Below are 143,833 nucleotides of genomic sequence, written 5' to 3'. Positions count from 1 at the left end.
TTTCTCTTGTGGTGGGAAAGTCCCTTGGACTGAGTGCCTTGTGCACCTACACAGTTTATCTCCGTTGGTCAGAGGGGCCCTTCCTTCTCCCCTTATGTCTGTCAATGGGCTCCGAATTTTCACACTCCCATGTTACCTGCTTGTAAATTTCCAACCTGCTGTGCCCCTTTCTTAAATCCCAAGTCACTTTACATTTAATGCTAAATACTGTGTTTTGAAAATGGACCACTGGATATTCTCTCTCTCACAATATAAAAGCCATAAGATGCAAAGTGGATCAGGGATTGGACCCTGGCACAGAAGTGCGTTGTTGGGAACCAGCCTTCACACTGTGCACTGAGTTACAGCCTGTGCAGCTTCCCAGGCATGAGGAACTGCTCCAGGCCTCTCAGTCTCCCTCAGCCTTCGGGTCTGCCTGCAGGAGGGACTGCAGGAGCTGCTGGAGAACTGCCTTGTCTGCACCTGGGGGTGCTGGGGCCAGGGCTTCTGCACGTCTGATTTTTCCAGGCCCACACGTCTCTGAGCATAGCAGTGCGTATGTCTGAACGTGAGGAAGGCAGAAAGACTCTAAACGTCGCGTGTCCCGTCCACTTTGTCCTGAGTTAGCGAGCACCCGGGGCAGGACAGTCTCCACCCTCAGAAGATCTCACAGAGCATATGAGAACCCTCTCTGCTGTGAGGCTGAGGCAGGAGGCTGGAGGTCCAGGAGCAAGCCCCCATCTGATCCAATCCTGGGCGGCCAGGCTGGTGTCTACCGGGCATCTCCTGGTCACTGCACTTCTCTATTTCTCACCAACAACAGGTCAAGGAAATTAATTATTATAATAGAATGCTTCTGAATATGACATGTAGATTTTCTCAGACAGGAAATCTTAATTAAGCCTTGTGTCTTAAGGTACTGGATGTATTTTTAGGTAATAATTCTCACATTCATGTCCTACCGTTCAGGCCCAGTTTCCCAGAAGTCAATACTTGTCAACAATTCTGGATTAAAATAAATCACCTTTCAAAATCTCAGAAAACTTTGTAACTTCCAACGATCTTATCAGCCTTCGCCGACTGTTCACCCCGTGCACCCCACAGGGCGGCCGCCTCACTCTCTTCTCACCAGCCCCGCACCCCTACCCCTCCAGTCAGTCAGCCTGGCTCACAGCCAGTGGTTCATGTGAAATGAGGAGCATTCCTTATGAAACACCCATCCGAGTCTTAATTCATCAAAAGTGAACGAGTCTCCCATCCTTAATCTGACCTCAGCCTTGGGTATGAAAGTGCAGTATTTTGAATGCCGTTCCACCTTCCCATTCTCTAGCCATGGTGTATGCAAAACCCTGTCTGTGGGGTCACAGGATGGACCACCAGCCGCGGCCCTGGACATTCTTGCCCTCTGTCTCAGAAGAAGCTTATTTTGGCCAGATGAAGCAGTTGAGGGGAAGCTTTGAATGACTACAACTCTCCATGACTGATCCTAGAGCCGATTGAAAAAATACTAATGGAAATCTGCTACCTAAGCAACAATTTAAAATACTTTGGAGCTGTCTAGTTAAAAAAAAACAAAAAACAAAAAAACACGATTCAAGGATTGGACAGCCAGGCATGAGGAGAGCCTAAAGGAAGGCAGGAGTTAAAAGGGGAGAGGACTGAAGGGAGGGAGGGAGGAGGGAGAAAGGAGGAGGAGGGGGAGGGAGAGGAGGAGGGAACCGCAGGGGGAACAAGCAGGAGGAGGAGGGGAGAAGGGGCAAGAGGAGGGGGAGGGACAAGGGAGTAGGGGAGGGAAGAGAAGGAGGCAGGCAGCAGGCACCAAGGAGGACACTGGGCAGGGGAGATGAGCGGAGGCTCTTCCTCCCCCTTCCTTCACCTCTTCTTCCTTGGCAACTGTCACATGACTCCACAACAGTCCAGCCGGGCTGCTGGCCAAGCCAGCTCCTCTCTGAAGGCAGCAGAGTGGGAGGGGGGCCTCCCCCTGTGCCTGGGAGAAAGCCCATCAGGATCACAGGAGCAAGGTAGGCAGTGGCCCAGCCACAAGGGCAGGCTGTGGCAGACCCAGAGGCGAGGCTGAGGAGACTCAGGGTGGGGGGCTGGAGCGCCACTGCCCCCCAGTGCTTGTCATCTGTGGCCAAGCATGACTGTTACCTCCATGAAATACAGTTTTCACGTGCCACCCGTTAGGAGCCTCCAAACTCCAGCTGCGCATTGTTTCTAAAGTGCCTAATCTTCCCCTGAGGACAGAAGCATCTCAGGACAGAAACACCCATGGGTTCCCTCCTCATTGAACCCCATGTGCAGAGGGGACTAAAAGCCTACTTGTGCCTTGCGAGAGGTAGTGGTACCTCTTGCCCTTCACTGGGTGCAGATATGGAGGCTGTTTGGGAATGCTGCCCTGAGGGGCAGTTGCCAGGCCACATGTCCCCAGGGAGAGTCACTTCCTAGCTCCATGTTCTACTAATCCATCCCACCATACAACTGACAGGCATGTTCCTGATCGGAACCCCTGCTTCTCCCACTCCATGAGTGCTGGCCCCATTCTGCTTGCTGCCATGTTCTCAGCCTATAGGGACCACGGAGTAAAGAGCTGTCACCAGGGGACGTGAGAAGGTGGATGTGGCAATAATGTGCCAGTCAGCATGGCTTCTCTGAATATCTTCAAGGCTATACCTGTGGTTGGGCTGGGATGTAGCTCAGTGGTGGAGGTCTTGTCCAGCACAAGTAAGGACCTGGATCTGAACCCCAGTCCAGAAAGGAAGAAAGGAAAGGAGGGAGGGAGGGAGAAAGAAAGAAAGATGTTCCTGTGGGTGCTTCGTGGTTCTTTTGGGTCCCTGGGAATTGCTTGAGATAGCTGTCAGTGACACCCCTGCTTGCGTTGAGAGTCTAGAGTTGCACCTGAGGTTTTGCAGAACAGAGAAGGTTGGAAATGACCATGATGGAACAGTGGGCTCAGTGAGGCTGGTGGTAGGGAGGAGCCCTGGTGGCTGGAGCTCTGGCTCACAGCACTGGCTCCCATGTCTGATTCCTGGAGACTGTGATTGCTGGGGCCAAACCCGGCTTCTGGAATAGTGCGGTGGCTTCTGGCTAGTGACCGAGCACACGGCTAGGGAATCAAAGGCTCAAATGCAGGAGTGAAGAGCACACTATGCACCTTGCTGGAGAGAAAGAGTGAGGACAGAGTGGGTCAAGACAAGAATGAGAAGTCACAGGGTGAGGAACTAGTCTTGGCACCAGGAAGCTGGAGAGGGGACAGTTGTGGGTGAGGACCACAGTGGATGCAGGACCAAAGAGGGCCAGAGAATGGAGGTGGGAGCTGGCAGGACTGTCCCCCCAGGCATAGGAAAAGTGGTGGGGGCAGCACATGATCATGTACTGCCACTTTTGTCCCGGCAACATAAACACTCAAACCTTTTGCCCACCCAGGGACAACATTTGCCAGGTTGCTTGTAACTAAAACACTCAGGGGTCACTCGAGGGGAACTGGACTAATTAGTCTGCATGAAATAACCACACAAGAGACAGAAATACCTTTTTATTTGGGGGTGCTGTGATGGCTCCTCTGACCTTAAGGGCCACAGAAAGAGAGAGAAAGAGAGAGAGAGAGAGAGAGAGAGAGAGAGAGAGAGAGAGAGCGAGCGAGCGAGAGCGCACATGCTGACCACTTTTATCAAGGAGAAGCCATTCAAATGAGGCAAGGGGTCAGGTTTCAAGGGGCTGATCTAGCTTCATGATGTCTGCTGTCAGCAGGTTCACTGACATCTAGGTAGGCCACACCCAAGGGCACTTCCATGGAACATTCTATCCCAAACAGGGCAAGGGGTAATATTACAAAGGAACAGGTGAGCGGAGCTCCACCCATGGGGCTGTAGGAAGGCACACCATGCACAAGACACAGTCACTTGAACCCTAGAAGACCAGGGCTATCAAGCAGCATGACCGCCGGATGCCACATTGCTCAGCAGGGGAGTCAGACTCAGTCACATGCTAGTCAGCCTCCCACAGTGGACCAGGTGCCAAAGGTGCCACTCAGTGAGGGGAAACATGGGTAGGTGGGGAAAGGTGAGGAACATGGGCCTAGAAGCAGAACAAGAGAGCTCTCTGCCACCCAGATAACCAGTGGGGGTGAAAACACATTCCCCTTCTGATCTGTGAAGAGCAGGGATGGCAGCTATGTAGCTTGATATCTTGCTGCCAGCTGAGAGTCCCTGGACACACAAGGGATTTGATGCAACAAAGAGGACACAGTGCCCAGCTCCTAGTAAGATCCCCAGAGCCATCCCTACGGCCATGCCTCTGTCCCTATCTTGCATCCCAGCAAGCCTATGTCCTAGAGTCTGGGCTGCTCTTCCTATTTTCTCAACCTGGCAATCAGGTGGACTTGCACCTGATTTGTCCAATCAGGTGGACAAATCACCTTTGTCCTGCTCGCTGACTGTCAGAAATGCCTCCTCCCCCTGAACTGTTCTCCCTGGCCTTCCCCCTCTGAGGGCTTACTAACACACTGCACACTGCTCAGGGAAGAACTCTACACCTGAGGATGTATCAGTAGAAGCCTGTCTCAGTTCCTTCCTGCTGCTATAACAGGACACCTCAGCCTGGGTAACTGATCCATATCAGAAATCGGTTGCTCACTGTTCTGGAGACTGGAAATTCAAACTCCAGGTGCCTGCAGAGTCCACATCTGGTCAGGGTTGCTTCCAAGATGGTACCCTACTCCTCGTGCAGTGGAGGAGCTGGAGGGCAGGCAGCTCTGAGGCCTCATGCCTAAGGTCCTGAACCCCTTTTGTGACTCAGCCACTTCCCCAAAGGCCTCCATCTTGACACTATAGGAGGATTAAATTCAGCATGAACTATGGAGAGACACATACCTGAACCACAATGACCTTCAAAACTAAAATAAAGAGGACAAATACAGAAGAAAAAAAAACAGAGCAGAATATCCAAGGACTGGCACAAGTACAAAAGGTGCAGTGTGTTTGTGAGGACAACTCGAGAAGGAAAAGGAGACAGAAAGGAGCAGGAGAAATACTGGAGCAAAAGTGAGTAAGAGTCTTCCCCACGCCAATGTCAAACACTGAAGCACAGACCCAGGGAGCTCAGGGAAGGGACAAGGGCAAACTGTCCAAATGACACTTAAGTAAGGACTTTCAATCCACAGAGAATGAAGGATACAGAAAAAGATTCCAAAAGGATCCAGAGGGCTGTTAAAACAAACAAACAAAACAACAAAACAAAACAGAAAAACAAACCTTACCTATAGAGGAACAAAGGAAAGAGTTAATCTAAAAAACATTCAATCAAGAAGAGAATGGAGTGAATTCAAAGTGTTAAAAGGGGGGAAAACCTGAGAATTCTGTACCCTGTAAAATTATTCTTCAAAAATAAAAATGAAATAAGACTTTCTCAGACAAAATTTGAAGGCGCTTGATATTAACAGAACTGCCTTGCAAAAAAGGTTAAAAGCATTTCTTCAGAGAGAAAGATTGTGCTTGTCAGAAGCTTGGTCTATATAAAAAGGAAGAGCATCAGGGAAGAAATCAATGAAGATGAGATAAAATCTTCCATTTATCTTATTCTTAATATAACAGATGAAACTGTTCAAAATAATAGCAGAAATAATGAATTGGATTATTTATGAACATCAATGGTCTAAATGCTCCAGTTAAAAGACAGATTGTCATGAGTGTGTTGTCCCAAAGAAACCCATCTTAACTATAAAAATACATAGATTAGAAGTAAATAGAGAAAATATATAATGTTAACACTAATCAAAAGAAAGAAAGAGTGGGTATTAATTTTTGGCAGATTAGACTTCAAAGAAAGGAAAGTTATCAAGGATAAAGAAGGACAGTACACAAAGATAAAGGATTAATTCTCTGATCTTTGACATGTATACATTAAAAATGGAGTGACACACCAGGTGAGGCAAAGACTGGTAAAAATTACAAGAAGAAATAGAGGAATCCACTGTCGTTGTAGGCTTCAACACCCTGTCAGAAGGACAATTGCAGGAGGTAGAAAATCAGTAAGAACATATTTGAAATCAGTAATATCATCAGTCAACTGGATTGACCTCTATAGACTACTCCATTTAACAATGGTGTAACACTATCCTTCTCAAGTGAGTGTGAAACATTCACCAAGATGGACTACATTCTAGGCCACAAAACACATCACAACACATTATCAGAACAAAAATTAAACAAAGTCTGCTCCTAGTCCACAGGGGTAGAAAACAAGTACAGAAAGATAACTGGAAAGTCCCAAACACTGAACACGAAAAATTATACTTCTAAACAACACATGGATTAAGAAAGAAATATCCAGAAAAATTTTAAAATATTTTGAGCAAAATGAAAACAAAAACACAACTTCTTAAAACCCGTGGGATGCCACAAAAACAGTGCTTAGAAGGAAGTTTAGAACACTGAAGGCATACATTAGAAAAGAAGAAAGACCTAAAATAAATAATCTGAGTTTTCATCTTAGGAAACTAGAAAAAGAAGAACACATTAAATCCAAAGTTAGAAGAAGTGAAGGAATAATAAAAGTAAATTAACAAATCTGAAAACAGGAAATCAACTTTTTTAAAAAAGTGAGAGAACTTGGCTCTTTGAAAACTAGTTCTCTGAAAATATCTCTAGGCAGGTTAAGAAAAAAGCCAGAGGACACAAATTACTAATATCAGAAATGTAACAGGAGACATCACTACAGATCTCATGGACATGAAAGGATAGTAAAGGAATACTGTATGCATATGAACTCTATGCATGCGAGTTTGATAACCTAGATGAAATGAACCAATTCCTTTAAGAGTAACTATCAAAAATCACATGCCTGTAATCCCAGTGGCTCAGAAGGCTGAGGCAGGAGGATTGTGAGTTCAAAGCCAGCCTCAGAAAAAAGCAAGTCACTAAGCAACTCAGTGAGACCTAGTCTCTGAATAAAATACAAATAGGGGGCTGGGGTTGTGGCTCAGTGGTAGGGTGCTTGCCTAGCATATGTGAAGCCTTAAGTTTGATTGTCAGCACCACATATAAATAAATAAAATAAAGATCTATTGACAACTAAAAAAATATTTTTAAAAAATACAAAATAGGGCTGGGGATATGGTTCAGAGGTCGAGTGCTCTGAGTTCAAATTCCTAGTACAAAAAAAAAAGCTCAAAAATTTAGACAATCTGAATGGACCTATATCTATTAAAGAAATCGAGTCAATAATTAATAACATTCCAAAACAGAAAGCTCTGGGCCCTGAAGTTTTGCTGATAAATTCCATCAGATATTTAAGGAAGAAATTATCCAATTATTGACAATCTGTTTCAGAGGATAGAAGCAAAGGGAATACTTTTTAATTAATTCTATGAGACCAGAATTACTTTATAACCCAAATCAGACAAAGACATTACAAGAAAACTACTCTCATGAATATAGATGCATACTAACATCTCTAATTAGTATAGGTGCAAAAATTTTCCAAAAATGTTAGCAAATTGAGTATTGTATCATATAAAAACAATTATACAGTATCACCAAGTGGAACTTATCCCAGGTAAGCAAGGCTGGGTCATCATTCAAAAATCAATTAATGTAATATATCAATAGGCTAGAAAAACAGAAAGGTCACATGAGCACATCAACAGATACAGTGAGGACTGTGGCTATGGCTCAGTGGCAGAGTGCTCACTTAGCACATGAGAGGCCCTGGGTTCGATCCTCAGCACCACGTTAAATAAATAAAAATAAAAGTACTGTGTCCCACTATAACTAAAATAAATAAATACTTTTAAAAATGAGATATAGTGATTATTTAACACAATCTAATACCCATTTATGATAAAAACTCTCAATAAACAGAGGAGAACCTCCTCAACTTGATAATGAATGTTTACACAAAAACTTACAGCCTACACCATACTTGCTAGCGAGAAATAGGAGCAAGGCAAGGCACTGGAAATTCTGACTAACACAATAAGTCAAGAAAAGGAAATAAAAGGTATATTAATTGAAAGGAGGAAATAAAACTGACTTTGTTTGAGATAACTTGATTGTCTATTTTGAAAATCCCAAAGAATCAACAAAAATTTCTAGAACCAATAAGCAATTATAGCAATGATGAAGTTTACGTGTCAATGGAGAAAAGTCAATTGTTTTCCTGTATTCCATCAATGAACAAGTGTAATTTGAAATTTAAAATAAAATAACCATTTATATTAGCACTCAAAAAAATAAAATAAAATACTTAGGTGTAAGTCCAACAATAGATGCACAAGATCCATGAAGAAAACTATAAAACTGATTAATCAGACAACTACATGAATACAAAAATGTTCTATGTAGCTGGAGGAGGTGGGTTCTGTTTCTTATAATCTCTAAACCATGTTGCAGTTATTGGCCAATGCAATTGAACAAATAAATTTTTATAGGCATGAAAATGGAAAAAATGGGTACTGGACTTTTTTTCTATTTATAAACAAAATTATTAAATATCTAGAAAAATCCAAAAGAGTCACTGGAAAAACTATTACAAATAATAAGGTAATTTAGTAAAGTGTTGGGCTATAAAGAGCCTTCTTATACACAATGTATGCATATATATACATGCACACAAATACCAGTTTAAAAAATAAAATGAAAGGAAGACCCTGTTTATAACAGTAGCAAAGGGACTAAAGACTCAGGAAGAATCTTTTTTTTTTTTTTTTAAAGAGAGAGTGAGAGAGGGAGAGATTTTTAATATTTATTTTTTACTTATCGGCAGACACAACATCTTTTTTGTATGTGGTGCTGAGGATCGAACCCGGGCCGCCCGCATGCCAGGCAAGCGCGCTACCGCTTGAGCCACATCCCCAGCCCCAGGAAGAATCTTAATAAGAAATGCCCAGGGGCTGGGGCTGGGGCCCAGTGGTAGAGCACTTGCCTAGCGAGCGCAAGGCACTGGGTTGGGTTCTCAGCCCTGTTGCGTTCCAGCAACTTAAACACTCAGGGTCAAGAAATAACCACACAGGAGACAGAGGCACCTTTTTCTTTGGGGGTGCTGTGGCGGCTCCTCTGACCTTAAGGGTCCGCAGAAAGAGAGAGCCTGCATGCAAGTGCTGACCCCTTTTATTGAAGAGAAGCCATTCAAATGAGGTAAGGGGTCAGGTTTCAAGGGGCTGAATCCAGCTTCTTGATGTCTGCTGTCAGCAGGTTGACTGACATCTAGGTAGGCCACAGCCAAGGGCAGAGTAAGAGAAGGGGACACACAAAGGGCGTTTCCATGGAACTTTCTATCCTAAACAGGGCAAGGGGTAATATCACAAAGGAACAGGTGAGTGTAGCTTGACCCTTGGGGATGTAAGGAGGCACGCCCATGCACGAGGACACATTTGGGTTTTCTCAACCCTAAAGATCGATCGGGGCTACTATCTTTGGTTACCTAAACATCCAGATATCAGGGTGACCTACAGTGCCACACTGATCAAAAGGGGAGACAAAGCTGGTCACATGCTATGTTGGCCTCCCACACAGCACCACATACAAATAGATAAAATAAAGGTCCATGGACAACTAATAAAATAGAAAGAAAGAAAGGAGAGAGAAAAAGCCCAAACAGCCATACCCACCAGTAGGGCAGAGTAGAATATCCAGAAAGGCTCACCACACCTGGAAACTAGAACACGGCGCAAGGGGTGTCTGCCTTAGAGGGGCATGGAGCATGGGCAGAGATCATTTCTGCAGTTCTGGAGGCAGCGAGGCCAAGATCAAGGCCAGTGTGTGCAGTCTGCTCAGGACCCTAGGCTGGGGGTCCTCACATGGCAGACAGATGGCAGTAGGGCAATGGGACAAAGCCTGTTCTGGCATGAAGTGCCGGGGAGGGGCCCCTGCAATTACCTCTGCAACAGCGTAAGTCCATCCTGAGGGTTGGCACACCACCACAGCTGCTCTGGGTGGCGTTTTGGGGTTGACATTCCCAGGGTGACCTACTGGGGCACGGCAGTGTCTAGTTGGGCTGCTTTAACAAAACACCTCAAACTGCTTCACTTATAATTTTTCTCAGCTCTGTTGTCTCTGTGGCCAAAAGACCTTACAAGAACAACTAGGAGGAAGTTTATTTAGGAGGTCTCAGTCCATAAATGACTGACTCTTTCTCTGGGCCCAAGTGAAGCCGAACATGATGGCAGAAGGGCTTGATGGAGGAAAGTGCTCAGGACATGGCACCAGGAAGTAGAGGAAGAGACTATTCCCCTCACCTTGGACCAAAGTCACAGCCCAGAGACCCACTTCCTTCAGTCACACCCCACCTGCCACCCAGTCAATCCATTCAACTGTATTAATACACTGAAGAGGTTAAGGCTCTCATAACCCAATCGTTTCACCTCTACATTTTTTTTACATTGCCTAACACCTAAACTTTGGTTTAGATATGATGCCTCATATCTAAAGGAAGCATGGTGTTGGTCACTGGGATGTTTATATTGCAAAAGATGGGACTGGATCTATCCTCACTGTCTCTGTCACTCGAGACGCCCCAGCAGACACCACAGCTTGGCAGCCTTGAGAGTAAGGTCTGTTTCTCACAGATCTGGGGGCTGGGATCCGAGGTCGAGCTTCTGGTAGGGCTCAGCTCTAGGGCAGAGGTAATTCCTGGGCAGAGCCTCTTCCCCACTTGTGGACAGTGCCTCTTGGTGCATCTCTTTCCCTTCCTCATCCTACAAGGCCACCCCTACAGACCAGAGTCCCCTCTGGAAGACTCTTCGGGCACTGGCACCTTGGAGTTGGGGCGGTAATATGACCTGAGGATGAGTATTCAGTCTACCACAAACACTCTAGATGAATTCCCAGTGGATTGGAAATTTAAATATAAAAGCAACTCTACAATTACCAAAGAAAGATGGGGAAATAATTCCATAACTTGGGAGTAGGAAAGTTTTACTAACCATAATTTAAAATCAAGAAGTTATTGAGGGGAATTTTTTGATAAATTTGACTAAATTAAAAAGACATTTCATGACACAAAAAAAGCAAAGTAAAGAAAAAGCAAATATAAACTGAGGAAATAATTACAATTTACACCACAGACAATGGTTACTATACTGACATACAAAGAATTTCTAAAAATCATGCCCTATAAAAATGGGCAAGTGGTTTGAACAAAACTCACAGCAGAATTGTGAACTGCTCTGAAACCTATAAAGACCATCAACTACACTTACAACAGAACTGCAAATTAAACTTGCACTCCATTGCGGGGTCTCAACTCTGAGACTGGCAAAAAGCCCCAGATGTCCACAGCACTCTGAGGGAGGGGCTAATCACTATGCTGGCCTGCACTGAAGGGCAGGGTCCTGGAGGGACTGAACAATATCTAACAAAGCCACATGTTCACTTACCCTTTAGCCCACAACCTCAATTCCAAAGACACCTGGCAAAGATACAAAAAACAAATTGCTGAAGATGTTAGCTGCAGCACTGTTGTAATAGCAAAATTGGAACTGTTCCAAGGCCCATCAGTAGAGAGCCAGCAGGAGTAAATGAGTAGGTGTTTCCCACACAGCAGAGTTGCGCAGATATGAAGAGCAGTGTGAACATCCCAGGCACCCCCAAGAAGGTACCTCCAGAATGTTCTCATGCAGTTTTGTCTGATTTCAGTGTCTCGTAAGGCTTCCTGTGCTAAAATGTCATCCCCATCATGAGGTGTTGACTTAATCCAACTGTGGTGTGCAGAGGGGCCTTTGGGAGGTTGTTGGGGTTGTATGAGGTCATGAAGTAGAAGCCCTATGACTGACTCCTGGTGACTTTATAAGAAGAGACAGACCAGAAACTACACACACACACACACACACACACACACACACATACACACGTGCCCTCTCACCTCATGAAGCACTGCACTGCACTGCCTTGGGGTTCCACCAGTGACATGGCCATCATCAGATGTGGCTCCCCAACTTTGGACCAGAACTGTGCACCAAAACAAACCTCTTTTCTCTATAAAGTAGCCTGATTCAGGTATTTAATTAAAGAAAAAACTGACTAATATAACTTGCTTAATGAAAAAAGGAAGTAGAGAAACATGTGTAAAATATGCCTAAAACAGAGAACATGGAAATGTGTGTACACATATCTGTAGATATAGATACAGATACAGATGCAGATACACACACCTATATATATAAAGATCTATATGCATATTCTATATACTTACAGTTTTAAAATGAAAGAAGTAACTAAGATTAGGAGAACTGTCAATAGGAAACAGGGTTAAGATGATGAAACCAGATCACTTGGAAGCAGAAGCATTTGGCATATCTGGCTTTGGAATCATGAAAATATTTCACACATTGTAAGAGAAATTACATGTTAAACCATCCCTAACTACCGAGAATGAAATGCACTCAGTTGTCGATGCCACTGGTGTCATGAGCACATTGAGAGGACCAGTCCAATGCCTCTGCAACTCAGAACTCATGCATTTACAGTGAGATCCCTGAAGACACGTGATGGAGAAGGACGGGCTTCCAGCACTTGTGCTAGTGTTGATGGTGCTGGTGTGGTCCCTATGCACCTACTGTGGTCAGGGTGGGAGGATGCAGAGAGCAATCCTGTTGGCATCCGGTAGAATCAGGAACATCAGCTTCAGAGAACAGAAATGCAGCCTCAGGGTCATGAGGGTCAGATAAGGGGTGTGGCCCTGAGTTGGGAGAAGAGGTGGATTAGTTATTGGTTTTACTCCCCCTTCTTTAGAGCCACCACCTGCTCTCCCCCAGCTCTCCTGTGCTCACTTTTTAAATATCTCAAACTTTTTCCCATCCTAAGAATCTGTAAGAATCTGTAATCACACTATATGATAGAATTACATAGTTTATGTAATTCCTAGTCCACACACATTGTTGTGATTATTAATGGAGTGTTCGATGCAGGAGACACCTGCTGTTTAATGCCTGATCTAAGTCCCAGTTGTTTATAGTTGGTGCTGATGTTAAATGCTGACCCCACTATTCCAATACAGGTGGAAGTTAGTGCTGTAGATATCAAAGTAGACTCCAGACACTAAGGCTGTACATCTGTTACTAACATTAATGCTATTCCTGGCTCCCCACTTCCTCTAAGAAGGGCTAGAAACTGATTGAGACACTTCCAGTTCACAGAGTAGAGATCTGTTGCTGAACAATACCAACTGGCAGTAAATCTCACCCACACATGATTTAGCCCCAACTGAGTCTCATCAGTGCTTCAACACATAGAACTTGGGAGACAAGAATCCCAAACCAACAACCAGGCCCCAAGGAGGAGCAACCAGAGGAGGATCAGGTCCCACTCCTGGACGTCTACTCACACATCAAAAACAGAAAAGTCCCAGAATGAAAAAGACAATTACACACAAAATGACATGTGTATTAAAGAGGAAAGGGAATCCATTTCAACAGATGCACAAGTCCAAGACCTCTGAAAACATGAGGAAACAAATCTCCCCTCAAAATTCACAACCCCCAAGCCTCGCTAACGTCCTGCATAGGTGGTGGAATTTGGATTTCCTCTGCGTGGAGTGAGCTGGCTGTGACATAAAGCTAAGAAAAGAAGGTGACAAAAAAAAACCACTCTACACAATTTCACGAAGCAGGGGTGGGACGACTTTTTGACCTTAGAGACTCTGCTTCCACACTGGGAAGAGAGAGAGTGAGAGCCTGCATTTGGTTTATTTGTATGGGAGAAACATCAAAATTTTTCTACAGGGCTGGGGATGTGGCTTAAGCGGTAGTGTGCTCACCTGGCATGCATGCGGCCCGGGTTCGATCCTCAGCACCACATACAAACAAAGATGTTGTGTCTGCCGAAAACTAAAAAATAAATATTAAAATTATCTCTCTCTCTTAAAAAAAATTTCTACAGAATGTTCTTTTGCCAAATAAAGTAGGAGGTGGGTTGCCTAGGTCCAATGGGTCATGCCCAATTCCCGAGCTGAGAGCTGTCCCACTAGTAGAGCAAGGGCAGAGATCTCATGCCTTGGGCAGTCTTTGCACCAGAATGCTGGGATCATTCCCAAGGGGAGATCTAAGGCCCCTGTGCTTCAGTACCGAGTAAAAGACCACTCAAGTAGCTTCATGGGTGGCTCCCTACACCCAATAAAGAAATCCATAGATATGGAAGTGAAATTCCAGAGAAAGGCTATAAATAACTGAATATTAAAATGTTCAATGAACTAAAAGAAGATCTAAGGAATAAATTAAGCTAGCGATTACAGGAGATGTGCTGCAGTCTGGCTGGGCACAATTCAGGAGCCACTTGTCAAAAGAAACAAACTTTATTTTTAGAACACACACACCACACCACACAGCTCCTCAGGAAAAACCCTCAGAGCCCAACTGCCCCCACCGCTTCCCACAAGCCTCTCCACCTCCCCCACTCCTCCTGCTCTTGAGGCTGATTGGCTGGGTCACGTGGGCGGAGCCAAAAAAGTCCCCCAATGAGCAGCTCTGTGGTCTGAAAGGGTGGGGAAACAGCCCAATGAGCATCACCGCAGAGGAGCCAATCAGTTGGCAGCTGGAAGTTTGCTGGGGCCGCTGTGAGCCAATCATCAGCTGGCAGCTGGAAGTTTGCTGGCAGCTGGAAGTTTGCTGGGGCCCCTTCGGCTGTGGCTCTCAACATCTCCCCCTCTCTGTTTAAACAACAAGCATGTGGCTTAGGGACCGTGCCTGCCTTAGGTTGTCCAATAGTACATATGGTCCTTACCCGTTATCCGATGAGCTGACCTCAAGGCGTCAGCCTCCTGTCTTAGGTTGGTACCATTGCAATTGGATCTTACCCGTCATTGACTACTGGTCCACCATACAGCCACACCTGGTGGATAGGTCTTTGTACCAGTGGGGGGGTGGTGAGGTTCTTTGCCTCACCTCTGTTGGCCCCCAAATTTTAGCTGAATGACCATGACAAGCAGAAGGGAGGAAGATACACCAAGCCAATTGACGGCTCCTTTTGGAAAAATTGTACCACAGATGACATCATCAGCAAAAATACCCCAACACTACCACAAGTCGCTGCACCAACAGATAGTTCACAATGCATACAAGTGAGTTCACAATGCATACAAGTGATACATAGTCCAGGCAAGTTCTGCAAGCAGTTCAGTGATGGCTATTGCAGAAGCTGTAGATTGGTTTTATCTTTGTCTTCACCAGCACTGGGATGAAGATAGGGATTCTGGCTATAATGGCTAAAGAAAAAAATTATGTAACATTCCAGAAGGCATTAAGAAAACAATTTTCTGAACAATTTACATTATCCTGAACAGAATTATTAAATATAATGAAAAGGAAAGGTGAAAGTAAACAAACAGATCTGTTAACCTCTTTTTTGTTCACATATTAAAACAATCCTCAACAGCTGTTTACCCAATTTAAATTAAACCACTTAAATCACGTGAATAAAAAAAAATATTTGGATCCATTTTTTCATGAGCGCTCATCATATATGATATATGGACATATGGACATACAAACATACAACATAAAACACAAGTGTGCACACATAATATAATACATACAACACATAACATAATAGTAAAGGCCTTATAACTTTTTACAGGTGAAATCTCCATTGCAATGTTTAAAAACTCTATAGTCAAAAAATAGAACTGATCAGCAAAACATTAACCTAGGTCTGTATGAGCTCAAAAAACAAAATAGAACTTCATGATGTCGGAAAGGGCAATAATAAAATAGATATTGAAAAAAGCATTCTGGTTCTGTCGCAGATGTAAGGATAGTCAAACTGGAGTTTTGGATATCAGCTGTTATGGATTTGAGCCAAATCATCTTCTTTTTGGTCTGTAGAAATCGCTTTAGTTAATCTCTCTGGAATCCAAATTGGCTGCTGTTCTCCCTGTGGAAACACACAAACAGAACCCCAACTCCAGACAATTACTGGGTCAGGACCTTTCCATTGTACTGTTAGAGTATCCTTCCAAAGTACCTTGGGCTTATGTACATTTTTTGGACACATATGCCTTTCCGCAGCACTAAGTCCTGATGAATCCAAATTTAAAAAGTTTAGAGTAAAAAGGGTTATTTTAAGTTTATCTTTGGGGAATATATACCCCTTCCCAATTCCATCTTTTTGCTTTAATAAGTACATTTTAATAGTTTGATGAGTTCTTTCAACTATGCCTTGTCCGTGTGGATTGTATGGGATTCCTGTTATATGAGTAATGCCAAATGATGAGCAAAATTGTTTAAAAGAGGTAGAAGTATAACCAGGGGCATTATCTGTTTTTAACTGTTTTGGAACGCCCACAGTGGCAAAATTTTGTAAGCAATGAGCTATAATATCTTTAGTTTTTTCTCTGGCATGAAGGGAGCCCATCAAAAATATGGAAGAAGTATCAACTGTAACATTTTAATTTTCCAAATTCTGGCAAGTGTGTGACGTCCATCTGCCAAATATGGTTAGGTATCAGTCCTCCAAGATTAACGTTTGTGAAAAACTAGTAAGGGGTGTCCAGCACCTGGAGGGATGGTATCTTCCCCACCAGTGGCCACCACAGGGCGACATGAAAATAGCAAGTTTATCTACATTGGACTCTTTCTCAGAGACTCTTTTGCTGACAGTCCTAAAATCAGCCATGGTGAAGAGGGCTTTTCTGTGGAGAAAGGGGGTGCCACTGTTATGCCAGATTCATGGGACTCCAATAGACCTCCAGGAGCCGAATCCAATGCAAGCACACAAGAGTCTTTTTTTTTAAATTATTTTTTATTTTATTTTTAAAGAGAGAGTGTGAGAGAGAGAATTTTATATATATATATATATATATATATATATATATATATATATATATATATATATATTTATTTAGTTTTCGGCAGACACAACATCTTTGTATGTGGTGCTGAGGATCGAACCCGGACCGCACGCATGCCAGGCGAGCATGCTACCGCTTGAGCCACATCCCCAGCCCACACAAGAGTCTTTATTGCAAGCTCAAGCCTGGACCCACAACTGTTCCCGATGCAGCGGTCCCAGGGAGTGAGTCCCGGTCCTTTGTTCAGTGAGATTTTATAGGTTTTTGGGGGGATACTCTATGCATCACAACATCACACAGCAAATCATTCCATACCGCAGGAAAATCAAACAAAACTCTTAACATTGATTAGCTCATTCACTGGCGGGAACAAGTTGGGTAGGGGTGATTGGTTAGTACAAGAGGGGGATTCCTTTGAACTGATTGGTTTAAGCCACGAGGGGTGTACTTGCTAAACTACATGGTTTCCCAACACGTTATCAACCACCATAAACTACTGGGGGGTCATCTGGCATCCCAGGTATTTCCCTGTCTCATGCTGATTGGTGGTTGCTAGGGGGTTGCTATGGATCCTCACCTAGCCTAACTGAGTCAGGGACACCTGGCGCAGCAGACCTCTCCTGTTATTTACAGACAAACAACTCAGCACGGTATGTGCTTAGAAGTGCCTGTGGGTTTTTTCAAGGACAAGGGTCACGCCCCCTTCCTTGGACAAGCTTTGCTCTGAGGTAGAGGCTGGTTTCTCAAAAATGGAGTCATATTAGTTTCTCACCACTTCACTACAACTAAAAAACTAAAAAAATTTTTTTAAAAAGAACATCATTCTCCTACTGGAACTGTGGCTCAGTGGTACACATGCCTGGCATGTGTGAGGCCCTGGGTTCCATCCTCAGCAACACATATTAATAAACAAATAAAGTAAAAAATCCATTGGCAACTAAAAAAATTAAAAAGAACATCATTCTCTTGCCCTGCTACTTGCAGAGAGCCAGCAGTTCATAAAGACTGTCACATCGCCCCCACGTGGTCAAGAAGCAGAACACAGTCTTCCCATTAGGGAGTGACCTCTGCCCTTTGTCCCTCTGAACTTTCTTTTGGACCACTTTCATCAAGGTTGTGTTGCCCCACCCTTTGCCTGCTACTGGGCCAGCCAAAGCCTGAGAGTGTGCACAAGGTCCCTTTCAGGACCCTTGTCTGGAACAGGAGAGCTCTGTAAAAGCAGTTTCCCTTCTTTGGGCTGTGCAGTACTCTTGGATTTCTGTGGTTGCCAAATAGGAAGAGTCCTAAATGTGAAGGAATTTTCTGGAAGTGCACAGATTCAGCCAGCTGTAGCAGGATCCAGCACTAGAGCTCTGCAACTGCTAGGTGTGGTCCTCAGCTGGAGGCTGGCCTAGCTTAGCCCAAAAAACAAAGCATGAGGCTAAAGTGGGTGACTCTGAGAGGCAGGCTGATACCCAGTGAAAACAAGACAACACAGAGCTGCTGGTGCTGAAGCCAGCAGGCACGCACGTCCCATGACATGGCCCCTCCTGCCCAGGTGTGGTCATGCTTAATGTTCTCCAGCAGAGAGTTTGTCTCTCTACTCAACATTAACTATGATGTCCTAAAACACAGTAACACTTGATAAACACTTCTTTAAGGACCAAACTATGTTCAGGTAATCCACAGGTAGATAGGGGGAACACTGCTATTTCTTTTTAACATAGCTCTTTGTCTCCCTCCTGCTCACAAGAAGACTGTTACACGACCCCCTGTGGTCAAGAAGTGGACAATAGTCTTCCCTTCAGAAGTAGTCCTGCCACCCAGCTTGCCTCAGAGGGGAACACAAGCAGCACGGGCGAACTCTTCCAAGGCCTGTTGGTGCCCAGATCGAATGTCAGAGACATCTCTAGGACAACATTTTGATGTCCCACATGTCTGCCTGAGCACTTCCATAAAATTGAAATGCCAAGACCAGCCACCTTCACCAAGAAAAGACCTCAGAGAAACAAATATCCAGGAACCCACAAAGAAATAGTGCCCACCAAGGGGGTTCTACAGAATAGCAGGAGCTTGAATCCCCAGGAGAAACTTCAGCTAGACTGAAAGACCCTCTGTCCATATGTCCCTGGCACATGTTAAGCAGCCCCATTATGATTCTCCTGCCTAGTGCTCCTCTTCTTGCCCTTCCCCATGTCCTCATCAAATCAAGTCATAGCAAAGGAATCAATCATCCTCAACTAATAAACACTATCACTCTGTGGTTTGGAGTTGTGTCTCCCAGGCTACGTGTTGAAGGCTTGGTCCCAGGTGGCCCTACTCTTCATGGACTGTAGTGATAGAGGCTGAAGGACAGTAGCCAAGAATGCTGAGACAAGATGCTAAGAAGCACATGGTAAGATGGCTGTGAAACCCAGGAAAGGTGAAATTTCTCTGTCACAGGGCACAGAGGGTGCAGCCAGTCAGAAGAGGCTCACACAGTGGCACCAACCACAAGCTGCGCCTCTTCCTCTGGTGTTCTTCTCTGTCTGCATGGTAATTCCTACCATGAGCACACAATCATACACTTCTTACATGGCCAAGGACAGAATTCAGCTGGCCCCAGAGCTGCTCTGGACCCTAGGCACCATCACTGATGGGCACTATCTACTCCCTTCCATCTGCAGTGCTGGGGCCCTCACCATGTGGGCTCCTTCTCCACTACTCGGAGAGCTAGTTCCCAAGGAACACTATGCTCTGTGCCTGGAGATCTGCACACAGCCTCAGGGAGACCTGCCCTGCACACACCAGCCCTGAGGCAGATGTCACCGAGGCTTACAGGAGAGGGACAGCAGCACCCATTAGCACACCCTCAAGGCCCATTGTTGTCTCTCTCCTCTTCTAGCTTCTCTCAGAGAGTTCCACCTGGTCTTTTCTCTCTTTTCCATACAGCTCAGAGTCCCCCTTTATTTCAGGTGGTCCAGGTACCACCCCCAATTTGTACTTCACATTCAGCAAAAACCAAAGTCTTCTACCCTGTTGAACCCACACCCTTTCAGCAGTTGAACCACTGGTTTCTCTAATCAGGACCCGTGGGGGCCTGCCATCCCACCCCAAGTAGCTTGCCCAACAGAATACAAATTCGGAGAGGCCAGTGACTGGGGGGATCCGCTGCTCGTAAACTGACTTCCTCCCACACCATCAGGGCCTCAGTTGCTTAGCACGTGCAGAATTTGCCAGGCCTTACTTAACTGAGAGGCAACTTCATGTATGATATTTGTATGGGTATAGGGTATTGTGCGCTTGTTTCTGTGTGCCAGGGGGGTGTTTTGTGTGTGTGTGTGTGTGTGTTGTCTCTATGTGCTTTGTGTCTATCCAGTTTAAATTATTTCTCGCTTTTTTAAATGGTGTGTTGCTGTCCTTTTACAAAGCTATCCCTAGCACTACATTTTAACTAGCAGTGACATATCTTGGTATAAACAGGCTGTGAGTAACCCCTGATGCTGGCCAGCAGCTTAAACTCATGTATCCAGAAGTGGCCATTTCCTCACACACTCACACAGCACCAGGAACTTCACTGTGTGTCTTAGGGCCCCTTGAGCTCTGTGGTCAGCCAGCCTGGGCTTCCACAGCAGTGCTCCACTCCTGCGGCCCTCTTCGCAGCAGCCCCACCCCTGACGTGCTCAACCTTTCTCCTCAGAGCTCTGGACCTGAGTCTTTGCTGCAGGGTAGGGCTTTCTGCAGGGCTCCTCTATCACCTGCTTCTGGCATGTACTAGCCTGAGAGACTAAAGGAATGTGAGAACATGTATCCCCTAGAACACTCTGTGTTGCAGAGTACTTTGCTGAATTTGACATCAGAATTGAAACCAAGGACCATTTCCCTGGTTGATATGCAGTTTGCATATGATTTACAAAACTGAGCATTATTCAGTTAGTTCGATAAGTTTAGACAGATAATCAGGTGATCAGCCAGAGAATGCTTTTCTGAACTGGTTTTTATCCTTACGCAAACCTGGAGGGTGATCAGTGACCTGTGTCCACAAACTGTCTCTGCAAGGCCACTGTGGGTGTGTGTACCACTGTTATGTCCAACAGTGTGGCAGGATGCCCTTGCTGCTAGGAAGAAAGGCCATCCAGCAGATGTTTTGTGTTCAGGTACCATGGGCTGCTCAGCTGCTCTGCAGTCCTGCTGCAGTTTCAGGAGGGAAGCTGGGCTTTGAGGGCCTGAGTTACCTGCACAGGCAGAGAATCATCACCCCATTGGGAGACTGTCCCTGGGAACCAAGGGGAGTGAAGAAGCTGCCGGCTCACAAAGCCCAGGCTGAGTTCTCAAATGGCAGCTATGCTGTCCTCTGGCTTACCCCAGTAGGACCAATGTGACATGATACTAATTTCCTTAAGCCTCAAATCCAGCACCCTGGAGGATGATTCTCCAGCAACAGACTGGGGCCTGGACTCTCACTGTTGCAGAACTAGGATGTGTTCTAACTGACCAGCTGAATAAATCGATAATAGAATAGTATTCCATAAAGGAAATGAAACAAAAGCAACAAGCCACCTCCTCTTGCTGTGAGGTCCAGCAAGTCACTGCTGCCAGCTTCCCATGAGCACAGGACACAACAGGAAGAGGCTACTGCCATGGATTCTGGGCCACCAGGGCCTTGGAGTATCTCTCCAGAGCCTGTGTTGGCCTCAACCCCTAGGCAAGTTGTGGAAGCACCAGGTGATGAAGGAGCAACTGTGATCCGGGATTCTGTGAGCCATGGCTCTGTGGCTGCCCTGTTGCCTTGTTCAGGTAAGTTGCCCTTGCTAGGTCTCATTTTCCACCTCAGAAGTGTTACAAAGCTGAAATCGGACAAGCCAACAGAAAGCCTCATTTTAAATTAGCAAACAAGTATTTACCAAGCATTTCAAGTGGATAGATTTGTTTTTTCTTAAAAGCTTTGGCTTGCTCATTAACACCCAGAGCCTCTGTGAAAGGCTTGTTCTCCAAGCTTGTGCAGCCAGCACTGATGGGTTGCTGCCCAAACTCACCACAGCCCCTGTCTACAGGAGTGTTGGTGTGGTTAGGGGCAGCAGGGCACTGCATACAGGACCTGGAGAAGTGATGTTGGAGCAGAGGCTGGCTCCAAACTTCAGAGCCGTCCTGTGGAACGGCTCCAATGAGACATCCACAGTCAGTGATCTCTGAAGAGCTGCCTTTATCGTGTTCTTCCGGCTTTGGCTGGCAGCACCTGCTTTTGGACTGTCCTGCTGCGGCTGGTCAATATCTTGCTCCTGCCATACAGGAGGGCTGCTGTCTTCTCTTCACTCCAGAGTAATTCTTGAGAATGACTTGGGACGGTGTCTATTCTGGTCACACTGAAAAGCCATGCTTATTTTCCTGAATGCACTTCATGGGCTACTTTAAGAAAGGTGAAACTTTTAAATACAGCAGGTTTTTATATATCCCATTTCACAAAATCTAGTACTGTATAAACTCTCCATGGGCAGCTGTTCCTAGCATGTGGCTACTAGACTCACTGGGGGAACTGTGGGCCAGGGGCAGAAATCTTGACTGTGATGTGTCACCTGACATCTTCACCACTGGACTGGATGATGCTGTCATTGTCTTGTCTGTCCCTCCTTTCTTCTCTATTTTTTCTCCAGTAGGGGTGGAACCCAGGTCTGTTTTCTATTTTTTTAAATATATATGTATATTTTAGTTGTTGGTAGAACTTTTATTTACATGTGGTGCTGAGAATTGAATCCAGTGCCTCACACGTGAGGCAAGTGCTCTACCACTGAGCTACAACCCCAACCCCCTGCTTTCCTCTTATATGTGATTCTTCATCATTCCTTTGTGAAGGCAGAGGAAACCCCTTCTGCAGAAAAGCAGGCAATTTGAAGGGCGAGGGAGTGACCCCACCTGCAGACAGCTCTGTGTGCTCACTCTGTGGGCCCTGGAAGGCCCCTGACTACCCTGGGGTTGTCTATATCCAGGTGTGGCTCACCTGGGAAAGCTGATAGGCTTGCTGTCTGTCCCCTCCTGGGCTAGCCCAGAACATGGGGGCAGTTGGAACCCACACAATGGCCACAAGGCAGAGTGTGCAGCAGGGTCTGCACAGGCCACATGAGCCTGATCTGTCAAAAAGGGCTGCAGCAAGGTTGAGGTCACCTAGCCTGTGAGGGCAAAGACAGTGTGCATGTGGCCTGGGCTGGGATGCCCATGTTGCCCACCCTGTGCTCCCATGGGGAACACCAGAAGCTGCTCTCCCCAGTGACGTCCTGAAAGTCCGCATGGTGCTCATGGTAGAGGAGGGAAGTGTGGCCACTGGCTCAGGCTACTATAACAAGACCACAAGAGGAGCTGCGAGATCAGGGCATCAACAGGGCTGGATTCGCCTGAGGCCTTGTCCCTTGGCTTGTGGATGGCAGTCATCTCACCCTTTATCCTCATGTAATAGGTAACTAACCCAAGCCTGGAGAAGACTGTCCTGAGAGTTGTGCCTAGGAAAGGGAGAGCTCCCCTCCCCTTTCTAACCAGCTCCTCTTCAAGAAACCTAATTAGCACCATTCACTCCTACCTTTTGGATTGTAGATGATTTTCCCTAGAATCTAACTATTTTTCTTTGAAATGTAAATGCCCCTGTGAAGCTCCAGTCCAAAGCTGAGATGGCCTGTAACAGGAGCCAGTTCTTGCCCTTATCACATCCTGCTTCCATAAACATGCTTTCCGCTTGAAACCTGTGCACAACCATGTATTGTTTTAGACTAGAAATTTTATGACACTAGATAGCCTGTAAGTGTTGTAAAAAACTGGTGATGGGCACTCAGAATTTGGAGTCTGATTTCCTCTGGGTCCACCCTCATAAAATCAAGTTTGAGTTCTCCTACTCTTCAAGTGCTATTTGATGCTTCTTGCCAGATTCCCACAACCCACACATGGCTTTGTCTTCTGTGTGTCACGGTGTCTCTTTGTCTCAAAGGACACCAGACACACCTAACTGGACCCTCACTGCTCTGATCTTGCTTAGCCTGGATTACCTGCTAACAGTCCCTCTCCCAATACAGTCAATCGGGGTTATGGCTTCAATACGTGAACTCTGGGGGGACTCAGTTCAGTCAACAGTAGGTGCTTCAAGAGACCTATTGTTTCTCACGTGTATACTGAAGGGTGCACCCAGTGCTGGGGGCTGCTGTGCTCTTAGCACACCAGGACCCAGGACTGACCAATCCAGATGCAGGTGTAGTCTATATAGTAGCCTTGAATTCCTCTTGCTGTTGTGGTCACTGCTCATGGAGCATATGCTTGGGAGATCTTAGGAGTGCGCATGGCCTGTGGTGGGCAAGAAGTCCTGCTGTGAGCACACCACCAATCCCAAGCTGCTCCCCACCCTCCCTCCTCAGTAGCACCATCTGCTCCTATAATGCCAGATTTGTGGGACCCCAACAGACCTCCAAGAACCGAATCCGATGCAATCACACAAGAGTCTTTATTGCAAGCTCAAAAGCCTGGACTCACAACCGTTCCCGATGCAGCGGTCCCAGGGAGTGAGTCCCAGTCCTTTGTTCAGTGAGATTTTATAGGTTTTTGGGGGGATACTCTATGCATCACAACATCACACAGCAAATCATTCCATACCGCAGGAAAATCAAACAAAACTCTTAACATTGATTAGCACATTCACTGGGGGGAACAAGTTGGGTAGGGGTGATTGGTTAGTACAATAGGGGGATTCCTTTGAACTGACTGGTTTAGGCCATGAGGTGGGAGTATGTGCTAAACTACATGGTTTCCCAACATGTTATCAACCACCATAAACTACTGGGGGGGGGGGTCATCTGGCATCCCAGGTATTTTCCCTGTCTCATGCTGACTGGAGGTTACTAGGGGGTGGCTATGGATCCTCACCTAGCCTAACTGAGTCAGGGACACCTGGCGCCACAGAACTCTCCTGTTATTTACAGACAAACGATCAGCAGGGTGGGTATGTGCTTAGGAGTGCTCTGTGGGTTTTTCCCAGGACAAGGTTCACGCCCCCTTCTTTGGACAGGCCTTGAGGTAGAAGCTGATTTCTCAAAAATGGAGTCACATCAGTTTCTCACTCCCAGCCAAGTCTCATTTCTCTGCTCCTCTCGCATGCATCATCCTTTTGTTCATTCCCAACACTCCTCCAAAACTGGTGCTGTGAAGCCAATGAGAGCCCTCCTAGGCCTAATCCAAGGGAAGATTTTCCTCCACATCCCCGTGACCAGCATTGACAGGTAGGCACCTGTTCTTGCCCCCAGGACTGTCCTCCCCTGCACTCTTCTCCTCTGGCCATTGCTCCTCACTCCACCCTCATGTCCTTGGACCCCTTAACCAATCTGAGAGAACTAAACAGCAAACACACATGGACAACTTCCAGATTTATCTCTGGTTCAGACTTCTGCCCTGAACTTGTGAAGCAAGAGATGACTGTAGGGATGTCAGAACACTGTCTCAAGCTTTAGCATGTGCCCTTCCAAACTCCCCTCTGGCTATAACAGTGCCACTGTGGCAAGCCAGCCAGCTTGCTTGCTTTCTTTCTCCCTCACTCATGCACCTGACCTTCCACTGGCCCGTCAGGTCTGTTTCTAGGGTCTACAGTGGCTACCTGCCTCCTGTCCTGCGCTACCTCTGGCTTAGGCTGTCAGTCTTCCCAGGCCTTCCTGCTCATCCTTGCCCCTGCAGTCCACTCCTAACAGTTTGCTTCTTCTAAACTCTGCATTACATTATTCCTGTTTATCTCACTCCACTGGGATTTATTTGCTCTACTCAGAAAAAAATGCAAATTGCATCAGCATAAGCATTATAAGTTAATTTCCCAACCTTGCTATGGCCAGTGCTGGCCGCTGCAGCCACATGGCCAGATTTCTTTTATCTGGAGGATCCAACACCCTCCAGGAACTCCGTAACTGGCAAGGTAGCGAACACAGACAGTGGCATTGGTTTGTGGCTGGACCACCAGGGACACAGTCACTTCTGTGTATGTCCCAGAGGCCAGAACTCATCGTGACCCAGCCAAGGCCAGGGGGCTGGAGATGTCATGTAAATATGTGCAGAAGTAGGAGAGATGCTAAAGCCAGCAGTCCCTTCTGCAGGCTCCCAAGTGGACCGAGTGTGTCCCCGAGACTTGTGCTGAGACCTGACTTAGGTAGGGCCTGTGGGAGGGGAGCAGGGAGTCAGGGTGGGGAAGGAACAGTTCATACAAGGGACATGCAGGAGGAATGTCCTACTGCATACTGAATGTCCCTACTCTACATACTTACTAAGCCACTAAAGATTTGCTTTTAAGCATTTCCAGCAACAACATCTGAAACAAGACATATTAACTAGAATACTCTGGGACCCATTGGTAGAAGTTTGGGCTTATACTCCAAACTAAAAGTATTATCTGATTTTTTTTGACTGTGTCCAGGAACATTGCACTGTCAGTGAAATGACCCGAAAGGACACAAAGTTCAGAGCAAATCAGGCCCCTGGTACAGAGTCTCCCTAGGAAGCCATGGGGTTTAATGAGGTCATATATAAAGAGGCCCTGTGAAAGTGGTACCCTCTTATGGACACTGGTTATCATTTGAAGGTTCTTGGGATTTTGAAATGTAACACTCCAAAGTTCAGGTGTTTTTTTTTCAGTCAAACCTTACAATGGGCCCAGAGGAAAGGACTATTGGTCACCATCAACAGCAGGAAGGACAAAGTAAGTAATATATGTGCTTTCAAGGGTATGCATTCACTTTTTGCCACAGTTTTTAATATGTGCAGACATGTGGAGGGCCTGGCTGTACAGAATGATAAAGTGTTTGAACTTCAGATGCACCTGGGAAATGCCCACATGATGTGGTTGCTAAGGGCTTATACTCCAAACTAAAAGTATTATCTGATTTTTTTAAAAGTGAGTTTGATGGATAGAAAATATTTGACTATATTTGTAATTTTACTATCACTATTTGTAGTACTATGTATTATTATAATTGGTTTAATATTTATTGTTAATTATTGCTATTATTAGTAGTAACTGACCTAAATAAGGACATCTGAGCTAATAATGTGTGGTAAAGATAATGGGGCTCGGGCTTGGTGGTAAAGCATCTGCCTAGCATGTGAGGCCCTAGGTTCAATCCCCTACACTGCAAAAACAAAACAAAACAAAAAAAACAGCAAAGTGCTAAACATGAATTGGGGGTGACCAGCCTTCCCATGAGAGAGAAGCTTCCAGGTGCCTGAGTGCTGGGAACTGTGAGACTGCCCCCCCCCCCCCGTTTTGGCCATCAAGAAATAGGTAGACAAGACAGAGACCAAAAGGAAACAGCTGGGTGGCCTCATGCTACGACTTTGTTTCTCTCAGACGTGTGGGCAAAGACTACTATTTTCTATGATAACAAACACCATGATTATAGCATGTAACCCTTACAATACATATGTTTACTGTAAGCTTTAACTATCTCATGGACAATGTCAGTCCTATGAAGTATCAGCTCTCATGGTCCCCATGTGACATACTACAGAAGAGAACGCACAGAGAGGTGTTGATCTTGAACACAGCAGCTCAGCTCCAGAGCCCACATCTTTCCAGGCCCGGCATGTTGCTGGCCTCAGATGTGGCCTCACACAATGACCTTCTAGGGCTTCCTGGCCTTTGTGCTTTTACACCTCTGCCTCTGGCTGCATCGTGAAGGTCTGCCCTCCCTACTCTGGGGCAGCCCTTCAGTGAGGAATGGGCAAGTCCCATGGTTACAGAGTTAGAAGGAGATGGTTCTGGAACAGGGGCGATGCACTGAGTTGTTTTCCAGGAAGAAGGATGGGTTTTCTTGGACCCATCTGCATTCTTACCCTTGTGTAATAAAGGTATGCCTAGGAAGGCTGACTCTGGTAAGGTGGGGTCCCCCAGATATCCATACCCAAACCCTGACCTAGGAACATGTTACCTCAGATGGCAAAACAGACTTTCCAGGGGTGATCAGTTCTAGGATTTTAACTAGGGCAAGTATCCTTGGTTATTTGGGTGAGTGCAGCGTGACCATGGGATCCCGCAAGTGAAAGAGGGAAGTGAAGAGACTGGAAGGTGCTGCTCTGAGGATGGAGGAAGGGACAAGGAGCCAAGGGATGCAGGTACCACCTCACATGTCCTCCAATGTTTGCTTTGAGGAGCATGAAGACTGCAGGGTGCTGAGGACCAGGAGGCAGACCAACAAGTGGTGTTTGTGTGAGGACAGGACAGGGCACTGCTGAAAGGAAAGGAGGACTTGGAAGCCCAACTTGAAGGAGATGGACCATGTGTTAGTCTGGGTCCTCCAGAGAGAGAACAGAGAAAGATAACAGACTTGTTATGAGGACTTGGCTCACATGATTTTTGGAGGCTGGGAATCCAGGATCTGCTCTGGCAGATAGAGACCCAGGAGAGATAAGGTCTAAGTCTCAATCCAAGTGGAAGTCTGAGTCTGAAGCCAGGAGAAAATGATATCCCACTTCAGTCAGGCAGAGAGTCTTTTTGTTCTATTTGGGCCTCAGTGGTTTGCATGAGGCACTCACACTATGGAGTATCTGTTTTACTCAGTCACTGACTCAAGTGTTCATCTGATAAAACACCAACCCAGACACACCCAGAGTAAGGTGTGAGCACCCTGAGGCCCAAGCCTTTACTATGGTGGCCACTCCTTATGGCATATGGGGCTGATTTGCCCTGCATCAAAACCCAACCTGGCTGGGCATGGTGGCACACACCTGTAATCCCAGTGGCTTGGGAGGCTGAGGCAGAAGGGTGGAGAATTCAAAGCCAGCCTTAGCAATGGCGAGGTACTAAGCAACTCAATGAGACCCTGCCTTTAGAAAAAGAAAAAAATAGGGCTGGGGATGTGGCTCAGTGGTTGAGTGTCCCTGAGTTCAATCCCTGGTACTAAAAAAAAAAAAAACACAAAAAAACACCTGATCTAGCAGAAATGACATGACAGAAACCCTGTTCAGTCATCAAAGACAGCAAAACAGGCACTGATGGGTAAGATCTTGAGGTATGCCAGTGCGCATGAAACAGAATCCCTCTGAAATTAAGGGCAACTTCCACATACTGAGATCCTGCCCACATCCCGTGCATGCCATGGAAACAGGGCCCCTCTGCATGGAGTAGGCTGGTGGCGAAAAGACCACAGGTCACGGAAGTAATTTTTTATAAAGTGGGGGCAGGATGGCTCTTTGTACTTACAGGCCAAGCTTCCACACTGGAAAAAGAGAATGTGAGAACCTGTGTTTCCTTTATTTATACAAGGGGGCTTAAAAAAAAATTTCGATGGAATGTTCTTCACCAAATAAGGCAAGGGGTAATATCCAGATCCAGAGCTCTGAGAAAGCAGACTCCTTAGCCCAGCGGAGGTAAAGGCCACATGTATCTGCGGCAATCCATCAAGTGGGAGGGGCCACAAAACAGCGTGCAAAGCCAGACCCAAATCTCTTTGGCTCAAGGCTGAAAGATGACACTAAATAGCTCAGGGGTGGCCCCACACACTAAGAATTAAAGCTCCAAATTGTCTTCACTTCTCATGCAGGGAACTGGTCACCCCCTGCCCCAGCTAGCAGCCTGGCATAACACAACCTAGCTACATCTGCTTATGTACTTTTGTCCCAACAGCTTTCCTCACCCTTGAGTCTTCTGAAGACTGTGAAAAAAATATTTTCTCTATCCCTCTCTAGAGCTGGCTTGCATACAACCCACTCTTCTGCCAATTTGACTCTGTGTATTTGTGGAGCACCACCATCGAGAAAGTGTACCCCTTGTCCCCATGAGGTAATAAGCACCATCCCACTTTTTGTAGAAAGGAGACATATTCGTGATTATGCACTCAGGCAAAGAACAGAAAGCAAGCAGAAAATGCACCACAATTGGTTGGAAGCCCCTGGTTTGGGGAAGAGGAAGAAGGGGAAATTTCAGTCTTACTCCTACATGGTGGGACCTTCAGCAGATAGAGTGTATCCTGTGCAGATTATGCACTAGGATAGACAGCCTAAGAATGTGAGCCACAATTCTTCCATAGGAGGGCAGCTAAGTGAGAAGCAGCAGTTGAAAATACTGCTTACATTGGCCAGGCGCGGTGGCACATGCCTGTAATCCCAGCAACTTGGGAGGCTGAAACAGGAGGATGGAAAGTTCAAACCCAGCCTCAACAATTCAGCAAGGCCTAAGCAACCTAGCAAGATCCTGTCTCTAAATAAAATATATAAAAGGGCTGGGGATGTGGCTCCGTGGTTAAGCACCTCTGGGTTCAGTCCCAAGTACAAAAAAAAGAAAGAAAGAAAAAAATTACAGTTTACAGCATGCTTTACCCACATTAATAGGTACAGAGTGATCACTACCTGATACATAGGAGTTGGGGAGGAGACAGAAATACAGGGTACATAAAACTATACCTCAAAACACTACTTGGCCATACACGCATGAGCGTGTGTGGGAAGTGTTGCAAAAGAGACCCACCCGCAGAACCTGAGGGAGGCAGCTGCAGAGGTCTGTACCCTAGCTTCTCATGTTCGTGCTTGAGAGGATGCCATAAAAGAATAGCAAATTTTAGCAGAGAGCTAGGAAAGGGGGCAAGGGGACACTCTCAAGGGATAGAGTGGGTTCTCTCAGAAAGGACAATATAGCCCTCCTGCCCTCTAGTTTCATTGGAGGTCCCCAGAGAAGATTCTATAGTCCCACCCAGCGCCACCTTTTGACTTTTGACTGACAACAGGATTGCATCAGGCTTCTAAGTCCCTAATGCTCTTGGTAACACGTCCAAGGCAACTCCATTTCACTTTGGCCTTTGCTGACCAGTTTTAATTCAGCATTTATGGGTCGGGGAAATTATCCTCAGCTCCCTAAGTTCTGGAATCTGGCTGTGAATGCATAGCAAAAGTCCACCACCCTTCTGGGGAACGTGTTCTTGTCAGCATTTCGGGCCTGCATTTCTCTTGCAGATAAAAGGGTGTTTGCTGAGAAATGCAACATAGCCTATTGACTGAAGCCAGGCAGTGTTGCAGGCAAATTGCTTTTTAAAAGAAAGCACATGTGGGTTGGGAGCAGGGTCAGCATAGTGGAACCAGTTTGCAGAACTATTCCCTTAACTTCATATTTCCACTGCTCATGTCTGTGTTACCTATCAGGAAGGATATGGCTGAGCTCACACACAAGTGAGAGCAGCCTTTTCTGCTGAAATGGAAGGAAATGTGATTCCTTATGGGAAATTGTGTGTTCTTCCTACTTTTCATTTTTTTTTTTTTTTTTTTTTGGTACCAGGGATTGAACTCACAGGCACTCAAGCACTGAGCCACATCCCCAGCCCTATTTTGTATTTTATTTAGAAACAGGGTTTCCGCTGAGTTGCTTAGCACCTTGCCCTTGAACTTTCGATCCTCCTATCTGGGCCTCCCAAGCCACTGGGATTACAAGCCAGTGCCACTGCACTGGGATCATTTTTTTTTTTTCTTTTTTAGATTCAAAAGAAACATTTATCTTGAGGCAGGATCTTGCAAGGTTGCCAGTGCTGCCTCCTAACTAGCCATTTTCCTGCTTCTGCCTCCCAATGGTTGGGACTTCAGGAAGGCCATTCCTAACCATTTACGTTCTAAAGCTAATTCACAGCAGGGACTGAGATTCAAACAATCACGAAATTCCAGGGCTGGGCCACTAATCCGGACCTCCAGCCCAGAAAGGCTCAAGCGGGCTGTCCCAGAGGGTGCAGCGTACCCCATCCCTGCCTCCCTCCCAGAGAGAGCCTCCCGCCTTCCTCCCAGAGGGTGCAGCGCACCCCATCCCTGCCTCCCTCCCCAGAGGGCCTCCAGCCTTCCTCCCAGAGGGTGCAGCGTACCCCATCCCTGCCGCCCTCCCAGAGAGAGCCTCCAGCCTTCCTCCCAGAGGGTGCAGCGCACCCCATCCCTGCCTCCCTCCCAGAGAGAGCCTCCCGCCTTCCTCCCAGAGGGTGCAGCGCACCCCATCCCTGCCTCCCTCCCAGAGAGAGCCTCCCGCCTTCCTCCCAGAGGGTGCAGCGTACCCCATCCCTGCCTCCCTCCCAGAGAGAGCCTCCCGCCTTCCTCCCAGAGGGTGCAGCGTACCCCATCCCTGCCTCCCTCCCAGAGGGCCTCCAGCCTTCCTCCCAGAGGGTGCAGCGCACCCCATCCCTGCCTCCCTCCCAGAGGGCCTCCGCCCCAGGCCCCCTTCCCGTCCTCCCTCCCAGAGGTCCTCGTGCCCCCGCTCTCCGCGTGCCTCCCGCCTCTCCCCCAGAGGGCCTCCCGCCCCACTCACCGCCTCCCCCTCAGAAGGCCTCTCGCCTTCCCCCCGTGAGGGCCTCCCGCGGGGAGACAACCCAACCTTCCTGGGCGCGCCCCGGAACCAGCGGCGCGACGTTCCTTTCCAGCTCCTGGAGGGGCACTTTTACTGGGGACTTCCGGGGCGGGAGCTGTCGGAGCGGAAGTGTCGTGTGGCGCGAGGGTTCCGGCGGCGGGAGCGGTTCGGGAGCTGTCGGAGGTGCTGGCTTTGGAGGGCGGCGACGGTGGCGCGCACTCGGCCGGCCGTGCGGCCATGAACCTTGAGCGGCTGCGGAAGCGTGTCCGGCAGTACCTGGACCAGGTGCGGGGCGGCCGGGGCACGCGGGGCCGCGGGAGGGCGCTGGCGGTGGCCTGGGACCCGCGGTGCCTGAGGGAGCCGAGGCGCGCTCGGAGGAAGCGGCCTGGGGTTCGGCTGGCCGGAGGCGTGCTTCCGAGAGGGTTAGCTGTGACTCTTTGTGGCGCTTCACGCGAATAAAGACGAGACCCAGCTTGTTGGAAGGCCGGGTACGAAGCTCGCGCTGCGTGGGGTTCCCCGCACCGCCCCGGCACGGCGAGTCCCCGGGAGGCGGGCGGGGTCGCGTCCCTGTGCCGAAGGGCCCGCTGGCCCTGTAACAGGGAAGCGCGGCAGGCGCGTTGGATGCGGTGTTCGGGACTGAATGCGAAGCGATGTAGCCGGGTTTCTGCAGCAGGCCGGAAGGCAGCGTTTTTGTCTTCCAGAAGTTAGTTTAGTCAGCGTTTCGCGATCCCTTCCGTGTGGCACGTTGAGAGGAATAACGGGGGCTGCTGTCAGAGTCCGTGGGGCGTCTCTGAGCAGACTGCCCGGGCCCAGCCTTTCCTTCTGCCCGCCCGTCTGCAGCTCTGTTTGGGTTTCCTTCTGCCCATGTCTGCAGCTCTGTTTGGGTTTCCTTCTGCCCACCTGTCTGCAGCTCTGTTTGGGTTTGCATCTGGGGAATTGAGCCCCGACCCCCGCCAGGGGTGAGAACCAGGGACTAGAGCTAGCTTTGACAAATTTGTGAGTGGCTTTCTTTTTGTCAGCGTTTTTGTTATAGTTGACTAGAGGAGGTGACCCTCCCTGTGGTCATTGATAGTTGATGTGTGTTTTTGAGTGCTGTGAATATTACAACTAAGGTATTTGCGTAGTGTTTTATGTACTACATTCCTCTTTGGGACCCATTAACAACTTATTGCAATTGTCTACACAGGAAATGCTAATGACTAGATATTGGAAAATACTGTAGAATAATCATTTCAGTTGTCTGCTGTTTGTGCTTGTAGGTACTTTTTTTTTTTTGCTTGTGTATGAACTTTTAAAAACCAAATTACTTTCTTGAATTGTATATACAAAGATCTGAGTATGTTTTACTTGTACCATTGAACTAAAACTCACCCTTGTCGACCTATAAGAAAAAACGTGGTTGGTAGACCCTTGCTATGTGTAAAAACTTGTGTTGCTGTGCTGACTTCATATATGGCATTCTAATAATAGTACACATCTGTTCAGAGCTGTGCGAATGACAGGGTAGTCACCCCTTGTTTGTTTCTGTTTGCAGCAACAGTATCAAAGTGCTCTGTTTTGGGCAGACAAAGTTGCTTCACTTTCTCATGGTAAGTGACCAATGCTATTTTTTTTTTCTAACTGATCTTTAAAAATTTCACTTTTTACCTCTGACCATTTATTTAATGTCCTCTCCAGAGGATCCCCAGGATGTTTATTGGTTGGCTCAGTGTCTTTATCTGACAGCACAATATCATAGAGCAGCCCATGCACTTCGGTCACGAAAACTGGACAAAGTAAGTATGTTAATAATGTAAACTTAAAAGTTTTCGAAGCTGTAAAACAGTCATTAGATAGGTATTTTAGGTGTATGTTTTGTTTATTCTCACATATTTAAAGAAATTCACCTTTTTTTGAATGAAAACTTCTTCCTAATTTATCACTTTATTCCTTCCTTCCTCATCCCATCTAGTCACTAAGTTCTGAAAATTGTGTTTTTGTTGTTGTTTGTTTGTTTTGAGATGAAGTCTCTTTATGTTGCCCAAGCTGGTTACAAACTCCTGGGATCACAGGCACATACCATCATGCATGGGCTTGGAAATCCTATTTGTATGTAGCTCTGAAACTGTGAGCATTTCTTTAGATTTTCTTACCACTTACATAAGTGAGGCCTTCAATTTATTAGTTGGAGTCCACCTTCTTGTTTTTTCTTCAGTAACATTTTCTTCCTTTCCACCTTTCCTATATCCAGTCCTTTTTACAAACTATCACAAGGGAGAATTTCCTAAAATACAGTTCTGATTGTGTTACCCAAAAAATCATTCAGTGATTTCCCTCTGCCCACTGGATAAACTCAGACGTCTTAATAGACGTGGAGGTTCCATCACTGCCGTTTCAATGCATATAGCGCATACTCCAGTCAGTTGGGCACCTTTTAGTTCCTTGGACATGGTAGCAGGTGTTTATGCTACATTCTGCTGCCCAACCAGCTTCTGACTTGGCTTCTCCTGCAAATGTTTTTTTTTTTCAGCTGGCTAGTGCTATTATAGTGTTTTGTGTTGTGTTCATTCCCCCCCCCACCACCACCACCACCACCACTGTAACATTTTCACTACTTTTTAAATTCGTGGTACCTGGTAAACAGTAGGTTTGTGTTGAATATGGGATAAGAGACTGGAATTTTTGCTGCAGGAGTGAAAGGAGAAATTATAAAACTAGCTGTCTTGTGCTTACAGTTTTGCTTTAAAATGAAAATATGTGACAATTTTAAAAATAATTTCTTTCCTAGTTGTATGAAGCGTGTCGTTACCTTGCAGCTAGATGCCATGTAAGTATGCTATTTTTCCTTTTTATTTAATAAAAGTTTGATTATGTGAACATTGTTTCCCTTATGTATGTATATGTGAGAATTTGGGTATGGAATTTGGCAGGTTATTGTAGTATTTTGTGAGGAAATGTGTTTTTCTTTAGTATTGTTTGCTATGAAATACTTATTTACTAAAAGCTGACATATATGAAGAAAATTGTAGTTCAGACAATTTAAGTGGATATATTGTCCGTTTAAAATCTAGAAGTCATGTTTGATGAATTGTATGTCTGTTTCCTGCATAGTATGCTGCAAAAGAGCACCAGCAAGCTCTTGATATTCTTGATATGGAGGAACCAATCAACAAAAGACTATTTGAAAAATACCTGAAGGATGAAAGTGGCTTGAAAGACCCCTCCAGTGACTGGGAAATGTCACAGTCCTCGGTGGGTAGTTTTGTTAGCATGCCTCAGAAACAGCAGTAGGAAATGCCCATATTAAGTGGCAAACTTTCTTTTACTTGTATATTATTAAAGTAATTATGATTTCCAGCTTATTTCCCCACCAAAACCAAAGAGTCTGAGAAATTTCTGAATAAACCATATGTTGGAAACTAATGATATCCTCTGAGGCTGTGTCTGAGAGGCTAACCTTAGACTTGCTTCTCAGATGAGGTGCCATGAATTGCACCCTCAGGAGGAATAATCTTGCTTACTTTGTTCTAACAGTGTTTTGGACCTGCCCACCCAAAGAACTTTACCTAGCTGAACTTGTTTGCAGGGAATGTTGTGTTTGGTATGCTTCAGTTTATGTGCTTCTTACCACCATGAAATTGCAAGAGATTTGTCTTAGTGAATGACCCTCAGTCAGGCCAATAACCTGGATCATTATTCCTTTATTTTTAATAGTTTAAGATAAAATTCACGTACCAGATAGTTTATCCATTTAAAGTGTACAGTTTCTATGGCTTTTAATATATTCATATCTGTGCAAACCTCAGTTGTAGAACATTTTTGTTACTTAGAAAGAGACCTTCCCCCATTAGTGATCACCCAAAGATCCACCTGTCTCCATAATTGTAAGATTTATGAAGGAACTTGGTTACTCTGCTTTTCATCTTAAAATGATAGGTATATTATACATTCTGGGTGCTCACATGCTTTTTTAAAAACCACTCATCTATGTGTTTAAGCACATTAATTTTATTGCTAGATGCATAGATGAGGGAGATTGGTATTATCACTATTGTTTTTTGGATCTCTTGTTCATTAATTTATCTCTTATGAAATGTATGATTTATTTGTAAAGTATTATTTCTTCTTTGAAATTGCTTTTTTTGCTGGGTGCATTGGCACACATCTGTAATCTCAGCAACTTGGGAGCCTGAGACAGGAGGGTTCAAGGTCACTCTCTACAACTTAATAAGACCCTAAACAGTTTAGTGAGACTCAAAATAAAAAAGGCTGGAGATGTAGCTCAGTGGTTAAGTGCCTCTGGGCTAAATTCTTAATACCCCCCCCCCCCCACACACACACACAAAAAAAAAAGCAAATTTTTTTTTTTTTTTTTTTAACACATCATAGGACACTGCTTAATTTGGGGACTAAATTAAGCATGTCTGTTAATTTTTAAATTTTGGTCTATGAATTTTCTCCATCTTCTTGATCATTTTTGCTGCTCATCTCTGGAGCATCTTTGAGCTTGGTTATGTGTTTCTTGAGGCTCAGGTCTGGAATGCGAGTCAGATTCTACATCCTGTTGATGGTCACAAGGTAGCCAGCACCATACATGGCATTTTCTCCTTTTTACAAGTGAGACCAAGCCCAGTTAATTATTATCCAGGATCACACACAAGTTTCAGGGCTGGAAAGTGAACTGAGGTCTGTGGGCTCCAGCAGTCCATGCCTTTGACCACTGGGACTATGGGCTGCCTTGCTGCCAATTACTAAGACTCACCAAGATCCTCTCATTAGGATCTATCTCAAATTATTGTTTTTCTTACAGTTGGATTTTACACACATACAGCCTGCTATCTCTAAGTCATTGCAATATTTGGGGTAAAACAAGTAATATACCTAATAGCTTTGCTATTTACATTAGTTATAAAGATTTATTGAATAAAGTGATCAGAGCGCAGGGAAGACAGATGAAAGAAACTCTTAGTCTTCATGTGTCTGTTAGTTCACACTATGCTTTGAGAGTTGGGATGAGTTGAATCCTTATTTAAAAGTTCTGACTTAGTATGTACATATCATATTTTTCTACCAGATAAAGAGTTCTATTTGTCTTCTACGAGGGAAAATCTACGATGCTCTAGATAACCGAACTCTAGCTACCTACAGTTACAAAGAAGCTTTGAAGCTTGATGTGTACTGTTTTGAAGCCTTTGATCTTTTAACATCACACCACATGCTGACAGCACAAGAAGGTTTGGAAACATGGGTGTTTTTATGTTTAGCACAATTAATACTGTTTGGATTGTCTTCTCTTAAATCTATATAATCAAGAGCAGGCTGTCTACAGGTTTTAATAGACCTACTGACTTTCTTAAGGTCTTCAAACATGAAGCATGTTGCAAAATGCAATATCGTGCAGTGCCTGTTGCTGTCAGAATCTTGAGAGATTGGACATCACAAGGTCATATTTTTGAGAAGCAATTTGAGATAATATAAACCAGGATTTCGATGTCTGATTCAGTGATTCTCAGCCTGGCTGCACTGTAAATTCCCAAGAAGCTTTAATAACATCAGTGCCTGGGTCCCGGCTTCAGACCACTTTGGTCAGAACCTCTGGAGGTAGGGCTCTCACATCAGATGGTTTAAAGCTTGTAGTTGACCCTAATGTACCACAGGGACCAAGAGCCTCTGACCAGGTGTATTGGTAGTGATGCAAGGTGGACAGTCAAGGAAACAGGAAATGGGGTTGTTGAAGTGGTTCTCAATTGCTAGGGTTGTGTCTGGAGACTTTGGTTGTCATAACTTGGGGCATGTAGTATGGAGGAAGGATTCTGTTGGCATCTGTGGGTAACGGCCAGAGATGCTGCCAAACTGCAGTGCATAGGATGCCTCCCAACAGAATGGTCCACAAGCATCAGTAGTGTTGAACCCAAGGCACTCCACGTGGCCGCTGACTGCACCCCTCTGGATGCCTCCGGGCCCTAGCCCTCAGTTGATCTATGTCTCCTAGGCCTGGGAACCACTGTCTCAGCTTTCTCTGGTACATTTTGATCTTTCTATTTTCTTTTGAGTTGATTTATTTAGACCAAGAATTATAAAAGAGTATTTGTAGTTATTAACCTTTTTTTCTCATATTATGAGGACATCTTTTTTTGTTTCTCATCATTTTTAAGAAAAAGAACTTCTTGAGTCACTACCTCTTAGCAAGCTCTGTACAGAAGAACAGGAATTGCTGCGTTTTCTGTTTGAGAACAAATTAAAAAAGGTAAGGAAAAATGCAGCATTTGTTTATGTAAATTTCATTTCATTAAATTTGACCTTTATTCCTTATTATTTAAATTGTTAAAATTTTTTATCAAGTTAGCACATTTACAAGAAGAATTAGATTATTTTAACTATTTGGTAGGATTCCTAAATAAGCTTTCAAAATGTCTTTCTCCCAAGGACTCCTTATTCTAAAAGTTTGAATTAGTGCATGAAAAAGATTTTTTTCTTATTCTTTCTGAATCTCTGTGATATGCTGCCTATTGTGGAACTCTTTTGATTAAATTGAGAAGAGAATTAAACTGATTGTGAGGAGTGCTGATGAAACTTGAAGTTTTTAGGGGCTCACATATGTCCTGTGTAATTGTTTTAACCACTTGGGCCAAACACAGAGTAAGTCTTCCTTTTGATTTGTTATTATTCATTGAGTTTATCTTTATATTTCTCTGTTCCAGTATAATAAGCCCAGTGAAACTGTCATCCCTGAGTCGGTTAATGGATTACAAGAGAATCTAGATGTGGTAGTGTCTTTAGCTGAGAGACATTATTATAACTGTGATTTTAAGATGTGCTACAAACTTACTTCTGCGTAAGTATGCTCACCGTTTTTGTGTTTGAACCTGAAGTTTAGTTCACATCTACGTAATTCAAAGAGGTTTTCCCTGAGTAATCTCAAACTAGATGATGGTTTAAGTTACCTTTGAATAATTCTGAATAGGCTGCTGCTTTTAAAAGAGCAATTTATAGCCAAGTTTTTTCACATTTGTAGGCATATTATAATAACTTTGGAGAAACATACATTTCTATCTTCCCAATCTTGGTAGTTTTTATAGTTTGGAAGTACAATTTTGACGTGACACGTAATTTCATAAAATACTGTTAGAGACTAGAGTTGGGGCTATAGCTTAGTGGTAGAGTGTTGGCTTAGCATGTACCAGGTCTTGATTTGGTGTACAGCACTGAAAAAAAAAAAAAAAAAAGAAAAAGTCTAATACTGTCCTGGGTGTTCTATGATGTCTGGCATACTCATTAGCTAAGTCATCTCCCCCACACACCAGTTTTCCAGTATGCCAAATCAGACTTGTCTTTTAGCTAGATTGTATTCTATTATTTTGAGGGTCTTTGGGTTGTTTAAAATTCTTGGAATCAGAAATTTAATTAGCAAATACCTTCGATCTATTTAATGGTTTAAACTTGTAAGCCTTTAAATAGTTGGAGAATTTATGTATTGAGATGCTATTCACTTAAAATAAATGAATGTGATAATATTTGTTTTTATTCCTACCAAATTCACCAGAATTTTCTCTTTGCTTTATAACCTGATCATTGCTGCGTTGTAGCCTACAGTATCATGTATGATGTTTAATAATTAAACATAGCCAGTTATGATGAGTTCTGTCATGTACCACTTCTGTACCATCATTTAAATGGATTTTGTTCTTAGAAGAAGGGAAGGTACAAGATCCTTGCTATGAGAAGAGATTTTAATTGATTTGGAAGGGTAGTGACTAGGGTAAAGGTCAGATCTTAAACTGTATTTTTATGAATAATTAAACTTTTTTTTCCATTTCCCTAATATAGAACTTTTCTACCTTTCTCATGTACACTTCTGATGCGTTGCTTTAACTTTCAGAGTAATGGAAAAAGATCCTTTCCATGCAAACTGTTTACCTGTACATATAGGAACTCTTGTGGAGCTGAATAAAGCAAACGGTATGAATTTTCTTTTTAATGAAGATAATTCTTGCTGGGTGTGTTTGCCAATGCCTGTAATCCCAGTGATTTGAGAGGGTAAAGCAGGAGGATCACAAGTTCTAGGCCAACCTCAGCAACCTTTTGAGACCCTGTCCCAAAATTTTGAAAAGGTCTGGGGGATGTAGTTCAGGCAGAATGCTCCTGGGTTCAATCCTTAGTACCACCAAAAAAAAAAAAAAAGAAAGAAAAAAATTCCATGTAATTCTTAAATTTAAGAAAAAGGTTAGGGCAAGAATTGTTAACTATTTAGAATTTGGAAGGGAGCATAGTTTTTACTTGGGTTTTCCACATTTTAATTTCAGGAACATTTAGTTGTGTTTGAGCAATAATTGCCCTTGGATCTTTAAAACTCAGTATTAAGTCTCTCAGGGAGCAAGAAAACCTAAAAACATCCTAGTTCTAAACCCCTGCTTCTCTCTGGTCCATGGACCAGCAGCATCACATCCCTTAGAAGCTTGTAAACTACCAAATCCAAAGTCTGCATGTAGGACATGCCTGCATGAGATGTAAGGACTGGCATGTTTGTCAAGAGAAAGTACTCTATTGCTGATGGTTTGGCAGTAGCCTGGGACTTAAGAGGTGCAGGGTTCTAGGGTAGGCATGGTGCTTTGAAGGAACCTTGGCCACTCCTGGAGTGCTTTTACTCAGGGCTTCTGTTCCCACATCGCCCACCCCATGCCCTCCACCTAGTTTTCCAAGCACTCAGCAGGTGTTCAGTGTCCTCTGTGGGACTGGGGAGGATGTGTCTGCCAGGTGGGATCTCTTTACCATCATTTAAATGGATTTTGTACTCAGAGGAAGGGAAGGTATGAGATCCTTACTATGAGAAGGGTAGTGACTAGGATAAAGGTCAGATCTTAAATTGTATTTTTTGTGAATAATTGAATTTTTTTTTTCATTTCCCATTTCCCAAATATAGAACTTTTCTACCTTTCTCACAAACTGGTGGATTTATATCCTAGTAATCCTGTAAGTAATATCTTTTTTTCTTACCTGAATTTTAAGAAAATACTTAACTAGTATTTAGACAGTAGTTTAAGTACAAGCAAATAATATTTAAATCATTGGGGTCAATCTCCTAGTACATAAGATTTAGCAGCATTGATTTCTTCACTCCATGAAGAGATTTTCTAATTATACCAGAGCAATAACCTTAAAACAAAAACCTTTTTTTTTCTAATTATAGAAATTATACATTTGTTATTTTAAAATAGTATGTAGAAAAATATAAAATATGGCTCATGCCAATCACATATCTGCCTTTCCTAAGGGATGTAATTGATTGGTAGCTTTCTCAAATTGTCTGTGTGAGACGGTGTACTGAGATGTGCACTGATTGAATCAGTGTGTCTTCCAAACTGCAGTGGATCAGAATGGAATACTAGGAATGGAAAGTGGAATTTGGAACTATGTCATTAAAAACAGAAGCCAGGAATCATGGTCTGTCTCAGACAAGACAAGAATCTGTCCCTACCTCAGTAAACTGGAACTCTTAGTGCAGGAGAATCAGCTAATGAAGAGTCCGAACTCTGCAGTGAGAGCCAGGGACAAGCCAGGATTCAACAGGCTGGTGTCCTTAGGCACCTTGTCTTCTGGGGCAGCCATCTGAGAAACACCATGGAGTTAATAATCCCTTCTCTAGGACCTCAGTAGATAGACTGTATTAGATAAACTTGTAATTTGAATTGGAACATCTGATCTACCTCCTGTCTAGCTTAGCTTGTTAGGGTTATAGTTCAAGTTAAGCATCTTTGGTCATGGTAAATATTGAACTTTTTAGGTTTCTTGGTTTGCAGTGGGATGTTATTATCTCATGGTGGGTCATAAAAATGAACATGCCAGAAGATACCTCAGGTATGCATTTTTTTCTTCCTTCTGTAGTCAACCCTAGGAAGAGATTTCTTGCTCATATCATATGCTTTAATGCTGTAAATAATAAGTACTTAAAAGCAATGTGAAAGGAAAAAATATTTTATTTATAAGCAAGAAATAATAGGAAACATTACAGAATAACAGTTTGAAAGGTTTTATTTTTCATTAACAGGGATATCATTAACCTTTCACCAATGGCGGTGAAATTACACAAAACTTTATGTGAGGTTAGGGTCACCAAGTGAGACTATAAAACAGAATTCTTGGCAGAGTGAACAGCTTCCTGTTAAGGATCAACTGTGCATTTGGCTTAAGGAAAAGCATGCCACCCAATCATACATAAACACCCAATAATACATAATCTTAACCAGATTGTGTAAATGTAGAGAAATGCCTAGGGTGATAAGAATAGTTTTTTACAAAGACTTCAAGTGCAATAATTCCTGTGATTCCCTCTGCACACAAAATAGAAAAGGACATCCAAGGAAAAGAGCTTGTTTATAATCTAGAATTCTAATCCAAGGTCTATGATTTACCAGCCATAATTCCTGGGAAAAGTCACTTTCTCTGAATCTTCTCTAAAAGTGGGAATAATGTAGTACTTACATGCCAGATTGAAAGCACCTTGCACTCAGAATGAAACAGGAAGCGTTCTCTGGTTGTGTTCAGTACTTGAGAAAAGCCCAAGTGTATTGAGGCGGTCAGTTGCGAAAGGTCTTTTGGACTGTGCTTCTTTAATTTAGTGTGTGATTGCATGAATGACTGTACTGGAAATGGAAATTTGGGTGAAAGAAGGCATAGAAAATAAAATGCTAGAGAGAGAAAAGATCACTTTCCATGTTTTGTGATATGTTCTTTCTGTTAACCATTACCATGTTCACTAATTGAAGACTAATCACATATAGTCCAGTCCACTCTAGAGCCTGTGGTGAATCTCTTCCCACCACAGGAGATCACTTAATCTCTCATGCCTCAATACAGATGTCTTTAAAATGTAATTAGTTTGTCTTGCAAGTTGTTAGGATGAGACAATGCATCTGAGACATCAGGGAGGTGTCTGGCACAGAACAGGTCCTTGTTTGATGGCTGCTGCTGCCCGCACAAAATGGGCTCCTGGGTAAGATAATGCTTTTAGTCATATGCAGAATACTAATGGGTTCAGCCACAGCGCCTTTTTAAAAAGAGGTAGATGTCTCCTAAAATTTCTTAAAATTTTCGTTGTACTGTTAAATGTTGTTTTGGTCAGATGCATTAACACAAACGTTACATTAATATTTAATATGTTGATGATTCATTTATTCAATTAATGTTATTAGTCAATATCTTTGAGGCTGTTTATTCATATGAAACTTAAAGTTTAAAAGTAAATATTATTACTGCAATGAATGCTTTTGTTTTAGTAAAGCCACAACGCTGGAGAAGACGTATGGGCCTGCATGGATAGCCTATGGGCATTCGTTTGCAGTGGAAAGTGAGCATGACCAAGCAATGGCTGCTTACTTTACAGCAGCACAGCTGATGAAAGGGTGAGGCAGAGCAAGCTGATTAAACTCCATTAGTTATTTGCTAACCATGAAGTGAAATTTGTTAGTACGATTACTGCCGATTCTTGATAAACAAAAAACATATATGCTTCTTGTCTAATAGTTTGGTTGTAAAATAACTGAAAATGGAGGGGGAAAGAAGGTAGTGTAGTGAGTTTGCCCAGTAGCTTATGTAGTGCATGAGGAAGTAGGAAATTAGGCTAAGGGCTAAAGCCCTTTTCATGGTTCATGTAAGAGTGAAAATGTTCATGTGAAAATTACTATTGTGTCTTATCTGTTACCAAAAGTTATTTGATGAGGCTCTGTTGGTCATGCAGGACTTTATTTGCCAGTATTCTAGGTTTATGTCAAGATTATACATACAGGTATTGATATCAACTGCTGTAAAAGTACCCTAAGAATATGTACTTTGAGAAGTAGAGTATGTCTGTTTTTCTCATTAATCCTTTGGCCTTGCCATTGGTTACTCCTTGTAAAGTGCTTTTGTATGGATGGTTTCCATTGACCAGTGACTCCATCCCTGTGCGGACAGCTGTGCAGAGGGCTGGTCTGCGGTCAGACTGCCTGGACTCTTTCCCAGTTCTTCAGTTTGGTGACATGTGGTAGTGGGCAAATTACTTAACCTGGTGAAAAATAGGAATAATAGCAAAACTTCCTGGTTTATTGTGAGAAGTGATTGAGATAATACCAACTAAAGACTTTGAACAGTGTCTTACACATAAAAGGGACTCAATGAAATTAGCTACCTTTTTTGCTTATAGAGTCCACAGATAGGATCATATATTTATTTATACTGAATTTCATTTTGATAAGTTTGATCTACCTTTTGACATTTAGTTCTACTTCCAGCTTATTTATTGTCCTTAGTTTTTATAGTCACACTAAATTTGATAAGGATGCTTGTTATATCCCTCCATGGGGACATAAACTATTACTGCCTTTTCTTGCTAAACATAAAACATATATGCTTTTTGCCTAATTGTTTATGAGTTTAGTTTCCACATGTTGTGAATTTCCCAAATTTCCTTTTGTTACTGATTTCTCACTCAATTCCACTGTGTCTGAAGAATGTTTTTGTGGGGTCTCAGTCCTTTCCCTATGAGCTAACATATGGTTCATTCTAGAGATGGTGCCAGGTGGGCTTGAGAATTCTGCTTTTGTCTGGTGGAGTGTTTTGTGGGCACCTGTTCTAATCTTTTTAGTGTTTTTGGAACCCTTGTTTTCTTGTTGCTCCTGTACCTAGTTAATTCTGTCCTTTATTGTAACGGGATATTAAATCTTCAGCTCTTGTTGCTAAATTGTGTTTATTCCTTTGATTCTGGCAGTTTTGACTCTATGAGTTCTGAGTCCCTCTTAGTAGCTGGTGTACAACTGTATTTTCTGGCTGCATTGAGCCTTTCATCATTGTAGAATGTCCTTCCCTGTGTCTGACAGTTTCATCTTTGTCTCTCTTGTCTGATGTTGGTGTAGTCACACCAGCTCTCCTTTGTGTTATCATGTTTTTTTTTTTCCATTTTTAATTTCAACTTGTTTATGTCTTTGAATCTAAAATATATTTCATATAGTTAGATCGTATTTTTTTTATCCAATCTCTTGCCTTTTGATTGGAGTAGTCCATTTGTGTTTCATACGTTACTGATAAGGCAGGACTTACGTGTATCTTTTTTGATCCTGTTTCTCATTACTGCCACCTTTTGTGCTAAATACTTCATAGATAACCATTTTGTTTTTTCCTTCTATATTTCTATGTTATTTTCTTAGTGATTATCTCAGAGATGATAATTAACGTCTTAAAACAATTTCATTTGGATTATTACCAACTTAATTTTAGTAGGATACCAAAACTTTACTCTTCCTGTCTCCTACGTGCTATTATTGTCATACATTATAAACCTGGCACAGATACATAATTACTGTTTTACTCAGTTGTCCTTTAATCAGAAAAAAAGAGTTACAAATAAAAATACCTTTACATTTGTCTGTATTTACCAATGTAGTTACTTTTGCTGGACTGTTACCTGTTTTGTGTGGGTTTGAATTGCTATCTAGTGTTCTTTCCTGCTAGTCTGAAGGAACTGCCTTTAGCATTTCTTGTAGGATAAGTTCTCTAGTAATGGAATCTCTCAGTTATACATTTGTTACCATGATTATTTATTGGTTCTTTCTTTTCTCTCTTTAGATCCGCTTTTAAACCCTTTAAGTGAATTTTTAATTTCATCTATTGTACTTTTCTATATCAGACTTATTACTTGGTTCTTCTTTATAATTTATTTTTATTCTCTGGTAAGACATTGTTCTTATACTTTAATTTTGTAGAAATAAACTTCTCAAGTTCTTTGAATGTTTAAAATAGCTTATTTAAAGGGGATGTAGCTCAGTGGTAAAGTGCCAGCCTAACATGCATGAGGCCATGGGATAACCAGCACTGGGAAAAAAAAAAATGCAAACTTTGAACAGGTTATTTTAAGGTACTTGTCTTTTGGGGCCACTTCTGGGCTTCTTCCAGGACTTTTTCTGTTGACTGCTTTTTCCCCCCTGTATATAGATCATTTTTTCCTGTTTCTTTATATATCTCCTTATTTTTGTTGACAATTATATAATGTGGCAGTTGTGAAAACCAGATTCTCCACCTCACCCCAGGACTTCTCAGTGACTCCAGAACTCTGTTCAGTAACTTGAGGACTTTGCCCTTGTTCCAGCGTCTGTACTTGCTGGGACACACCATCAACACTCTGGCAATTGACGGCTCTGCCTTAGCCTTTGTTTCCTTTGTTCACAAAGCCTTGAGGTCAGGCAGAGATGTGAGACTGGAGCCTTCTCAGACCTCTCCTTTATGTGTGGAGAGCTCATGTGTGTGGCCAGAATCCCCCAGACTCTGTCCTCATAGACATCTACACCCAGATTTCCTTTCAACTTTTTGGCCTTCCACTTGTTTGCCAAACTGGGGTAGCTGCTTCAGGCAGCTGTGGTGGTGTCTAATTGCTGCTGATTTTTGGCAAGCACCCCAGGGATAATGCTTTTTCAGTGAGCTCTGAGGTCATATAAAATGGGGTATGAATGGGCCTTTTCTAGGGACTGCCAGGCAGGTCCAACAACAGCAGTCCTCTGAATTGTTGCAGTGTCTCCACACTCCTGCCCTCTCCAGTAGCCATTGCTGCTGCTGTTCCAGTGGTGGGAAGCTGGGGGAGGAGGTAGGAACAGGACAGATCAAGACACTGTATGTTTGTTGTTCTTACCAAAAGCCAGCTATGTTCTTAAATGTATGCTCCTCAGGTTGTTGTAAGCCCTGGCTCAACTTACACAGTTCTGAAAAACATTGATTTTGACAATATATTTGACAGAGTTCTTGTTGCTGTTATGGGAGAGTAGACTTTGGAGGTCCCTTATGGGCCATTCTGAAAGTGTTTTCTTCCAGGTGATTACTTGAAAGGGCACTTCATGACCCTTCTGCAGATGAAGGTTTGCACTTAGCACTAGATGGTACCAATGCACATGGCAGACAGCCAGTCATGATGTAGTGATGCAGATCATCTTCGAAGAAAGATCATCGTATTGCAGTCACTGCAGACCAGATAGTGTGGACAGATGCCAATCTGTTGAGACAATTTAGTACTGACTGCCTAGAACTGTCTTAGTATGAGACAGTTGAATTCACCCAGAAGATGTGGTTCAGAAGTCTCCTACTAGAACCACTGAGAACTGATTATGCTGGCAGTGCACCGAAGGGAGAACTGCCTAGTCTGGGAGAGCCAGGTGGCTTCAGAAAGTGTGGAACTTGACTGCCTCAGAAGGAACATGGTACTGAGTAGAACATGGAGAAGTAGAAGCACTGTCAGAGTGTGAGTGGGCTTCACACAGGCCAGGGGCCCCAGTTCTTCTTTTCTGAAGTTTTTTTTTGTTTTTATCTTTTTACTGTGGAGTAATGAAAAATAAAGATGAATAGGTTGGTGATAGATTCTAGAAGTGGCAGCTAAATAGTCTAAAAGGCCATTAGGTATTCATTAGTAGTTAAGAGTTAGACAAAAGTAACTTTTTTTTTTTTTTTACCTATTGTGCAGATGGTATATGAAGTTGACTGATTTCTGCTGAATCACAGTTTGGAGTGTTGATTGAACATGTGGCTTCTCTGACATTTTTAGGTGTCACTTGCCAATGCTGTATATTGGACTTGAATATGGACTGACCAACAACTCCAAACTGGCTGAAAGATTCTTTGGCCAAGCTCTCAGCATTGCACCAGAAGATCCTTTTGTCATCCACGAGGTTGGGGTAGTTGCATTTCAGAATGGAGAGTAAGTACTGGGAGACCTGGCCCTGTGCTGTCTCTGAGTCCAGCTGACAGGGTACCTCTTCATTAGGTCTTGGTCTTTACTTGTAGTGTTTTAGGAGATGGAGGTACCTAGCTAAGGAAGAAAACAAACTCTTTCTTAATCTTGGTTTTCCTTAGAACATAGACCTATGGGTTAAACCTCCTTTGATTGGGCTGTCATGAATTCTGATGCCATGTTGTAGCCCAGAGGCTTGGCAGGGTCCTAGTGATCTCTGTCAGTTAGGAGTTGGATTCATTTGTTTGGGGAAGTTTTTTTGCAATTTTTGAACAAAAATTCATTTTTAGTTACTAATAATAAAATAAATTGGAATGACCCAGTTTCTGGTTTCTTGGTCAATTGACCGTTTTCTATAGCTTTGGATATTTGTAGAATAAGTGATTTGGTGATTTCTTTGCATGAGATTATAAATTTACAGAGAATAAATCTAGAACATCAGTTCTGTTTATGGCATATATATGTTCTAAAATCTAAAAATTGGGGTAAACTTAGAAGAAAGTTTGAGGCTTTTAAAATACATAATAATAATATAATGCAGTCTGTTTTCAGTATTTGCGAATTCACTTCCTACAAATTGGTCTACTAAGATTCACCCATTACCCCAAAACCAATTTGAAGTGCTTTCAGTCTTTTTGTACACACAGGGTGGGAGAGACTGGAGTCCTCAGAGTGCAGTTGCTGGCTAACCTTGCACAGGGCCACACTTGGCTCACACTATAAACCAGGGGCCTTGGATCTGTTAAGTGTCACATTTCTCACATTTTGTGCCCCCCCCCCCCCCCTTGGTGCTTTTACTGTTCAAAATGATCCCCAAGCTTAGCACTGTGTTTGAAGCTCAGGTAGCTGTGATGTGGCTCAGGGGAGACATGCTGCTAAGTGAACTTCATTCAAGCCTGTGTGGCCGTTCTGTTGACTATGAGTTCAGTGTCAGTGGATTGACAATACGTGTTAAACAGAAACACGTGTGGAGCAGGTGATGAAAAATTGTGACCAGAGGTTTACAGGAACCTAAATACCCTGAAGCAAGATAAATCAGTTCTGTTTACCAAATAACAGGCTCTGTGATATGGATGCTGTTAAGATTAGCCATTTAGCTGACTTAAACTCCGAAATAAACTAGTTGATTCCAGTAATTTACTCTGCTTCATATCAGCACTATTAGAAAGAAATACTCAAATTTTTCTTAAAATGGTCAGACCTGTTAGTTTTGAATAACCTATAATCTTTTTTTCTCCTCTCTGTTTTAGATGGAAAACAGCAGAAAAATGGTTTCTGGATGCTTTGGAAAAAATTAAAGCAATTGGGAATGAGGTATTCTATAAAATACCTGTAAATACACATGTCCACACCCTTGAGCGTGGCTACTGTTGAATGAGGAAGATAATAGGGACACTGGAAGAAAGTAACCTGATACCCTTTGTGACAAATAGCTCAATAATGTGCAAGTTGTCAGGCAACTGTTTTATCATGTTGTACAAAATGAGTGTATTTCTGATTCATGGTCAGATGTGGCCCTGGCTGTAACATGTAGGAACAATCGGAACATATGAGAAGAATATATGAAATTGGACATTTTAGGTGGTTAGTGACCACCATAAAGCATCTAACACAATCCTCCTCTAGAGCTTGAAAGAGCCTATCATTGAGTGGGTTATCAGCAGATCTTCTACAGGGCCAGTTGTCATTCAAATGTAGACCACTTGTCACTGTCCCACACTATGTGCTGACTGTATATGTAGTTCATTCCATGGTTCTAGTGTGTGAAAGATGCCCCTTAAGAATTAGTGCCAGGGCTGGGGTTGTGGCTCAGTGGTAGAGTGTTTGCCTCACGTGGGCGAGGCCCTGGGTTCAATCCTCAGCATCACATAAAAAATTTTAAGTAAAATAAAGGTATTGTGTCCAACTACAACTAAGAAATTTTAAAAAATAAAATAGAAAGAATTAGTGCTGTGGACTGCAGCTGTGGCTCAGCGGTAGCACACTTGCCTGGCATGTGTGAGGCACTGGGTTCGATTCTCAGCACCACATATAAATAAATAAAGGTCTATCAACAACTAAAAAAAAGGAATTAGTGCTAATGAACAAACACTCCAAATAGCAAGGCTGTTTGTGCACTGGCAGTATTTAAAATACTAACACTTCTAGACATAAACTTGTGCATGTTGCTGCTCTTCCCAGTCCCTTTCATTTATATCTTGTGTTATTCTGTTCTGATTTTCACGTCCCAATTCACTCTGTGCTTATGCACATGTGCCCATAGACTTTACATTTGCTTTTATCTTCTGTGATTGACAGCTCTGCAGACCTCCTGTGGTGGCAATCTCTACCCCTAGACCCAGATTCTCTTGTTTTATCTATTACCATCTAAACTCATCAACAGTACATTTCCTTGTGTTTGTGCATGGGTGTATATAAGGCAGACTCTTCCTCAGCTGAGTTTTGGGTGGCTCTGGATTATCCTAAGTGTTTTTGTTAATACAGGGTGCCATTTACCACATAGCAGTTTTCAGACAGTGCCTTACTATTCATACTGACCCAGCAGCACCAGCATCATCTGGAAGCTCACTAGAAGTGCTGAAATAAAATGCTCAGTTGGACGAAGCTCACTCTGAACTGAAGTGGACAGGAAGGCCTTTGGGTGTGTCACACACCTGTCTTGAAGGTGACCAGATCTCAGCCAGGCAGAAATGAGGGGAAGGTATTTCAGGGAGAGAACAACATGTACAAAGATGGGAGCTGATTCAAGTGTGGCTTGGGTTTTGAGTTCATAGAGAATGTCAAGAAGCGGGGCAGAAAGCTTAAATCTGAGTCATTAAAATCAGCCTTGAAAACAGTGTTAGAGTCCACCTTATCCTAGGAGAGTTAGAACACCAGGGGTCAGGCTTGTAGGATGGGGGCCCAGGCCAGATTTTTGCTAATGGGAAGTTGAGGGTTACAGGGTTGAAGCTATACCCCAAAAGGAGAATGAACAAGCCCTGGAGTCTTGGAAGGTTGGAATGATCTCGTACCCAGGAACTGACTGATGGGGTACTTGGCTAGGGTCAGGGAGCTGGAATGGCTGGAGAGATGAATTAGTGTGGCACACTTAATTTAGAGCTTGTTTAACATTTCTAAGTGGAAACACCTAGCAGATAGATGACCATAAAGATCCGTGTTTCAGAGAGAGCCCTGGTCTGCAAGTGTACAGTTTGAGCTCCATCAGCATGGATGGGCTCTGGCAGAATTATAAGTACTAAGGAGTCCTTAGGAAGTCTCCTCTAGTGGAGGAGACAGGCCCAGAAACCAGCACATCCTCTTGCCTGGTGTGGCAGTAGAAGCACACCAGAAAGCCCAGAGATGGGAAATGTTTCAGTGCAAACAAATCAGGCTAAACTTGTGTAACTCGTGGGTTTGATGTTGCTATGTTTTAGGTGACAGTTGACAAATGGGAACCTTTGTTGAACAACTTGGGGCATGTCTGCAGGAAACTTAAGTAAGTGAAGCAGAACATTTTCAGAATGTACTTTGTACTAAAAGTTTGCTTGATTTTGAACAGCATTTTCCACATTTTATTTCATGAGCTCCTCCAGCTTTCTTAAGCTTGACTACTCAGATACAACAAGCTTCAAAGTTACTGTTGCTATTTGTCTCTATTTATATAATTTTATTTTAGAAGCATTGAGAATTACAAATAATAGTTACTTTTTAGATTAAAATTTGCATTTAAAATTAATTCAAAAGAGTTGGGATAATAGGATCTAATTAAAACCATATCCATATTTTCACTTTGTTCTCCTAATGATAGAATAAACAAATGACAGTTAAAAAATGAATTCCTCTGTGGAAGAAGAGCTGACTCATGTTGTGATTCTGTTTCCCATTGTGATACTCGGGTTAAGTGTGTTCTCTGGTGATTAATAATAATGCTCTCTCTCCACTCCACCTACCAGATGCCCTGAATAGTTAGCTAGAATCAAAAGCTACTGATAGTAAATCAGTATTTAAAAGGAGAAAAAAAATAATAATAAAAAAATAAAGATCTTCATAATGCTCATATCATACCTGGAATTAGGAGGCATGTGGAAGAGTTAGATAAAATTTGCCAAATTATTTGTCTGCTTACATTTCAATTTTTGATCATCTGGTAAAATATCAAGCTAATTTCAGAACTACTCACTGAATATTGGTCTTTGGAAGTTGCAACAAGGGGCCAAAGACAAGGTACAGGTTTGTGTGTAGAAAACAGAAGGGGGAGAGTTTTAGACTTAAAGCTAAAGCAGGAGTTTAGAGGAAGAAGGTGGATCTAAGAAGATGTGAATTTTGTTCACTACATTAACTACATAATTCAGATTTATTGTTCTGAGGGTTTAAGTTATTTTTAAAGAACACATTTTAATTATTATTATTATTATTATTATTATTATTATTATTATTATTATTATTATTATTTGTGTGTGTGGTGCTGGGGATTGAACCCAGGGCCTTGTCCACACCAGGCAAACACTCTACCAACTGAGCTACATCCCTAGCCCATGAAAGAACACATTTTAAATGCGGCTTTTATAGCAGTGAAATAATGGCACTCAGTGATAATTTAAACTCTGATATGGATCTCTCTCCCTTTCTAGACTAAGTTCCATGAGAATTAGAATTGTTTTTGGAATTCTGAATCCCCATGACCTTGTAGAGTCATTGATACCATGACAACTTAACGAAATACATTAATTGGTTCATTGATTAATAATAAAGTCAATATCTCCCTTTTGAATTCTGAACAATTATTCTGGCTTTTTACAATTGGTAGATTAAAAGATTTATTAAGGAGTTGGGATTGTGATTTAGTGGTATTGTGCCTGCCTAGCATGCATGAGGCAGCTCACCTAGCATGCATGAGGCACTGGGTTTGATCCTCAGCACCACATAAATGTAAAATAAAGATATTATGTTCACCTAAAACTAAAACATAAATTTAAAAAAAATAAAAACTTATTTATTGAGTCATAAAAAAAATTAATTCCTTCTTTAAAATAAGTCTTGGAAATTCTAGCCTCAAAATTTAACAAAGTTTATTTCAGGATTCCCTCAAGACTTTACTTTGCATTACAAAGTAATAATTTCAATAGAGACTATTACAAACTATAGCATTTTCCAAACCTTAATTCAGCATAAAATCTTCCCCCATCCCAAAAGACTTTACAGGGCAAGTGTCCCAGAGAATACTTTGAGGAGTGAGTTTTAGACCTTAAAGCAAAACTCCTTGGCTATGTCTAATCTCCTGGTATGGTATGTGCTGTCACATGAGAGGCTCTTTGTGATAATTCACAGGCCAGGATCCAAAATGAGGTTCTGATTCAGTCAGTTGTCCCTCAAACGGTGAAACGAATGTATACAGCAGGTCACGAAGGGGTGCTTGAGGTTGGCTAAGAGGGGATGCCAGGAGAATGTTTCAAGGTGTTTAATCCATAAAAGGACGAGTGGAGGCAGTTACCAGTCTGTATTGCTATTTGGTAGATGAGAGTCACTGTCTGTCTCCACAGATTGAGGTACATCTTGGACTTAAAAAGGAGGTACTTTTACTGTGCCAGTAATTGTTTTCTTTTGTTTCCCCTCTCTCCCTCCCCATCTTCTCTCAACAGAAAATATGCAGAGGCATTGGATTACCATCGGCAGGCATTGGTGCTAATTCCCCAGAATGCATCTACCTACTCTGCCATAGGCTATATCCATAGTCTGATGGGCAACTTTGAAAATGCTGTGGACTATTTCCACACAGTATGTCTTGTTTATACCCAACTTTAGATCTACCACTTCTTTTCTAGGCAACGTTTTATTCCTTTACTATTTTAAACTTTTTTAGTCAGTCTTAGGTTTTATTCTTTTCGTGGCAGAGGGCAGTGTATGTGGTGTTCAAATTAGAGAGAGATGTGAGACTGCTTCTAAATGTACAGTGGGGCATGCTGTTGCCAGGGGTCATCATTATAAGGGTCAATCTGGGTGTCTCACAGGTCAGTGCAGAATGTCTGCTCAAGTGAGGGCCTGCTCAAGACAGGGATGCCCCGTCTCTGCTTGGACCCTTAATTCTGTAGAGCACATCAGTGGATGAACAGAAACAACCTGTGCAACCATCACACGGAATCCACACACCTTACTCCATCAGAGCTAAGACACCACGAACAAGCAGGATCACACAGAGACAAGTGTTGCCAATTAAACTTTTATGTTTTTATAATTAAAATATTCTTTTTGAATGTATTTAGACATTAATTTTTTTAAAATCAGGGATCATCTTAATACATATATGAAAAAAAAATAAGTGGTTAATTTCCAACTGGGTGGTCATTATTCCCATTTTCCCAGAGTAGTTTCCTGATGCCAGTACACTCCTTTCATTGACTCTGGGTTATTTCTCAGCCACATGATTTGCAAATCTCAACCCTTTCAGCCTTCCACTGGGTCAGCAGAAGATTTTCAGAGGACTACCATAGTTCTTTTTCTTGAGCCTCTCAGCTGTGGCGGATGACAGTGTCAGTAGAAACCAGCAGTTGTAAGATATCCCAGGTTCAGAAACATTAAAAGTTAAGAAAATGTGAGCCTTAGAATCAATGTACTAATGGTATTTGGAGAAAGAGGTCAAATTAGGCAATGCAATCATGCAGTATCTCAAAAGATAAATTCAGTGATAAGTTCAGAGCTGTGTTGTTTTGTTTGACTGGTGATTGAATCCAAGGGCTCTACCAATAAGCTACATCCCACATCCTTTTTATTTTTTATTTTGAGACAAGGTCTTGATGAGTTGATTAGGGGCTGGCCTTGAACTTGCCATCCTCCTGCCTCAGACTCCTGAGTTGCTGGGATTACAGATGTGCACCACCATGCCTAGCATTACTGCTTAAAGGTTATTAAGAGAGATTCTCAGGCTATGTGAAGTCATGAAAGTGCCTCTGTTGTAACCAGAATACTGAGCTAGTAAGAAGTTTGGACTAAGTAAGTTTTCTGGTCTTATTTGAAATATTTTTCAAGTATGTGTATTTGAGTATAATTTATTTCTCTGTTATCTAATTAATGCTGTATCCTCAGAGGGCTTTCTGTGGAGACTTCTTGGGTGGTTTCGAGCAAAAGAACCCAACAGTGATGAACCTCCATGGCCCTCATGTGCCCTCAGCAGTCATCAACTTCTGCTCAGTCTTGGATCTGTGTCTGCACCAATACCCCCAACATCCCAACCATGGAGTCCCTGGAATATGTTGAAGTGAATCAACGAGGGAATATTTTTTAAACAAAAGAAGGGATTACATCTTAACCATGCTGAATCTTTTTTGACAGGCCCTTGGTCTTAGGCGAGATGACACGTTTTCTGTTACAATGCTTGGTCATTGCATCGAAATGTACATTGGTGATTCTGAAGCTTACATCGGTAAGATTGTAATTGCTCTTGTTGGCACTGTGTTCCATGTTTTAGATTGTTATGTATCTCTGCTTTGGTGTTTTGAATTCTCATCCAAGGTTTTAAGTATCTTTCTGCCCTTCTATCTACATTAACATCAGGAAGCTCCATTTAATTCCATATAGCTATGCTGTGGGAATTAGTTTTGAGTTGAGTACTTGCTGCATTGAGAATGCTGTATACATGTGTGAAGCACTGTGTTACAGGAGAATTGATTGAACCACACAGTGGAGGAAAAAAAATCTTTGAATGTTCTAATGAAGAAATGAAGGGCTTTGGCCTTTTCAGGATATAATAAAATGTTAGTGTTTACATTTCAGTAACCTTAGGATGTTTGCATTCACTACATGTAGTACTTTTTTTTTTGTGGCATGTAGTACTTTTTTTTGGTAATCAGTAATGGGATGTCTGATGGAACTACTACACTGGGCACTCCTTTAGGTATAGATACTACAAGATAAGGTACACTGAGGTTAGTGAGAACTTGGTAGGCAGAGTATTAATAGGATGTAAGCCCTAAGGGGAAGAATACAATAAATTGAATGATAACATTAAGAACTTCTATTAATTACAAGTACTGTTAAGAGAGTAGAAGACATGCCACAGAAGTGAATTACAATACGTAACATGTCAAAGAATTTACTTCTAGAGTTCAAGAAATCTGCAAGCTGAGGAGCAAAGGTTAAACAAAAGTGGACAAGCTCTTAAAGAGGACCTTCACAAAAGCTGGTGCCAGGAAGTTATGGAGCATGTGCTGGTATCTACCAGCAGTATTCTCAGGGGAGGTGGAGTCGACACCCCAAGGAGCCATTGCACACTCCAGATGGCTGAAGTTACATAGCATTGCTCCCTGGGGAGCTGGAGTAGACACCCTGAGAGACGGCTGCGTACCCTGCAGATGACTGAAGTTAACACATGCTTATATGGAGCAGCTGAAACTCTGTATATTATCAGTTACTGGTTGAGTTAGAAATGGGTAAATTTCCTTGAAAACTTCATGGCTATTAAAATTATCAGTTATCTCTCGCTACATTAACAAGGCACTCTAAAACTTAGTGGTTGGATAGTTTTTGGTTTTTTTTTGGTGGAAGACCTCTTATTGGGCCTTCATCCTAGGCTTTTTGATAGTGTGGTGGGCTCTGGGATGTAAAGGACAAGAACTGAAGCTTCAAGACCTCTTGAAAATTTGTGAGTTGTGCAACATCACTTCTATCACCTGCTCATTAAAACAAGTCACATAATTAAGTTCAGAGGCACGATGGAAAGGGGTGTCCAAAGGTGAGGATGTAGGGTTATGATTCGTTGAAAGGCATTAGGATAACAAGTAACCAGATGCAGTTGTGCTGCCGGGTGAGCCCAACTGAAACAGTGCCAGAATTGATCGGAGACCATGTGCAAGATTGTTCATCCCGTACTTGCTCATGATTGTACCTAACTGTTCAGCCGTGGGAGAATGGAGAAACAAATCGTGTTGTGCTCAGACAGCAAAACACTATACGGTTAAAAAGACAACTGAGTCTTGTAGCAACGTGAAGAATTTCACAGTCTGAAAAAGCATATGCACTGAATACTTGTAAGTAAGTCTAAGTGGTGGTGATGGAAAAATCAGCGTGGTGAACTGCAGTCTTGGGAAGCTGGGAGTGAAAGCACAGGTGGCTGAATGAGTAGGCAGTGTTCTGCACTTCTGCCTGGTGGTTATGTCAGATGCATTTGTAAGAATTCTTGCAGTTGTGCACCTGAGAGGAAGTACATCTCACTGTTCATCTTATAGCTCAGTTCTTCACAATGCTGGGTCAGAACCGAAGTTCTGCTGCTCAGCAGCCTCTGTGACTCTGAGCTAAGCAAGGACTGAAGGTGCCATGAGTGAGGGATGACTCCCTGCTCTCCAGGAAGTGGTCTCAGTGAGATTTCCAAGTTATCACTCACTACTAGTTTTATTTTTAGGTTTGCATGTAATTAACTGCCAAAATACCCAATTCTAAAAGCTATTAATTTGAACTATTTAAAATTGTCAGTTATGTCAGAAGTTATTGAAACTCATGAATCTGCTCAGATCTGTCCAAACATGTATTATTGAGTGTTTTTTTTTTAAGTTTATTTATTTATTTTATGTGGTGTTAAGAATTGAACTTAGTGCCCCATGTGTGTTTGGCAAGCCCTCTACCACTGAGCCACAACCCCAGCCCTGTTGTTGCGGTTTTGATATGTGGAAATGCATTTCCTTTGAGGTTTCTGAGAGAGTGAGATTGATGACTACCCAAGAGGCACACAGCCAGTTCCTCTATAGCAGGGAAGCAGAGTGGTGCTTGTGGGCTTCTTTGGTATTTAAGGGGCTTTGTGAACACTGGCAGGGATCCATAATTACATGTGCTTTCAGAGATCCTCTCAGTATTTCCCTTGAAAATGGTGGAAAATGAAAGAGAAGGAGAAGAGACTTTTTCCTTCTATTCTGATCTTGGAAGTCAGCTTGACTTATATGGTAGAGGCGGTGTGTATACTGATGGAAATGGCAAATCAGTGATGAAATTTCTTCATTCTAATTGTGGTGTTTCTTTTTAGGAGCAGACATTAAAGACAAATTAAAATGTTATGACTTTGATGTGCATACAATGAAGACACTAAAAAACATTATTTCACCTCCGTGGGATTTCAGGGAATTTGAAGTAGAAAAACAGACTGCAGAGGAATCGGGGCTTGCACCACTGGAAAACTCCAGGAAAACTCCAGATTCCAGACCCTCCTTGGAAGAAACCTTTGAAATTGAAATGAATGAGAGTGACATGATGTTAGAGACATCCATGTCCGACCACAGCACATGACTGCAAACAGTGGTCCCTGGTGTAGGTCAGTATTCCCTTGTGTCCTTGGCCATGTCTTAAGAACTTCCCACTTGCTAACATGAACCCAAACTACATCTCTATATTTAGGATCAGAGACCTGCCTTAAGAGACTGGATAGCATACCTTTGCAACAGATCTTTTTTGATTCTCTGAACCTATAAAATAGTTACATGTAGTGGAATAAAGAAGATAAACATCCATTATGTCTCCTATTGGATAAACTTCTGTTTTGGTCTAACGTTTGCTTTATGGAAAAGTTGGCATCATGGTAGAGAGCTTCTGTTGGTCCCTTCCCCTTGTCCCATGTCAACATCCTAATAACATTAAGACATTTGTCGTGGCTCAGATATCAGTGGTGTGGCCCTGTTAACAGCTGCCCAGATACGTGCTGCTTTCACTTATTGTGTCCCCTTTGCACTCTGGTCTGGGGTTGACTCACAGTTTGGAGGAGCGCTCCTCAGTTGGTTTTTGGGACCTCCCTTGATTTGAGATTGTTGGCTGTGCTTCTTGTGATTGGATGAGGATTATGAATTGGGTAAAACTCAATAGAGATGAAGTCAATCCCTCTTCACATTTGACACAAACCTTGGTCACAGTGGTGTCTGCCATGTTCTGACCTGTTAATGTCCTCTTTTTCCTTTACGTGCTTTGTGGGGCAGAAGGGCTGAGCTTCATTTCTTGTAGGGGCAATATCCATCCATACACATTTCTTCTTGAAGATCTGCCTCTTCTTTCCTATTTATTTACTAATTCAACCATTTATATTGACTCATGGGTACTTATTTCATATTTAGAATTATAAACCTACACAGTATCACTTATTTTGTGGCTTAAATTGTTTTAGCTTTAGCCATTGGGTGCTCTTTCAGCTTGATTTCTGTGACATGCTCCCATCCATTTGTTTTCCGGTTTTTTTTTTTTTTTTTTTGTAGTATTAGATATAACATAAACTATGTACTGTACTTAATAATAGTGTGTCAATATTGGTTTATAATTGTAACATTACACCAGTACAAGATGTTAACAATAGTGAACGCTGTATAGGCAGAGGGAGAGAGAAGCAGTATATGGTCAGTGCTTTTTGTTTAGTTTTTCTGTATACCTGAAACTGCTCTAATAAATAAAGTGTCTTATTGGAAACATACTGATCAATCTATATATGTGTATTTTTAAAATTTCAAGAGTACAGCTTGGTGGCATTAATTAGTTTGCACTGTTATGATGCAGTCATCACCACTATTTCCAAAATGTTCTCATTATCCCAGGGAGAAACTCGACTCATTAGGCAATAACTCCCTACTCCTCCCTCAGCCCCTGGTAACATCTGATCTACTTGTCTCTATAAATTGGTCTATTCTAGATATTTAATGTAAGGGAAATTACAATAACATTCTCAAGATTTATTAAACACAAAGGTGTTGCATCTTTAAATTTCATGACACCATGTGGTGCTAGGGAAACCACATTAGCCTAAAGGTGCAGAAGCAAAAGTATCTGTGCCCTCAGGGAGCCACCAGAGTGACCAGGGTTCTTGAGTTCTGCTTCCTAGTGTGTAGATGATAAAGAACGTGAGTTTCCCCACCTTTTTTCACACACTCATTAGATGACAGCTTTTTTTTTAATAACTTTTTATTCTATTTATGTTGGCAGCAGGTCCACCTTGGCCCCTGGAGCCCTACCTCCACTAGTTTGTTCTGCATGCCAGTGTGGCCAGCTCACAAGGCCATGGCGAACTTGCGGTTTTTCTGTTCCTGCTTATCCGTCTGAGACATATGTATCCCACGGGAATGCCTTGACCTTTTCTGGTCTGATGGACTTATTGTTAAGGGAGGTTTCGGTACCTGACAATAATAGATGTTAAAACTAAATTTCTCCCCCCTCCCTCCTGCTTTTGGGTAGTTTTCCACTTCTGCTGCTTGGGATATAAAAAAAAGGCGTGTTAGCAATAAAGATTATTATTGACTCCTGGATGAAGAACCTTGGTGTCCTGTGTGTCTTTTAACCTCGCCGTCCCTCGCCGGACTCGGCTCCCTTGGCCCGACGCGGCAATTTATTTTTATGTGGTGCTGAGGATCGAATCCAGTGCCTCATGTGTGCTAGGCAAGTGCTCTACCACTGAACCACCAACTCAGCCCAGATGATATAGCTTTTTTTAACTTTAACACTTTAGTAAATGTTAAAGGCTGTTTTGGCCTGTTTTTATCTTTTACAATGTTTTGCACTTTTCTCACATAATATTAAGACTGAAGATGGAATCCATGTGAAATAAGCAAGTGATAACTGGTCATAAGTCATTTTTAATACATCACAGCTAAATTACTGTTCTATAGGTGCACCTGAAATCAGCCATAGCAGAATTGATTGAAATGCCCCATTAAATTAGGTGTTTTAGTCAGCTTTTTTGCTCCTGTGACCAAAAGACCTAACTAAAACAATTTTAGAGGAAAAGTTTATTTGGGGCTCACAGTTTCAGAGGTCTCAGTGCATATACATGGCTGACCTCCATTTCTTGGGGCTGAAGGTGAGGCTGAATATCATGGTGGAAGAGTGTGATGGAGGGAGGTGGCTCAGGACATCACACCAGGCAACAGCACTCTTCCCAGCATGGCAAAATACAAACCCCAAAGGCACACACCCAGTGACCCACCTCCTCCAGCCACACCCTACCTGCCTATAGTACCACCCAGCTAATTCCTGTAGGGGCTAATGCACTGATTAGGTCCCAGCTGTCATAACCCAACCATTTCACCTCTGCCTTCTTGCAGTGTCCCACACATGAAGTTTTGGGGGACATTGGGCATCTAAACCATGACACTGGGGTCAAGAGAAAAGTTCTTGTACAGTTTTATACATGTGGCGAGTGATTTATTTTTTGAAAAGATGTTAGAATTTTTAAAATACATATTAAAAGTGAATACAAGACAATTTTAAAATTTTTTTTCATAACTGGAATTAGCAAAGGAGTCTTGCTGTGACTCCCAGGTGGGAGTTTCATTAACCACATAGTCTGCCCATTTACTCAGTCTTTTCTCTCAAACTCTTCCAGTCCTCTCTTCAGTGGACACATTGCCTACTTTTTCATAGAAAAACGTGGTTATAACATTTATTCACAGTATCATTAATAAACAAGGTGTTATAAGAGATGAACTTTACTAGCAAGTGAAGTGCTCCCTTAAATACCCAAACTTTTTATCTTCAGCTATTTAAAATGCATATTCTTTTCTACCTGCGTAAGCAGAACAATAGTATCTCTTGTGGCGTGAGGGTGAGGGTGAGGCTTGTCCATCACCCTCGTAGCGTCTCAAAGCTCCGTTATTTCATTCTTCAGTTTCTCCTTTTATTTATGCTTGAAATACTTGGGAGAAAGATGTGATAGCCAAAGGGAATCATGAACCAACAGGAAGGTGTGGCACGAGAACCGGTAATAAGTGCAAACCGGCCTTTCAGGTGTCAGTAACCGCGGCTGCAAGTGAAGCCCGCCGCGGGGACGCGGTACGCAGGGGCGCAGTTCTGAGCCGCTCATTTTCTCAGGATGAAATTCGAGGTTCCTGGATCGCAACACCAGCCCCAGGACCTGCCCGCAGGACCGGAGCTCAAGCTAGCGCGCCCGGGAACCCGACCTCTGGAAGCGGAGGGCTCTGGCAGGATGCGCCGGGGGCGGGGCAGTGGCGGCCGACGTCTCGCGAGGTTTCATCCTCGCGCAGGCGGCAACGGCTGGCGGCGAGTACGCGATGCGCTCGGAGAAGGAGCGGGCCGGAGGCCCGGGCGCGACCGTTGGTACCCGGGGCCCTGGCGGGAGGGAGAAGCTGTCTGCCGCGGAAGTCCAGTTCCGCCGTGAGTCACCACGACGAGAACCCGAGACACCAGCCTCTTCCTCGGGCTGCGGGGGCGGGGCCCGTAAGCCTCGCGAGGAGAAGAGGACGGCCCTGAGCAAGGTGAGCTGGGCCTGGGGCGGGCGGGCCGCCAAGCCTCGCGAGAAGAGGACGGCCCTGGGCCAGCGTGGGCGGGACCCGGGGTGGGCCGGACCTGCGAGCTCTGCGAGGCGGGGACTGGCCTGAGTAAGGGGGCGGGGCCAGGACGGGCGGCAGGACTTCTGTAGGGGAAAGGGACAGCCGTGCGCGAGGCGGGGCCAGGGACTGGAGGGCCGGGAGAACTTCACTAGGAGAAGGGGACGGCCCTCAGCAATTGCGGGCGGGACCAGGGGCCGGCGGGGTGCAGAACTTCCCTAGGAGAAAAGGAGGGCCCTAAGCAAGTGTAGGCGGTCCCGGGGCGGGGCTGACGGAGTGGGGCAGCGCGAGGGAAGAGGGCGGCCCGGAGCTGGTGTGGACAGGACGTGGAAAGGCGAGGTGTGCCTTGTAAGGGGAGGATGGCTCTGTGCAGGTGAAGGCTTGGTCCGCGGGGGACTGCGGTATGAGGGGTGGGAGTGCCCACTGTTGGTGAGCAGGGTTGGCCGGAGTGTGTCTGGGAGGGGAGCAGGTCTCTCCTAGGCCCGCGGGACCCTGGTTGCAGGATGAGATGTGCTGGGCGGGGTGTGCGCGAGGCCGGCGAGACCTTTGGCTAGAGGGTGGGATGCACACTGAGGCTGGCCGGTCTTCCGGCCGGCGGTCAGTTGGGGGACGCCCCAGGAGTGACAAGCCGGCGTTGTCCCTCAGGTGGTCCTCAGACGGCTGCCACCAGGCCTCACAAAGGAGCAGCTGGAGGAACAGCTGCACCCACTGCCTGCGCACGACTACTTTGAGGTGGTGGCCGCTGACCTCAGGTAGGTTTTGGCGCCCAGGTTCGTGGTGTGGGCGAGAAGCTGAGGGTAACAGCAACCCACTCCTTTTCCATCTCCCCACAGGACCCAGAAGTTCTCACAGACTGCCTTCTGCAGGACATTCCTGAGTTGGCAGGGCATTAATGGAACTTAGCAAGAGCCCTCTGTGATGTCCTCACAGTCCAAAAGTTATTTGGTGACACCAAACCTTACTCCATGTAGCTTTAAAGCATGTGAAGAGAGAACAATTGGTCAGTCCTGCATGTATACCCTGGTGTTGCTAGTGAAGACCAGTCCCCAGGTGGCCTCGGGCTTCTCCTAGCTGCCACACCTGCTAGCTGGGTCCTTCTCAGTGCCTGGACATACCTGCCTCTGTCTAAGTCCCTATTTAACAGAGATAGCCATGAGATAGGGGAGGAAGGCTGAGTTTGCAGTAGACCCCATACTGTGTGCCGTTGTAAGTACTAAAGTGCCTGGAAGTGCCTCTCCTTCAGTATAGATGGTACAGTCAGCATTCTCTTCTCAGAGGGCACAGTGGCCTGCCTGTCCTGATGCCACAGGTGACCTTTGTTTCCTGGCTCTGCACAGTGGCAAAACTAGCCCAAAGCATTCTCCCCAGTAAAAAGCCCTCAGGTTGTGACTTATTTGTGTTTTCAGTTTCTTGCAGAAAAATATCCAGATTGTTATAATTAACTGAGAGATGAACCTTTGACATAAAGGCTTTATCTGAAGTAGTTTGCCATTTCCAGAAAAGAAGAAAAAGGGCAAAGTTCCAGGAGTATTTCATCTTTACTAACTGCTTCTGCTGTCCTGTATTTCAGTCTGCACCCTCATCTGTACTCCAGAGCATACATTAATTTTAGGGACCCTGATGACATCCTTCTGTTCAGAGATCGTTTTGATGGATATGTCTTCATTGGCAATAAAGGTTGGGTTCCTGGCTTTTAAACTCTTCTAATGAAGCTTTGATGGGATGTTTGTGAGTTTTGATTAAGAAATTCTCAGTCATATAAAGTAATACCATAAAATTTGATTGCTACTGTATCATGTGCTGATGCATTAAAAACATTAAAATGAGGGCTAGAGTTTTGGCTCAGTGGTAGAATGCTTGCCTGGCATGGGTGAGGCCCTGGGTTTGATCCTCAAAACCACATGTAAATAAATAAATTATGTAAAAGATCCATTGACAACTAAAAAATATTTTTTAAAAAACCATTAAAATGATAAACCAAGGAATTCTAGAAATTGTGTGATGATGACAAGATTATCATTAGAAAATGGAGTTTTTTGAGTCAATTCTCTGGATAAATGAACTTTATGTCAGAACTAAGTTATTTTTCCTGTAATTGAAAGAAAATCTCTAAATGTATCTATATCTTGTCTTCTTAAATGAAGTATTCTGCAGTGTATTCTTGATTAACAGTTCTTGATAATGTTGTGGGGAAGGGGTTGAAACTGTGACTGATTGTGCTGGGTGGTATTGCCTGGGGGCTGCCTACCCTTTCTGGGCCTGCTTTTGGTGTTTTTCTTTCTCCTCTCCTGTCACATGGTCCTGTGCTGTTGAGTCTATAGACCATTGATGGCAAACTGTTTTCAGCCCCCCACTGCCTGCCTCTTGCCATTCACCTCCCCTCCTCCACCGAGGGTGTCAGACTAGAGGAGGTCATTAGAGTGGCAGAGCTAGGGGCCAAGACACAGTCAAGTAAAGGGAAGTTTTAGTACTTGAACCATCGGGACATTTGTGTTAATTGCGCTGTTCTTTGTCTTTTTTTTTTAAACTTTTAAAAAATATTGGTAAAATATAGATAACAAAATTATTGATTTTTCCTTTTTCAAATGTACAGTTCAGTAGTGTTAGGAATATTCACCTTATTCAACTAATTGCCAGGACTCCCTGCAGCTCACAAAACTGAAACTATACCAGTTAAATACTAACTCCACATCCCTCATCCCCAGCTCCTGGCAACCCCAGGTCTATTTCTGTTTCTGGGGTATGAATTTGACTACTCTGCATACCTCTTATTAGTGAATCACAGCATTTGTGTTTCTGTGACTGGCTTATTTTTGTGACTTAGAATAATGTCTTCAAGGCCCATCCATGTTGTAGCGTGCTGCAGAATTCCCTTCCTTTGTAGGACTGAATAATATTCCAGGTTTTAGCTGTGTGAACCTGGGTGTACAGATAGGTCTTTGAAATTCTTCTCTGAGTTCATTTGGACAAATACCCAGAGGTGGGATTGGTGGGTATACGGTCACTCTAGTTTTAGTATTTTGAGGAGCTGCCAAGCTGTTCCCCAGTGGCTACGCTCTTCTGCACTACCACCAGCAGTGCACAAGGGCTTCTGTTGTTCTTGTTCCTCACCAGCATGTATTTTCTGTTTTGCTCTCATATCACATTGTGATTTAGATTTGCATCTCTAATGTCTGTTGAGGCAGTCTCATACTATGCATGCTAGCCACTTGTAGATAATCTTTGGGAGAATACTTAATTCAAGTCCTTTGTACATTTCTCTCTTCTCTCTCTCTCTCTCTCTTTTTTTTTTTTTTTTTTGTGGTGCTGGGAGTGAACTTGGCTTCATGCATGCCATGTATGCACTCTACCACTGAGATACATGCCAAGCCTGCTTTGTCTGTTTCTCAGTCAGTACCTCTCTGTGGCTGAATACAAGTCTGTGTGCATGCTGGATGTTAGCCTCTTCAGATACAAGATTCCCAAACATTTTCTCCCATTCCACACATTGTTTTTATTCTGTTGATTGTATTCTTTAATGCATGGAAGTTTAAAACTTGGTGCCAGTTGATCTATTTTTCTATGGCTGCTCTTGCCTCTAGGGTTGTATCTGAGAACTCATTGCCAAATCCAGCAGTTTAGGGTTTTTCTGCTACGTTTTTTTTCCAAAGAGTTTTAAGCCTTTCATTTAGGTTTGTTCCATCTTTTTTTGTGAATAATGTTGGGTAAGAGTCCAATTTAATTCCTTTGCACCCGGATTCAGTTTTCCCAGCACCATTGTTGGAGAGTCCATCCTTCCCCCATTTAGTCATGACAGCCTTTTCAAAAGTCACTTAAACAGATATCCAGGGGACTTTCTGGGCCCTGTGTTGTAGTTCCCTGGTGGGTATGTCTGTCTTTAGGCCAGTACCACGCTGTTTTGATTACTGTACTTTGGTAGTAAGTGTGGAAATCAGGGAGCATTCTGCTGTCTTTAGCATGTAACTGCCATGTCCTGGGAGTTGGTGCAGGAGGGAGTTGACATCGCCCCTGCTGGAGTGCCATTTTCATTCTCATTCTTGACTTTATTCTGTGTAGTTGAGGTTGGCACAAAAAAAAATGTCTTCCAGATAAATGGGAATCAAAAATCAGTCACCTGACCATTACTGACATTACTGAAAATAATTATTCATTAGATTTGGTTCCAAGGTGCTAGTGCTTCATGTGTTGATCAGACATGTTTCAGATATTTTTCAGTGAGCATCTGTTTTCTTTCTCCTGCTCCAAATAGTAACAAATAAGTTTCTACTGCTTCCATTCTCTACATTTTTATTGGAAACAAATTTTATTTGGAACATGATACATACCCTTGAAACACCCTTTCCCTTTAGTTCTGTGTCTGTTATAAGCGAAGTAATTTCCTTGAATTGTATAACAGATTGGTAACTGAATTAACCTTTGAAAATAAAAAAAAATTATGTAGCTCAGTTGGCTAAATATATTTCAGTGACAAGAGTGTTTGGAAGGGGATGGGGAGGTCAGTATGGTGAAATCCACCCTTTCAAGTTAGCAGTTTGAAGATCTGAATGTGTTCAGCCATGAAGCCCCACAATGGGGCATGTCATAGTGAAGATTGTCCTCCTACCACCAGCTTGTCCTTTGTTTAAGTCTGGAGTTTGCTTGATCTTAGGTGAGTGAGCAAGGCAGAGTTCAGAGTTTGGACTGTGTCTTGGTCACAGGCCTGGAGTACCCTGCAGTGGTGGAGTTTGCCCCATTCCAGAAGATAGCCAAAAAGAAGCTGAAGAAAAAAGACACTAAGACCGGGAGCATCGCAGATGGTAAGACTGTGGAAATGCTGGATCGGGGGCTGTGAGGTTAGACACCTGGCCCACTGTCATCCTCTCCTGTGTTTGAGGAGGAATATGTTTATTTTTTTTCTTTTTTCCACCTACAGATCCAGAATACAAGCAGTTTTTAGAAACATACAGTGTGGAGGAAGAGAAAACCAGTGCCAATCCTGAAATCCTTCTGGGAGAGGTAGAGGCAAAGACAAGAGAACTTGTTGGTCTGTTTTTCTCATTTCTCTTTTCTTTATGGAGATACTTATATATAGAATATTTATTCATTCTTTTCATGATTACGGTAAAGATTTAGTTTGTTGTAGACTTGGCAGAATTGCAGTGTTTTTCAGTTTTTTTTTCTTAAATTTATTTTTTGGTTTATTTGACACAATACCTTTATTTTATTTATTTTTATGTGGTGCTGAGGATCGAACCCAGGGCCTTGCACGTGCTAGGCGAGTGCTCTACCACTGAGCCATAGTCACAGCCCCAGTGTGTTTTTCTGTTTTGACAGAAGGGTGGTTGACAGAGGGCATGGATGTTTCTGAGCTTTGCTGATGGAGAGCACCTGAGTTTCTAGACAGTCACTCTAAGCTACAGCCTCTGAAGGATCAGTGCTGAAGACATGGGAGTGCTCTGGCCATCTGGGGTGGGGCTGGGCAGCAAGCAGTCTCTGAGCCAGTAGAGATGAGGTGCTGCAGTCAGAAGAGTACCAAGCACTGGGGGAAGCCAGCCAAGCCAGTGGACACCCAGCCAGAGCACAGGGTCTGGTTAGGATCCAACTTAACCCTGTACCCCAGAAGCACACCTGTCACATCCCTAGACACTCCCCTGTGGATGCAAAGCCTCTTCTCTGTCACCAGGCAGATGCTGTAGTTGAGTGCCACATGCACCTGGCAGTGTCCTCCTTTCCTGCTGGTCTGCTTAGTGCTGGGCCTCTCTACCGGGCCCTATTGCACCTCCACGAGACTGTTCCTGCTCACCCAAGACTTGTGTGATGTGACAGTCACTGTTAAATGTGTTTTTTTATCTGTTGGTCTCATTCCATGTAAACTCCCTCTCCTTTCATTTTTCCGCTTCCCCAAGGGAACCGTATTTTCAACTTTGCTTTCCCAGAGCATAGTAGTTTAGGAGTTGAGTACAGTTGAATGAAGAAACAGGCTGGAGGCTGGGACTTTGCGGGAGCAGAATGCATTATCTGCTGTGTGTCGAGGCGTAGGAAGCCTGGTGTCTTCTGGGGGTACTAGTGAGGGGCCTAGAGTGATTTTAGGGAGCCACAGGAGCTGATTTGTTTGGTCCTGTCATTGCTGCATCCAGGGTGGATTGTGAATATCAAGGGACAGGCTTGGGCACTGGCTGAGAGGCTTACGTACCCAGGAGGCTACTGGTACTGGACTGGGAGATGCAGCATATATTTTGGAGGTAAAATAGATAGGGAGGATAGGTGGATTGGTTGTAGAATATAAGTGACAAGGGCTGGGGATATAGCTCAGTTGATAGAATGCTTGCCTTGCATCCACAAGGCCCTGGGTTCAATCCCCAGTACCACCCCCCCCCCCCAAAAAAAAAGAGCTGATAAGTGACAAAAAGAATTATAGGCTCCAAATTAAAATCATGAAGTGACCCCTATTATGAAGGGCAGACTCTGTCTGGGTGAACTCCTTGTTATGAAGGGCAGATTAGCATTTGTGGTATGCATTCTACAGTTTCTTCAGATACATGTAATGATGGCGCTGTTTTTGAACAGCAGTACTTATGGTATCATTTTCTGAGCTGCAGTCTATATTCTGATTTTACAGAGAATGAATGTACAGGTTGAGTATCCTGTATCTGAGATGTTTGGGACCAGAATTATTTTGGATTTAGGATTATTCTGGGGGCTTGGAATATATGCATGCATTTAATAAGCCACCTTGGGGCTGGCCCAGGTCCAAGCATTCAGCTCCCATGTTTCAGCACACCTTGCACTTCACCTGTGGGGGGTTCTGCACTATTTTTCAGCACTTGCATTTTGAATGACTCATCACATGAGATCCGATGTGGGGTTTTCCATTCAAGGTGTCAAATCAGTGTTCAAAAGTTTCAAACTTTGGAACATTTCAGATTTTGGATTTTGGGATTAGGGATGCTCAACCTGGATTATAAAAAATTGCAAGAACCTACAGGTTTATAACTATTGTATAGGAAATGGAGAAGTATTAAAGTGAACATATGAATTTATAATTTAATGATTTCTTTAAACATACAAAGACATATTTTTAACATTTGGCAAGTTAAACATATTGTTCTCATTTTACTTTTATACTGTCTTTGTGAATAGTATTTTATTTTATTTTTGGTGGTGCTGGGGATTGAACTCAAGGCCTTGTGCATGCTAGGCAAGCACTCTACCAAGTGAGCTATCTCCCCAGCCCCCATGAGTAGTATTTTATGACTCCCTTAAGAATCAAGAGCTGCATGTCTACTGGGCATTTCCAGATTGCTTGGTTTATAGTAATGGAATAAGAACTCCCCTGGATACAGTACACGCTCATGTAAATTTTTAAAATAACATATGTCCCCAAATTAAAGGTTAAATTGAAAATAAGTATTTAAATAAGAAAATTTTATTTACAAGTTACATGTGTGCATTACAGTTTTTTGTGTTTTAGCTAGAAGAACCACGCCTCTTTTGGAATATATTAAAAATAGAAAATTAGAAAAGCAGGTAGGTCTGGCATTTACCCGGTGAATATCTTTTCTGCATCTGCTGTTTCCATTCAGAAAACTTACACAGTACTTGTCCATACCTTCAGAGAATTCGAGAAGAGAAGCGAGAAGAACGGAGGCGGAGAGAGCTAGAAAAGAAACGTTTGCGGGAAGAAGAAAAAAGAAAGAGAAAAGAAGAAGAAACATGCAAAAGAAAGGAGGCAGATAAACAAAAGAAGACTGCTGAGAAAGAAGTGAAGATCCAGGTAGTTGTGAGGAACCATTCCATTTTTTTTTCCAAAAACAGTTTCGCTATGTGAATTATGCTTTTGAGGTCTTTTAGGTCCTTAGAATTTTAAGCAGATTTTCAGTTAACCTAGTCTTTATTGTTAGAGCTCCCTTTCCATTCTATAGCTGTGGTTTTTAAGGCTGTGCCCAGCCCCAGGGGCTCCTGGACTGTCTATGGGGACCACAGGACCTGGAGGGCAGAGGAGCCCACATATGGGGTATCTGCTCACATCTTTCTTTAAAGAAAAGTTTTCCTGGCTGAAAAGTACCCACCTAGAACCACTGTCTTTCCATGTGCTCAAACTTGGGCTCATCATTCTCTTGTGGTGACAGCCCCACAGTCTGGCTCTTTCTCACCTAGTTTCTCTTATGAGGGATGTATTTGTTCAGATGCTTCAAGGGGATTTTTCTTTGTAATATGTGTTGGCCAGAATTGGGATCAGCTTTGTCTGCTTGGGACCTTATTAAACCCAGATTTCAGTCCAACGTGATTGTATCTAACTTCACAGAGGTACCTTAAATCATAACTGTGAAGTTAGGTACCTTATAGAGGCTCGATAGAATTATACAACAAAGAAAAAGAAAAAACATCAGGACTTAGGGAGAGTGGGAAAGAGACAGCTATAGCACAGATTACTTTCTGATACTCTCTCTAGTCAGAAATAGAAAATTTGGTCAGAATCATGCTTCTCAGAAAACACCAGCTCTTCCAGGAAGTGGAGTTTTCTCTGGGTCTTTGCTCTAAGAGAATCTCTCCTGGGGATTCGCTAGCCACAGAGAGGACAGTTTCTCAGCAGCATCCCACAGAAGCACGCACATATGTGTATCTGTCAGGACTGCTATTCCCAGAGTCTCACAGCTTGGCCTGGCCAGGGCATCCTGGCAGTGCTGTGCATCTCTGGGCACTGCTGCTGGTGCTATACCTGAGCTGATGGAGTGTCCCCCTTGGTATTTGCTTTTACCATCTTGAGGATGAGAAGGGAAAATGGACGTGGGAGACTGGACATGGATTCTTAAAGCTGCACATGGAAGTCATGCATGTGATGTTCCCCATGTAAGTGGCCAGGACAACTCACATGGCCCCTTAGTTCAGAGGGAAAGCTTGAGACTACTGAAGACTGACATAGCTGCTGAGGACTGTCTCCCCAACTGTCTCTAAAAGCTTAAGGACGGGGCTCGGGATGTGGCTCAAGCGGTAGCGCGCTCGTCTGGCATGCGTGCGGCCCGGGTTCGATCCTCAGCACCACATACAAACAAAGATGTTGTGTCCGCCGAAAAACTAAAAATAAATAAATAAATTCCCTCTCTCTCTCTCTCTCTCTCCCCCCCCCTCTCCTCTCTCTTTAAAAAAAATAAATAAATAAATAAAAAATAAAAGCTTAAGGACATTTGTGCAAAGTAGACTTCATGGAAGGAATGGGACAAGAGCCAGGCCACTCAAGCCCACTTGCTTCAAAAGTGGAAGCAGGTTCTCCAGGTAGGCAATGTATTCCAAACAGCCACCCATAGAGTTCAAGTTGACTCGGGTAAGAAGTGGGTGCAGATCTGTGTTGGTTTAAAATACATAGTCTGATAGTGCTATTGAAATCAGAGAGCCTAGCTGTGACTACATAGACAGACACCTGATGGGTGGAGCAGGGGTTTTCCTCAGGAAGCTGCTTGGAGCGCGGAGAGTTCTCTGTGTGTGTATGGGTCGGGGCTCATGCTCCATGGTACGGTGAAGTCGCCGTGAAGGGAGGTGCCCATCTGCTGTGACCAGTGCCGCCAAACTAGCAGGTTTCAGCGAGGGGCATGGGATATTTGAAGGAAATAAAGAGTCAACACACGCAAATTGCTGCTCTCTGGTGGCAAAACAGGTCTAAAAAATTACACCAGCAATCTTTATTATATATGTCTCTAAATCAGGTTAAATACTATGCAAGCATTATTCTTTGTATTCATGAAAGTTACAGAGTTAGCAAGAATATGCAGCTATTTCCTCAGTTACATTCTACAGTTGCAATGGGCAATGTTAGGAGCCTTGTGCATCTCTCAAGAATGTCCATTGTTTAAAGTTACTAACTCACTTGCAGATTAAGGAGCAGCTGGTGAAAATGTTGTTATCTTAGCAGGGAAGCTCCTTGGTTCCCAGGAGCTCCTTGCCTGTCAATAAGGTTGAAGCTGATAAGACTCCAGCATGGAAGATACCTCCATAGCAACTAGGCATCTATGCCTTTGCACAGAAACTTTCCCAGTACCCAAGTATGCCACAGTCATGAAGTCATCAGGGACCTTAATCTCAGATACTGGTCTCCCAGTCACTGTCACCGCTGTCTACATCTGTCATTCCAGAACTCAGTTCTGTCTTATTGTCGTGTCCAGGAACACGGAGGGGACACCCTGTGAACCTTAGCAGCTAACCCAGTGCCTGATGCTTTATAGTCCGTAGATTACCACTAGTTTTTCAAAAAGAACCATGGAAACTTGTAGTCTATAATTTCAACTATAATTTTTAAGTAGGACTTTTGAAGTATTTGGAAGTAAGTGTTTTATTTCCGTATTTTTGATTATGCAGTTAAAATTTAAAATAAGCTAAAGAAATAAATCAAATTTAAGTCAACAAAAGTAAGTCCAGCATCCTTCATAGGAGGAAGAAATTAGAACATGACAACAGCTAGACTAGAGGAAGAGCTAGGCAGGTCAAACCTGAGAACAGCTATGGCTCCCAGCCTGAGGGTGGAGGGAGACTCATGAGTGAGGTCATCCACCTGTTTAGCTCTTAACAGGCAGGTGTGTGTGATTTGGGATCTCTGACTTATGAATCATCTGGAGAGTTCCAATTTTTTAAGAACCTCAAAAATAAAACCTGCAGCAATGCCAAAAGAAGTCATACAAACAGCCTAAGGGTGTTGTTCATAGAGAAAGGAGCACAGGGGCCAAAGCCCACAGGGAGCTTGATGGGGAGGTTGGGTCCCAGAGATGCAGATACAATCCCTGAATCAGTGGTGGCTCTAGACCAGTTATCTGGAGAAACTGTCATTGTTATCAAGAAGTTCTGACTGGTGTGTGTGAGTGATTGGGGTGTGCATATGTAGTGCAAGCACAGACCAGGACCTGATTACATGTATGAGCATCAGCACACTTGTACCAGACAGGAACATGCCTGACCTCAGCAGCCCTTGGTCTCTGGAAGCCTCGCTGTGTTGCGCTTCCTGAGCCCATAGTGCTGTCCCCACTGTCTTGCTCCTGGCTCACCCCAGCCCTGCTTGCTTTGTCCTTCCTAAACATGTGGACTGCTCTCCCCAGCCCTGCCCTGGCTGCTCCTCTCCTGGCCTCAGTCTCTGTCTCACCTCTGCAGTCTCCCTTCTTCTGCCCCTCTCCCTGGGTCTCTGTGCTTCTCAACTCTGGTTTAGTATGTATGTGGAGCTTTCAACCTCTACCTGAGCTGAGCTTGTTCCTCTCCACCCCTAGGAGGAGTACTGTCTTGGCTAGAATGCCAGCCATGGTGTGGGGGGACATCTGTCTCACAGCCACATTCCCAGTGATCAACACAGGGTCCTAGTGCCCAGTCTCAACACACAAATGAGACGCTTGGTCTCTGCAGAGGGATGTGTCTTGTATGCTAGCAAGAGAGCCTCAGCCTGGGGACTGGTTGCCAGAAAGACCAGGGTGGGACTGGAGAGTGGGGCTTTGAGCCCACCTGCAGTCTCCCAGGAGGGCTGGTGATTATTAGTCACTAGCAGCTGGGGACTTAATCCTGCCTTTGTGATGAACCTCAGAATAACACCTAAGATTCCTCCAGGTTGGTGAACACGGAAATTCTGCGTGGGTTTGAGTTGGAGTCAGGGCACATGGCCCCCTGCAGCCACACCTCCCTGGCTGGCTGCTCCCAGTTGCACCTGTACAGTACACAGTGGTGGGAAGTGGAGTACCCCTGAGTTCTGTAAGTCCTTACTGCTTATCCAGCCTCTGCCAGGATGGGTAAGAGGGTCAGAGGCACCAGTGACAACCTGAGTTCTGCACCTGGAGTGGGAACCTGCCTGGGGACACACACCAGGTAGATGTTCTCCTAAGTGTAACTGCGGTTTTAGGCACATGAAATTATTTTTTGAGTGAAGGGGCATGGAGACCATTGTACTTCTATAACGCTCATATTTATCTCAGACACACTGCTGATGTAATTTAAAGGAAGGTGGACAGTTCCCTAAAAAGGAATGTCGAAGGTCATGACTCCACACAGCTGCAGGAAGAGGGCATTGCGGGTTGACATCCACAGGGTGAGAGACAGCTGGTGCTTGTCTCGGGGATCCCTTCAGTGGAGCATGCCATGTCAGGGCTCTCCTGCACTGCAGGTGTACACACGCTCCCTTCATGGGTGAGGACAGAGGTCTCCAGAGTGCACCTCCTAGTGGTGCATGGAGTCTCTGTGGTGCTGGGCTCTGGGGAGGCCCATGTGCAGGTGTCCAACCCCTGCTTCAAGGAATAGAAAAGGCAGTGTTTGAAAACTATAGACTGGGGCTGAGGATGCAGCTCAGTTGGTAGAGGGCTTGCCTCACATGCACAAGGCCCTGGGTTCAATCACCTGCACCACCAAAAAAAAAAGAACTGACAACCATAGATGTTCTAAAGAACAGACCTGTGGGTGACAAGAAGGGGAATGCTCAGAGTTCCACCACCAAGAATGGTGATCAGTGAGTGTCAGAGCCTGCGGGCATTGGCGCTTCATACCACCTGAAGGCCAGAAGTGGTCTGAAGACTGAGGGCAGTATGTGCTCATGGGCCAGGCTGCAGTGGTCTGACCCTTCTCGGTGTCCCCCATTGTTGAGCGAGTGTGTCTGTGTGTGTGTGAATATAAAACTAGATCATGGTGCCTGTTCTTTGTGTAATGTTCTTTTATTGCTAACATGAGCATCTTTTCATTACAAAACATCATTTTTCATAACTATAGAATATTTCATTGACAGATCCACTGTGTGTTGAACCAAAAACCTGCTTTTTGTACCTCTGGTTTAATTCTTTAGCTATTGAAGCATTTGGGCTTAATATTGATATGCATTTTTAATTATTTAAGTTTCTTTTGTAATATGCTCTGGAATGCTGATTTGTTAACGTTACAATTTCTCAGCTTCTTAAGAAACCAGAAAAGGGAGAGGAATCAACCACTGAGAAACCAAAAGAAAGAGGAGAAGAAGCTGGTGTTGGAGATGGCAGGCGGGAAGCCCACGCCCCCTGCACAGTGAGGAAAACCAGGCTCCTGGAGAGCCTGCCAGAGGCGCTCAGGGAGAAGTGAGTGTGAACTTTCCTACCACCCGTGGCATGGACTCACAGTGTCAGCATGTGTGTCATGTGTTCTGGGAGTCTGGAGAGTGCTGCTCTCGTGCCTTTGCTCAGTCTTGCCAGGAGCATGGTGGACATGGGGCCTTTGGTCAGATTGCACCAGTCAGCCTTCACTCAGGCCTGCAGGCACTGCCTCCATGGGCTGTCCTCCTGTCAGGTTTGCCTGTTTGTTCTTCCAGCACCCCGTCTAGCCCAGTGTTTCCTGCTGGCCAGGTCTTGGTGGTAGAGAAGTAGATCTTCGGTGCTTGGTCCTCCTGTTCCTGCTTCCCCTTGCCCTTGCCTCCTTCCTTACCCCTCTGCATGGTTCTGTGGAGGAGGCTGAGGTGCAGAGGCAGCGTCTGTGTTGTTGGCCCACAGGTCACAGGATGACAGTGATGGAGAGCAAAGGGACCTGGAGAGAAGACCTCGGGGGAGGGAAGCTGAAATGCTGAGGTGCCACCTGGACAGCAGCAGAAAACATGGTGCTCACTCAGAGTTTGCCAGGTTTGCCAGGAGGAACGAAGATGAGCTGAGATGGGTCCGAGGGTCCACCCAAGATAGAGGGAAGAAGGGGCGCCAGGACGGGGGCATCCCCATGGAGACGGCAGAGAGGCTGGCCAGGGAGAAGGAGGACAATGGCCTGGCCCCCAGGAAGGAGCGTCTGAGAAGCAAGGTGCTCTGAGCCCCTGGGCTGGTCCTCCCGCAAAGCTCTGCTCTAGGGCATCCCTGTACTTTTGCAGTCTCATGACTGCGTTTTCCAAATTATCTTATTAAATCAAACAAGGAGAATCTGCCTAGCGTGTAGCGTTCCTGCCTAGTGTGTAGCCTTCCAGGATGGGTCTCCCACCGCATGAGGCCCCCACCCGTGGATTCACTTGTCATGGTCTTCTGGAGATCTTGCTCTCTTGGGGCACATCAAACCTGCAGTGAGCACAGGGCAGAGCCCACCGTCTCCTCAGAACCAAGTTGCTTTTCACCAAGAAAACTGTCTTGTTTAGTCCAAGCTAGACATTTAACCCACTGACTTCAGAGTGAGACCCTAGCATTTACCTTTCAGACAACAGGAGAGCACCAGTGGCATGCACACGGCCTCCGAGCACCCAGTGGACATGGTGTTGGGTCCCGCTCAGCCCAGTGACAGCTTCTTTTTCTTTCACTTTTTTTTTTTTTGGTGCTGGGGATTGAACCCAGGGTGCCTTACCACTTAGCTACATTCTTAGCCCTTTTTGTTTTTCATTTTGCAATAGGGTGCAAGTTGCTGAGGCTGGGTCTCCAGCTCATGATTCTCCTACTTAAGCCTTCTGAGTTGCTGGGATTACAGACCGCTGAGCCCAGCTGAATTTCACTTTTTTTTTTTTTTTTTTTTAATATTTATTTATTTTTTTTAGTTCTCGTCGGACACAACATCTTTGTTTGTATGTGGTGCTGAGGATCGAACCCGGGCCGCACGCATGCCAGGTGAGCGCGCTACCGCTTGAGCCACATCCCCAGCCCCTGAATTTCACTTTTGTTTGGTCGCATTTTCCCAGAGAAGCATTGGTACTGTATTGGTAACAGAGCTGGGTTCCACGTCCACGCTTGCCCAGCCTGCTGAGCAACTTGACTGTCCTCTGTCTCTGGTTTGGCATTTTAAGAATATGAATGGGAATTTGATGTGTGACCTCGGAGACAGGCTGTCTCCATTCCATTCACTTGCAATCCACTGGAGCTGAATGTTGGTGATGTTCATTTGTCATGTTTCAGGAAAGACCAGCCTAAGACCCAGAGGAGAGCTTCATGCATGACAGTCTTATAGTACTTGACATTTCTGTAGACCCCTTAATCTCAGGGGACAGCCATGGGCCTTTTTTGAGAGAGCACCTTCACATGCTTCCCTCCTAGCTGCCTGTGTAGGCAGTGGTGGTAGCTGTTATGTTTTAGCCTTCAGCGGCCCACAAGGCCTGCCCCAACATGGTGTGGTGAGGCGCTTTGGGGTGACAGTTGCTACTTAGGAGGCCAGGATGCAGACACCACCCTGGGGAGGACGAGCCCCGGAATGCAGACCAGGTGCCTGCTGAGCCTCTTCCTGTTCTTCTCACTGGTCTAAAAAGAAGTAATGCTAAACACTTGGGGTAACTTCCGGGGGCCCCACACCCAGCCCGGCACTAGGTCATGGTGAGCACTGCGTCTTAAGAGAGGAGAGCTTGTCTGCAGGTCATTCAGGTCACATGTGGGGCCCCTGGTGGCCAGGAGGGTGCTGGGCAGGGAGTCTGCTCCTGGGGCTCTGGGCTGTGAGGGAAACAGGATTTGTCTCCTCCCTGTTGCTCCAATGTGGTGGAAAGCTGGCTGGCCTTGGTATCCTCGGCCGTAGTCATGTACTATGGCTGTGCACCCTTGTGCCCTGACATGGTTGCTTTTCATGTCCTCAGTCCTGCCTGCTAGTGGAATTAAATCAGATCAAAACACAAGGGTAGTTGTCTCACACAGCAAAATTCATTTGCAGCAATCAAGGAGACCACAGAGAATCACTACCAAAGCCATGACTTCCACAGGTCAGGCAAGCTTGCAGGAGGCTGCGTCACATGCACAGTGGGAGATCCTGCCTTCCTCCCTTGTGATAGAAATGAGGCTGTAGTTCTTCCCTGGGAGGACATTTGGTGTTACAATGAAGTGAAGTTGGTGTCTGCCACAGCACATACTCTTAGGGTAGCTAGTGGAACATTATTTTTGAAAAACATCTTGGGCTCATGCTGCTGAACAGGAGAGGCTACATTCGGCTTTCCCAGGCTGCTGCTCTGCTAACAGAAGCAGAGGGGCCTCGCCCTCCTGGGTTGCTGCCCTTGGAAGAGTGATTGGCACTTCAGCCAATCACAGGTGGGATGGCAGCCGTACCTGCCAAGAGCTTGCCCTCAAGCAGGAAGGGGTACAGAGGACTCAGGCTATGGCGGGAGCAACAGCAAAAAGAACCAAGGGCTGGTCCCGAGAAGAGGGAGGAGGCCGAGTGAGCCTGCAGACCCCTGTGCAGACACGCTGGAATGGGCACCACAGGGAGGAAGTCATCCCTGGAACCTGACCTGAGAAGAGAAGTGGATCTGGTTTCTTCAGCAGCCATGGAGGGGGAGGGGGAAGGGGGGAGGGGGAGCAGTCTTCCTGGAAATGGAATAAAATGTTCATCGTTCACCTTTCCTAGTAGTAATTTGGTCAGATTGGAAAGCAGAAAAACTTGAATGAGATGGGAGGACATTGGTATTGCCTCCGCGAATTCAGAAGCTCTTTGATCTGCTGTCAGTACCCACTCTGGCGGGCACAATGGCCACACCTGTAACCAGCAACTGGGGAGGCTGAGGCAGGAGGGTTGCAAGTTCAAGGCCAGCCTCAGCAATTTAGTGCAGCCCTAAGCAACTTAGCAAGATCCTGCCTCAAAACATTAAAAAGGTGGGGGGGGGGGCTAGGCATGTAGCTTAGACATCTCTAGTTCCAAAATAATGACAACACTACCACCCACTCTGGGTTTTCACATCCACAGGCCTATTAGCCTGTTGGGTTCTGCCTTCCTGGCTTTCCCTGTCCTCTGGGCTGGGCCCACCATAGCCCTTGTGAAGCCTCCACGCTCCTCTCTCCCACGGGGACCTTCGGGCTGTATGATTCCTTAGCTCTAACCACAGTCCCTTGGGCAATTTGGTTACTGCCTGGATGAAAACGGCCCATGTTTTCCAAGGCTGTGCGTGGCTTGAAAGGAGTGGCCAAGACAACATATTACTGGGGATAGGACGCTGACAGCATCTAGAGACTGGCTTGAGTCTGAGGCACTTTCATTCTGTGTGATGTACCTCTCTGAAACCACTTTCTACAGTGCTTCTCCCTTTCAGTGAGATTTTTACATGTCATATATGTTTAGCAGTGTGCTTTGAACAATTTATTAAATGAAATTTTTTGTTGCTATGGATTTAAAGTCCTAAATTTAGGGTGCTTTTTCTACAGAGAATTTTATATAATAAAATACTGCATTTAAAATGGAGATAGAAAAAACAGTAGAATGAAACAAGACATTATTACTGTATGTATATATGTGATTACACAACTAATATTATTCTGCAACATGTACACTAAGAAAAATGAGAAATTATATCCCATCTATGTATATTAAAGTGCATAAATACAAAGGAAAATGGGTTTCAGTTCCCTGAATATTTTGATTAAATCCATTTCCTTATTTTGAAAGTTTGTATTTGTCAAAACGTCAATAAGTTTTTGTTTTCACTAAAAAGCCTGGGGCTGTTGGATGTGAGTCCATTTGGGCATAGCCACACGCCTGTTATTGACTCCCGGGCCCTGGGAGTCTGTGGGAAGCGGGGGGAATAGGGTGGGATAGTGGATGTGTAGACCATCCCTGTGTGAATGAATGTGACTTTCCAAGAGCAGGAACAGCCCCTCTGGCATAGCTGCTGACCCCGCTGGGTATCAAAGTTTTAGTCAGAGCCTGTTGATAGCCAGGAGTGAGACTGGCAGCTCCCACCCACAGCAGGGAAACAGCCGGAAAACAGCCTGTGGCCTCTTGAGGCAAACATCCCTCAGGGTCAAATCGGAGGATGTCACCAGGGCCACAAACAGTGTGAAAGGCCAGGGAATTCAGGACTGTAGGGAAATAACGAATTCCTCCCAGTGCTGAACATAAAGGGTAAAAATGCAAACGAATCTCTAAATGGAACTTGGGACTTGCCAGGCAGGCACTGAAATAACTCATTATGCCTCATAGGCCAGAAATAGCCACAGCACCTCTATGTGAAGGTTGACCAGCAGTTCAGAAGGAGCAGAGCCCTGACTGGGGTGGAGGTGTGTGGGACACTCCAACGGGGGCAGTACACCAGTCCCACTGGCCCTTCCTTGCCTGCAACAAAGGCTCTGCCCTTGCCACTCTTCTGTGTTTTGTACCTACCCGTGTCAGGCTAAGCAGAGACGGGTCTTGCCAGAAAATGGAGCATAGGAGAGCTGGTGCTGGGAGCAGTCAACTTCCACACCAAGGACCCTGGCACTTCACTAATTCATGTCGCAAAACTGAGGGCACATATGCGTTTCAAGGGGAGGAGTACAAAGAAGAAAGAAAAATCAGTAGGAGCAGTAGTTTGGCACAGAATATGGTCAGTGTGTTGCTTAAATATCCAAGGGGTTCTTGTTGCTTCTTAACCGTCTTAAAGCAGCCTGAAATCAGTGGTGGCCCTTGTGAGGGAGATGCAGGTGCCAAAAGTGCCCACCAGACTTCAAGACTTGTAGGGATGGTGGGAGAAACAATGTGCTGCTCTCTTCCCTCCTAATTCTGGCCAAGGACCAAACTGTACTTTCTTCACCACCTTGAGGACACCCTGAGAAGGGAATCAGCCTCTTTAGCACAATGAAAACGGTATATTTTGTCGGGAAAAGGCCCCTAAAATATATGTTAATCCTTCCACGGGATACACCACCTCCCAGGGAAACAATTCCATACTGAGGCCTTTGCAGGCCTGATGTAGGCCCCTGGCACTGCTGGTGGCCCTGCTGTCACTCCCCATAGCCCTTGAGCTCACTGGAGAGGCTGCATTATCCACTTTGCATCCCAGAGCCTGAAGCTTTTTCTACCACAGCAGGTCCTTAAAAATGCCTAACAAGAGAATAGACCGAGGCTTGTTCCACTCCAGATGACACCTCTGGTCAGAGCAAGGAGAGGGCCAATTATTTGCCCTCTGGCTATGGTTCTACCATGGTTCTGAACTGTGGCTATCTGCAGGAGCACTTGAAGGCATCTACAAACTATGCAGGATTGTGCTTGGCCCCCAGAGATTTCACTGGCGCAGCTGTGTGGAGCTAGGAATCAGTTTTAAAAATGCTCCAGTGATCCAAGGTGCAGACAAGGTTCAGAACTATGAATGTGGCTGGGTATAGGGGTACACACTTGTCATCCCAACAACTGAGGCAAGAGGTTCACAAGTTCAAGGCCAGCCTCAGAAATTTATCAAGACCTTGTCTCAAAATAATAAGAAAAAGGATTGAGGATGTAGCTATGTGGTAAAGCTCCCCTGAGTTCAATCCCCAGTACCTAAAAAGAAAAAATGAAAAAACAAAAACACCACTGTGTGCCTCTCTCTCCATGAGGAAATGCTGGGTTTCATCTCTGAGAAAGCTGTACATTCCAGAAATTACATGCTGGTCTGTGTATTCAGCTGGTGCTTACTGATTCCCTGCAGTGTCCATGACACAAGACAGTTGCTCAAAGCCAAAAGAAAGACTTAAGATCTCAGTAAAGGCAAATACATAGGTAATTACAGAAGTTGGCACTATTGTAGCAATAGTTTTGTGAGGCTTGTGCATTTCACAGAATGGTTAGTGTATGCTTTGGGGCACATAATGTATAAATAGGTAACTTCCCCCACACAGTGGCTGAAAGGAAGGATGGAAGGCTGAAAAAGAAAAGGAAGGCCGGTTCAAATCCAAGTTCGAGTGTTCCAGCTCTAGGGTGTTCAATGCAATTCCCATGGCAACCACAAAGAAAAGGGCTACAGAATATACACAAAAGGACACAAGGAAGAAATTTAAATGTTTCATTATAAAAAATCAACTAAACATCAAAGATAGTGCTGCAGGAAATGAGGGACAAGAAAACTTTATAGAAATCAAAAAGCAAAATGACAGGAGTCCCTCCATGTTGGTGATTACATGTAAGGTGAATAAGCATTCTAATGAAAATACAGAGCTGGGGGTGGGGCTCAGTGGTAGAGTGCTTGGTTACCTGTATGAGGCACTGGGTTCTATCCTCAGCGTCACATAAAAATACTTTATAATGAAAATACAGAAATCAGCAGGCTGGATTTTTAAAAAGATCCAATTATATGCTGTCCAGAAGAGATTCATTTTCAATCCAAAGACACAAATAGATTGAAATCAATGAAAAAAGATACTCCACTCAAATAGGAAACACAGATGAGCAGGGTAGCTATACTAATATCAGATAAAACAGACTTTAAATCAAAAAGGTTACAGGAGACCAAGGAGGACTTTATATAGTAAGTTTCAATACACTCAGGCTATATGACAAGCACAGACCTAAGGATAAGTGTGTAAATCACACCTAATGACAGACCATCAACACACATGAAGAAAAGATGACAGAAAGAAGGTCAACCCCCCTATAATGTGTAGATAAAGCAGACAGAAGTGAGGAAATGGCAGCACATGAACAACACAGCAGATGAACTGGGCTCAGTGAACGTCTGATGGGGACACCGGGAACTAAGGCTTGACGTTCTGTGTCTCTGCTTGGGAAGGGAGAGGCAGCTCTGAGAAGAGTGTCAGGCTATCTGGAAGGAGCAAAAGAAAGGAGCTGGGTTTATGGGCTTGTAGGGTTGCTGGGCTTAGGAACACTGCTGGTGTGCTCTGGCCTGTGCAGGCACTTTAGCCAAGTACCCTTGCCCTGTGGTGACGACGTCAAGTTAACAAAACACCCTGGCTCCGATGATGAGCCTGGTGCTCCTTGAGGGTGGAGAGATGGCATGCATCTAGCATCTGACAAAGTGAGCTACAGTGGGACATTAAATAGCTGTCAGGCCATGAACCAAGGCCCAGAGGTGCATCTGCCCTCTCTGCCCATAGTAGTCCCTGAGCATCTCAGATCACAATAGCAACAATGCGTATGTTTTTCCCAAGTGCATGTGGGACTTTCTCCAGGATGGATTATGTGTCAGGCCAGAATTAAAGTGTCAGTAAACATAAAAAACAAATATCATGCAATGTATTATCTCAGATCAGGTAGGACGGAGTTAGAAAACCATAAAAGTAAAAAAAAAAAAAAACAAAAACAAAAAAACAAACAAAAAAAAACCCACCATGAAGTAAAACTAGAAAATTTATAAATTTGTGGGAATTAACACACTCTGAAAATAACAACGGATCAAAGACAAGTCACAAGACAAATTAGAAAGTACTTACAGATGAATGAAAATTACAACACAACAAGCAAAACTTACGCAATGCTGTAAAAGAAGTGATAAAGGGGAAATTTATAACTACAAACATTAAAAAGCAAGAAAATCTCAATCTACAATCTAACTTTACAATTTAAGGAACTTGAAAAAGGACAAACTAAACTAAAAGCTAACAGAAAGTAAGAAACAATAGATTAAAGCCGAAAAAAATGAAATAGAAAAGCAACAGGAAAAAAATCAATGAAAAAAAATGATTCTTTGAAAATATCAATAAAATTGAAAAGTCTTTTTTATGAGGACTCAAAGAAAAAATTAGAGTAGATTAAAATTCCTAAATCTCAAATCAAAGTGGGAATATTTCACTCATTTCTTACAAAATAAAAAGAATTTTAAGAGAGTACTATGAACAATTGTATACCACCAAATTGGACAACATATTTGAAATGGACAAATTCCTAGAAACACAAAACCTAGCAACACCAAGTCACAAAGATATAGAAAATCTGAATAAATCTATAATCAGTAAGCAGATTGAATCAAATTCTCTAAACAAAGAAAAGTCCTGGACCTTACATCTTCACTGGTGATTCTATGAAACATTAAAGAAAAGCTGAAAAGGAAGATCATGTTGTTCTCAATTTCAAAACAAACTGAAGATGAGAAATACATCCTAACTCATTTTATGAGGCCAGCCTTATTCTGATACCAAAGCCAGAAATCACAACACAAGAAAATTATAGACCAATATCCAACATCATCAGGAATGAATACTGATGCAGAAATTCTCAACAAAATACTAGCAAATCCAATTCAGCAACACATTAAAAGAATTATGCACCATGACAAAGCAGTATTTATTCCTGGAATGCAAGGATGGTTTATACAAAAACTGATCAATGTAATACATGACATTAGCAGACCAAAGGAAATGAAACAGTTGATCATCTCAATCAATGCAGAAAATCACATAATAAAACACCCTTTTATGATGAACACATTCAACAATCAATAGAGGGAAACTACCTCAACACAATAAAAAACAGGTATGAAAAGCCACAGTGAGTATCATACTCATGGTGAAAGACTGAAAACTTTAAGAAACCATGCAAGCATTCCCACCTTCACAATTCTATTAAAGTAGTAGTGAAAACTCTAGCTTGAGCAATTAGGCAAGAAAAATAAAAAGAAGTAAAATTATCTTTGCTTATATAGATTTTATATGATTTTTCTGGAACAAGGGCTTGCTATGTTGCCTAGGCTGGTCTCAAACCCATGATCTTCAACAGCCCAAGTAGCTGGGGTTACAGGGATGCCCAAGTCCAGGCTATATGATTTTATATATATAGATAACCCCCAAATTATCATAAAACCCTGTTAGAACCAACAAATTCATTTAGCAAAGTATAGGGAGACAAAGTTACATAAAAACTGGTTGCATTTCTTAATGAGAAATCTGAAAAGCAAATTACAACACCAATTCCATAACTACAACATAAAAGTATGTAGAAAGTAAGTTAACCAAAGATGTGAAGGACTTAAACATTGAAAACTACATAGCAATTGAAAACATCACTGAGAGAAATTAAAGATGACATAAATAAAGAGAAACACATCTCATGTACATGAATTGGAAGACAATTTTTCTTTTTTCACTATCCAGGACTGATCCAAGGAGTACTTTACCACTGAACTACACCTCCAGCCCTTCTTCTTTTTTAATATTTACCTTTTAGTTGTAGTTGGACACAATACCTTTGTTTTATTTATTTATTTTTTTAATATTTATTTTTTAGCTATAGGTGAACACAATATGTTTATTTTACGTGGTGCTGAGGCTTGAACCCAGTGCCTCACACATGCTAGGCAAGCGCTCCACCTCTGAGCACATCCCCAGCCCTTATTTATTTTTATGTGGTGCTTAGGATTCAACCTAGGGCCTTGCACGTGCTAGGTGAGTGCTCTACCACTGAGCCACAACCCCAGCCCTCTAGCCCTTCTTATTTTGAGACAGGATCTCAGTAAATTGCCAAGACTGATTTCAAACTTGCAATCCTCCTGCCTCAGCCTCCATGTAGTTGGGATTACAGGTATGCACTACCCTTTGGGCTGGAAAACGATACTGTTAAGCTGTCAATCATATATAAAGGAACCAAGAAAGTCAATACATTTTCCTAAAAAGAAAATGTGTCCTAAAACCCAAGGCATCTCAAGGGAACTCAAATAGTCAAACTTAGAGAAAAAAAGATCAGAGCTTGAGGACACACTCATTCTGATTTCAAAACATATTATCAAAAAAAAAAAAAAGGTAATAAACCGTACAGTATTGGCATATAAACAGACATACCAATGGAACACATAGCTCCCCACTCTCAGAAAACCCTTGCATATATGATCAAATAATTTTTCACAAGGGTGCCAAGTCCACTTAAGAGGAGAAAGGATAGTCCCTTCAATAAATGGTGCTGAGAAAACTGGATGTCCACATGCAAAATAGACTGAAGTTGGACCCTTATCTAATGTCACATACAAAAGCTGATTCAAAGCATATCAAGACCTGAGCGCAATACCTGAAAGTATTGGAAGAAAACAGCATAAATGTTTAGGACACTGGATTTGACAATGAGTTTTTGGATATGATACCAAAGGCACAGGCAAGTAAAGGAAAAACAAAGCAACAGAACTTCATAAAAATTAACTTGTTTAGAGGATGTTATTTCCTAGATTTTATTGTAAATGTGTGTCCTAAAACAGTGTTTATTTTACTTTTATACATTGCATTTTTGTGTTTACATTGTTTTATGTATTCACAGTATATTAAACTGTGACATTTAAAACTTTTTGTAAGCATTTAAAGTAAAATTACAGGCTTGGGATTGTGGCTCAGTGGCAGACCGCTTGCCTAGCATGATTGAGGCACTGGATTTGATTCTCAGCACCAAGTATCAATAAATAAAATAAAGGTCCATTGACAACTAAAAAAATAAATAAATAAATGCAGTAAATTTTAAAAAAATAAGCTTCAAAAGTCAACTGTTATCAGGGTAGGGGCAACTCACAGAATGGGGGTGAGGAACACCTGCGGATTTGAACCTCTAAGGGCTTGATACCCAGAATTCTTATAACTCAACCACCAAACCTCGACGACTGGATTAGGAAAAGGAAAACGGGTTTGCATGACTACTTCTGAGGCTCTGGCCTGAGAGTGGCCGCAGGCCTGCCGGGGTGCTCGCCTTCACGTGCCCTGGAGACGCACCCCAAAGGCGCGGCACAGGGGGCGGAGCTGCCCAGCGGCCGGCCCAGAAGCGCGGGCACCGCAGGGCACGTGCGCACGCGGCGACGCCGGCGCTGAGCAGGGGGCAACTGGCGGCAGCGCGGACGACCCCCGGGGTGCTCTGTGGACCGCAGAGCAGGCCACCAAGGACAACGCGCTATCCGCGTGGGCGCGGTCCCGCAGCGTCTGGCTGACCAGAGGCCGGGGAGCGCCGCACCACCCGGGAGCGCGACGCTTCGCGACCGCGCAGGCGCAGACGCCGGCCCTCCAGGCGACAGCGGCGCCGCACGCGCGCCTGGACGGTGGCGGTGACACCACGGGGCTTGACCTCGAGCCACCAGGCGCCCCGCTGTCGCACGGCCAGTCCTGCGCCTTTAAAAATAAACCCGCTCAAACGGCAATGACAACGGAGACCCGCGGACGCCGGAAGCCAGGAGACACCGGGAGAACTCGAGGGACGCCGGCACTCCCCAGCGCAGCGGAACCTTCTGACTCTCGCCGCGGCACTGGGAGGACGGAGGGGGGAGGCGCGCTGCACTTCCGGGGCGGGCACGCGGCACTTCCGGTCCCCGCGTCCAGCCGCCATTAGGGATCCCGCGCAGCAGGCCTCTCCGCGCCACCGCGCCGAGGGTGAGAGCGGGTGCCGAGGAGCTGGCGGGCCGGGTCGCCGTGTGGGCCGCGCGCCCTCTCCGCTGTTGTGCGGTCAGCGGCGGCCGCGCGAGGCTGCGCCCGGGGACGCGTGGAGCGTGGGCGAGCGGGGGCGGGGTGATGGACCCGGAGGCAAGTGCAGTCCCGCTACGAGCTTACGGTTCCGCCCGGCGGCGGGCGCGGGAACCCGCGGGCGGTGACATTTCCGAGGGACGCTGGCGGATGCCCGTGGGCCCGGTGTTTGGGTCGCTCTCCAGGCGACTCTTGTTGGAAATGCCCCACGCTAATTAATGCAAGCTGTAGTAATAGAAACGGGGGGTGTAGGAGAGGTTTGTGGGAAACCTTTGTGTCTCCTGCTAAAATTGTTCAAAGCATAAAACTGTTCGAAAAATAGTTTTGTTAATTAAAAGAACCAGCCAGCCATGAAGAACAGAGCTAAAGTGTATGTAGACTGAGAACCCGATTAGATTTAAACGTGCTCTGCGTAATTGGATTTTAATGTGAAAAGCTACGTATCAGAATAGATTTTAAAAGACAGTCCGTCGTGTGAGACCTCAAGGAAATAAATGCTATAGAATGCGGTGTGGCCCTGCATGCTGGTGGGTGGGCAGAGCATCAAAGATGCAGTCCGTAGTGGTGAAAAGTAGGCAGAGAGAAATTTCTATTAATCTTGACAATTTGTAGTTAGTATTAGAAGCTCAGAAACTTAGGGGAATTTTTCTTATCTTTTTTCTTTCTGGAATCTTAAAGCTGGACTTTAAGATTCTGGACTTTTCTGGAATGCCCCTGTGGATGGTGCAGCCAGAGTGGGAAAGAGAGAGCATTGTGTTACAACAGAGACCTGGACTCTAGAATCCATGGTCTTCTGACCTAATGTTGTAATCTTTGAGAAGCTGCTTCTCTCCCTCAGCATCAGTTTTCTCAGTTGTAAAACAGAGAGATTGGACTCAAAACTCTCTGTTCCTGTACCAGTTGCTAGCTTCTAATTATGGCCCTACTGACAAAGCATCTTGTTCCAGTTCATGGTGGAGTAGTTTGTAAAACTGTGGAGCTAAAATCTGTTCTGCTGGCTTCCATTGTTGCTTCTAGAACAGCTTCTGTGTTATCCATAGTTTTTCTGCATGTGAAGTTAAGTGACTTGTTTTCCAGTGCCACCTGCCATTGCATTGCTGTTTTGCATGTTCACTAGTTTGCTAGGGACTCTTGGAGTGCCGTCTCTCCTGCCCAGAGCTAGAGACTTTGTATGTGGAGTGTGGGATGCTCTGCCCAGTGCAGAATATGGCACATGGCTCTCTGTAGTGCTGGACTTATGCAGTTGGTGTGTGAATTCTAAATGTTTGAATGTTTGATAAGGTTCATTTTGTTAGTTTTGGTCCATTGTACTGGCTTCTCAAGGCCTTACTGAATTTCAGTGTGTTCATTGGATCATGATGCACTCAAGAGAGTCTGGAGAAACAGAAGTCTGTTTTGTCTTGGTCAGATGCTGGTCGTAATCTTGGGCAAGCCATTTAATGTCAGATTTGGGTCTCCTCGTCTCCTAAGTTGGAATTTTAAAGTAGATGCTCCCTGAAATGGGTGCTCAGGTCACTTCTGGTTTTAAAGTCCTTGAGTCTAAGATTGGGTCCTCAACCTTCATAAGAGAATGTTGGGATTGAGCAGATGTTTTCTGAGCACACAGTGTTTAAAGGGTGTACGAGGGTTTCGGAGGTAAGTAAGTGGATAGTCCTATGTGCTGAAAACCATGACCTGGTGTGGAATCAGGCTGACTTCTACCATGGAAGTATGCATATAGCTGGATGTAAGGATGGTTGGGGAATGGGAAATTGGCCATTGTCTAAAAAGGTAACCAGTTTGAGGGATTTGCCTGATGGGTAGGTAGCAAGGCAGAATGTAAAGGGCAGGAAATGTCTGTGGAAAGACCCAGAAGCTTCAGAAGAGTCAGGGAGTTATATGTGGTCAGTACTTTTGAAAATGCAGTCTGGTCGGGAGCTTTCTGTGCCGTGTTGAGATTTTGTACTGCAGGTGTTTGGCAGATAGGGATTGTAAGCAGGCAAGTTACATTAGGCTTGTAGGGTTTGGAGTTGTCCATGGTAGCAAGCAGAGTGATGAATGGGGGAGCATGGTCAGGTGTCAAAATTAAGAGTGTTGAGCCAAGGGGAGACAGGAAGGGGTAAGTGGAAGTGCTGGGGTTTATCAGGATATATAGGCAGTGGTTTTCTGTTCATGGCCAGTGTATTCTATTCTGTTCTTGTCAGCAAACTCAGCAGATGAGGAAACTTTCTCATTGAAATGCACACAGGGAGAGAATAGGCCAGAGCAGTCACTGGGTAGGTCATCCCTTCCTCCTCTCCGTCAGAACACCTCCATCATGCCTCCTGCCAGTCCTCTTTCTTTTTTCCTGTGGGTCCTGTTGATTGTATTGTTTCTTCCATGGCTGCATGTCAACAACATTGATGATCAGCAGAACATCAGTTCCTTACGCGCTGCACCAGCAGGTGTGTGAGTGCCTGACAGAGAAGTAAGAGTATGGGTCACTGTACCCAAGACTGTGTAAGCTAAAGTCAGGTAGTGAATTTGAGAGGGGTCTGGTTATAATTATATGGGTATAATTACATAGTTGATGGTAATACACAGTGAGAAAAGAACAGTGGGTATCTACTGCAGGCTTTGGTGCTTTGTCTAGGCTTACTGGGTGGGATCCCTCACTATTGAAGGAGTCCCCATGGCAAGAGGGACATAGAACCAAGAGTGGTCCAAATGATCACGGAGTTGTGATTTTGATTACCTTTCCTTTGTTTTGTTTTTTTTCCCCCCCCAGATTCAGCTTCTCATCTTTGCCCCACTAAGGCTGTTTTCTGTGTGTTAGAAAGCCATGTAGACCACCTCTCTTTTGAAGGCCACTTAGGTGTCCCTGGAGAAAGCTGGTAGGTGGCAGGGAAGAGTCTGTTATACTGTTTCTTCTCCACCCTAAAAACATTTTTCAGGATTTATAAAGCACTGTTTCACTAGCATTTCTTTGCATGTGCTGTTTTTTTGTTTGTTTGTTTTAATACTTACCATTTTTTAATGTTTAGGAGAATATTTTATAATTAAAAATTTTTGAAAAGTGCTGGAGTTATCGAGGAAAAATTCCACAACTGTCTCACTACTGCATGAAGGTATGCTGAATGTGCATGTCTCTGTAGAATTGGGGTATAAAGAATGAATTATTTCACATTCTTTGAAGAACTTTTTGAAGAAAGAGGTTATTTGAGTACAGTGATGAGACTTGATGGCAGCAGGCGTGAGTGATGGAATTTAGGTGACAGGAAGAGGAAGGGAGACCAGTTGAGCTCTGTGATGCCCATGAGATGTGTGTCATGATGCTGCTTTGCTACCAGCAGCTCTTGGCTGTTCACTGTCGCCACTGCCAGATGGGGTCATTGAGACAAATCTTTATCTCATCTTAATCTGAAGCATGTTTATTCATCATGTTTATAAGTTAATCATTTTAGAGATTTTTCTTCAGAACTTATAACTATATTTTTCTACTGGTATAGTCTTGTTGGGCCCAAAAGTAATTTTCTAAAAGACATAATTGCTGGGCAATGTCTATCTTCTGTTTAGTTTTAGATCAAAAAAAAAAGACTAAAAAAAGCAAATGAGACACTACTGATAGAGGTAGTTGAAAACAGTAGTCAGCAGTAGCATCTTTAAAAACATAATTTATGGGCTGGTGGTAGAGCTCAGTTGGTAAAGTGCTTTCCTATCAGACACCTGGGTTCAATCCCCAGTGCCACCAGAAACAAAGAGGGGAAAAAAAAGCAGAACGTATCAGAATCAGGCATGTTTTCCAATCTTTCTCATCTGTGTTCTGATGCTGTGACTGAAGTGTCTGACCTGTTCGGCTCTCTGAGGATCAGTCCCATAGAAAGAATATGCCTTCCCCATCATCCTTGGCACAGAACATCCCACATGCTGTCTGCAGTGGCTTGTCGTTTTGGTAAAAGGTCAAGTGCCATTTGATAGGAAAACTTTAAAAAAAAAAATTTTTAGAGACAGGCCCTCCCTGTGTTGCCCTGACTGACTTTGACCTCCTGGGCTCAGGCATCCTCCTGCTTCAGTTTCCTGAGTAGCTGGGATGCCGGCACATTGCCACTGTGCCTGGCTGATAATGAGAAAAGATTTTGCAGCCCACTTGGGGCATAAACTCAACAATATACAGTAATTATAGAATCTCTTATGCTCTTATGCTGAGATTGGCATACCAGAACGGAAATAGCAATGAAGGGAAGTAGAGAGGGAAACAGTGCAGAGCAGAAGAATATAGAGTAGAGTTATACATGGAAGTTAGTAAATACTAAATGGTCCTCACATGGAAAAAAAGCTGTGTGATCAGGGTTGTTGAGACAGGTGATTCAGGGTGAAAAAATGGAGCTAGATTCTTGTCTCCTTAAACCAGATGGAATTAAGTGACATGTATCAGGTTGGAGGTGTAGCTCAACTTAGTGGTAGAGCTTGCCTAGCATGCGCAAGGCTCTGGTTTCCATCCCAGGTCCCAGCACTGCAAAATACCCCAATACTAATGTCAAAAAAAAAAAAGAGAACAAGGGGCTGGGATTGTGGCTCAGCGGTAGAGCACTCACCTAGCGTGTGCGGGGCACTGGGTTCGATCCTCAGCACCACATAAAATAGTGTGTCTCAACTAAAACAAAATATTAAAAAAAAAAAATTAGGAAAAGCTTAGTAAATGGTTAAAAAATTAAGAAATGAGAAAGCATATTTAAAACTGAGCTTTGCAAGGATAATAGCCTTAAGTTTTAAATTTTTATGCAAGCTAGTGTTTTTGGTGAATAAATATTATTCTAAAATTATGAGACAGATTATTTCAGGCCTGCATTTCTCTTCAGATAACAGGTAGTTTGCTGAGGAATGTGGCATAGTCTGTCCACTTAGGCCAGTCAGTGCTGCAGGAAAATTGCTTCTTAGAAAAGAAAGCATGTGTGGGTCAGCACAGTTGCCCATTCAATAGAATTATGTTCCTACCACCTGCGCCTGTCTCCTGTCCTGATAAGGTATGGAAAACCAGTAGAGTACCTAGGACTCAGAAATTAGTTCCATATGCATCTCTCAGAATCTTTAGAGATATATCTGATAAAGCATATGCTCTTCTAGACCTGAAATCATGCAGTTATAGAGTGAACTAGGACAGCATTTTATTTAAAACAATGTCTGTAAAAATAATTTATTTTTACTTTGTTGCACAGTGTTGAAAGTTTTTAAAGAACGCAGTTGAATGTGTTGGTGATAGAAAGAAGATGGAAGTTTTCCAGGAACTTCGGAAACCATCTGTACGTTTGGAGTGTGACCACTGCAGTTTCAGAGGCACCGATTATGAAAATGTGCAGATCCACATGGGCACCATCCACCCAGAATTCTGTGATGAAATGGATGCTGGGGGTTTAGGTAAGATGATATTTTACCAGAAAAGCGCAAAGCTCTTTCACTGCCATAAATGCTTCTTCACCAGCAAAATGTACTCCAATGTGTACTATCACATCACATCCAAACATGCAGCCCCAGAAAAATGGAATGATAAACTGAAAAGTCAGTTGAACAAAGAGACAGATCCTTTGAGAATGCCCCCTCTTCCCGAACACCAGAAAACACCCTCTAGTTCAGCAGAACTCCTGGAACCTGGGACTTCCCTCTCCATAGAAACACAGAAACTAGGTCCAGTTCTGTCTCCAGAGTCCCCTGAACCTGATCCTCTTGCTCCACTGGAGCTTCAGAAACCTGGCCCTGCTGTTCCTCCTGAGCAGGCAACAACTCCTCCTCCGGAGCCTTCGAAACCTGTTCCTGTTTCTTCTGAGCTTCCAAAATCAGCACCTGTTGTGTCTGAGTTGCAGAAGCCTGTCCCTGTCCCCTCTCCAGAGCCACAGAAACCTGTCCCTATGTCTCCTGAGCCAGTAAAGGCTGCTCTTGCTAACCCTAAGCCTCAGAAGCACTCTCACTTTGCAGACACAGGGGGACCACCTTCAGCCTCATCTCCTGAGTCACCGGTTCTGGCTGCTTCCCCTGAGTCTTGGGGGCTGTCCCCAACTGCATCTCCAGAATCTCGGAAGCCCACCCGGAGTGCCTCTCCAGAGCCAAAGAAGCCATCCCCGTCAGAGTCTCCTGAACCTTGGAAGCCATTTCCTGCTGTCTCCCCAGAGCCCCGGAGACCAGCCCCAGCTGTGTCGCCAGGTTCCTGGAAGCCAGGGCCACCTGGATCCCCGAGGCCTTGGAAATCCAGTCCGTCGGCATCTTCAGGACCTTGGAAGCCAACCAAACCTGCTCCATCTGTGTCTCCTGGACCCTGGAAACCAATTCCTTCTGTATCACCTGGACCTTGGAAACCAGCTCCATCTGTGTCCCCTGCGTCCTGGAAGTCGTCTTCAGTCTCATCTGGCTCCTGGAAAACTCCCCCTACATCTCCAGAGTCGTGGAAGTCTGGACCACCAGAGCTCCGAAAGTCATCCCCTGCCTTGTCACCTGAGCACTGGAAAGCAGTTCCCCCAGTGTCTCCTGAACTTCGCAGACCAGGCCCGCCACTCTCCCCAGAGATCCGTAGCCCAGCAGGCTCTCCAGAGCTCAGGAAACCCTCAGGGTCACCAGACCTTTGGAAGCTTTCTTCTGACCAGCGGAAAACTTCTCCTGCTTCATTTGATTTTTCTGAGTCTCAAAAAAGTTCCCGTGGTGGTTCTCCTGATCTCTGGAAGTCTTCCTTTGTCATGGAACCTCAGAAACCTGCTGTCTTCCCTGAAACCCGGAAGCCAGGTCCTTCTGGGTCATCTGAGTCCCCAAGAATGGCTTCGGATATCTGGAAGCCTGTCCTTTCTATTGATGCTGAGTCTCGAAAGTCTGCACTGTTTCCTGAGCCCACCAGAGCAGCCCCTCCTGCTTCTCCTGAGCCACGGAAACGTGTTCTTTTCCCAGAGTCCCGGAAGCATGCCTTGTTCCCTGAACTGCCCAAGTCTGCTGTGTTCTCAGAGGCTCAGAAAGCAGCAGAGCTTGGTGATGAGCTACAGATAGATGCCGCAGAGGACCAAAAATGTGATCTTTTGGTTCAGGAAGAGCTTCTGGCCACTCCCAAGAAACTCTTGGAAGATGCCCTATTTCCTTCCTCCAAGAAGCTCAAGAAGGATAGCCAGGAGAGCTCAGATGCTGAGCTGAGCAGCAGTGAGTACCTCAGAACAGACCTGGATGCCATAGACATGAAGGGCCAGGAGTCCAGCAGTGATCAAGAGCAGGTGGATGTGGAATCTATTGATTTTGGCAAAGAGAACAAAATGGACATGACAAGTCCAGAGCAATCCAGAAATGTGCTACAGTTCACTGAAGAAAAAGAAGCATTTATCTCAGAAGAGGAGATTGCAAAATACATGAAGCGTGGGAAGGGGAAATATTATTGCAAGATCTGTTGCTGTCGTGCTATGAAGAAAGGTGCTGTTTTGCATCATTTGGTTAATAAGCACAATGTCCACAGTCCTTACAAGTGCACAATTTGTGGAAAGGCCTTTCTTCTGGAATCTCTCCTTAAGAATCATGTGGCAGCTCATGGGCAAAGTTTACTTAAATGTCCACGTTGTAATTTTGAATCCAATTTCCCGAGAGGCTTTAAGAAACACCTAACTCACTGTCAAAGCAGGCATAATGAAGAGGCAAATAAAAAGCTGATGGAAGCTCTTGAGTCCTCCTTGGAGGAGCCACAGATTTGATTTTTGAGCACACTTGCTGTACAGTGCTGTCTGTGGAGACTGCAGCTTGTTACGTGGCCTGGTTGGGACAGTAGATGGTAATGTGCAGCGTGTACCGTGTGTGATTGTCTCACTAGTGTTGAAAGGTTAAGTACTTTTTTCTGCTGTTATGTGGCTGTCTTGTAAATCAACAAATTTCTACTGTATATTTCAGATGGTTAAAACTTCTCATTTCTTTTAAATATATTTAAATAGTAACACAGAGAAGTAGGCATTCTGTATAGTAAATGAACAAGTTCTGAATTCCTGTTAAAATATGTCTGTGTGTGTGTAAAACCCAGTTTCAGACAATAGAGGTTATTAGGTATAGGGCTCGGGAGCAACTCAGTGGTAGAGCGCTTGCTTAGCATGTGCCAGGCCCTGGGTTCAGTCCCCAGCACCCCACGAAAAATTATTAGGTGGAATGTTCAAGAATAGGCATGAAAAGTAAACTTAAGAAAAATTTTGTTTCCCTGATGTATTTTAAAATCCTAAGAGTTATTTTCTATTTGATCATGTAAAATTATTTTATAAATCTTGAACAGTTTTTAGATGCTCATAAACTTTTATGTCATGGAAAGCTGAGTCTCAGGGTTGCTGATTTTCTGCTGACAGGGAAAGTCAAGGAAGTCTTTGAAGTAATCTGCAGCCTTCTACAGGGGCTGTGAGGAAGGCCTGGGGGGCTCTTCTCGTCCTCAGTCAACTGCATCTGAGTCTTCCATCTGCTGTCCTGCCCTCACTTTCCTGTCAGCCCACACTAACAAATTAATGGATGATCTCAGATGAGCTTTTTTCCCCCTCTTCTCTTCTGGGGTGCTGGTGATGAAACCCAGGACCTCTTGCTAGGCCAGTGCTCTTTCTGCCACTGAGCCACACCCCAGCCCACAGCAGATCCTTAACTGCCAAATGTGTTAGTGTTCTGTACCTCGTACTGCTGGGCCTCGCTCCCCCTGTTGGGTTTAAGACCAGAGTAGTGGGTAGGAGTTGAAAGTCTTCCAGATTCATAGTAAGAGCTTTTGTAAATGTTAAAGAAATATATCGGTTTTGAATTTCACAGTTATGTTACTGTAAATACCTTGTACCTGTTCAGGATTATTTTATTCTAAGATATTTTGTCAAATGTGTATTAACCAAATTAAAAAGACTTTCATGTCAGCAATGTCTTCTGTTTTCTTTGCTGTAACGCACGATATCCAGGTCCCTTCCCCCCACCTTCACTTGTTTTCAACGTAGCAATGAGCAGCACTTTCTAAGCCATGTGTTCTGTGGGTCCTGTGACCAGCACTTTAGGAACAGTGGGAGCTCCATGGGGGAAGCCTCTTCTCTGCATTGAGCGTATAACAGGCTGTGTGATCCTGGGCTTTCCTGTCTCCCCTGCCCTGTGCAGCCTTGTGAAGCATGTGGTGTTGGAGGCTCCGGAGCACGGCCAGCAATGCGACCCTGGGCTCACTTGGCTAACTGCCCTCAGCCTGAACCCTGTTTGGGGAAGCTGCTGTTCTTGGCTCCAGCTCTTCACCTCACCTCCTGTCATTTCTTCAGAGCTTAACAACTTATGGGATTGGACTTGGTAGTGTGCCTCCCGTGTGGCAGAATCTTCATCAGTGTGGCCCACTCCGAGCCTTTCCATTCTCATCCTGGTAGTGAACTCAGTCCATTGTGTGTTCAGTGACTGGTTATTAATTCTGCTGTACCTGATCTTGGCTATAGCAGATACCGCTCTTGTTTTTAATATTGGTGTAGTAGATTCTGTGACTTTGTTTTGAATAAAGACCTGGAAGAGTTTATCAAATAGATCTGCAGGCATCACGAGACAGGGTTACTTTTTTAGTTGAATTGCAGACCTCAAAATCCCCAAATTGTACCCTTCCTAATCTGGCGATGACTGTTGAGGTGTAATTGTGATCACATGGTGCATTAGTTGCCTGCTGCTGTCACAGACCTAGGATGTGGCTCAGGCCCACAGGTGCTGACACACCACAGGTGGTTCCCTGACTGTCCCATGTGGTGGCATGGCCCCTTCTGGAAGCTTGAGGAGAACCCACTCCTGTGCCCTCAGCTGCTGGCACCCCTGCTTTCCTTGGCTCAGTTCCTTTCCCAGTCTCCTGCTGGCTTTGACTGCTCTGTTGTTAGCCCTTTTCCAGCGGCTGCCTCCCCTTGCTCTGAAGGGTATTGTGGTCACTTGGACCTGCTCAGGTGGCTTGGGAGCACCTTCCTGCATTGGGATGAGCAGCCTTAACCCTCCTTGTCATGTCAACTGCTGTGGTCCTAGGTTTTAGGAATGAGGACCTGGATATCTTTGGGGGCTGTTCTGCCTACCACACCTGGGTTTTGAAGTTGGGATTCTGACTCCTTGTCTAGCCTCCTCCACGCTAGTTTCCTTGATGACACATCTGTTCCACTGTCTGTGGATCTAGGTCTTCCACTGCCCAGATGTTACAGTCATCAGGCTCACGTGTGCCTCCGCAGTTAACCCAGCCCCATACCCATGACCACCAGGTAAGATTCCCCAAGACCAAAGAAGTGACCTCTTAAGGTCTGGTTATTGTCATTGGCAAACTCCATCCAGCAACCTTCCTACCTTGGACACCTGGCTGGCTTGTTTATGTTGGGTGTGACTTCTCTGGGAACACAGTAGACAGTCATGTCCAGGGTCACCCCCATGTGGCTTCGAAAGCCTCATCCCCACCTTGGGGTTGTGTGGGTAGGACAGAGTCTGTTAACTGGTGTGAGTGGTCAATATGACCGCACTGTAAGACAGACTGATAGTTATAGAACAGCTATGTGCTTACAAAGGCACATGTTACATATAAGAATAATTTAAAAATAAATAAAATTATTTGAACACTAACCAGAAGTTGGTTTATATTTTTAACTTCAGAGAAATAGAGGTTAAGGAAGGAAACCAGCAATAAAGTCTATTTAATGAAGGGCCAGTTCAATGTTAAACACCAATCCTGCAAAGACAGCTGTGGCTTCAACATAACAAAGCAGAAACTGAAAGAGGAAAAGTGAATGTTAAAAGAAGGGCCTAGGGCAGGGTCATAGCTCAGTGTAGAGTGGTACCTGGCATGGGCAACCCCCTGACCCTAACCCAGACACTAGGAACAGCCAGACCATACCAGCGAACTGGGAGATTCCAGTCTGAATTACCTACTTTTTTCAGTCAATAGGTGATAAGCTGAAGAAAGAGGACTTAGGAAACATTAAATGCTGGGATGCTGCTAGTTTAAACCCAATTCCTGTATGTCTGGAAATTTATTTGAAATAATTTGAGAAATCTTGATTCAGCACTTGATCTTAAGGAATTATTCTTGATTATTTTCAATTGGTAACATGGCTATATTAAGCAGTTCTTTTAATTATGTGACTAAAATTTATAGAGGAAAACAGATGATGCTGGGGTTTAATGGGTGTATCTGTTCATAGTGGGGAGGGTCATCTGGCAAATCCCATGGGCCACTGGGTGATGGCCGTATGGTCAGTCATCAGGCTGTGGTGTCTAGAATCCTTGGGAGATCAGGGCCAGCATGCAGCCTATAGCTCCTATGGACCCCATAGTGAGGGTTGTTTGGTGAGAATGCTACCCAGAATCCTCAGGGGCCCACAACTCCCAGGAGCCTCTGCAGCAAAGGCTGCACAGGCAGAACAACTACACTACCCAAAATATTCAGGGTACCAGGGAAAGCATGTGACCTGAGGCTTCCAGAGGACTTCATGGTGAAGGTTGAGCAGCAGAATGATAGACTACTCTGCCCAAAATTCCCAGAGGTACCTGGGCAAACATGTAGCATGCAACTGCCAGAAGCCTCAACTGTGGGAGGTACTGCACTATCCAGGATCCAACGCAGCCTGCAGTTCCCAGAGGGCACTCCAGTGAAGACTGTGTGGGCAGAGAGACATATACCACCCACATTCCTTGGGGACTGCAGTTCCCAGAGGCTTCCACACTGAGGGCTGCAAGAGCAAAAGGCCAGACTACACTGCCCAGAATCTCCTGAGATGCCTGGGTGATGTGCAGCCTGTAACTCCCAGAGTTTTCTGTGATGAGCACGGCAGGTAGAGCACTTGACTTTACAACCTACAATTCTCATAGTGCCAGAGTGAAAATGTGGTCTGCAGCCCTGTAGTCCAACTGAAAGAGGTATGCAGGCAAAACACTGGGACTACATTGCCCATAATCTACAGGGCCTACAGTTCTCAGGATCCTCTGTGGTTAGGACTGCAGGGCAGAGAACTGAACTACACTACACAGAATCCTGGCAGAGGGAGGTGCCAAGATGAGCCTGCAGCCTGCAACTCCCAGAGGCCTCCATGGTGAGGGCTATGCAGACAGAAGGCCAGACTACACTACCCAGAAGCCCTGGGAAGCAGCAGCACCTAGACATCTTCCCATCGAGGTCCACATTAGCAGAGCTTTGAATTGCACTACCCATCCTCAGGGATGTCCTGTGGGCTTGTGGCATAGAGTTCCTACTTAGGTAGGATGGGCTGCACTACCCAGCATAATCAGTGGCCTAGAGTTCCCAGAGGCCTCTGAGGTGAGGGCTGCCTGAATAGAACTGAACCGTAATGATGACCACTTCCTTTCTTAAAACTGAAATTCTGACAATACCCAGAATTTCTGGGGATGTGTGGGTGAATGTGAAAACTACCATTCTTAGAGATTGAAATGCTGGACTACATTATCTGGAATTGTGGGGATACCAGGCCAACCCTGTGGCTTTCAGTTCCCATAGGCCTTTAGGGTGAGGGATGCCTGGCAGAACATGGGACCTCACTGCCCAGAAACCTCTGGGGCCTGCATCTCCCAGGGGCCTCTGCAGTGAGGGTTGCGCTGCAGAGTGCTGGACTCCACTACCCAGAATCCTGGAGGTAGTTCGGTGAGCATGCTGCTTGTAGTTGCCATAGGCTACTGAGGTGAGGGCTGTTATGGGCAGAACACCAGACTACATTGCCCCAAATCCCTGGGAATGTTGAGTGAACGTACAACTTGGGGCTCCCAGAGGCCTCCACGGTGAATTATCTAGAATCCCCTAAGTGGTGGTGGGGGTGCATCCTGCAACTCCCAGAGGCCTCTGGGGGGGGGGGGCTGACTTCTGCGATGCAGGCACTCTTTCCCTTAATCATGACCACTTCCTTTCTTAAAACCCATGCTCCTAAGTGGGGCCAGTCCCTGGCTAAGATCACACTTCCCAGAGGCCTCTGCAGTGCCCTGACTCTGGCCTTCTACCCTGGGGTTCATGAGTGAAGTGTCCCGAGGACTCCTCGTCTGCGCCTCTGCCTGGCTGCAGCAGCACTTGGCCTGGTGAAGCAGGGCTGGGGTGCCCGGACCCCCTTTTCTCCGCGCCTGAGATTCCACTCCTCGTGGTGCCACAGATAACACAGCCAGACCCGTCACTGCAGTAGGCACAGCTGAGGGTGGAGGAAGGGCTGAGATTCACCAGGAAGCTGGGAGGGCACCGCCATGCGCTGGGCGTGGCCAGAGGGGCGCCATTTTTTGGCGTCTGTCCTGCTTGCTTCAGGGCGTGGAATTGAGCTGTCTCCTCAGGACCAAGGGGAGAGCCAAGGCTTCGGGATGTGGCGGGTCACCCCACAGGGAGAGGCAGAGCTCCTTCTCCTCAAAGAGGCCTGGGGGAGATGCCAGCGGGGGGACCCTGTGGGTCATGTCTCTAGGGACTCCCGGGGCTCCCTTCTCAGAGCGGCCTGAAGGAGACAGCTGGTGTGGTGACCCTCCTGGGTCACATCTCTAGGGACACCCGGGGCTCCCTTTTCCTCAGAGTGGCCTGAGGGAGACGCTTGCTGTGGGGACCTTCGTGGGTCATGTCTCTTGGGACTCCTGGGGGTTCCGTTCTTACAGCAGCCTGAGGAAGATGCCAGGTGTGGGACCCTCTGGGTCACCTCTCTAAGTAGGCTTGGGGTTCCTCCTCCTCAGAGTGGCCTGGGGGAGATGCCAGGTGTGGGACCCTCTGGGTCACGGCTCTAGGGACACCTGGGGTGTCCTTCTCAGAGCGGCCTGGGGGAGATGCCTGGTGTGGGAACCCTCATGGGTCACGTCTCTAGGGACACCTGGGGTTCCTTTCTCAGAGGAGCTTCAGGCAGATGACTTTCTCAGACACCCTGTGGGTCATGTCTCTAGAGAAGCCTGGGGTTTCCTTCCCAGAGCAGCCTGAGGAGATGCCTAGCATGGGGACCCTCATGGGTCATGTCTTTAGGGACAGCTGTGGTTCCCTTTTCCTCAGAGCAGCCTCAGAGAGATGGCTCAGAAGCTTCTGGAAGGACTGGCAGCAGGTGAGGGGATGGTGGGGAGCATGGGGGGCAAACCCTGTCCTGGGCCTGAGAGCTGAGGGCAGCCTTGGCTGTCAGTCCCTCTCTCTCCTTCACAATTTCATCCTGGCTCCCTGTGCAGCAGTGACCCTCCCTTAGGCTATGACCCTCATCATCTTAATATAGTGACCCAGGGTGGTTTCCAGGGAACCTGGCAGGGAGGAAGGAGGAATGTAGAGCCTAAGGGAAGGGGGCCCCAGTCCACTTCCTTGTTTTCCTTAGTGTTTAAATGGTTTGTTTTTTCTTGCAGTGTGAAAATAGTAGAAAAAAATTGAAAAGTACATATGTTAACAGCCCACTATGTGATTTTTAAAACTGTTTTTTTATTTTTATTTTTGGGTACTGGGGATTGAACTCAGGGGCATGTGACCACTGAGCCATATCTCCAGCCCTATTTTGTATTATAAAGACAGGGTCTCACTGAGTTGCTTCATGCCTTGCTTTTGCTGAGGCTGATTTTGAACTCGAGATCCTTCTGCCTCAGCCTTCTGAGCTGCTTAAGTTTAAATATATTACTTCTAACAAAGCCAGAATTTATTAAAATACATCCCATGTTTTTTTTGGAACTGAACTCATGAACCACATTTTTCTTTAATCTTTGCTTAGTTTTTTAAAAATTTTTTTAGTTGTAGAAGGGCACAATACATTTATTTTATTTATTTACATTTATGTGGTGCTGAGAATCAAACCCAGTGCCTCACACATGCTAGGCAAGCACTCTACCACTGAGCTACCACAGCCACACATTTTTCTTTTGGTGGAGAGTTTAATTAGCAAGAAGCCACCCCTCAAGGACCCCTGCCCACAAGGCCTCCCCCTCCAGACCCTGCCTCTCCTCCAGACCCCACCCACATTCTATGACCCCACGCATCCTCCTGAACCACCCTTTGCCCCCCTTCATACCCTGCCTCTCCTCTAGGCCCTTCTCAAGTTCCAGAGCCTGCTCTTCCCTCAGGTCCCATTCACCTTCCAGGCCCTGCCCTCTTGTAACCCATTCCCCACTCTTTCAGACCCTGCCTCTTCTGCAGACCTTTCCCTTCTTCCTGTCCTGCCCCCCCTCCAGACCTCACCCTCCTCCTCTTTTTTTTAATTTTTATTTTTGTTGCACATGGACACAATGCCTTCATTTTGCTTATTTATTTTTATGTGGTGCTGAGGTTTGAACCAAGTTCCTCACACATGCTAGGCAACTTTACAACTGAGCCATAACCAGCCCAACCCTCCTCCTCTTTAAGACCCTGCCTCTTCTCCAGACCCCACCCATCTTCCAGGCCCTCTGGAAGACTCTGTCCCTGCTAGTCTAGGATGAACAGCTCCCTGGCTGCTGTGCTAATTGGCAGTATATTTGTAATGGTGCACAAATAATGTCTATTGTATCACTGACATCCTGCATTGGATGAATTATCTTGACTATATCAGAATTTGATATACCATAAAATAAATTTAGAAAAGTCACCTTTCTCTCTCTTTTTTTCTCTATAGATCATGAACATTTGAAATAAAATCAGAATTTGTTAAAGGGCAAATGACAGTCAGCCTTGAGCCCTTATGATCCTAGGATCCAATCCAGTGGGAGAAATCCAGTCCAAGCTTTTCTATGCTAATCAATTCATTTAGTTTTCTTACTTTAGAGTTATTTTGCAATGTAATTCCCCATTGCCTCCAGGTCTCCAGTTCTGTGCAGTAGGTTTTACCTATTTAATTTTTAATAAATATTCTTTCAGTTTTCTACAGAATTTTTAAAAATATGTTTTTAGTTGTCAGTGGATCTTTTTATTTTATTTATTTATTTTGTTTATTTATATGTGGTGCTGAGGATTGAACCCAGGGCCTAACACCTGCCAGGCAAATGCTCTGCCTTTGCACCACAACTCTAGCCCTCTATAGAATTTTTAATTCTGTGAACTTCTATTTTTTATAGGAATATTTTAAAAATTACTTTTAGCTTACCTTGTCTTTGATTTAGAGAATTATCTTGTTTGAGAGAATTGTCTTATTTGGAAATGCTCATAATCAAATGATTTTAATTAATTTCCACTTATTATGGTATCTTTAGAGACTGGGTGTGCAGCTCAGTGGCAGAGCACTTGCCTGGCATGTGAAGGCCATGGAGTCCATCCCAGCACCACACACACAGAAGATGTCTTTGACAGGACTCAAGCATGAGAGGTATCATTTAAAAAGATCATGTATTGGGGCTGGGGTTGTGGCTCAGCAGTAGAGCACTTGCCTAGCATGTGTGAGGCCCTGGGTTCGATCCTCAGCACCACATAAAAATAAGTAAATCAAACAAAGGTACTGTGTCCAACTATACCTAAAAATAAATTTTAAAAATTTAAAAAGCTCATGTATTTACACATACACACATATACCACACTGCCTCTTCCAAATTCATATGAAATTATTCTAAGAAAATTTCATTAACTATATACTGACTATCGGAAAATAAATTAAATACAGAATCTTTAAACATCACAAAAGCTTGTAATACTGCATTAAGCTCTACCTTTTGAGCTGATTGTTTGGGTACTAAAAATGTAAAAGTTTGATCAGGGGTAACTACTGCTGCTGTACCATTATTTGACCCATCAGTGAATATATTTGGAGCATTCATGATAGGTGTTTTTCTTGTCATTTTTGGAAAAACTACAGGATGCGAAGACCAAAAAGACAACAAAGGATTAGATGGTAAGTGGTTATCAAATGAAACATTAGATTTGCACATGATTATTGCCCAAGTATTTAACTCATTAGCTAACTCATCAATTTGATCCATAGTATATGGAGTAATAATTTTATTGGGAGAAATTCCAAACACTCCCTTTGCTGCTTTTATTCCTTTGAGTATTAATTGTCCTACAGCCTCAGGATACCTAGTAAGAATAGTGTTAGGAGAATAAGATAAATGTATCCATAATAATGGACCTTCTTGCCAAAATACTCCTGTAGGAATATTTTTTGTTGGTAGTACAATAAATAATAAAGGCAAACTTATATCAATTCTATCCAAATGCATATTTTCCATATATGTTTCAATGATTTTTGATGTCTTTCTTGCTTCAGGCGTTAACATGTGGGGTGAATTTGGATCTGATGGACCTTTTAGGATATCAAATAAAGGTCCCAACTCTCCTGTTGGTATGCCTAGATAAGGCCTTATCCAATTTATGTCTCCTAATAACTTTTGAAAGTCATTAAGTGATTTGAGTTGATCTACTTGTATTTTAATTTTTGGTGGACAGACCATGGTCGAGGATAATAGAACTCCTAAATAATTAATTGGAAAATTTAATTGTACTTTATCTATTGCTATCTCTAGATTATAATTTTTTAATAAGTTTGTAAGTGTGGTATAACATTTTAACAATGTGTTTTTATCTTTGTGTGCTAATAATACATTGTCCATATAGTGAAATATTTGTAGTTCAGGATTTTGATTTCTAAGTGGCTGGATTGCTTTGTTAACATAAATTTGACACATAGTTGGGCTGTTAGCCATCCCTTGAGGGAGTACTTTCCATTCATATCTCTGATCAGGACCTTCATGATTCAACGCAGGGATAGTAAATGCAAAACGTGGACTATCCTCAGGATGAATTGGAATTGAAAAAAACAATCTTTAATATCTATAACTAAAACATACCAGGTTTTTGGCAAAGCAGATAATTGAGGAATCCCCGATTGAGCAGGTCCCATAATAACCATCTCATTATTAATAGCTCTTAAATCTTGCAATAATCTCCATTTACCAGATTTCTTTTTGATGACAAAATGGGAGTATTATGGGGAGATACAGAAGGTTGTATATGTCCCTCCGCTAATTGTTGTTTGACCAGGTCATGGACTACTTGTATCTTTTCTTTAGTCAGGGGCCACTGAGGAACCCATACTGGTCTTTCTGATTTCCAAGTAATTTTTATTGTCTCAGTGACACCTCCTGAAAACCCAATCCATGTCTATCTATTTCTTGATCTATTTGTATTGGTGCCACTATACTTTGTCCTTTCCTAAAACCTTGTCTAGCCATAATAGTGGGTGCATTTGAATTGAGGTTATTTGTTAATGTTAGTCCTAATTGATCTAGGACATCTCTTCCCCATAAATTTATAAGAAGATGATCCAATATATATGGCTGTATAGTTCCTTCACATCCTTCAGGATCCTTCCAATCTAATACCATCACACTTCTATGGGGATTAGTTGCCACTCCTAGGCCTCGAAGCGTTTGAGTGGCTTGGTATAACGGCCAATGTTTTGGCCATTCTTGATGAGAGATAATGCTAAGTTCTGCACCTGTATCCAGTAGCCGATTAAATTCATGTCCTTGAATATTTAGTTTTAGCATGGGGCAAGAATCTAAATTTAAAGAAAGCATAGCCCAATCTACACTTGTGGAGCATAATCCCCTGGAACCTCTTTCTATAGTACGACTAGAAAATTTATCATGTAGGCTGGGTATTATTAATAACTGTGCTATTCTATCTCCTGGTGAAATTACTGATATACCCCTTGGAGAACTGGCTATAATTTTTATTTCACCTTCATAATTGGGATCAATTACCCCAGGACTTATCATAAGTCCTTTTAGAGTACAAGAACTGTGTCCTAATAATAAGCCTACTGTTCCTTGGGGAAGAGGTCCTTTTACCCCTGTGGGAATGATTTGAACTCCCATCTCTGGAGTTAGTACTGCTCTGGTGGAGGCACAGATGTCCAACCCTGTGCTCCCTCTAGTTTGTCTAATGAGGGATCTAATGGATAATGTGTTCTGGGCACTACCCTGATGGTGTTGCTGTGCTCCTCCAATGCCCCATATATTTGTGGTCATGGGCCCCAGAGCATTGGGCCCCCCTGTCCGTTTTTTGGCAATGGAGCCCAATATTTTTCTCCATGATATCGTGGGTAAACACCTGGTCCTTGTCCGTTTTTTGATAACGGAGTACCCTCTATAGTGGTTTGAGAATGGCATTCATTAGCCCAATGTCTCCCTCTATGGCATCGTGGGCAAATACCTGGTATTCTACCCCTTTGATCCTATCCAGTTTTGTTAAACCCTCCTCCTATGGAGCAACTCCTTCTAAAATGTCCTGTTTGTCCACAATTGTAGCATGTTTTTGGCCTGGCACTTAAAGCCTGTTGTACTGCAGCTGCCAAGACTTGCCCTTGTTCATTAATGTCTCTGCATAATTTAATATATGTGTTTAAATCTCCATGTTTCCATGGTCTAATGGCCTCCCTGCACCATCTATTTGCTTGTTCATAGGCTAGTTGTTTTATTAATGGCATCGCTTTTTTTACATCCCCAAAGATTCTGGTAGTTGTTTGTATAAGCCTATCTACAAATTCAGCGTAAGGTTCATTAGCTCCTTGTATTACCTTAGATAATTGACCTTGTAAATCTCCATGCCCCTGTAAAGTTTTCCATGCCCTAACCGCAGTTGAAGTGACTTGTGAGTATATGGCAGGATCATATCTAATTTGTTGCAGCTGACCCTCATAAGGTCCCTCTCCTAACAACATATCTAGATTTCTCTTAGGATAATCGGCTGCTGCATTTTGCCTAGCTGCCTCCATGCAAAATTCCTGATTGGCAACCTTCCATAACAGATATTGTCCTCCATTTAGCACAGCTTTGCACATACTAGCCCAATCTGCTGGCGTCATGTTCAAGTTGTTAATGGATTCGACCATACTTCCAGTGAAGTGTGCTTGAGGACCATAGGTTGTTACAGCCTCTTTCAGCTGCTTCACTGTTTTGAAATCTAAAGCACGGTGAATTCGCTGCCCTCCTGCCTCCTCAAATACAGGGCATGCTAATCTTTGAGGTCCTGTCTCAGGATCCCATCTATCAACTATGGGGGTTGAGGGCCACTCAACATATGTTGTCTCCGTATACATAGGTGGAGCTGTTGGTTGGACACCCACGCCCTCTGGTGATAGAAAGGTGTTAGTAGCAACCTCCCGTTGTAACTTCTCCCCTGATAGCCCTTCCTCCCCTAAAATTTTTCCCTTGTCTGACTAACTCGAGAGACTTCCTCTTTTACTTGATATAGGATGTCTTCTCCTAGACTAAGCAAACAAGATTGTACCAACGTCCACAATGGTAATGTGACAACTGCAGAGTTCCTGGGCTTTCCTTTTCTATTCTTTTAAAATCTTCAACATGATGGTTCCATTGTGATATATTTAACAACCCCTCTTTAATGAACCATGAGCTACACCTTTGTATCGTCTTAACGTATGCCCTAACTGTTCTTGATTTTACTGAGATGCCTCCTTCCTCTAGCAATTTACTTAACACCCTTTCGGTTTGGTTTTTACTAATTTTTAATTCCATATTTCTGCTATAAAGATACCGCAACCCAACAAGATAACACAAAACAAAACCGAAACAAAAACAGAACAAAAATTTGTTGTATCAGTTTTTCTATTTTCTTGACATGTGTATCCGTGGTCTATCTCTATCTCTTCCTCAGGACTGAACAACTTTTCTAGCATCCTATTTATTTCTAGGGGCAGGCAGCTTGAAACAGGAATGTAACAAATCAAAACAAGAACACACTGTTTTTTGAAATGGTCACCCATTCTCTCGCCCTACCCTCAGGGGCAAGCAGTTTCACTTACCCCCAAGCTTCAGGCGTTCCCCGTAGGGGCCATCAAATGCTGCAGTCTGGCTGGGCACAAAATAACTGGCAGGTCACGAGCCACTTGTAGGTTCAAATAGGAACTACTTTATTGCCCCAACCCCACTGGAACACCCCCCCCCCAACTCCACGGAAACTCCATGAGAACCAACAGGAACTCAACGGATACTCCGCAAGAACTCAACAGGAATTCAGAAGTAGCGGGCACCTGAGGTAGCAGGAGCCGCCTTATTGCCAGACAGCAGAGGTTTATATACACAAACTGAATACACAGCTTGTTTCAATTTAGCATCATCCAGTTACAGCAATCAGTCATTATCTTAATAATTATACACAGCTTAACTTAATTATCATCATCTTAATGGCTCGCTGGTGTTACTTCTCAACCACTCCTTCTGGCAAAATGCCAGGTGCCATCCTGACTCAGTTGTGGCTCTCAACAGGAATGATTATTCATTTTCTATTTGATTACACAAATAAGACACAAATTCTTTTTTTTTTCCTTTGTGGTTCTGGGGGTTGGTCCTAGGGCCTCCTTGCATGCTAGGAAATCTTTCTACCACTGAGCTACATCCCCAGCCCCATAGATCCTTTAGTTGTCATTAGCTTCATGATGAGCTAGTGACAATAAAATTAGAAGTTCAACTAGATTTAGACTCATGCAAGAGTTTGGGCATCCATAGCTCCTTCTGATTTCTAAAAGGTAGAGCGTTTTCCCACAGCACAGCAGCATCTAATATCACTCCTGGACTGAGCTGACACCTCTGCTTCTCTTGGCTCACCACTTCCTGGAGAGGTTTTGGAGGAGATGGATGTTCTTTTACTATTTGTCCCAGTGACAAATATTGTTGCTAAAAGATATGCATAGAAATAAAATAGAGACAAGGATTCTTTGGAATAAGTGACTCAGTCACAGTGAGTCAATTTGCCATTAGAACATTTTTTTTTTATAAAGTCACTCTTTTGAGAAAGTTAAACCATGAGTTGAAATAGAATCTCTAAAATGTCATTTTCCCCCCTCTAGTGATCAAGTTTTAAGAAGGCAAACCTAGAACCTAGTGACAACATAAAAATATAATAAGTTAATATATGTTATTACTTCAACATGAAATATATAAAAGAGGCACATACTTTGAATTTTATATTAGTTTGAACTATTTGATTTTTGTGTTATAAATGTTCATAATAAAATATACAGAAGTAGCTAAGAGTGTCAGTTACCAGTAATTAACTGTATGAATAATTAAACAAGTAGGTGTTTGAGAAAATATAATTATGTCCTAAAGTTTTACTTTAGAGTAGTGTCACGAGCAGCTTCTCAGCCTTGTCTGGTTACCAGGAGTTCCCTTCCGGATATCTGCACTGGACCCCGGACCGCGACGTACGCGAACACCAAGCACGAACTCGATTGCCTTTTGAAATGCTGGTTTATTCGCACACCACACAAAGCAATACACGAGGTGGCTGGCTCACACTGCACGATCTTACTCTCAGGCGATGAGAGTTGATTGTGAGCAAATACATGGAGTTTCCCTCGCGCTTATATACTCTATATGTTTACAACAAACTTGTTTATGTCTAACTTATCTAACATAAGCACACTACCTAGTTACATCATCAACTTATCTACATGGGCATACTATCTAGTCATCCTATAACCAAAACATGTTTACAACTAAAAAGTCACTTAGTCACTGCAAAGTCCAAAACAAGTCCAAAACAAGTCCTTTTGCTGATTCATGTTGTTTATTCATCCTTGATGTTTACTCCTGTCAAGTAGTTTAATCTTTTTTGGGGGGAGTACTGGGGATTGAATCCAGGGGTGCTTAATCACTGAGCCACATCCCCAGCCCTTTTTTGTATTTTATTTAGAGGCAGGGTCTCACAGAGTTACTTAGGGCCTCACTAAATTGCTGAGGCTGCCTTTGAACTTTAAATCCTCCTGCCTCAGCCCCGCCCCCCCCCAAGACACTGGGATTACAGCCATGTGCCATCATGCTCAGCTTAGTTTTATCTTTATACAGAAATTGAAAAGAAAATGCAGAGATTTCCCAGGTAGCCTCAACCTGGTTTCTTCCCTTGTTATGACTTAGGTGAGCTGTCTATAAAGTGTTAACATCTTAGACCATTTGTCATGAAGAAAACATACTGGTATGTTAAAATTAACTGAAGTCACATATCCTTTGGATTCTCAGTTCTAGGATCCCATCTAGGATACAACATGACATCCAGTCATCATGTCTCCATAGACTTCTCTTAGGGTGACAGTTTCTGTGAACTTCCTTATTCTGATGACCTTGACAGTATTAAGGAGGATTGTCCGATATTTTTTAGATTGTTTTCCATTGAATTTTCCTTTTTTTTTTTTTTTCATATTTAAACTGGGGCTGTGGGTCTCGGGGAGGCAAGTCACAGAGGTGGAGAGATGCTCTGTCATCTCTTGTCCTTATTGTCATATTAGTATTGAATGTGCTTACCTGGCTTAGACAGTGCCTTTCATGTTTCCTTGTTTTTCTCATATTTACCCTGGGCTGTTGGTCTGGGGGAGGCTGATCACTGAGATAAAAAGCTGCTCTATCATTTCATGCCCTCAAGGTGAAATGTTAGTATTGATTGTACTCACCTGCTTGAGGAAGGGCCTTTCAGGTTTCTTACTGTGAAGTTACTCTTTTTTGCATGTCCACATTGTCTTTTCTTCTGGAGGAAGTCATAATGCAGAGCCCACACTTAGGGATCAGAGAATTAGCTCTACTTCCTTGATGGCTGTGTCTTCTGCAAAAGAGGTTTCTCTTCAACCCCGTTTGTTTGTATGTTCAGTCATTTATTTATACCAGTCATCTGGATAGTTTCCTTAAGCTGTTTTTTATTCTCCTTTTTTTTTTTTTTTAAAAAAAATAGTACTTTTCTGCTCAATTCATCCCTACTTTAACCATTGGGAATTCTTTCCATTGGAGACCTTTCCATTATCTCCTGTTGTCCTTTAACATATTTTCTGGTTTTGTCCCTTAGTTTTTTCTTTCTGATATTTAAATTACCCTGACTTATATATTTACTGTCTTACTCTTAGTATCAGCCATTTCTTCAAAGAGTCCTGGCTCCTTTGATTAGAGAGTGATATTAAAATCTTTCATCTGGCAGGGGCTAGGGTTGTGGCTCAGTAGTAGTGCACTCATCTGGCATGTGTGAGGCACTGGGTTTGATCGTCAGCACCACATAAAAATAAACAAATAAAATAAAGGTCTTAAAAAAGTCTATAAAAAATCTTTCGTCTGGCAGCTGAAGGTACCCATTGCATCTTGACCATACAACTGACAATGTAAATAAGTGTTGTGTATTCTAATCTTTTTATATCCCCTAGTTATAACTATGTTTATGTGGAACCAACTGTGAATGTATTAAACAAAATGTGAGTTTATACTGATCTGCAGTCAGTGGATTCTGACCCATTATGACAAGATCACTCTGCCTTCACCACTTGTTTATCATAAATTCTTACACTATCAGTGGGAAATCTAGCTCCCAGTTTCTGCCATATAATTAATTTATTGTTCCATTATGAGCAATGAATTCATTATTGCTCCAGATTATGGACTGTGACATAATAAGAAGTACACATTTGGCCTCTGCACCCAGTTCCTGGTACAGTACTCTTAAAATCTTCATGTTTGCTGAGTGATAGAGGTGTTAGGAGCATCTTTTGTTCTAATATTGATTCTTTTACCCTGGTTATTTGCACAGAGCTCCTAAATCATGCAGAATCTCCTGGGGGCTGAGGAGGGGCTTGTGCTTTAATAAAGATGTTTGGTGGGCGCTAGGACAGCTTCAGGATGGAGGATGGTCATGAGAAAAACCACAGGGAGGGTGGTGCACCCCAACTCCATGTAGATGGAGATTCCTGTGCTGGGAGGCTCCTGGTCCTCATCCTGCACAACTCTTCCTCTGTAATTTTGTCTTTTCTAGAATGTCATAAAAGGTAAACCATACAGCTTGTAGCCTCTTCAGCCTGGCTTATTTCACTTAGCAGTGTACCAGGTAGGATTCATCTATGTCTCTGTGTAGGGTGATAGTTCATTCCTTTATATTCTGTGTTGGTTATGCATTCAGCTATGGGAGAATGTTCTTATTTATGATCTGAGCAGCAACATAGAGCTGCTATGCATAATTACATGCTAGTTTTGTTTTGACATACGTTTTCAAAGAACTTCTCTAAATGAAGATAATTTATAGGGACATTGTTGGGTCATAGATTGGACTTTTTTTTTTTTTTTTGCTTTGGGAAGAACTGGCACATCATCTTCCAACGTGGCCATGCCACATGTTCTCCTAGTAATGCCTGAGACTGCTGGTATCTTGCATCCTGTAGCTGTTAGTGTACTGCTGTTTCTTAAAGTTCAGCAGTTCTAATAGCTGTGCCATGCTACCTCACTATTGTTTTAATTTATGATTCCCTGATGATATGGGATGCTGAACATCATTTTTTATAACTATTTGCCATCTTTGCATTTTCTTTGGTCATGTGTCTGTTCAGACATTTACTCATTTTAATTGGGTTTTTAGTTATTGGTTTTTAATAATTCTTTTTGTATTTTGAATAAAAATTTCTTTTCAGAAATGGGTATGTTAAACAATTTATCCCAGTTCATGGCTTATCTTTTGTTATATCTTTTAAAGAGTAGGAAAAAATTGTGTGTGTGTGTGTGTGTGTGTGTGTTGCTGGGAATTGAACCCCAGGCCTCACATAAACTAGGCAAGTGCTCTACCACTGAGCTATAGCCCATCCTTTGAAAAATTTCCTAGGCTGGCCTCAAGTTTTCAATCTTCCTGCCTCAGCCTTTTGAGTAATTGGGATTTTTGGCATGCAACAGTGCATTTGGTAAAAATTTAATTTTATAAAGTCCATGTTATTGGTATTTTTTTTCAGTCAGTTGGCATTTGGTTTGTGAGTTAAAACTCATCACCAAGGACTGGGGAAATAGCTCAGTATTAGAAAGTTTGTGTAGCATGTGTGAAGCCCTGCATTCAATCCCTTGTACCAGAACAAATATACACCACCATCACTAAATCTAAGAACACATAGATTTTCTTATTTCTTTCCAGATTTTTTTTAGTTTTATCACATTTTAGTTATGGACTATTATGAGTTAATTTTTGTAGGAGTTTCTGATTGTGTCTACATTCATTTCACTCAATATGGTTCAAATAACATGTTAAATCACCATTTCTTAAAAAAAGGATAATGGGTTTCATTTCAGTTTGAATTTTCAAAATCATGGCTTTGAATAATCTAGATACAGTACTGAATTTCATCCATTTCTCAGGAATGCCAGGGGGGTGTCCATACACCACTTAATTGAAGCATTCTGTGCTGGGTCCTAATGACCACCAGAGAGTATGTGCCACCTTCCTGGATATGGTAGTGTCATAATACTGTTATGGTGGAATGATAATGCTAACATGTTGTCCAACCTCTAATGCTAATGTATTATCCATATTAGCCTTTGATGCTATTGTGTCCACATGTGTCCTCTAATATAAATATAGTGTCCGTAGAGTGGCCTTGAACACTAATTCAACAGCTTCCATATTAATATAATGTCCACATCATGGCCTCTAATACTAAAATAATATTCACAACATGGCATCAAAAACTAATATAGGGGATGGGGATATGGCTCAAGTAGTAGCGTGCTTGCCTGGCATATGTGGGGCATTGGGTTTGATCCTTAGCACCACATAAAAATAAAATAAAAATATTTGTCCACCTAAAGCTAAAAAAAACTAATATAACAGCTGCCCTGTGGCCTCTAATCCAAATATAATATACATAACTATAACATCTAAAACAAAACAGTATCTCCCTGTGATCTTTAACACTAATATGATATCCATAGTGTAGCATCTAATGCTAATATAATAGCTGTCCTGTGTCCTTTCATGTTCTTATGGTATACATAGCTATTATGGTTTAGATATGAGTTGTCCTTTAAAAACCTCATATGTGAGACAATGAGAGAAAATTTAGATGTGTAGTGACTGGATCCTGAGAGCATTAACCTACATCAGTGCACCAACCTAATGAAAACATTAACCTAATTATCCACTTATAGGGATTAACTGGGTGGTAACTGTAGGGTGTAACTGGATGAGGAGGGTAAATGGTGGCATTCCGTTGAGGTTAATATTTTGTCCCTGGGGAGAAGAGCTAGCTCTCTCCCTCCCTCTCTCTCTCTCTCTCTCTCTCTCTCTCTCTCTCTCTCTCTCCATCTCCATCTCCATCTCCATCTCCATCTCCATCTCCATCTCCATCTCCATCATGTTTGCCAGCTTTTCTTCTCTACAGTTTTGGACATGATGTTCTGTTTCACTTTGGACCAAGAGCAAGTAAGGTGACTGGCATTGTAGCTCAGTGGTAGAGTGCTTGCCTAGCATGTACATTGATTACTAAAAAAATTTTTTTAAATGAGCAATTGAGTTGTGTGTCTTTGGACTGAGACCTCTGAAACCATGAGCAGCAAATAAGCTTTTCCTCCTCTAAAATTGTTCTTGTCAGATCCTTTAGTCACAGTGGTGAAGAAGCTGACTGACTCAGAAATTGGTACTGAGAGTGGGTTTTTGCTATGAATAACCTATATAATTCAGAAGTCTTTGGAGCTGGTTTGTTGGGGGAGGAATTTTGAAATGTTTAGAGATGCAAGTTGGAAGAGGTTTAGCATGTTGCAGGTGGAGCTTAATGAGGGATTCTGGTGGGAGCTCAGAAGTCTAAAATGCCAATAGAATTGTAAAAAGCAAAGACTGGACTTGTAAAGTTTCAGAGGAAGAGAACTGTATTGAAATAGGACTAGAGGGCATTCATGTTGCACTCTTGCTAGGAAGTTGTCTACATTTTGCCTGTGTCCTGAGACATTCTATGAGGTTGAATTAAAAGGTGATGAATTAATTAATTGGGCAAAGGAAATTTCAAGGCAATACAGCATTCAGGTAGTGAGATGGATATTGCTGGTGACCTTTAGTCAAATTTACTGTGGATCAGATCAGAAAGCAGAGCAGAAAGATTTTAGCAATTTCCAGTTTTCCCAGAAAAATATAAAATCGGGGTGAAGGAAGTTGTGATTGCTAAGAACATTACAGCCACAACAGAGATGCTAAATTACTTTACCCAGAGACAATATAAAAGATGGCTTGTGGCCATCTTAGGAATTGAAAAGACCTCACCTATCTCTGGCTCAAAGTTATAAAAGTAAAATTTCTTTGAGACCATTTGTATACCTGCTTGCACAAGGTGGGCTGGGAAGTTGTTTCACCATGCCAGTCACTCAGAGGCTACTACAGCCATGGTCATAGAAATCTTGACTACTGCTTGAGATGGTGGAAGAACTTGGCATCAACCACATGGTGCTTTTTCTTTTAAATTTTTTTTTAGCTGTAGATGGACACAATATCTTTTTATTTATTTCTTTGTGGTGCTGAGGATCGAACCCAGTACCTCACACATGCTAGGCAGGTGCTCTACCACTGAACTATAGCCCAAGCCCCTTATTTTCTTTTTTTATGACTGCAGGACATTGGAGTTAGGGGGTTATGGAGGCTTCCACAGAGATTTCAAAGGAAAACCTGGGAGGCCAGCAAAATGGTTAGTTGCTGTGGGCAGCCCCTGAGAGAGTGATGTATGAAGTGAGAAGGAAGCTGGAACTGTAGTGGAGACCCCAAGATTAAGAGATTCCAGTACCATGGAAAGTCTGCCAAAGAAAGTTGTGGGAATCAAACAGATGTATAAGCTGAGAGAGTCTTGTGAGTTGCAACCAGCAAAGCCATAGAGCAGAGCTACACAAGCCCTTTTGGAGAGAACATCACCATGCCATGTGCCTCAGATGCTGGATGTGGAACTATAGGTTTTGGGTGTCCAATTGAGTTTTAGTGTTGGTTTGGTCTCACTGGTACCAGTCTTGGAGATCAAGAACAGGTCCTTGTTCCCCTGATGTTGAAGATTAAACACCTGAGAAATGCTTAGGCACTCATGGAAACCAAGTTTTATTTAAGAAAGAGATGAAGATAGACTTCTCCAAAGAACAGGGAGCCCAGAGTTGGATGTCTGTAGGGATGGGTGTGTCTTGCTCTTTTATATACCCCAGAACCCTCACATTCTCCTTCTTCACATATGTGCCTAAAGGCAGGAAGAAGCAGGAATCTGACATATCTGGTCCCCCTAGGCTAGGCAGGGCTGCATGCAGATTGCTTTTTTGGCAAAGAAACCACGTGGGTGCTGGGTTTCTGTTCTCTTGACTAAGAGGCTCAGGGATCACTCCAGTTAAACTGGGCTAATTAGGCTGCATAAAATAACCACTGACCTTAAGGGTCCGCAGAAAGAGAGAGAGCAAGAGCATGCGCTGATCCCTTTTATTGAGGAGAAGCTATTCAAATGAGGTAAGGGGTCAGGTTTCAGGGGGCTGAGTCTATCTTCATGATGTCCACTGTCAGCAGGTTGACTGACACCTGGGTAGGCCACACCCAAGGGCACAGTTAGAGAAGGGAACACACACAAGGCACTTCCATGGAAGATTCTATCCTAAACAGGGCAAGGGGTTATGTTACAAAGGAACAGGTGAGCATAGCTTCACTCATGGGGCTGTAGCAAGACACACCTATGCATGAGACTCTGACCCTCATACCCAAGAAGGGTGGGGGAAGCTCTGCCACATTTCTGTGACTGAGCACCTCAGCACCCAGCCGGGGATTGTGACTCAGTCAAGTGCAAGGTTGGTCTCCCACAAGTGGGGAGTCAGTACAGTGGGCTTATTTTATATAATTATTCTCTTAACCTTGTGTTTCCACCATCCTCATCTATCTCTCCTTGACACCACCCTTGCTTTAAAAGACGCTGTGCTGTTATATGTTGAATTATATGTAACTTGCTTTTGATTTTTATGGGAGCTCATTGTTGAGAATTTGCCTTGAATCTCAGAAGAGACTTTGGACTTGGCCTTTTGAGTAATGCTGTTAAGAATATATGGACTCGAGAGGGAACTGTGACCACGCACACAGCAGGCCCAGCGGCCTGCTGAGGGGCAGAGCCGCCCCCCACCCCCCGCGCCTGCCAGGTAGGTGGAACTGTGACCACGGACAGAAAAGGCCCAGGGGCCCGCGGCGGGACAGAGCTTCCAATCACTCCTGCAAGGTAGGCGGGCCTGCGACCCACCGGCAGAAGAGGAGCAGCGACCTGCTGAGAGGCAGAGCCGCCCCCTCCCCCTGCACCGGCAAGGTAGAGGGAACTGTGACCACGCACAGAGCAGGCCCAGCGGCCTGCTGAGGGGCAGAGCCACCCCCCACCCCCTGCGCCTGCCAGGTGACCACCGACAGAAAAGGCCCAGTGGCCCGCGGTGGGACAGAGCTTCCAATCACTCCTGCAAGGTAGGTGGGCCTGAGACCCACCGGCAGAAGAGGAGCAGGGACCTGCTGAGAGGCAGAGCTGCCCCCTCCCCCTGCACCAGCAAGGTAGAGGGAACTGTGACCACACACAGAGCAGGCCCAGCGGCCTGCTGAGGGGCAGAGCTGCCCCCCACCCCCCGCACCTGCCAGGTAGGTGGAACTGTGACCACGGACAGAAAAGGCCCAGGGGCCCACGCGGGACAGAGCTTCCAATCACTCCTGCAAGGTAGGCGGGCCTGCGACCCACTGGCAGAAGAGGAGCAGCGACCTGCTGAGACGCAGAGCCGCCCCCTCCCCCTGCACCGGCAAGGTAGAGGGAACTGTGACCACGCACAGAGCAGGCCCAGCGGCCTGCTGAGGGGCAGAGCCACCCCCCACCCCCCGCGCCTGTCAGGTGACCACCGACAGAAAAGGCCCAGTGGCCCGCAGTGGGACAGAGCTTCCAATCACTCCTGCAAGGTAGGCGGGACTGCGACCCACCGGCAGAAGAGGAGCAGCGACCTGCTGAGAGGCAGAGCCGCCCCCTCCCCCTGCACCGGCAAGGTAGAGGGAACTGTGACCACGCACAGAGCAGGCCCAGCGGCCTGCTGAGGGGCAGAACCACCCCCCACCCCCCGCGCCTGCCAGGTAGGTGGAACTGTGACCATGGACAGAAAAGGCCCAGTGGCCCGTGGCGGGACAGAGCTTCCAATCACTCCTGCAAGGTAGGCGGGCCTGCGACCCACTGGCAGAAGAGGAGCAGCGACCTGCTGAGAGGCAGAGCTGCCCCCTCCTCCTGCACTGGCAAGGTAGAGGGAACTGTGACCACGCACAGAGCAGGCCCAGCGGCCTGCTGAGGGGCAGAGCCACCCCCCACCCCCCGCGCCTGCCAGGTGACCACCGACAGAAAAGGCCCAGTGGCCCGCGGTGGGACAGAGCTTCCAATCACTCCTCAAAGGTAGGCGGGCCTGCGACCCACCGGCAGAATAGGAGCAGCGTCCTGCTGAGAGGCTGAGCCGCCCCCTCCCCCTGCGCCGGCAAAGTAGAGGGAACTGTGACCACGCACAGAGCAGGCCCAGCGGCCTGCTGAGGGGCAGAGCTGCCCCCCACCCCCCGCGCCTGCCAGGTAGGTGGAACTGTGACCACGGACAGAAAAGGCCCAGGGGCCTGCGGCGGGACAGAGCTTCCAATCACTCCTGCAAGGTAGGCGGGCCTGTGACCCACCGGCAGAAGAGGAGCAGCGGCCTGCTGAGAGGCTGAGCCGCCCCCTCCCCCTGCGCTGGCAAGGTAGAGGGAACTGTGACCACGCACAGAGCAGGCCCAGCGGCCTGCTGAGGGGCAGAGCCGCCCCCCACCCCCCGCGCCTCCCAGGTAGGTGGAACGGTGACCACCGACAGAAAAGGCCCAGTGGCCCGCGGCGGGACAGAGCTTCCAATCACTCCTGCAAGGTAGGCGGGCCTGTGACCCTCCGGCAGAAGAGGAGCAGCGGCCTGCTGAGAGGCTGAGCCGCCCCCTCCCCCTGTGCCGGCAAAGTAGAGGGAACTGTGACCATGCACGGAGCAGGCCCAGCGGCCTGCTGAGGGGCAGAGCCGCCCCACACCCCCCGCGTCTGCCAGGTAGGGGAACTGTGACCACCGACAGAAAAGGCCCAGTGGCCTGCGGCGGGACAGAGCTTCCAATCACTCCTGCAAGGTAGGCGGGCCTGCAACCCACCGGCAGAAGAGGAGCAGCGACCTGCTGAGAGGCAGAGCCGCCCCCTCCCCCCAGCGCCTGCAAGGTAGACGGAACTGTGACCACCATCAGAGCAGGCCAGACCTGCAACCAAGAGACAGAACAGGCCCAGTGGCCTGAGGAAGGGTAGAGCCGCCCCCCCCCCGCGCCTGCAAGGTAGGCGCACCTGCGACCCATTGGCAGTACAGCCCCAGAGGCCTGCAGAGGGGCAGTGCCGCTGCCTGCGCCTGCAGAGTAGACAGAACTGTGACCACCGACAGAACAAGCCTAGCGGCCCGCAGAGGGACAGAGCCGCCGCCCGCTCCTGCGAGGGAGACTTTGCAACTATACAAGACCAATATAAATATATAGGGGGAAAATTCAATAGCACAACAGTTTCACCAAGTAGAAAGGAACACGAACAGTATGAAGAGACAAGGAAAGAAAGGACCACAAGCATTGCAGGTCAACTCAACGTTAGAAGAGGTAATAGCTGCAGCAGATGGAATGTCAGATAAAGAATTCAGGATATACATGCTTCAGATGATCTGGAGTCTCAAGGAAGACATCAGACAGCAAAATCAGACAATGAAAGATCACTTCAACAATGAATTACATAAACAAATCCAAGAAGCAAAAGATCAACTATACAGGGAAATAGAGGTTATAAAAAACAAACAAACAGAAATCCTAGAAATGCAGGAAGCAATAAGCCAACTTAAAAACCCAATTGAGAATACTACCAGCAGAGTAGAACACTTAGAAGACAGAACATCAGACAATGAAGATAAAGTATTTCAACTTGAAAAGAACATAGACAGCTCAGCAAGACTGTTAAGAAACCATGAGCAGAACATCCAAGAAATATGGGATAACATCAAGAGACCAAATTTAAGAGTCATTGGGATACAGGAAGGGACAGAGTTTCAAACCAAAGGAATGAGCAATCTATTCAATGAAATAATACGAGAAAACTTCCCAGACTTGAAGAATGAGACAGAACCCCAAATCCTAGAAGCCTACAGGACGCCGAATGTGCAAAATCATAAGAGACCCACACCTAGACACATTATAATGAAGATGCCCAACATACAGAATAAGGAGAGAATTTTAAAAGCTACAAGAGAAAGGAAGCAGATCACATTTAGGGGTAAGCCAATCAGGATAACAGCTGATCTTTCAACACAGACTCTGAAAGCTAGAAGATCCTGGAATAACATATTTCAAACACTGAAAGAAAATGGGTTCCAACCAAGAATTGTGTTTCCAGCGAAATTAAGCTTCAGGATGGAAGATGAAATTAAAACCTTCCACGATAAACAAAAGTTAAAAGAATTTGCAGCTAGAAAACCATCTCTTCAAAACATCCTCGCCAAGGCATTACAGGAAGAGGAAATGGAAAATAACAATGAAAACCAACAGTGGGAGGTAGGACACTAAAGGGGGGAAAATAATCAAAGAGGAAAACAAACCATGTTTAGTAACATAAATAAACAAATATGGCTGGAAGAACAACCCATATCTCAATAATAACCCTAAATGTTAATGGCTTAAACTCACCAATCAAGAGACACAGGCTAGTAGAATGGATCACAAAACAAGACCCAACAATATGCTGCCTACAGGAGACGCATTTGATAGGAAAAGACATACATAGGCTGAAGGTGAAAGGTTGGGAAAAATCATATCACTCATATGGACTTCGGAAACAAGCAGGAGTATCCATACTCATATCAAATAAAATAGATTTCAAGCCAAAGTTAATCAAAAGGGATAAAGAGGGACACTACATACTGCTCAAGGGAACCATACACCAACAAGACATAACAATCATAAATATATATGCCCCAAACAATGGTGCAGCTATGTTCATCAAACAAACTCTTCTCAAGTTCAAGAGTCTAATAGACCACCATACAATAATCATGGGAGACTTCAACACACCTCTATCACCACTGGACAGATCTTCCAAACAAAAGTTGAATAAGGAAACTATAGAACTCAATAACACAATTAATAACCTAGACTTAATTGACATATATAGAATATACCACCCAATATCAAGCAGTTACACTTTTTTCTCAGCAGCACATGGATCCTTCTCAAAAATAGATCATATATTATGTCACAGGGAAACTCTTAGACAATATAAAGGAGTAGAGATAATACCATGCATCCTATCTGATCATAATGGAATGGAACTGAAAATCAATGATAAAAGAAGGAAGGGAAAAGAATACATCACTTGGAGAATGAACAATAGGTTACTGAACGATCAATGGGTTATAGAAGACATCAAGGAAGAAATTAAAAAATTCTTAGAGATTAATGAAAACACAGACACAACATATCGGAATCTATGGGACACATTGAAAGCAGTTCTAAGAGGAAAATTCATTGCTTGGAGTTCATTCCTTAAAAAAAGAAAAAACCAACAAATAAATGATCTCATACTTCATCTCAAAATCCTAGAAAAAGAAGAGCAAAACAACAGCAAAAGAAGTAGAAGGCAAGAAATAATTAAAATCAGAGCTGAAATTAATGAAATCGAAACAAAAGAAACAATTGAAAAAATTGACAAAACTAAAAGTTGGTTCTTTGAAAAAATAAACAAAATCGACAGACCCTTAGCCATGCTAGCGAAGAGAAGAAGAGAGAGAACTCAAATTACTAACATACGGGATGAAAGAGGCAATATCACAACAGACACTTCAGAAATACAGAAGATAATCAAAAATTATTTTGAATCCTTATACTCCAATAAATTAGAAGATAGTGAAGGCATAGATAAATTTCTTAAGTCATATGATCTGCCCAGATTGAGTCAGGAGGATATAGACAACCTAAACAGACCAATATCAATTGAGGAAATAGAAGAAACCATCAAAAGACTACCAACTAAGAAAAGCCCAGGACCGGATGGGTATACAGCAGAGTTTTACAAAACCTTTAAAGAGGAACTAATACCAATACTTTTCAAGCTACTTCGGGAAATAGAAAAAGAGGGAGAACTTCCAAATTCATTCTACGAGGCCAACATCACCCTGATACCTAAACCAGACAAAGACACTTCAAAGAAAGAAAACTACAGACCAATATCTCTAATGAACCTAGATGCAAAAATCCTCAATAAAATTCTGGCCACTCGGATACAAAAACTTATCAAAAAAATTGTGCACCATGATCAAGTAGGATTCATCCCTGGGATGCAAGGCTGGTTCAATATACGGAAATCAATAAATGTTATTCACCACATCAATAGACTTAAAAATAAGAATCATATGATCATCTCGATAGATGCGGAAAAAGCATTCGACAAAGTACAGCATCCCTTTATGTTCAAAACTCTAGAAAAACTAGGGATAACAGGAACATTCCTCAATATTGTAAAAGCAATCTATGCTAAGCCTCAGGCTAGCATCATTCTGAATGGAGAAAAATTGAAGGCATTCCCTCTAAAATCTGGAACAAGACAGGGATGCCCTCTCTCACCACTTCTGTTCAACATAGTTCTCGAAACACTGGCCAGAGCAATTAGACAGACGAAAGAAATTAAAGGCATCAAAATAGGAAAAGAAGAACTTAAATTATCACTATTTGCAGATGACATGATTCTATACCTAGCAGACCCAAAAGGGTCTACAAAGAAACTATTAGAGCTAATAAATGAATTCAGCAAAGTGGCAGGATATAAAATCAACACGCATAAATCAAAGGCATTCCTGTATATCAGCGACAAATCCTCTGAAATGGAAATGAGGACAACCACTCCATTCACAATATCTTCAAAAAAAATAAAATACTTGGGAATCAACCTAACAAAAGAGGTGAAAGACTTATACAATGAAAACTACAGAACCCTAAAGAGAGAAATAGAAGAAGATCTTAGAAGATGGAAAAATATACCCTGTTCATGGATAGGCAGAACTAACATCATCAAAATGGCGATATTACCAAAAGTTCTCTATAGGTTTAATGCAATGCCAATCAAAATCCCAACGGCATTTCTTGTAGAAATAGAGAAAGCAATCATGAAATTCATATGGAAAAACAAAAGACCCAGAATAGCAAAAACAATGCTAAGCAGGAAGTGTGAATCAGGCGGTATAGCGATACCAGACTTCAAACTATACTACAGAGCAATAGTAACAAAAACAGCATGGTACTGGTACCAAAACAGGCGGGTGGACCAATGGTACAGAATAGAGGACACAGAAACCAATCCACAAAACTACAACTACCTTATATTTGATAAAGGGGCTAAAAGCATGCAATGGAGGAAGGATAGCATCTTCAACAAATGGTGCTGGGAAAACTGGAAATCCATATGCAACAAAATGAAACTGAATCCCTTTCTCTCGCCATGCACAAAAGTTAATTCAAAATGGATCAAGGAGCTTGATATCAAATCAGAGACACGCCGTCTGATAGAAGAAAAAGTTGGCTACGATCTACATACTGTGGGGTCGGGCTCCAAATTCCTCAATAGGACACCCATAGCACAAAAGTTAATAACTAGAATCAACAAATGGGACTTACTCAAACTAAAAAGTTTTTTCTCAGCAAAAGATACAATAAGAGAGGTAAATAGAGAGCCTACATCCTGGGAACAAATCTTTACTCCTCACACTTCAGATAGAGCCCTAATATCCAGAGTATACAAAGAACTCCAAAAATTAGACAATAAGAGAACAAACAACCCAATCAACAAATGGGCCAAGGACCTGAACAGACACTTCTCAGAGGAGGACATACAATCAATCAACAAGTACATGAAAAAATGCTCACCATCTCTAGCAGTCAGAGAAATGCAAATCAAAACCACCCTAAGATACCATCTCACTCCAGTTAGATTGGCAGCCATTATGAAGTCAAACAACAACAAGTGCTGGCGAGGATGTGGGGAAAAGGGTACACTTGTACATTGCTGGTGGGACTGCAAATTGGTGCAGCCAATTTGGAAAGCAGTATGGAGATTTCTTGGAAAGCTGGGAATGGAGCCACCATTTGACCCAGCTATTCCCCTTCTCGGTCTGTTCCCTAAAGACCTAAAAAGAGCATGCTACAGGGACACTGCTACATCGATGTTCATAGCAGCACAATTCACAATAGCTAGACTGTGGAACCAACCTAGATGCCCTTCAATGGATGAATGGATAAAAAAAATGTGGCATTTATACACAATGGAGTATTACTCTGCATTAAAAAATGACAAAATCATAGAATTTACAGGGAAATGGATGGCATTAGAGCAGATTATGCTAAGTGAAGCTAGCCAATCCCTAAAAAACAAATGCCAAATGTCTTCTTTGATATAAGGAGAGTAACTAAGAACAGAGTAGGGTCGAAGAGCATGAGAAGAAGATTAACATTAAACAGGGATGAGAGGTGGGAGGGAAAGGGAGAGAGAAGGGAAAATGCATGGAAATGGAAGGAGACCCTCAGAGTTATACAAAAGTACATACAAGAGGAAGTGAGGGGAAGGGGAAAAATAATATAAGGGGGACAAACGAATGTCAGTAGAGGGAGCAGAGAGAGAAGAGGGGAGGGGAGGGGAGGGGGGATAGTAGAGGATAGGAAAGGCAGCAGAACACAACAGACACTAGTATGGCAATATGTAAATCAATGGATGTGTAACTGATATGATTCTGCAATCTGTATATGGGGTAAAAATGGGAGCTCATAACCCACTTGAATCAAATTGTGAAATATGATATATCAAGAACTATGTAATGTTTTGAACAGCCAACAATAAAAAATTAAAAAAAAAAAAAAAGAATATATGGACTCTTGGGATGTAGCTCAGTGGCAAAGCATCTGCCTTGCATCCACAAAGCCCTGGGTTCGACCCCTAGTAATAAAAGAGAGAGAGAGAGAGAGAGAGAGAGAGAGAGAGAGAGAGAGAGAGAGAGAGGGAGGGAGAGAGAGGGGATGTTTATGAATGAATGAATGAATGAATGAGAATATATTGTCTCTTGGAAATGAACTCTAAGAATTTTGCATTGTGAGGTGGACCTGAGCTTTTGGGGGCCAGGGCCAGAATACTATGGTTTAGATATGAAAGTTCATGTGGGAGAAAATGCAAGAAAGTTTGCAGGTGAAATGATTAGATAATGACAGCCTTAAACTGATCAACATGTTAATTCACCGATAAGAATAAACTTGATAATTGTAGGTAGGTAAAGTGTGGTTGAAGGAGACGGAGAGCACTGAAGGCATTCCTTTGGGAATATATTTTTTCCCTGGTCTCTGCTTCCTGTTTGACATGTCCTGACCCACTCTCTTTCTCCACACCCTTGGGTTAGGTGATGGTGTTCTGTCTCACTTCAGGCCCAGAGCCATGAATCCACTTTCTGCGAATGGAGACTTTGGAAACTATGAGTGCCAAATAAAAATTTTATTCTCTAAAATTGTTCTTCTCATGAATTTTAGACACAGTGGCAAAAAAAGCTTACTAAAATTAACTTAATAGCTACCATATAACCTTTAATAGTATTATGATATCAATACAATAATGTCCAAAACTAATATAAGCCTGCACTCTGGTCTTTAATACTGTTGCCAAAACTCAGTTCTTATCTTCAATGCCAATCCTATAATGAGGGCACAGCTTTGATAGCAAAGGAGAAACACAGGGGACTCCTGTCCCAAAGTCTAGGATACTGCCCATCATCAGGAACAGAGGCCTTTTAAAGAGATGATTCAAAGGCTACACTGCATGTGTTCTCTGTCTGGAATTGTAATTTACTCGTTAATTTCAGAGATAGTAATTTCTGAGATCTTCTTGTACCATCCTCAAATTCTGGATGACTTCATTCCTAAAGTGGATGTGTAGTTAAGGACAGAGAAATTTACCTGAATGGGAAAGAAAGGTAATCCTGTTTCCCCTGAGATTAGGGAGGAGCAGAGAGAGAAATAAAGAAATATACATATATAAAATCTGTAGTTGGACACAATACCTTTATTTTCATTTTTATGTGGTGCTGAGGATTGAACCCATTGTTTCGCATGTTCTAGGCAAATGCTCTACTGCTGAGCCACAACCTCAGCCCCAAGAAATATGTCCATTTAAAAAATAAGTTGGGGGGGCTGGGGATGTGGCTCAAGCGGTAGTGCACTCGCCTGGCATGCGTGCGGCCCGGGTTCTATCCTCAGCACCACATACAAACAAAGATGTTGTGTCCGCTGAAAACTAAAAAATAAATATTAAAAAAAATAAGTTGGGGGTGTGGTAGTTGTGGCTCAGTGGTAGCATACTTGCCTAGCACATCCTCAGTACCACATAAAATAAATAAGATAAAAGGTATTGTATCCATCTACAACCAAAACCAAATTTTTTTTAAAAAGACAACTGCTTTCAATATTCTACTATATTAGTCATTTATTTTTTAAAAAGTCAATAAAAATATTCTACTATATTAAAAAAATAGTTACAGTGGCTGAAGGGAAAGCAAGGAACAAGAGATGGATAATCAAGAAATGAAAAATGGAGACCAGGCAGAGATACACACCAGAGTTTGTCAGAGCTGACAAATAACAGCCATCTCTCTGTAGGAAAGAGGGAAAACAGGCTTGAATTCTGGGATTTTTATAGGGCAGGTATAGGAATCAGAGCCCAGAGGGTTCAAATATGGAAGGTTAAAGTTTGGATTGGTATGAGGGAGTGATGAGCCTTTCTCAGAAAGATTCTTGAGTGGGAGAGTGACACTTTTTTCTTAAAATGTCAGCTGTCACTTAAGAAGGCCATCCAGATGCTAAGCAAGGACCTTATAGTGGCAGAGCAGAAAGGGCTATATATTCAAAGTATAAAGTGAACCACTGTAATAATACTATTATAATATCTATAACAGAGCAACTAAAACTAATATAGTAGCTATCATGTAGCCTTTAATATTAATGTAATATCATAATGTGGTCACAGTGCAGCTTTTATATTAGTTTTATAGGCCACTGCATGGATATTAATATTAAAGGCCAAAATGCACTGATTATATCAGTTTTGTATGCCATAGTGTAGACATAATATTAGTGTTAAAACTGAAATAAGAGCTGCCTTGTGCCCTTTTAATACTAATATGTCATGCATACTATGGAATTGTAACTGATATAATAGCTCCTCTAAGAGCTTTATAACCAATATGATATCCATATTATGGCATCTAAAGCTGATATATTAGCTGAAATGTGGAATTTAATGCTAACATTATATCCATACTATGAATCTAAAAGTAATATAACAATTGCCCTGTGGCCTTTACTATTAATACAATATTCATATTATAGCATCTAAAACTAATATAATAGCTACCCTGTGGCTCTTAGTATTAATAGTATATCTATATTATGACATCTAAAACTAATATATGTGCCCAGTGCTCTTAGTACTAGTATGATATTCATAAAATCACATCTAAAAAACTGATATAATCTTTCTTGTGGCTTTAAAAAATATTTTTATTTTATTTATAGTTATAGATGGCACAATGCCTTCATTTTGTTTATTTTTTTATGTGATGCTGAGTTTCAAACCCAGTGCCTCACATAGGCAAGTGCTCTACTACTGAGCCACAACCACAGCCCCTCTTGTGGCTTTTAATACTAATATGATATCCATATATAGCATCTAAAAGCAATATATTTTCTTTCATGTGGCCTTAAATATTAATATAATATCCATACTATTGATATTTATAACTAACATAATAGCTGCCCGTGGCTTTAAAAAACTGTTTTTTTTTTTATTTACTTTTGTATATAGACACAATACCTTATTTTATTTGTTTATTTTTATATAGCGTTGAATATCGAACCCAGTGCCTCACATGTGCTAGGCAAGCACTCTACCACTGAGCTACAACCCCAGCCCTGTCCTATGGCTTTTAATACTTTAATGTAGCATCAAAAATTGATAAATTACCTCCCTGTGACTTTTAATATTAATATAATATCCTTATATATTAGTATTAAAGGCCACAGCTGCCCTGTGGCCTTTAATACTAATATACATTCTATAGCACTTAAAAGTTGCTTTGTGGCCCTTAATACTAATATGATATCTATAAGACCATTTAAAACTGATATAAAAACTGTCCTATGGGTCTTTAATGCTAATATGATAGTATTTTAAAACTGATATTATATTTTTCCTATGCCCTTTAATCCTGATAACTTATCCATATTAATAAATTTAATACTGACAAAATGACTGTACTATGGCCTTTTTAAACATCTTTTTTAGTTATTGATGGACCTTTTAAAATTTATTTATATGCAGTGCTGAGAATCAAACCCAGTGCCTCACACATGCTAGCCAAGTGCTCTACCACCAAGCTACAATCCCATCCCATACTGTGGCCTTTTAACACAAATATAATGTCCATATCATAGCATGTAAAACTGATGCAATAATTGCCAATCACCTTTAACATTAATAGCCATACAATGTGTATAAAACTAATAGTTGCCCATGACCTTTAATATTTACATATTGCCCATATGATAGCCAATATAACTGAGACCTCCAAAGGTTACATAGTATGTACAATGAGTCCTCTGATACAAGCATGTGTCTCATTGAGATCTCTGACACATATGAAATCTCCACAGAGGGCTCCAACCCTCAAATGACTGAGTCATTTGAGCCCACATTTTTCTCATTGACCAGCCTGAAAAAGATCATCTTCTTAGTAAATCCCTTCCATGTAATATATAGTCATTAAGGCCTCTGATACTCATTTCATAATCTCACTGAGGCCTTTCACACTGATGTTCTTTGAACCCTGAAAACTCCATCACATACAGTGTCCTCACTGGGTACCTTGACACTCCCACCATTATTCTCAGTGAGACATCTGACACATAGAACTTCCTCACTAGAGGGCTGGGGTTGTGGCTCAGCAGTAGAGAGCTTGCCTCACATGTGTGAGACCCTAGGTTCGTTCCTCAGCACCACATAAAAATAAATAAACAAAATATATTGTGTCCAAAAAAATAAAAAAATTTAAAAAAATTAAAAACTTCCTAACTAGAAATTTCAGTCCTAAAATATACTCCCAGCTATTCCCCTTCTCGGACTATACCCAAAAGACCTAAGAAGAGCATACTACAGGGACACAGCCACATCAATGTTTATAGCAGCACAATTCACAATAGCTAGAATGTGGAACCAACCTGGATGCCCTTCAATAGATGAATGGATTAAAAGTGTGGCATTTATACATAATGGAATATTACTCAGCACTAAAAAACAATAAAATCATGGCATTTGCGGGCAAATGGATGACATTAGAGCAGATTATGCTAAGTGAAGTTAGCCAATCCCTAAAAAACAAATGCTGAATGTCTTCTCTGATATAAGCAGGGTGACTCAAAATGGGATAGGGAGGAAAAGCATGAGAAGAAGACTATTACTAAATAGAGAAGAGAGGTGGGAGGGAAAAAGAGGGAGAAGGGGAGTTGCACAGAAGATGGGAGGAGAACCTCATTGTTATACAGAATACATATATGATGTTGTAATGAGAAAAAGAAAAAAAAGTGTGTCACATTAGATTGGATAGAGAGAAAGAATGGGAGAGGAGGGGAGGAGTAGGAAGGATAGGAAGGGCAGAAGAACAGAATAGACAATATGATTGATGTATGTACATTCCATGTATGTATTATAGATCAAAATACATTCTACTGTCATGTATGACTAAAAAATAAATAAAAATTAAAAAAAATTAATTTAAAAAAATATATACTCACTGAGGAAACTATTCTCTCCTAGTCAGAAATTTTCTTCACTAAGGACCTTCATAGTCACATAACAGAGTGAGTGAGGCTATAATACCTGCATTCTCCTGTCTGCAACACATATACTCAACTCTCTGAGGCCTCTAAGAGAAAATACCCTATACTAATAACAAAATAATCTCAATGAAGACTCTGACACCTATCACATCCTTATTAAGGCCTCTGACTTTGACCAAACATCTTTAGTACATCTTCTGAAAAATGTATTATTCTCAATGAGAATTCAGACACTCAGGTGATAGCCTCGCTCTGGACTCTGACACTAAATATCCATATGAAGGTACTGTCACATATAATAGGCTAGCACAGGTCTCTTCCTGTTACAGCACATATATATCCTCACTCAGGCCTGCAGCACTCATGGAACATTCTCATGGAGGTCCCTGACACTCAGGAAATATCCTCGGTGAGTCCTCCTCTGACACTCAACCTTGTGTACTTACTGAGGTCTCTGAAATTCCTTGATCATCTCACTGAGTCCATAAATTCTTCTATTTCCTGAGGACTGTCACATGTACAATAAACTCACTCAGGGCTCTGACACTCGTATCCTTTCCTCCCAGTTGCTTCTAACACTTACATCACATTTCACAGAGGTTTGTTGAATGCAAAATAGTATTCTCCCTCAAGCCTCTGTCTGTCCCTCAGTGAATATCTCAATGAGAGCTCAGGCACACCTAAGAGCCCCACTGGCAGATATCTTGATTGTCTAATCATACTTAAAAATCATGGAGGGCTCAGACAGTATCTTTCTGTCAACATAGACTCCTCTGACATTTTAATTGTCTCCTTGAGGTCTCTGACACAGACAATAGTTCCATGCAGGACTCTCACCCAAGCAGTACAAATGCTCAGGCCTTTGACACCATTATATCCTCAGTGAGGGGTGTGACACTGGTATAGCCTCTTCCCTGAGGACTCTAACATACATAATGTTCTCACTGAGTATCCTGGCACTCCTGTCACATCCTATGTGAGACTTACACAGGATTTCCTCCCTGAGACCTTTGAGGCATAGATTAAGCATTCTAAGATCTCAAACACATTCAATGCCTCCAGCTAGGCCTCTTGCAGTCAGATATTTTCCTCACTGAGGATGTTCATAGTCATGTAATAGTGTGATTGAGGGATCTGAAACATAGTATATATACTGAGTCCTTAGACATATGTATTCAACTCACTGAGGCCTCAGAGACAATACCCTAGCTCAGTCCTGTGGCAATCATTGATTAATCTCAATGAAGCCCCTGACACATCCTCAGTGAGGCCTGTAGCCAGATAATATTTCATTATTGATTTCTGGGTCACATATATGATTCTTGCTGAGGCCTCTGAAACTCAACTAATAGCCTCACTCTGGCATTAACTTTCCACATCAAGTATCTAAGGCATATATTGTGTTTGCAAAGGCCTCTACTCTTACCATTGGCACACTGATGACTATGACCCATGTAATATCCTCATTCTGATGGTGACTACTCAAATAGAACCCTCCTTGTGGTTTTATCCCTGATAGGATATCCACAATGGGTCCTCCTCTGACGTTTGCATCCTATACACACTGCGGCCTCTGATATTCATATTTGATTTCACTGAGTATACAGACACCTGTAAGCAACTTCCTAAAGATGCTCTAAAATATCCTCACTCACAGCATTTAGAATCATGTGATATTTTCTCTGAGAGTTCTGAAACCCGTATAATATACTCATCGAGGATTTTGATGCATAAAATTTCCTCATGTGGCTGCTGACACTAACAGATTTTATTCACTGAGTTCTGAGATACTCCATCATAATCCCCCTGAGGTTTCTGAAATCAAGATGAAATCTTCACTCAGGTTCTCATATGTTCTACCCACACTGAAGCTTCCGACTCATGGTATCATCACAGTGGCCTCAGGAAAACATATTTTCTCCTACCCATCTAAAAAACAATCTATCCTCTGCTGAGGCCTCTGACAACAATGAAGTACAAGTGTTGAGTCCTCTGACTCAGTTAATAGCCTCAATGAGATTTTTGGCTCATGTAATATCTTTCTGAAGACTCTGACATATATAATATACTCCCTGAGGCCTCTAAATTCCTGAGGTCCTCTGACACTTTTAATTGTCTCCTTGAGGTCTCTGACAGAGACAGTAGCTCCACTTGGTTTCACCCAAGCAGTACAAATGCCAAGGCCTTCAACACAGTAATACCCTCACTGAAGTATGTGACATTGGTATACCTTATTCCCTGAGGACTCTAACACAATTAATGTTCTCACTGAGTAGCCTGGCATTCCTGTTTTATCCTCTGTGAGGCCTCTGACACATAGGATTTCTTTTCTGAGACCTTTGAGCTATAGATAGAACATACTGAGATCTCAAACACATGCAATGCCTTCCACAAGGCCTCTTGCAGTCAGATATTTTTCTCATAAGGATGTTCATAGTCATATAACAGTGTGATTGAGGGCTCTAATACATATACTACTCACACTCAGGTAATAGTCTTGCTCTGGATTCTGACACATAATATCCTCCCGTAGACTCTAACACATTTACTATGCTTACTGAAGTCTCTAACAAACATAATAAGGGCTTCAATGAGAACTGAAACTTCTGATATACATAATATTCTCAGTCAGGGCTTTCACATTTATATAAAATTCTTATTGAGTTCTCTGCTATTCATATAATGTCCTCAGTAAAGCTCCTCTATGTAAAAAAGATGTAATGCCTCACTGATGCATTTTACAGAATATACTCATTGAGGTCTGTAACACTCATATAATATTTTCACTGATTCCTCTGACACTCATGTAATGAGGCCTCTGTCATCTATAAGGTCCTCGCTCTGACTCAGTTTTCAGAGGGTGGCAACAGTCAAGTCTACTGCTGCTATCTGGGATTTTCTTTCCTATCCTGGGGAGGATTGTTTCCCCTTAAGTCTGCTTTTCCCCCCAGATCTTTAGATGCTTTTTTCCCCAGATCGTTATTTTGTTTATTTATTTATTTATTTATTTATTTATTTATTTTTAATGTGGCATTGGTGATCGAACCCAGTGCCTCATGCATGCTAGGCAAATGCTATACCACTGAGCCATGACCCCAGCCCAAGTCTATCTTTTTCTTAACATCCTAAGTGGGTTTTTTTGTTTAATTTATAAAAGTAATTTTATTCCTAATTGTCACATAGTAATTAGACATATTTTGGTATTATCCTGAGAAGTTAGAGCAGATCAGTTCAACCATGTACAGGGGCAATGTCTTCCCCACTTTGTCTTGATGAAAGGACTCGTGTCAATGGGATTATCCTCACAGGACTGGTATTGATTAAAAAGTCTTCATAGGATTATAGATTAAATTATAGATTAAAGTGGCCTTACCAGATTGGTATTGATTAAAGTGGCCTTACTGGATTGGTATAAATTAAATTTGCCTTATTGTATTAGTATAGATTAAATTTGCCTTATTGGATTGGTATTGATTAAAATCTCCTCACAGTATTGACATAGTTCAAAATGGCCTTATCATGTTAATATTGATTAAGCAGTTTTCACAGGGCTTGAATCATGTAGCTTCTCACAGTGGCCCAATGTTTGGAGAGGAATGAGCCCAATCTGTATGATGGGCTGACTCCTAGCTCTCACAGTCCTTATGTTGAAGTCCTAACTCAGTAGCTCAGAATGTGACCATATTTGGAGACAGGATCTCTGCTTGCCCTGGAGTGAGTCCTGAACCTGTTTTCTGAGCCCTTTCCTCCTCCCTATGCTTAGTTACAGACCTGGATAGGAGTCCACAGAGCCAGACCACAGCTGACCCAGGACTGTGTCAACACCCTACAAGGAGCCTCAGAGTCCAGCTTCTGGGAGGCCATCATACTTCTCACCTATGTCCTGGCATGCCCCAGGTATTCCTCAAGCCTGGAGGAGGAGGAGGGCACTAGTCCTGGCCTCTCAGGGTGTGTAAAGTTGGGGGAACAGCTATCTGCCTGACTTCCATAGCAGCACTGGGCCCCTGCAACCCCACCAGGAAGTCTGTCCCAGAGTCAGGGTAGAGGGAGTTACTACTGTGTCTTAGGCTGCTAAAGGGTGTGGCAGCTCTCAGCCCTCTTAGGAAATATTCAGAGCCCTGGGCTCATCCCAGCTCAGCCTGTGGCCTTTCCTGAAGATGGGAGGGTCTAGAGTTCCAGTAGGGTGAAGCCTATGAGGAGCTGGTCAATTAGAGACAGGGACTGAGTGATGACATCCAGGTCATTTTGCTTCCTATGCTGGACAGGCAGTGGGTTCAGTCCTGAAATTTCCAGAACCCTGGAACTTCATCATCTGGCTTCATCATGTCCATTTTGGGGAAAATGGATTAAAGTGCCTGCAGCTGACCCTTGACTAGGACAGGACCTCCTGGGAAGGGGTACCTGTGCAGTGTCCAGAGGTCATTTGGATGGAGGCAGGAGGCTCCTCCTTAGTTTCTGTGCTCAGCCCTTATGGGGAAAGGTGTCTACTCTCAGTATACTGACAGCCAGCCCTGCTTCCCTCCCACCTATCTGACTTTGTCTTGGACCACTCTTATGGGTTTGGCTCCCAGCCTGTTTTATGCTTGCCGCAGTCTGGCTGGGCACAAAATCACGAGCTGCTCACAGCCTTGTAGATTCAAACAGCAATTCTTTATTCCCGAACTCACACCGGCACTCTACAAACACGTTCTGGGCAAATCCACACTCTCCACCAGTCTCTGAATCCCAAATACTCTCTGAATCCCGCGAGAACTCAATGGGAACTTGCTGGCTGATGATTGGCTCACAGCGGCCCCAGCAACATCTAGCTGATTGGATCCTCGGCCCCCAATGAGCATCAGGAACTCAAGGCGCCTGAGGCAGCAGGATACGCCCTATTCCTAGCAGGAATCACCTTAAACCTGGAACAGCCCTAAACCCAGAACCCCTAAATCCTGATCCACCCTAAACCCGGATCCGCCCTGGTCCTTGAGCAAGGTCACCTTTCATGCAAAGTCACTGCAAATGACCTGGGTTCACCATGGAGAGTCCTTCCTCTAAGCAACATGGAGTAGGCTGACAAAGAAATTGTGATGTGTCATTCCTACTTGGCAATGGCTCTCAGCATATGCTCACTCCCTTAAAGGGTCAGGTGGGTCCAGTGGGCACAGGTGAGACACCATGACCAAGTGGAGTATTCCTGAGGGACTCTCCCTGCTGAGATTAAAAGAGATATTTTGTCTGTTCCAAAGTGTGGATGGCAAGAGGGGAACTTAAAGAGAATATGAGGGGTGGTTTGTTCAGCCCTGGACTTTCTGGGCTCCAGGGCTTTGGGGACACAAAATATGGGTGGAAAATATTCAAACCATAGTGCCATCCTTTTAGATCAAAATATGGGATGATGGGTTCTATTTTAGTTAAAATATGCAAATATATGTTGAGTAACCAGAACAATGAATTTCAGAAGTTGTGCATCAGGACTAGTGGCACAGCTGTCTGCAACACTAAACAAGCTAATCAATCAACAGAATCCAAGCTCAGGATGCATTTGCAACCTGTGGAAAGAGATGAAATTAAAAGTTGGGATGGGGGTTATGAAGCTGTAGCATAATGTCCTCTAAGATAATCAGAGGTGGGTCACAGAGGCCCTAATGGCAGCCACCTCCAGGTTCTCCCCTAGATGTGGTTCTGTGAGGATACTGGAGGAACCTCCATGTTTGTCTGTTGTTCCCCCAGGAAGCTCCTATGGACAAAGATGCAGGCCTGGGTTGTTGTGCTTGCATTTTTCTGAGTTTACCACCCACATCCAGAACTTTTAATCTCTTTCCATAGGCAGCAACTGCATACTGAGCCTGAGTTTATCCGCTGCATATACAGGTGTTTCTATTCAGAATTCACTTTTCCCTCTGTGAGGTGTGCAAAGGTAAGTGCAGTCCAGAGTCCAGACCAGAGTAAGGATCTGGGGGAGCTCAGAGACACCAGGGCCACCAGGCATGGATTCATAGCAGTTATGCTATTTGTTCACCCATTGAAGCACATCTGATTGCTTAAGGTATTGGGGCATTGTGAATACAACTACTGTATGTAATTGCATGCTGTTATCTAGATATACATTTTTGAGGCAGTTGTCTATATTTTTAGGATCATGTGGTGACACCACGTCTAAATTTGGGGAAAATGGCCAGGTTTTTGATAGTGGTGAGCTGTTGTGTGCTCTACCAGCAATGTACAAGAGTGCCTGTGGCTGTTCATCATCCTCATGGTTCATATTACACTTAGTAAAGACCTTAGCAGCTTAGTAGGTGTGCAGTGCACCTTGGGGTCTTAGTTTGTGCTTTCCTCATGACAGGTGATATTAAGAATCATTTCTATGCTTCTTTGCCATGTCGTATATTTCTTGTGAGTTGTCTGTTCATGTCTTTACCCATTATGTTGTCTTATTGTTGAGTGTCTTACTATATTTTGTGTACAAGTTTGTTTTAGACATATACTTTCCAAAGTTTCCCCCAATCTTTGACTTGTCTTTTCATTTCCTTAATATGATTTTTTACAGAGTAATTTAATACAGTCCACATTATCAGGTTTTTCTTTCATGGATTTATTGCTATTATTGTTTGTTTGTTTAGTAGCAGGGATTGAACCCAGGGGTGCTTAACCACTGAGCCACATCCCAAACTTTCATGGATTTTGGAGGGAGCTGTATTTAAAACCTCGTCATGAAACATGTGTGAAAGGAAAATGACCACAACACTCGGAGCGACCAAGAGATCTTTATTGCAGCAGTGCAACAAAGAGAAAGGAAAGAGAGAGAGAGAAAAGAGAAGAGATGAACAGGGAGAGAGCAAGAGCAAGAGAGAGACAGAGAGTGCACGTAAGAAAGATAAAGAGCAAGAGAGAGAAAGAGCAAGAGAGAGAGAGAAAGAGCAAGAGAGAGAGCAAGAGAGAGAGAGAGCAAGAGAGAGAGAGAGTAAGAGTGAAAGAGCAAGAGAGAGGGGTCCTGGAAGGAGGGAGTTTTTATAGCCCAAATCTAATAGGGCCTCTTGGTCTGCAAGCTGCCTTGTTGGCCCAAGGGGGGGGGGTTAAGTGTTCAGTCTTAAGCAGGGTTGAATGTTCAGACTTGAGGCAAACAGGTGATAAAGGACCAGATAGAGGGGGGTTTGAGTGCATGGGCTATCTTGCAGCCAACATCTGTTCAGCCTGCCCTGCAGACAACACAGTTCAGCCTGCTCTGCACCCAACAATGTGTTCATGCACATCTTCTAGAGTTTTACAATTTCCCATTTTAAATGCAAATCTAGGGAATATTTTGATAGGTTCTGGCATCCATATGTGTGGCTTCTTAAAGTGTGTCCTTTTGCAGTCAGTGCTGTCTATCTAGGTTTAAAAACAGCTTGTTGGGAATTTCTGGAATGCACTGAATCTTCAGATCAGGTTTGAGATAATTTCATCTCAATTATATTGAGACCTGAACAGAGACTATCTCTGCATTTATTTATATTTCATTTGATTTCTTTATAAACATTTCAAGATTTCCTGAAAGTATGGTTGTACTTTAAGACTTACATGAAAGTACTTCAAATTTGGGGTCTCTATTTTAAATATTAATGCTATAAAATTTTTCTTATTCCAGTTTATAAATTTCACTGTTTCCTCTACATGATTGCTGAAATATAGGAAATCAATGAAATTTTGTCTATGGGCCATGCACTTTGCTGCTTTCTATCTCCATCCATTTTGATCAAGACATAGGATGGTAGGCTCTATTTCTTTTTGATTTCCAAAATCATGACCTGGAATAGTCAAAACTATGAATTTTAGACCTTCACTGTGCCTAGCACAAGTGGGGGCAGCTCTGAACAGTGAACACCCAGCATCCTGCACTGCCCACAGTGGCCAGCAGGGGGCACTCAGAACAACTTTCTCTGATGAACTGCTTTTGGGGGCTGTGTTCTGTGCTCTAATCAAACTTCCTTCTCCTGGGGACCCATCTGAGAGATGGCACATCTAGGGACTCCTAGGGGCTATACTAAGGTGTAGACCAGAGGGTTTTTTTTTTTTTTTTAATCCTGGGGACACACCCGGAAAGATACCATGGCCTGGGTATGCCTGGTGGATATGTCTATGGTGAAGACCAGAGCTTCCTTCTCCTTGGCCTACTCATAGAGACTCCACTGTGGATTCAGGATGTCTGAGGTCCATGTGAGGAAAACATGAGGAAGAAGCTTCCTGTGCACTGCCTGGTGTGCTGAGAAGGAAGTTCTGCCATGCTCTTTACTTTCTCAGGTAATATTTTAGCAGAACTTATTTTACAACAATATTTCTTACTGAGGCTTTGGCTGCTCATTATCATGGTATGTCAATGTATTTTGTGTGGCTTGAGTGTCTAAGGACACAAGTGCCCCCTCAAGATGATGCAGGGAGGGCCCAGTGCCTGGAGTCTCACTGGGGCCTGAGGGTAAGGGATCATGAAAATGCAGCAAGAAGCTCACAGGAGCCTCTAGGGTGAGAGGTGCAAAAATTATGTTGGATTACACTACCCAGAATCCTGGATAACTGCAGAATCCTCATTGCAGTTACCAGAGCCTTCTGCAGTGAAGGCATCATGGGTCAAATGACAGACTGTGCTACCCATAATTCTTGGGGACTTGCAGCTTGCAGAGACCTCTGCAGAGAGGGCTGTACTGACAAAAAAAATCAAACTATGCTACCAATTACTTTTGGGTGCCTTCTCTGCTCAGGAGCAAGTAACACATTCACCCTCATATCCCCAACCAGGATTCTGGGTAGTGCAATCCAGTCTTCTACAATGCAGTACCTGGAGTCTCACCCCAGTAGCCTCTGGGGTGAGAATTGCAAGAGCAGAATACCAGACTTCAATGCTCATAACCTCTGGGGATGCCTACATACCCTGTAATCCTGTAAGTCCAAGAGGTTTCGGTGGTGACGGTTATATTGGTAGAATCTTCCTAGAATCTTCCTAGAATCTCCAGGGTACCAGGGAAAGCTTGGGGTCTTCAGCTCCTGTGGTCCTCAGCAGGAATGTGCAGGCAAAACACTAGATTGCATTATCCAGAACCCTCAGGGACTGCAGCTCCCAGAATCCTCTGTGGTGAGTGGGCAAACCATTGAACTGCATTACCCATAATCCTAAGGGGGAATTTTAGTTTCAGAATTTTCTGCAGTGAGTAGGAAAAACACAGGACATATTACCCACAAATCTTGGTGCCAGCAGCTCTCAGGATCCTCTGTTGTGAGGACTGTTGGACTGAGAGTTTAACTACAGTATCCAGAATCCTTGGTGGGGTGTGTTGCCCAGGTGAGTATGCAGCCTGCAACTCCCAGAGGTCTCCCAAGTGAGAGCTGTGCGTTATGCAGGTCAGACTACACTACCTACAATTCCTGGGGACACACTGGTGAATGTGCTGCCTCCAATTCTAGGAGGCTTCAACAGTGAGGTCTTCCATACCATGGCAAGCACGTGGCCTTCAGTTATCATACCCCTTGCAGTAGGGGCATGCAGGCAAAACACTGCACTACCTTATCCACAATTCTCAGGGGGAATTGCAGTTCCCGGGATCTGCAATAGTTAGGGTGGCTGGGTAGGGAGCTGAAGTACACCACCTAGAATTCTTGGAGGTGCCCCATGTCCATGTGGCCTGGAAGTCTCCACAGTGAGGGCTATGGAGGCAGAAGGCAAGACTATACTACCCAGAATCCCTGGGGGCCTGCAGCTCCCAGACACCTTTCTTTTGAGTACTGCCAGGGCAAGCTTTGTATTGTACTACATAGACTCCTCAGGGGTGTCTAGGCAGGCTTGTGTTACACAGATCCCAGAGCTTTGATGGTGAAGTCCACTTACGTAGGATGGACTGTACTACCCAGAATAATCAATGGCCCATAGCTCTCAGAGACCTCTGTGGTCAGGGCTGACTGAGTAGAACTGACTATAATACTCAGAATTCCTGGGGACTCTGAACTCTAAGTAGTTACTGTACAGTTGAACATAGCACCAGGCTATAATACCCATGATCCTTTGGGGATTGCAGCTCCCAGAATCCACTGTGGTGTGATGCTGCATGGGCAGAACACCAGACTACACTGTCCAGAATCACTAGGGATGCCTGAGTGACTGTGTAGCCTGCAATTTCTAGAGACCTCTGCAGAGGGTGCTGCATTGTAGAAGACTGGATTGCACTACCCAGAATCCTGGTTGGGGATATGAGGGCGAATGTGTTACTTGAAGTCCCTATAGGCTTCTGGAGTGAGGGCTGAATGGGCAGAATGCCAGACTACACTGTTCAGAATAACTAGGGGTGCCTGAGTAGCTTGAAGCTCACAGAGACCCCTGCAGCTGGGCTGCATTATGGAATACAAGACTGCATTACCCAGAATCCTGGTGGTATGAGGGTAAATGTGCTACTTGCAGCCTCTAGGCTTCTGGTGTGAGGGCTGCATGGGTAGATCACCAGATTCCACTGCCATGGTCCTCCAAGGTGCCTGGGCCAGCACATGGCACAGAGCTCCCATGGTCCTGAATGGCAAAGACTGTGTGGGCAAAACACCAGACTACACTGTCCAGAATCCCTGAGAACCCTGAATCTGTGTATCCTGCAGCTCCCAGAGGCATCCATTGTGAGAGCTGGACAGGCAGAACAGAGTGAATGACCTAGAATGCTCTCAGAGGCTACTGGGAATTTGGTCTGAGCTCAGGTTTTTCTACCCTCCTACAGTGGTCACCCTGGGCTGGGAATTAACAGATTTTCTTAAAACCCCTGATTCTAAAATGGAGCAGTGTCTGGCTAAGTCACTCTGTCTCAAAGACTACATGACCCAGAAGCCTCTGAGGTGGTCTGTTTCTGGCCTCTGCCCTTGGGCTGAGCGTCTAGACTCCCTGTAGCTGCCTCCCTCTGTGCCTCTGCCTGCCTGGCTCAGGCTGCTACAGTACTTGGCCTGGTAGAATGCAGGGAGGGGGTCTCCAGTACTCCATTTCTCCTCTCCTGAGATACCATTCCTCATGGTGCCACAGCCAGATCTAGCTACAGCAGTGGGGACATATTTTATTATTCAGTAACTGCTGAGGGTTGAAGAAGGAGCTGACATTCACCAGGGAGCCGAGAGAGGTCCCGCCTCTGAGCCATGAGCAGCTCATGCACGTGTGCGGGGCGTGGTCAACCAGGGGAGGGGCTTCGCTGCCATCTTTAATGCCCCCTCCTTGAGAGTGAAGAGCTGGCTTCCCCCTTAGGACCAACCCGGGAGAGCCTCAGTCCTCAGAGTGTTGGGTCACTCCACGGAGGGGCAGAGCTCCCTTCTCAGAACAGATTGAGAGAGACACCCTCATGGGTCATGCCTCCAGGGAGTCCCAGAGCTCCCTTCTCCTCAGAGCAGCCTCAGCAGACTCTTGGCTTAGGGACTTTCACGAGTCATGTCTCTAGGGATGCCCAGGGTTCCCTTCTCCTCAGCAGCCTGAGAGACACCTGGTTTGGGGACCTTGTGGATCACATCTCTAGGGATGTAGTTAAACTCTCCTCCTTAAAGCAGCCTGAGGGAGATGCCTGATGTGGGAACCCTCCTGTGCCATACACGGCTCTAGGGACGCCTGGGGCTCCCTTCTCAGAGTGGCTTGAGGGAGACGCCAGCGAGGGGTTCCTCATGGGTGGCATCTCTAGGGATGCCCGGGGTTCCCTTCTCTTCAGAATGGCCTGAGGGAGATGCCAGGTGTGGGGACCCTTTTGGATCATACCTCTAGCCACGCCCAGGTTTCCCTTCTCCTCAGAGCGGCCTGAGGGATATTCCTGGTGTGGGCACCCTTGTGCGTGGGTCTTGGGACACTGAAGATCCATTCTCCTCAGAGCAGCCTGAGGGAGATGCCTGGTGTGAGGACCCTCATGGGTCACATTTTAGGGACACTAGAGGGCCCCCTCATCCTTACAGCAGCCTGGGGGAGATGGCAGGCCTGGGGACCCTCGTGGGTCACGTCTCTAAGTAGGCCTGTAGTTCCCTTCTCCTCAGAGTGGCCTGGGGGATACGCCATTGGGGGACCCTCCTGGTTCACAACTCTAGGGATGACCGAGGCTCCTTTCTCCTGAGTAGCCTGAGGGAGACTTGTGTGGGGACCCTCTTGGTTCATGTCTCTAGGGATACCCAGGGTTCCTTTCTAATCAGAGCAGCCTGAGGAGGATGCCTGGTGTAGGGACCCTCATGGGTCACATTTCTACTGGGAGGGGCTTCTCCCCTTTAGCAGGTTGTCTCCAATCCCAGGGGCTGGCTCCACTCCCAGGGGTGTTTCCCCGCCCAGCAATGTGTCTCTCTTTGCTGGAGGGGGGACATCTGTGGTAATGGGGGTGGGCATCTCTCCTCCCAGCAGCGTGTCTCCCCTCTTAGGGGGCATCTCCACTCCCAGCCAAGATTCAGGTGTTTTGTGGGGGGAGGGCTGAGGGCAGGGCCTGGTCGCCATCTTGGATCCTGTGCTGCCCTCAGGCTGAGGAGGGAGCTTTTTTCTCAGAGCTGAGAAGAGGAACCCTGAGTACTGGACAAGGTGGGTCATTCCACAAGGAGGGCAGAGCTTTACTCTCCTCAGAGCAGCCAGAAAAAATGACAGGCCAGAAAACCCTCATGGGCCACATCTCTAAGGGCATCCTGAGGGTACCCACGGAGAGCAGCCTGGGGGAGATGCCAGGCCTGGAGACCCTCTTGGATATATCTCTATGGATACCTGGGGTTCTTCTCCTCAGACCAGCCTGAGGGAGATGACTGTCCTGGGGACCCTATTGGCCATGTCTCTAGGGACAAGTGGGGTTCCCTTTCCTCAGAGCAGCCTCAAGGAGACACCAGGCCTGGGGACCCTGGTGGGCCACGTCTCTAGGGACACCCAGGTTTCCTCTCCTCAGAGGAGCCTGGGGAAATGCCAGACCTAGGGACCCTCATGGACCATGTCTCTAGCGATACCCGGGGTTCCCTCCTCTGATCAAACTAGGGGAGTCACCAGGCCTAGGGACCCTGGTGGGCTACGTTCTTCTCTTGGGACACTCGAGGCAGGGGGCAGGTGAAGCCTGCAGCTCTCAGAAGCTGCTGGGGCTTGGCCTGAGTTCTGGTTTTCCAACCCATAGAGTGACTACTATGGGCTGGGATTTCACTGCTTTTCTTCACACCCCTGATCCTAAAGTGAGAGTCTGTCACCCTGTGTCAAAGACCACTTCCAGAGGCCTCTGTGGTGGCCCCTTTCTGGCCTCTGCCCCGGGCACAGGAGTGAAGAAGGGCTCACTGTGGCTGCCTAGCCCCTGGCCGCAGCAGGCCTGACCAGGTGGGGGACAGGCTGGGGTGCAGGGAGGTGGCTCCTCACTCCATTTTCTGCTCTCTAGAGATTTCACTCCTCCTCATGCCACAGACAGCACAGCCAGACCTAGTGACAGCAGTGGGACCAGTTTCACCCAGTAACTCCGGGGGTGGAGGTAAAAGCAGAGTCCCCAGGAAGCCCAGGATGCTCCCCTCCCAGTGGGAGCTTTTCCCCTCCCAGTAGGGTATCTCCTCATCCCAGGGAGGTGTCTCCCCTAGAGGGGGGGCCTCTGCTCTCCCAGCAGGGTATCTCAGCTCCAAGCAGGGTGTCTCCACTTCTATAGGGTGGCTCCACTCCCAGTGGTGTCTCCCCTCCTAGCAGGGTGTCTCTCTTCCCTAGGGGGTTGTCTGGGTTAGTGGGGGAAGCATCTCCCCTTGCAGCAGGGTATCTCCCCTCCCAGGGGTTGGCTTCCCTCTCAGCAGGTATCTCTCCCTAGGGAAAGCATCACCCCTAGAGGTGGGTGACTCCACTAGAGGGGGTGTCTGCCCTAGCAGCAGGGTGTCTCCTCTCCTAGGGGGCATCTCCATTCCCAGCCAAGCTTCAGGTGAGTAGCATAGTGGGGGACTTAGGGCAGGGCCTGTGTGCCACCTTGGATGCTGTCTGGTCCTCAGGTTTAGGAGGGAGCTTTCTCCTCAGAGCTGAGCAGAGGAACCCTGACTGCTGGACAAGATGGGTCATTCCACAGGGAGGGCAGAGCTCCCCTCTCCTCAGAGCAGACACAGGACACACCAGGCTGGGAAACCCTCAAGGGCCTCGTCTCTAGGTGCACCCCTGGAATCCCTTTCAGAGAAGCCTGGGAGAGATACCAGGCCTTGGGAACCTGGTGGGACAAGTCTCCAGGGCCGCTGGGGTTCCTCTCCTCAGAACAGCCTGGGGGAGATGCCAGGCCTGAGGACACTCTTGGCCATTACTCTAGGTACATCCCAGGGTTCCCTCTCCTCAGAGCAGCACAA

The 143,833-nt window shown here is 44.1% G+C and overlaps 3 protein-coding genes across 20 annotated transcripts; all 3 read left to right on the top strand.

The window, feature by feature from the left end:
* The first annotated feature begins 32,163 nt into the window (after positions 1 to 32,163).
* Cdc16 (cell division cycle 16) lies at positions 32,164 to 59,993 on the top strand. 6 transcript variants are annotated; one of them, XM_046454922.2, is made up of 19 exons: positions 32,164 to 32,314; positions 33,564 to 33,618; positions 33,707 to 33,804; positions 34,797 to 34,835; positions 35,120 to 35,260; positions 37,083 to 37,242; positions 38,164 to 38,255; positions 38,710 to 38,843; positions 39,888 to 39,967; positions 40,929 to 40,978; positions 41,790 to 41,863; positions 43,282 to 43,407; positions 47,565 to 47,717; positions 49,001 to 49,064; positions 51,164 to 51,225; positions 53,369 to 53,504; positions 55,056 to 55,146; positions 57,736 to 58,020; positions 59,670 to 59,993. In XM_046454922.2, exons 1-18 carry the CDS (start codon positions 32,267 to 32,269, stop codon positions 57,993 to 57,995), a joined length of 1,863 nt encoding a protein of 620 aa, XP_046310878.1. In that variant the 5' UTR covers positions 32,164 to 32,266; the 3' UTR covers positions 57,996 to 58,020; positions 59,670 to 59,993. The 6 variants fall into 6 exon arrangements, 5 of the variants coding, with proteins under 5 accessions (XP_046310878.1, XP_046310877.1, XP_046310876.1 ...); XM_046454921.2 differs by having other exon boundaries at positions 59,667 to 59,993; XR_009227819.1 differs by lacking the exon at positions 59,670 to 59,993 and having other exon boundaries at positions 54,810 to 55,146; positions 57,736 to 57,784.
* Positions 59,994 to 61,706: 1,713 nt separating this feature from the next.
* Upf3a (UPF3A regulator of nonsense mediated mRNA decay) lies at positions 61,707 to 78,187 on the top strand. Of its 7 annotated transcripts, none has more exons than XM_046454916.2 (11): positions 61,707 to 61,951; positions 62,669 to 62,775; positions 63,594 to 63,700; positions 66,721 to 66,819; positions 66,936 to 67,046; positions 69,474 to 69,529; positions 69,618 to 69,779; positions 74,903 to 75,063; positions 75,598 to 75,766; positions 76,482 to 76,551; positions 77,576 to 78,187. In XM_046454916.2, the coding sequence occupies exons 1-11, from the start codon at positions 61,748 to 61,750 to the stop codon at positions 77,827 to 77,829; spliced, it is 1,500 nt and encodes a 499-aa protein (XP_046310872.1). In that variant the 5' UTR covers positions 61,707 to 61,747; the 3' UTR covers positions 77,830 to 78,187. The 7 variants fall into 7 exon arrangements, with proteins under 7 accessions (XP_046310872.1, XP_046310869.1, XP_046310873.1 ...); XM_046454913.2 differs by having other exon boundaries at positions 61,708 to 61,951; positions 75,472 to 75,766; XM_046454917.2 differs by lacking the exon at positions 75,598 to 75,766 and adding an exon at positions 75,472 to 75,597 and having other exon boundaries at positions 61,708 to 61,951; positions 77,576 to 77,837.
* Positions 78,188 to 86,579: 8,392 nt separating this feature from the next.
* Champ1 (chromosome alignment maintaining phosphoprotein 1) lies at positions 86,580 to 95,855 on the top strand. 7 transcript variants are annotated; one of them, XM_046454906.2, is made up of 4 exons: positions 86,580 to 86,925; positions 89,762 to 89,867; positions 90,018 to 90,101; positions 92,190 to 95,855. In XM_046454906.2, the coding sequence occupies exon 4, from the start codon at positions 92,241 to 92,243 to the stop codon at positions 94,680 to 94,682; it is 2,442 nt and encodes an 813-aa protein (XP_046310862.1). In that variant the 5' UTR covers positions 86,580 to 86,925; positions 89,762 to 89,867; positions 90,018 to 90,101; positions 92,190 to 92,240; the 3' UTR covers positions 94,683 to 95,855. The 7 variants fall into 7 exon arrangements, with proteins under 7 accessions (XP_046310862.1, XP_046310865.1, XP_046310867.1 ...); XM_058582698.1 differs by lacking the exon at positions 86,580 to 86,925 and having other exon boundaries at positions 87,058 to 89,867; positions 92,190 to 92,388; positions 92,944 to 95,855; XM_046454908.2 differs by lacking the exon at positions 86,580 to 86,925 and adding an exon at positions 87,060 to 89,438.
* The last annotated feature ends 47,978 nt before the right edge of the window (positions 95,856 to 143,833 follow it).

Source organism: Marmota monax, unplaced genomic scaffold (genome assembly GCF_021218885.2).
Source record: "Marmota monax isolate L192 unplaced genomic scaffold, Marmota_monax_Labrador192_F-V1.1 WCK01_AAM20220418_F8-fsc00026, whole genome shotgun sequence".
Classification (NCBI taxonomy): Eukaryota; Metazoa; Chordata; class Mammalia; order Rodentia; family Sciuridae; genus Marmota; species Marmota monax.
This window is presented reverse-complemented; position numbering and strand designations above follow the sequence as displayed.

What these genes read in the sequence shown, in the direction of transcription:
- Cdc16 (XM_046454922.2), top strand. Translation starts at nt 32,267, where the DNA reads ATGAACCTTGAGCGGCTGCGGAAGCGTGTCCGGCAGTACCTGGACCAG. An exon ending in TCCGGCAGTACCTGGACCAG is followed by an intron (nt 32,315 to 33,563) that starts GTGCGGGGCGGC and finishes TTCTGTTTGCAG; the next exon opens with CAACAGTATCAAAGTGCTCT. An exon ending in TTGAGAACAAATTAAAAAAG is followed by an intron (nt 38,256 to 38,709) that starts GTAAGGAAAAAT and finishes TCTCTGTTCCAG; the next exon opens with TATAATAAGCCCAGTGAAAC.
- Upf3a (XM_046454913.2), top strand. Translation starts at nt 61,748, where the DNA reads ATGCGCTCGGAGAAGGAGCGGGCCGGAGGCCCGGGCGCGACCGTTGGT. An exon ending in GACCGGGAGCATCGCAGATG is followed by an intron (nt 66,820 to 66,935) that starts GTAAGACTGTGG and finishes TTCCACCTACAG; the next exon opens with ATCCAGAATACAAGCAGTTT. An exon ending in CCAGAGGCGCTCAGGGAGAA is followed by an intron (nt 75,064 to 75,471) that starts GTGAGTGTGAAC and finishes GTTGGCCCACAG; the next exon opens with GTCACAGGATGACAGTGATG.
- Champ1 (XM_046454910.2), top strand. Translation starts at nt 92,241, where the DNA reads ATGGAAGTTTTCCAGGAACTTCGGAAACCATCTGTACGTTTGGAGTGT.